The sequence below is a fragment of the Podarcis melisellensis genome, assembly GCF_964234715.1.
Source record: "Podarcis melisellensis genome assembly, chromosome: 7".
NCBI lineage: Eukaryota > Metazoa > Chordata > Lepidosauria > Squamata > Lacertidae > Podarcis > Podarcis melisellensis.
This window is the reverse complement of record NC_138539.1, coordinates 36,066,431-36,210,609: the sequence shown is the minus strand read 5'-3', so window position 1 is coordinate 36,210,609 and position 144,179 is coordinate 36,066,431. Positions and strand designations below refer to the sequence as shown.

Here is a 144,179-nt window from a genome sequence, read left to right as displayed (position 1 = left end):
AAGGTCCGTATAGTAAAAGCTATGGTTTTCCCAGTAGTGATGTATGGAAGTGAGAGCTGGACCATAAAGAAGGCTGATCGCCGAAGAATTGATGCTTTTGAATTATGGTGCTGGAGGAGACTCTTGAGAGTCCCATGGACTGCAAGAAGATCAAACGTATCCATTCTTAAGGAAATCAGCCCTGAGTGCTCACTGGAAGGACAGATCTTGAAGCTGAGGCTCCAATACTTCGGCCACCTCATGAGAAGAGAAGACTCCCTGGAAAAGACCCTGATGTTAGGAAAGATGGAGGGTACAAGGAGAAGGGGACGACAGAGGATGAGATGGTTGGATAGTGTTCTTGAAGCTACCAGCATGAGTTTGACCAAACTGTGGGAGGCAGTGGAGGACAGAAGTGCCTGGCGTGCTCTGGTCCATGGGGTCACGAAGAGTCGGACACGACTAAACGACTAAACAACAACAAAAGTTCCTTGATTGTTTGACCAGAGAGCAAACAGACCTGAACTGAAGCATACTGAAGGAGACTGCACCACAGAATTCATGTTCTTGTGGCTGCTTTCTGGTTGTATGTCGTTCTTCCATTGACAGGATCGGGGGAGAAAAATTGTTTTTCTCTGTGTGGAGCTGAGCAAGAGCTTCTCAAGCATGTGGCTGCCAGCACCTTGCTTGTTTCTGCTACTTAGGTTTATGTCTAACGTTGTGGAAGGGGGAAAGGTTTTACCAGTTGGAGGATGCAAACCAGCTACCTCCAGAATGTGCTTTGGGCTGCTTTAACAAACTGCACCACAGAACTCTCTCGGCTGTGGCTGCTGCGTTATTTTCTGTGTTTCTTCTGTGTTGTCAGGGAGGAAATGTGACAGATTTGTGCCCAGGTCGGTCTATGTGGATTGGCTCCCTCAGTGTGTGGGAGATGCCACAGAAGTCCCTCATTGGTGGCCACCAGTAGTATTTCCAGGTACATGGGGCGGGGAGAAGTACCTGTCATTTCCCCACTATTTTTGTATTTTCGGGCTGAATGTTTCCCCCTCCTCTCCCCTCCTATGCTTTTGCAAATGTTTCACTGCCGTTATCTACAACTCTAGCATAATGCAAGTGTAGGATTTGCCTACCCATTAAGTGTGATTGTTTCTGCTAATTGACTAGCAATTTGTTTCCCCATATAGCATCTTGTGCGCATGATGAGCATGTCTTAAATCTACCCAATGTTTCTGAATGTTGTGAGCAACCTTCTAAGATAATAGTCTTTGAGCCTTTTGCAGTTTCCTCCGTTTGCTGTTGTTTCAGTTGCATTGTCCTCCTCATTTCCCCTTCCTAACCCCCACTCCCACCCTGCTCCCCAGTGTTGAATTTAATATGCTGAGCTTTCTCGAAAGGTCTAGTTAATCTGTCCAAAGACTGTGTGATCTTTGAAAAAGATTGGCTGTGCACTCATAATTTACAAATTGCTCCCATATATCAGACATCATCAGCTTTCTATTTTTCATATTGCAGCAAATACAAAAGGTGAAGGAGACATAAAAGGTAAAGACCCTTTGTAACATAAAACAGAACGCAAGGTTGATGCATCCTTTGCTTATTTGTGTGTGTGCATGTGTGTGTGTGTGTGCAAAAGATACAATAGTCCAAGGATCTTTCTGATTGATTAAAGTATTGAAGCGTATTTTTTGCTTCATAAATAATGCTCTATTACTTTTCCTCAAAGACAAGCAAACCTTGACAGACTGACCTTTTTCAGGGCAGGGAGTTGTTTCAGTGCCATAAATTATACTGTAAAACGAGGGGAAATGCTACTGAGAAGTGTGTGACAAAATAAGATTAAAGATTACTACACACAAAAGATTGTTGTTTTATTAATGGAGTCCTGTCAGAAGGATGAAAAATCCTCAGCTTTTTACTGGATGCTGAGATCACGTCAAACAGGAAATTATGAATGCCTTTTGTAACAGGAAAACAAATGTGTCAAAACAATATACTCATTACATCTTCCCCAGCCCCACCTGGCACATTTCATGTTTTCGTTTAGAGCTGTTTCTCAGTTTTTTAGTTGAAGTTTAAGAACTGGAGTGCAATCCTATAAAAGTGGGACCATTTCGAAGTGCTGGTTTTGGCATATGAAGTCCTTCATAGCTTGGGACCTCAGTGTTCCAAAGAATGTCCCTTCCCCCCCTAGCCTAAGATCATTAGTGGGGACCCTGCTATGAGGGCTCCGTCCAACTGATGTACAAAGGGTGACAAGGAGAGGGAGGGCCTGAAGAGGCCTGTCTGACACCTATATTGAGATCTCTGGGGCAGCAAGTGAAGACCATTTTTTTCATTCATGCAGGCCCTTTCCCCGTTTTTAATATTGGGCATCTAAAATTTGTTTAAAAGCTGACATTATGAATTTAGTCTAGTCTGACAGTGTCTGAGCACTCTGGGTTTTGTTTTGTTTTTACCGCTGTGGGATCACTGTACCCCCATTTGATGTATTCACATTTTTCATGCTGATATTGTATTTTATCTGTTTTGATATTTCATTGTATTCTTTGATTCACATTAATTTGGCTGACTGATTTGCTGTATTTTGACTACTAGAGGGTTAGGTTAAAAGGCAACTCATAAATGTAAATGATTTCTAAACTGTACAGACTGCTCTCCCGCAATATTAAATGAAAGTTTGCCATCTATCTGTTTCTTCAACCACAATCTTATGGAAACACAATCACGGGACTCTCAGACATCATCCAACCCGTCCCCACCAATCCTATAACAATATTTAAAACAGATTTGACATTCTTTCATGTAAAATGAACAACTTGGTGAGCATTGAATAAAGACACAAAGGCAAACATACACACAAACAATTTTTTCTGTAAAATTTCCCTTTACCAACTTTCAGACTAATGTCTCAGAATGGCATGATCTTGATTTGATGGGGGGTGGTGGTAGGCAGAATGCCTGGACCCCCTTCTAATTCCTGGATCCAGTGTGGATTCAACTGCTGGAATAGCCAGTCTAGCCTGGGTGACGAGCCATTAAGAAAACCAAGGAAAGTGGTATCTGTGCCAGATAATAAATGGGTGTCCCCCTTCCCTCTCTTAGATAGTTAGTAGGACAAAGCAGGAGTTTTGAGGGCAAAGTTGGCTGTGATGTGACCTACAGGAAGAAGCTGCAGGCTGGGAAAACAGAGAAAAAGCCATGGCTAATTTCTGCTTTAACCAAAGGCTGTGACTATCAGGGTAGCAAGGCTGTCTTGGGGCGTTGATGCTGTGAATCCTTCTACCAAAAGCTCAGGTTATATATATGTGTAAATATACCATTTATCCTAAAGACGCCACAGTCTCTGCCATGCCTCATTTCCAAAAGGAAACTCAAATCCTGTGTAAGCATCTGGAACTCCCAGAATCTTGCAACACTCAGAGATGGTGGTGGCATGCAACAATAGAAAGGGCTGCACTTTTGAGAAAGAGAAGAGAGTGCAGACATGTGTTTGGTTTTTTTAATATGGGTATTTTAGTTACTACCTTTCAGTCACGTCATCAAGTCACATAATAAAAACATGTTATAATCCCACCCAATCTGGGCTACTACACATTGTTATAAATTACTTTTCAGTCATGCTCATTATTCAGACAACTGGATAAGATGGCCCTCTTATTAGTATTCATTCCAGCAAACAAACAAACAAAAATAGCCAGTTATCAGAAATGTGCTTATTATAAAAAGTACTATAACCAACAGTAGGATGTACTTCCTAAGTCGTAAACACATTTCAAAAGACATGGCAGTTCTGGAATACAAGAGCTAAAGGCTAAGATAATGAAAATATATGATGTGAGCACCTGCAAGTTGCCATCTAATGCTAATGCGACTTTATACCCTGAGCTGGCTCCAAGCCTTTTAACTGCCCAAGGCAAACTACAATCCATGGTTGTGCTCATTCTACTCCATCACATCATTATTTTCTATACCTTTATTTAATTTATCATTTTTGCATCACCTTTTGATTTTTTAAAAATAAAATAAAATTCATGGTACATCATTTTTTAATTTTGTTTTATTTCCCTTTCTTTTTTGCCCCCCTCCCCCCACATCTGAATGGTGTAGGGTTGATATACATAGCTGGGAGTCAAATCAACAGATGCATAAAAGTTTACCATATCATATCCTATCATATCTGTACCCATGTGGGTAGGTAGTAATCGGTAACCTCGCATGAACACAGTAAGCATTATAACGCCCCCACTTTCACAGATTCTTGAGAAGTTACAGATGGGAGGAATACTGAGTTTAACCTTCTGGGTAAGATTCACCTAACATACCCTATCAATGGAAGCAAAGCTTGATCATGGATGAGATAATGGATAATAAATGACCTGCAGGTATTATCAAGACCTGGGACAGAGAAAGCAGGATTCCTGAATGCACTAACTGGCTGAAGTGAAAACATCTCAAAAAGTGGATCAAGAAGAAGAAGAAAAACCCCACTAACTACCCATTATTCACTTTTACTGAGAATTTGGCATGGTTGAGAAAAAGTGCTATGGGATACAGTTCCATATGAAATTAGCTAAAGTGAACAAGTGTGAAATTACATTCCACATTTCAAATACAGTAATCCTGTATTCTAGTTCATCTTAGGCCCCAAAGTTCTTGATCATGAAATGAAAAGTACTGTACTAAAAAGATTAACAAATGGATTATATATCATTTAGTCAACTTTTGTGTCTGTAACACTAGGCATAATTTTGACCTATGCAGTACTGCTCATTTCACAGGAAAGTTCTGGTGAACAGTTTTGTGCAAATAAGGTTTATTGCTTCACCCACAAATCTTGTTACCCTGAAATCTCTTACCTTCCCCCCCGCCCCTTACAAACTATAGGGAATCCCTCCCCAAAAAATGTTTACAAATAAAAATAAAATATATGTGAAAGGGAAATTTTGATAGAGCAGTGTATCATCAACATACTGATGGCACCAAACCCCCTAAATCAGGATGATTTTTCTCAGTGCTTTCAAGTATATGTTAATTAGCATGGGGGAGAAGATGGAGCCCTGGGGGACCCCACTTGTCAATGGCCACAAAAAGGAGTCTACTGGCACCACACTCACCTCTCCAAGACCAACCAAAGCCACTGTAAAATACTGCCCCCGAGCCTCATCCTAGACATGCAGTCCAGAAGCATGCCATGGTTGATGGTATCAAAAGCTGCTGAGAGGTCCAGCAGAACCAACAGAGGTACACTCCCTCTGTCCAATTCCCAGTGTAGATCATCTACCAAGGTGACCAAAGTAGCGTCTATTCCATAACCAGACCTGAGATAAATCTAACTAATCTGTCTCACCCAGGAACCCCAACATACGTTGCATTCCATCCATCTTTCTCTGACGCTGAAAGTGGCACAAATGGCAGGAATGTCAGTAAATACATCGTCTAGGTTGCCAGGACAAAGTGGGACATCTGATACCTAAAATGGGCAAAAGGCTTACACACTTCTGGTCAACCCCAAGGTGATAGTGGAGGAAGACGACATACATGTCTTCTATTCCATGGTCTGTAGCCTTTCTTAATGTATGTGAAGATGTTTTATGACTCTTTGTTTGCTGTGTTTGAACAACTATATAAGCTTTTGTTCTGAAGTGCCTTGAGGCACTTTAACCAGCAAGTTGAGTTGAGTTGAGTGAGCTCTGTCTTATTGCAATCGCTATAATAAATGTCAGGTCCCTAAATCTGGATACTGGACTTGAAATAGTATATTTGGTTCTGTGGTTTATTTAAAAGGTGGGTAACAAAGAAGGCGGCGTAGAATTGAATTCTTACCACACAAGTCAGAGCTAATTCAAGTGATTTTGTCTGTGAAGTGTCATGCAAATTCTTTGCTATCCAGTTGTCTGAATTGTAATATTATGGACAATAGGCCATTGACCACCCATAATATCTCCATTAGATGACTTTGTGCAGTTGCAAGGGTGGCAGAGAAGAATTATTTCTTTGCTGCCTCCATTACCATGGAATAGGCCTTCAACAGGGTTCTAGCTCATGTTCAGTCACGCTTCCCCTGAGCATTAATAACAATAACACACACACATATATATATACACATACACCCACCCCACCCATCTGACTGGGTTTCCCCAGCTACTCTTTGGCTATATTTGACTTTGCTGTTTTGCAATATTCATGACTCAGGAATATAGATTGATAAATGTGCATGTACAACTAATGATAGCAGTGACTCACCATGGAGTCAGAAAAAGAACATGATCTCTCTCTCTCTCTATATATATATATATATATGCCTGCTGTTTGATGGGAAACGGATATTACTTGGATAATGACAAAGAGACATTTTGATTCTGGAAATAATAAATGTCAAATCTAATATTCTATGGAGAAAAGGTTACAATTTACAAAAAAGCAAGGGAGAGAGCAAATACTTAGATCCCAAACAAAACAACATAGGAGTAAGGTCAGGATCTTTATTCAGAGCTTAAGAGGCAGAGGGGGTAGATAGTGCTTAACCCTTTCCCCACTTCCTGTTCTTCTGCTCCATATGACTTCTCCACCAGCTGCTTTCTTCTCTGTGGGGTTCCAGGTCCATGCTGACAAAGGCAAGGACATGTCTGAAACCTCATATGGGTTCAAGCTACTTGAGGGAAGCCATTTGGAGCAGAGAAAAGGTGGGTGGGGGTGGGTTCCCCTCCTCTACTATTTATCTATTTACTGTTTATCTGGTCCTGTCACCTCTGCAACCCCACCTCCAAAGTTTTATATGGGTAATCGGGCTATAGATATGGGTAGTTTTTCCTTTAGATATTCAACCATAAGAACTATTCACTCCAATACTAAGCTTCAGCAACTCCTCATCCAAACCATCATTCCTTCTAGTCTTTGTTGAAATAAACATACAATCTGTGGCTAAAAGATTTGTACTTTTATCAATGCAAACCTTAATGCTCATCCTACATTTTGGCATAGGGAAATAGAGCTACTTTCCTGTCACAGACTGAAACCTGAAATGCACGGGCAGGAGCTCGAAGTATAGGGCATCAGTTTAAAAAACCCCACATACATACAAAAACATATATCAGTGCTCAGTTATTAATAATAATAGCGAACACACACCTGCAGGTGATTCAAAGACCAGGGATCAAGAGTGAGGATAGGAAGACACCACCACAAACAGATCACAAATTAGGTGGATGCCAAGGTGAGGTATTTTTGGTCTGGTGTCTCCAGAGGAAAGAAACACTGACCCTGTCTCTCTGGAAAAGATCAAAGGCACTCTGGTAATTGCTCTGATCCTGAGTCCTGCTGCCTCTGATAAAGGCATGGAAGCATAAACTGGATGTTAGGAGAACCAAGGGAGCATCTGGAGAGAAATCATTGGCATCAGTGACACATTGGAAGAGTGGCTAGGATCCACCAATCTACTTTCACAGTGGTTGGATGCACAGTGTTGAGTGCATCCAACCCACAACACACATTCCTACCCCGGATGTCTCACTTCAAGTGAAGTTTCTCCACAGATAAGAAATAGCAGGTGCCCCTTCATAGCATCAGGAGAGATTCACAGGGTTTCTTACTTTTGCACTCCACCGTTCTCTGTAACTCCATCTGCAAGTCAGAAGATTCAAGCCAGGAGATCCAACAGTGCTTTCTTTAATGTAAGTGTGTTAGGCTTTCCCAGTGATGGTGTCCTGACTTTTGAATATCCTCCCAGGAGAGATGCATCTGGTGCCTACTTTACAAAAAAAACACCCAAAAAACCAAGAACACAGGCACTAGGTTAAGAAATACTTATTTACCCAGGCATGCTAAAGCGAATGCAATATGTCAGTGTACATTGCACGCTTTTGCATTTTACATTAGTTTTGCACTGCCCTGAAATCTGTTCTGATAGAAGGTTTATTGGACCAAGACTATAATGTCTGAGCCTAAGTGGCAAATGTTGACGTGTGCAAGGTAGTTGGGCCACACAAAATACTGCCTTCTTCCTTCCATCCTCTGGGTATGCAAAGAAATGTTTCTTTTCATAAGGTAATAACTTTACACACACACATTATTGCATGGTGTACATGTGTGGAAATAGGCAACATAAAAATTATTATGAAATTTTCAGTAACCAGCATTTAATCCTTGGCTCCTTGCTTATTACAAAATGTTATTTTAAAAATGGTACTATTGCTTATTATTGCATGAGCATGTAAGCTGAAGTCCAATATAAACTCGGGGGGGGGGGAATGAGCACTAGAAGAATGTATATTTGTTTAATGTTCAGCTACAGCTTATCCTGCCTTCCCAAGACATTTGTTCCGGCTTTACATACAACAGCCAACCAGGTATCTATCTCACAGTATTTGGCAACTCCCAATTCTTCCAAAATATTATCTGGATAAGTGGAAGCAGGGAGAAGTTTAGCTAATTAAAGGGTTGCATTGTAATATTAGAGATAGCTGGTCCAATCACTACCTTGTCTTCTATAACTAGAGTTTTATTGGTTCCAGAATATTTGCTCTAAATAAGTTAGTAATGTGAACAGGATAGATGTTCAAACAGCTTTCATAGGTACAATCCATTTAATTTCCTCACATTTGTTCAGCAAAATAATAATAATATTCCATCTCCCTTTATTGTATATATTGTTATAAGTTTGAGGGTGCTAAATGCCTGGGTTTAGTTAAAGTTGGGATATAATTATAACTTGTATGTTAAAATGAAATGTCAGAACTTGCTTCAAAACAGATATAAAACAAATAATGTTACAGCCAAATAGTTGTGTAATACCATGCACAGGCAAAACATCTTAGAAATATTAATTTCTTCAATCCAGAGGTAAAAAGCAAGAGCTCTGTCTCTCCAAACAGCCTCCATTAGCCTGAGGGCTGTTTTCCTGGAGAGAGATTAAGCACACGTCCTTTCTTCTCGGATGCTTCAGAACAAAGACCAACTAACACACCCAAAATGAAGATCTGCAATGTGATCTAAGTAGCCCTGTGAGAGCTAGCAAAGATACCTACATTCTCAACTAAGTATTGAACTTTTGTTTAGCTCGATGGAACTTTCCATACCATGCTTTCAGCAATATGCATACAGACATACACAGAGTTGTTTTCCATTTCAATGTACAATTAAACAACTGCACTTAACAAGAGAGACATTACGGTACTTTTTGCTGTTAAGCTGCAAGGCTGCAGTTCAGAGAGGAGCAGAAACCTCTTGGGGAGTAATGATGTGGACTTATCCATGTAGGCCTTAGATTGTATATATGTGTTAATAAACCACATGTCATAAAGACAACACGGTCTCTGCTGTGCCTCATTGTTCTAAAGGAAACATAGACCCTGGTTAAGTGTGCCTGGTACCCCTGAAATCTCACACCGCTCAGAGATTGGGGTGGCGTGCAACATTATGTTTGAACTCTCAGAGGCTGCTGTGTTACATTCTAACGAGAATATGGCAGGATTCTTTTCATAAGATTTCTTTGGCTCTGTCAAAAAAATTATGTCCGCTGAAAACTGAACAGTTACTATGAGCTGCTGCCAGATAACACACCAGGCTTCATTTCTGTTTTGTTCCAAAAGACTCTATGTGTCTGGATAGCATCATAAAGCCCAGCTTTGTTCTACTGATATATTAACTTAGCATGGCCTATGGAAGAATTGTGAGGAAGCTGCTCAGAGGGGGGTTGGGGGGGAATACTGGTTGATTTGTGGTTTCTCTGACTGGGAAGAAAAGTATAGCATGTAATTCTGGGTAAATGTATATTAGCTATATTTCTTGCTATAAATATTAATGTTGTTAGAATTAAATTACAAACATGAATGGCACTTTATTGCATCAGACTCCTATATTAAAAACCCTTATTTAGAATGCAGATGCATGTGATGTAACTGCAATCAAGTAGACAGGTTTAAGCCTTTGTGTGTTTTGGTATTACAAGCAAATTCTGAGTTTGGCACATGGGATTCCGTACCTAGACCTCTCTCTACAACTCAGTAAGCATGCAAGCATCTGTGAGGGTGGGGGCAAAACCTGACACAGCTGGAAAGAAGTGTTTACTGAAATGGATTACTAGGCTGAACAAGAAAGCTGGTTTCAAATGAAAAGGTATACACCTATTCCACTGAGTAAATGGCAAAACTTCCCCAAAATGTCCAGCTACTCTTGTGCTTTTTCTATACCTGCATGTCTTGCTAGCATGTGATGTGAAATGATGGCAATGCAGCCTGCCTAAGAGGCATTTCTCTGCATACACATTCACCTTCATATTCGGAAAGGTGGGGATCACAAACCCTTGAAAGTTGCAAAAATATTTGTTTTAATTAATTATTTACTCCCATTTATGAATTACTTTCTATGAAACAACTCAAAGTGACTTAACAACTGTAGTTCCAGTTACAGCTAGGTAGCCGTGTTGGTCTGCCATAGTCAAAACAAAAAAAATTCCTTCCTATGTACGTGACACCACAGATGTACGTGACACCACAGCTATGTACGTGACACCACTACAGACAGCCACCCAATCTCAAACAACTCCTAACCCACAATAATACTACAACCAGACTTAACACGGACACTGGCACCAGAGCCTGCAATAAACCCAGATGCCAACTTTGCTGCCACATACACCCGGACAACACCATTACTGGCCCCAACAACATCACACATACCATCTCGGGACTATTTAATTGCTCATCGTCTAACATTGTGTATGCCATCAAATGCCAACAGTGTCCTTCAGCTCTCTATATTGGACAAACAGGCCAAACCTTACGCCAAAGAATAAACGGACATAAATCCGACATCAGAAATCACAAGACAGAGAAACCAGTAGGAGAACACTTCAATCTCCCAGGACATTCTATATAAGATCTCAAAGTAGCTGTTTTACTACAAAGGAATTTCAGAAATAGACTGGAAAGAGAAGCTGCTGAATTACAACTTATTACCAAACTTAAAACCATGGAGAGTCCTGGTCTGAACAAAGACATTGGATTCTTATCTCATTATACATGACAAAGCCATTTTTCACCTTCTCACCCCTTGCTTTTTCCTGTAAGACCTATTGCAGTCTTTAAGAGTCATCAACAGGCTCATCACAGCTATCTGCCAATCACCCATTCCCACCACCCTTCTGAATAATACCCCTCCCCACCTTCTCACTATATAGAAGGGTCTGGAAACTTCTGTTTCAGTGTATCTGAAGAAGTGTGCATGCACACGAAAGCTCATACCAAGAACTAACTTAGTTGGTCTTTAAGGTGGAAAGAATTTTTTTTGTTTTAACAACTGTAGGTTAGCAGAGCAATCGCGTTGGATACAGTACAATAATTTCTTATATAAAAACCATTTCAAATCCAACACAGATATAGGCTATGATAATTAAAAACAAAAAACTGGAGGGAAACTGCTCCCGGAATTGGTACTTGTAGCATGTTGGTGATCTCAGAGGAGGTAGCCAATAGGTACCATCATGCCCAACAAGCATGAAACATGAAAAATCATATAATTTTACCCCAGAACTTGTTTCAGGAAGAATGTCTGTGCTTGTTTTCAGGGCTCAAAGCCACTTCTGCAATGGTTTAAAAAATATTAACGTGTCTTCATACTAAGGCTTCATCCTCTGTCTCATTGTAACTTGTCTCATTGAGCTTGAAACAATCATGGTATTTGGAAAGCCTGGATAGCTGCTAAGTCAGTACGCAGCTGCCCAAGGAAAAAGACATCTAGTGAAGACATTATTCCCATTATTCTTCTATAGCCATAAAGATTAACACAGTTAGCAGTATCAAGAGAAGTACCAGCAGGCAAAGGTCAGGAGGGCAGAGGTACAACATGGAAGTTGAATACATACTAGTAGTCAGGATTCTTTACAACTTTAGTAAATTCCAAGTCTCACACAAGTGTTTATGTGCGGTAATTCTGGATGAGGCACTCTTAAATTGCTCACACTTCTACCTGTCATAGCACCTTGCCACTTTTGAACGGATCACTTGCAGCTTGGTGATGCAGGGCATGAAATTTCTGGATCATGCAATGGAAAGGAAGTTCTCATACTGTAGCGTACTATTTGCTGCTCTTATGGGGTGGGGAATCCTGAGGTTTCATTACTTCTGGACAAGCGTCCAGAGGCCGCATTTACAGGTGTAGGGGGCCCCAGGCAAAAGTGGGCAGAGCAACAGTTGTAAAGCTTACTTTTGTATGGTAGGCTGGTTTCTACACACTCTCTCACATACCCCTCACTTGGACCAGGCAAACACTGTCAGAGTTAGGGACATACCCCAGCTGAATAAAAGCACCCAAGAATGGTGAAAAGCAGAATTGATTAGAGGTGTGGCCTGGGGAGATGTAGTGTGGCTGGGGAAGGGGGTGCTGTGTGGCAAAAGTCCCACAAGTCAGAGAAACTTAGGCATTTGGTACTATTACACTATGCCATGCTATAGTATATCATATAGAAATGATTTGGACCTCAGAGGCAGCACAATTTCTTAAATTGGACCCCTTTTTCCTTCTGCATTGTGTGCCCCCCTTCCCTTTCATTTAAGAGGTTTGTCTTCTTAGTTGCTGAGTAACCCAGGTAGGAGAAAATGAGCTAGATACTATTCATTTTTATGTGCTATCAAAAATGTTATATTCCAATTACCTGGCCTGAGGCCTTCATCTGGCCTGCAGAGAGTTTATTACTGATGATGATGCATAGAAGGGAAAGAACCCAGCTTGACTCTCCGATATCTGGTTGAAGCTCTGGGGAAGGTGGTACATTTATATTTGTATATGAATATATCTGAATTAGAGGTAACAGAGAGACTATCAAGATACATCACAATGACTCTGGGCCTGCCTATTGGGGCTTTATGTCTGTAACATTTATTTTATCACAGACTGTGCCTTCAGGCTTAAAAGAAGCTTTTTATGAGAGAGAGAGAGAGAGAGAGAGAGAGAGAGAGAGAGAGAGAGAGAGCGCGAGCTTATTTCATAGCCATTGCTATTAGCTGCATAAAACTACAAAGATCCATGACAAGCTTGGAGCATCAGTTGTCATTAACCTCTGAAATAATAAATGCTCTGTAAATCAACCCCAGGAGGGGTGGAAATATAAAGCATAGATTGAATATTTTAGTTCTGCATAATAATACTCAGTTTAGTCTTCAATATAAATGTACCCAAAACAATCAAGAAGTATTTGCATACAGGCAGGGATCCTCCAGCTCTCAGCATCAGGCCCTGCCCTTGTTCAATCCCACTGGATTCAATGGAGATTATTTTATTTTACTGTTATTTCTGATTAAATTGACACCTCAGATTTTGTCCAAGGGGCCCAAAGTGGTATGCATGGGTCTTCTTCCCTATTGAGCTCACAACCATGTGAGATAGATTAAACTGAGAGACATTGACTGGTCAAATGTCACCCTGCACTCTTTTTGGCTGAGTGAGGATTTGAATTCTGCTCTCTAAGGTCCTAGTCTGCCACTCTAACCACTATGCCACACTGGTTCTCAGTGTGGTCAGTATACTCCCACCATGCTTGTTACTGTGTTTGTCCAATGAATCCTAGGCATCCTCCACCATGTCTCCATGACATAGCCATGACATGCTCTGTTTTCAGATGAGCCACCAGCCAGACTGGTCAATTGGCTCTGGTGCAGGTCAGGAGAATCCCCAGAACTGTACAGAAGGAGAACAGAGGGGATTGTTCCATTTGGCAAAATGAAAAGCTTGAACATAGGGAACTGGTTTTCATAGCACAATCTTGAACTCTATCCCTTCTGCCTCTGAATGAGGTCTGGGCTGGGCCTATATTTAATAAGCATATATGATATTCATTTAATGAATGCATATCAGTTCACGTTATGTACATGTTGAGGCAAGGTAGCTCTGTGAGTAGGTAGATCAGAACTGCAACTCTCCTGCCACATCCCTTTGTCCAACATGTGAACAAAGCTGAAGAGCACTGAAAAAAATTGTGAATGCCATTTTATTTTCAAATAGCATCAATTCTATCATACACATGTTGCAAACTCAGGTTTCTTAGGAGGATGTATCAATTGGGTTCACTCTTTTTAGGGGGAAAGAAAGAAGGCATTTCTTTTTCCTCCTAGTGTCTGCCAATCGCTTCTGTTGAATAGGTGATTTCATTGCCTTCTCAAACTATTTGTGATTCTAGGACAATTGCCAATGGTGCTCCCCACCTCCCTAACTATTCAAAGGGATCATTCAAACCTTGTTTACACAAAGTCTGCCAGACAAAACATTCACCTGAAATACAGTCATTCTTTTTTGGTGGTCAACATCAAAAGTGTTAAAGGTTTTTTTTTAATCGAAATTAATAGGAAATTGCCACCATCCATCATTTTTAATACAACTGATATTCATATCCACTGGGGAAATATATGAAAAGACAAATATCCATGTTGCTTAAGGTTGATCTCAAGGTCAGTCAAAATGATCCACAGGAAACATTTACAGGCAGCTGAAATTGCTTATAATTTGTCAGTAATCTTTGGAGCAGTCTATTGTAGATAAGTTGTGTCTCAATAATTTGGAGTGGCCAACATGAGTTCTGATTCAAAGAGACAGGCTTTGAGGAGGTTAAATGAAAGAGAACGTGTTTATGTAATCTTAAGCCTCACAAGGCGGGGAGATCAGTTGTAGACATCTCCCAGTAGTCTTTTCTTGCGCACTGGGTTTGATGCTCTAGTTTAATACCAGATTACAGAGCCATAACCTTGTACTTCTCTGTTTTCCCAAAATAAAATACAGTGTTTTGAAAAGGTGTCATTTTCTGGTGTGCGACAGATCCATCAACTGAGCATTTCCAAGAAACATTGCCCAACAAAACCAGAGTGAATTTTTAAAACTGGGATCTTCATCCATTTTTACAGTGTGTTTTGGAAATGTCAAGATTTAAGATTTTTTCCTTCTTATGAAATGAGAGGCTAGTACCATACAAACTGGACTCCAAGTAAAGCCAGCTTACTGTATAATGTCCAGTGCTTTTTTTCTGGCGGTACTCAAGGGTACAAAGTGCCTTATTTTTCTTTTCAAATCTTGTGATAAGGTAAACGGAGGACTGGGAGAGCACGCAAGCAAAGGGGGGTTGCGAAAAGCAGCAGGCTGAGGTGGTGGTGAGGAAAAGGAAGCCCCTTTTCAGGGCTGCAGTAGCCACTCCCAGGCAACAGGTTGCACCGCTCCCCCTCGGCTGCCTGCAGTGCGCGTTCTCCCCCTGGACATGCTGTTATGCCACTACCTCACTGCTGCATGAGTGGCTGGGCAGGCGCAAGCGCCACCTCTCTTTCATCTCTGCTTGCTCTTTTCATGCCTAAAAGGAGGGGGAGAGGGAGAGGAGGGAGAGAGAGAGAGAAGGTGGAGGAGGCAGCTGCCTCTGCTGCTAGCGCCACTGTCCTCCATTTTGTGGCTGGAGCAAGCCATAGAGGCAAGCGCAGGTGGTGTTGCTGGTGGCTGGGAGGAGCCGGAAGGGGGGAGAAGGAGATGAAGGAGGGTAGGATCCTGGGTGGGTGTGAAGAGCAGACAGGGCAGGGTGGGGGCGAGGTTGAAGAAGGGGGAGGGGCGCAAAGAGGAGCTTTAATTAATTGAGGGGGGACAGGAGAGATTGTGTGTATGAGAGAGAGAAAAGGTGGGGAGAAAGGAACATGGTGAATATTAGGCACTTAGGGGGGAAAAGCACTGCTAATGACTGTACCAACAATGACACATCTGAAAAATATGAGGTTATTATAGGTTTACACAGAGTTGTCAAGAGGAACTAACATATAGCATTTAGAACTGAGGTGTTACTTTCTGTTTCTTTCACTCATTTCAGTTGTTAATGAGCTATTGCAAGAAAAAAGCTTCACAGTTCTGACACAATTACAATTTGGAAGATAAACAAAGTTGTGGTATGTACAACATGGCTGTGGAATGTTTGGCCCTCCAAATGCTGTTGCACTCCAACTCCCATCAGCCCCAGTCCGCACCATCAATGGTCAGGGATGATAGGAACTGTAGTCCAGCAACATCTGCAGGGCCTCTGATTCCCCACCCCTCATATACATACACACACACACACACATATATATATATATACACAGCAAATAAATGTGAAGGTTTTACATTTTATTGAGCTGTCTGGATAACAAAAATTATAGCACAATGAAGTGTGACACTTGAAAAACATTTTGCAGATCCTATACAGTGGTACCTGGGGTTAAGAACTTAATTCGTTCTGGAGGTCTGTTCTTAACCTGAAACTGTTCTTAACGTGAGGTACCACTGTAGCTAATGGGGCCCCCCACTGCCGCTGTGCGATTTCTGTTCTCATCCTGAAGCAAAGTTCTTAACCCGAGGTACTATTTCTGGGTTAGCGGAGTCTGTAACCTGAAGCGTCTCTAACCTGAAGCGTCTGTAACTCAAGGTACCACTGTACTTTGAAATAATTTACCCTGGCCATTGACATTATATATCTATCCATCTTGACTATCAATTGTTTGTTTAAGTTAGTTTAATGTTGTATATTTACATTGTTCTATCCCACCCTGGCTATACCCTTATGGCAAAGGGCAGGCAATAAATCAAATTAAGAATAATAACAGGTGTTTTTTCTGAACGTACAAAATATTTTGGGCTCGATGCAGCCAAATTCTGTAACTTTAAAGTCCCTTCTGAAGCAATATGGCTTAAATTAGTCAGGACAAAATCCTTTCTCAGGGATTCTAAAAAAGAAGAGTTTGGATTTGATATCCTGCTTTATCACTACCCCAAGGAGTCTCAAAGCGGCTAACATTCTCCTTTCCCTTCCTCCCCCACAACAAACACTCTGTGAGGTGAGTGGGGCTGAGAGACTTCAGAGAAGTGTGACTGGCCCAAGGTCACCCAGCAGCTGCATGTGGAGGAGCGGAGACACGAACCCGGTTCCCCAGATTACGAGACTACCGCTCTTAACCACTACACCACACTGGATTCTAAAGCAAAGCATTGGGGACTGAAACTGTGACAAGAATGGGGTCAAATGCACTGCCCCTGCCCACAATATATTTGCATGCACCTGCTCTCTCCCAAATTTTCTATGTTGAGACGGAAAGTCTGTAAAGTACTTTTAAGTGTATTCAGCGGACTGTTCATGGACACCTCCCAAGAATCATGAAAGCTGCATTATCCAACCCTTCCACTTAGTGAAGGAAGATGGGTTGGATCTGCTCCCATCACTTGCTCAGTTGAAGTCCTCACATGTTCTTTTTTTATATGTGTATGAAGGGGTCTTAAAACTTTATATGGTTTGAGGCTTCTGTTTTTACTCCACAACTCAAATTTCAAATAATACCCACCAAATAGCAAAATTATTCAAAGGAAATTAAATCAATATAATAATTTCCAACCTTCCCGAGACTGAGAAACATAGAATTATCAAAGTATGTTCTGGAGGCTTTTTTCTTCTTCCTTCAACAGAGAAGTTTGCCAATAAAAAAAATTAATGATCTTTTCTGACTAGCAATCTTGCTATATCAAATTGAATCGCTGCACACAGATAACTGTACCTTTGATCTTTTCAGAGGTAGCATTGTCAATTACCTTTTGCATTTCAGTTCATCTGAAATGGGGTACAGGAAACCATTTTGGTCTCATTTTGATCATGAGTTATATAAATGATATGAAGAATTTCAATCTTTTTCTTATATTAAACAACCCCCCTCCTCATATTCCTGGAGTTAAATCATTAACATTTAGAAATGTGAAACGACAGCACTCTGATTCAGTCTTTTCTAATTGGTACAGAGTTATTTCCAAACAGTGCCTTTTGCATGAAGCTCCATTTCATACAAACTGACAACTTGATCACTCTGATGTTGTAGCATTAACTTGTTTTTTTGGCAGGATGACATTTGGCAAGATGGCCTGTCTTGTAGCATATATATATGTGGATAGAGCAAGAGAGAAAAGGAGTACTTATTTGGGTTGTATTCCTAATCCTAGCAAAGTGGAATACTGTTCACTTACAGAGTGAGCAAATAAGACCTTTTATTGAAAGCATTCATTAAGACTCATGTTGCACAAATGCTACCTTAATGGGAACGTTCTGGTATTGCTTTTTGTTTTCATTGCACAAATGTGGGTTCTGGGAAAAGGCACACTGGCTACTTATAGACTCTTTCTCTCTCTCTCTTTCTCTGTCTTATGATTTATTTAAGTAATTACTGCTTCATCCTAAGAATTGCTGTGCCAGCAGATAAGGTGCTTAAAATGGGGCATGGGCCCACAAACCCTAAAGCAGGATCTCACAGCCAAAATTAATATTGTTGTTATTCCTATACACCATTGTTTATGTAATATTGTTATGTAATATTGTTTATGTAATATTGTTGTTATTCCTATACACCATGCCCTCTCCTTAGTACTTACTCCTGCCTTCCACAGCTCCATATGCCTGTTCCATTCACAGAATCACAGTACACTGTATAACAATTGTATCAGGAATGGCAGAAAATTGAGGAGAAGGGAATAGAGCTGGTGGAGAAAATTCAGGGAGGAAATTAAGGTGGACTTATGAGGTTTGTGACTCTTGCCCATAAATCTTTAGATGAATGACATATGCAGAGGCGATAAAAGGTCTGGGAGTTAAGTGCAGGTGTTTCCACATTTGCACGGGGGTTACATTGCAGCCCCGGTGCACATAAGTGAAATCGTGTAAAATGGGGAGCCCCCTCTAAAAAAACTCTAAACACCCTTTTTTCTGCTCTCCAGCTCTCTCTCCATACAACTGTCTCTTCAACATGCGTGCTGCTTTGCCCCTGGGATTGAGGGGACCCAGGGCCACAATGTGTGTGCATGACATCAACATGCCTCGTGGTGTGCTCACGCTGTGTACATATGTCCCACGGCATGCTGCTGTCACAGGTGTACCCTCTGGGGTGTGTGGATGGCCTGCATGATGCGAGCATGCCCTGCAGTGTGTACGAATGGCTGCTGAGGAATTTTGAGGGTGCCCAGGCTCTTCACTGATTGGAGGGGGCAGAGCCACTGCCCCCTGCCCCACTCTGCACACCTGCTCTTCGACTAGAATTCAACTTCTGGGGCCAGCAGGAAGCTGGAGAATGTGCAAGAAAGTGGTGGTGGTGGCTGCTGCAGTACCCCACACATCAGCTGTTAGGCAGGGAGGCTGAGCAGCCTAAAGAAAGCCACACTGTGCCTCAGGTCTGTTCTGTTCAGGGCTTCTTCTGCCCATGCTGATGCCCTCTTCGGGCTTCAGGGTCTCATCATGAGTCACAAGGATTCTTCAGCTCTCTCCTGCCATTTCCTGGTATGGTTCTATTTATTCAATTATTTCCTGTCACTGTGCCAAGGCCTGACGGAACTGGAGGGCCAGGCCCACCCCACCTTCCCATGGACTACTTAAGACCTGTGCATCTCGAGGGGAGGCAGAAGAAAGAGACCCCATACCTCGGCACTTGTGTCAATAGTTGGCCTGAGAGGACTCCACTGCTCTAGATTTGCTTTATTAATCTGTTTGCTTTAGGATGTTAAAATTGCGAGCTGCCTTGGTTGTCTTGGCAGGAAGGTGGTACATAAATGCAGCCAATCAATCAATCAGTTAGACGTTATCTGGAGAAGTAGCTACTTTCCGGATTGAATTTTGTGCCCTTCCCTCCCTCCCCCTGTCCTGAGCATTTCCAACACCACTTCTTTTCCAGCTGCCTCATGTTGAGAGCAGAATTATTTTTTGCTTCTATAATCTGCTGCGGAACAGACACTGTTTCTGATACAATCCTTGCTGAGTGCTGTGTTTGCTCACTTGAAGAGAGGATCAGTTAGCCAGAGCCAGGTTCATTGTCTTTATTTGTATGGGGTGCAGTGTATGATGAAAGTCAGCAAGCAGCATTCAGAGTCACTGCTGTTATGTTGGTTAAGGCCTTCATAAATCCTATCAAGGAAGTGTGAAAGCGCTCTGCCTTGTTGTCTGCTGTTTCCAGGAACACTGACATGTTGCATTAGCCTCTTCCAAACACTAACCAACATTTACAGTGCATGTATTTGCACTGTAAGTGCTGTGTGCATGTGTTGTGTTGCGCAGTCTTGATTTAGTACAGTGGTTACTCTCTTTTCTTTTCTTTTTGCTTGTCCAAAACAATATGTTTAAAGACAGTTGCAATCACATGTGTTGTGATGATTAGGTAATTAGTGGCTGAACTCAGATGAGTCATGGAAGCAGAGAGGAAAAGATAATGGGTGGTATTCAGAGCTCTCTCCTATGATGATGGGAGGAATGGAAATGGGAAAGAGACAATTTCCAGCAAACCCCCACCTGCCAAAAAAACACACACACAAAAATCATTTCTCATCTAAGGAATCCAGAGGAAAAGAGAATTGCTGAGAATTGACTCTCACCTCCTCCACAAATGGATATCTCCCATAAACAGACCAGCCTACTCAAAACACAAGCAAATTTCATAGCTATGCGTTCCCCTGAGATTCCATCTTGGTTCCACAGACTTGAATGGCAACATAGAAATTTCTTGAATGAATGAATGAAATGTCTTCCCAGCTGGTGGTCACCAGTCAGTTACAGCCCTTCGAGTTGTCAAATGTTTTCTCCTTGTAAGAACTCCTGGTGCAACTCATTTTGAGGTTGCAGTGCAGCATAACAGGAAGTGAGGTTTTTCCTTTATCCACCTTCAACAAGTGAAAAGTGAAAAGTAAGTATTCCTGGAAAGCAGAGATCCACTGCTACCAGACATCATTCCAGTACCACTAGTAGCATACAGTGCTACCGGACAAAGTGTAGTGCTGTGACCAAGCCCACTACTGTGTTTTCTTTATTAGATTTTCCCTCCTCTTCTCTTTTAGCTCCTTCCAAGCTCTTAAGTGAATAAACGCTTTGAATGCAAATGAAGGGATGCTCAGATGGTGATTCCAGCTGCTTTGCTTGTGATTCTGAAGGATTCGTGCTAGAATCAATTGAAAAAAGTCTCCACAGTAAAGCTGTTGACAGTCTGTTTGAAAAGCATATATATTATTGAGCAAGTTACATGGAAAGTCATGTGTATTGATGAAAAACATTCTTGTTAACTCTCAGAATAAATAGCATCTTTAAATATTGGAAACATGCAAGTTTCAGCTCTGTAGAATATAGGTTAACTGTTGAGATGATATACAGGTCACTTTCTGCAATACAGCATTTCCTTGGCCATTCAATAGGGCAGGTGTGGCTTTTACTCTAAGGTCCAGCTGGGATGTCAACTGCGTGAAAGCAGTTGACATGTATGGTATTTTTTTATTAATAATATAAAATATTTTTGTATAAATTCATCCACTGTAGGGGAGCCCAAAGATTGCAATTTGCAATGAGGGAACATTTAACCCTTCCCCACTGCTGAAACCTCAATGAAGCCCTCTCTCCTTTGGCTGCTATTAGCCCTGGCAGGGAATGTCCCACTGACATCAGTGGAAGCTTTCTTCTTCAGGCAAACATGCAGAAGCAGTTTCATTGAATCATTGAATTCTAGAGTTGGAAGGGACCATCTCGTCCAACTCCATGTAATACAGGAATCTTTTTTTGCCCAATGTGGGGTTCGAATCCCCAATCCTGAGATTAAGAGTCTCATGCCCTACTACAAGAGCCATCCACCATACAAGCATGATGTAGCCATTTTGCCATGTCTAGGAAGTGGGTTTCTGTAGCTTCTAGGAAACTGTAATGTGGAATAGCCTAATGGTTATAAGAGTAGGGAAGCAAGAAGGAGGGGTTCAAACCCAGGTTAAGTGTCAGAATGTATTTCAGACAAGAGGAGCAAGAGAAGGATTCTTTGGAGCATCCTTGATGATGTAATGCAGCCTTCCCCCATCCTGTTGCCCTCCAGATTTGGGGAATTACAACACCCATCAGTCCAAGCGAGTATGGTCAATGGTCAGGGGTGATGGAAATTGTAGTCCAAAATATCTAGAGCAGGCATGTCCAAAGTCTGGCCCGGGGGCCACTTGCTGTCCCTGGGCTGGTTTCAAACGCCCCCCTGCCAGGCAATTTTGAAAAAGCAATTTCTTGCTAAAAAAGGCTCAACAACCATGGCCAGCCCTCACGCATGTTCACTTCATCAAATCTGGCCCTCTTTGAAAAAAGTTTGGACACCACTGATCTAGAGGGTATCAGACTGGGGGAGCCAAATGTAGCATGCTTAACTTCACCATCAAAACATGCATTTCAAGAAGCTATCTGCCACAGGGATCAGAGCATTGGGGGGGGGGCAAATTTTCTAGCTTGTTTCTGTTCAACCTCCACTACATTCCACAAGATTTCAAGCTCATACAGATCAATCCTAAATATAGGAAGCCAGTATAATTTATGCCAGGGTAAATTGCGCAGGTGGAATATGCCCTAGTCCAAACTCCATTCAGAAGTGGGGCTAGTGCTGAGCTGGCCTCAGCCTGGCAGAGTTTGACTTAGAGCACTGTTTTTGTCAGTGTACATTCTGCCCAGTTGTCAGGTCATGTGACTGACCCAAAAGAAGTTTCAGATAGCTGAGCCAGGTTCAGGAAATTACAGGAGCGATGCCCCAGCTGATCTGCAATGAGAGAGTTCTGCCCCAGCTCAGCCAGGACAGCCCAAGATTTGCCTATTTCAGATACCAGATCTTGGGTTTGGATTGGGCTAATCGTGTAAAATTATGCTATTGCTACCTAAAGGAAACTACTTGCATCTTTTTGCCTTAAAATATTTATTCATAAATACAAGGATATTTGCCTCCTAGTTCATTCAAGATTGCTGTGAAGTACTTCACACCTTGTATTCAATTAAGTTTCCAATCACACATAATATAGTTTCCCATGTAATTCCTGGATTATTCACATAGTGTTTTAATTCTGAATTATCTCAATTATTTGCATGTTCTTTAATTGGAACTCATCACGATGTGTAAACATTTTCTTTCTACTATATTTGCTGAATGAGTTCACACTGATCTCCTTTGTAAGCTAAATAATCCTGACACTAACAAAATAATAATTGGTATATCCCTCACAAAGTAATATGCAATGAACCATCTAAGGAAATGAGGTATATTCGGTCTGTCTACATCCAGCTATTTCTTCATTTGACAATTCATTAGTGGAGTCCTGTTCATACATCTATAATATACGTATTAGCCACAATCTGTTTGTAAAGTATGCAACACCTATCATTTGGGATACAAATTGTTGTCTTGAGAATAAGAGAAGCAAAACAAATTATTATTGACAAATTAGTAAACTTGGTTTTTAACACATATTTATCATAGCAATGAAAATGGAATACATAATAAATTAAAAAGCAAGAAAACATCTGGAAGTCTTTTGTGAAGTTATTATCAGACGTTTTGCATGCTAAGGGATGCTATTTAAGAAAAACGGCAAGGGGGGCCAAATCACTCTCTTTCCTGCTTTAGATCCCTTGTGACTGTTCCTCGGGGGGGGGGACTTATACCGCCCGCCCCCCACCGCTTCCCCCACCTTTTGCAGAACTTGGCAAGAGGAAGAGCAATCCGCAAGGCCTTGCCACTCAACTTCCATGCTCCAGGAGAGGGGAAGATGAGCAGCAAAACCACTCACCAGAACGTTCCCCTCTTGCTGAAACTTGGTAAGAGGTGAGCATTCTGACAGCAGTGGAAATGGTGGCATGGGCGGGGTGCCCCTCTTGTGGGTCTGCCACCTGTGGCATTGTCCAGACCCTCCAAATGTCCCTATGCTCCAGGGACAATCCCAGATTTACAGAAGCCATCCCGGTTTCTGATTTGATCCCAGAATGTCCTAATTTTTCTCAGGACGTCCCTATTTTCATTGGAGAAATGAGTTATGTGACACCTGGGCCAAAGAGAGAAGCACCTATACAACCTTTAGAAGACATCAGAAGGCAGCCCGGCATAATTTTATTATGTTTTTATATAGGTTGGAAGCCGCCCAGAGTGGTACCTCGGTTTTTGAACGTAATCTGTTCTGGAAGACCGTTCAACTTCCGAAATGTTTGAAAACCAAAGCATTTACTTCTGGAAGCACGGAAAACTCAATATGGAAGCAGCGTGGCATGTTCAACGTCCGAAAAGCATTCAAAAACTGAAGCAGTTACTTCCAGGTTTTCGGCGTTCGAAAACCAAAATGTTTGACTTCCGAGACATTTGAAAACTGAGGTACCACTGTAGTTTACAAAATGTTTTTGTATGGGGGTAGGAATTTTGCAACACACTGTATATATTGCATATATTTTGTATATATTTTTCTTTGTAAATATTGCATGGCCCCTCAGGAGGTTGTGGACTCTCCTACCTTGGAGGTTTTTAATCAGATGTTGGATGCCCATCTGTCACGGATGCTTTAGCTGAGATTCCTTCATTGCAGGGGGTTGGACTAGATGACCCTTGAGGTCCCTTCCAACTCTACAATTCTCTGCTTCCATGCTGTAATCATGTCTGCAGTCCTACACATACATACATACTTCCAAATATGTCTCATTAAACTCAGCAGGGCTTACACCCAGGTACCATTGTGTAGAATTTGGCTGCCAGTCTTTTAAATTGATGTATCTTTCCCTGGTTTTTCCATCCATTGTGAAATCTACACTAAAACCCAGATGTTTGTCAGAGCTACTCAGAATTCAAACATTACGCAGTCCTTCCAGATAAATGTAAAGAGAAAGCAAAGCAAAAAGGGAAATCACTTTCAATTATTCCAGGAGCCCTTTCCCTCTTCCCAATTTTAATATCCACTGATCTGGATAATTAGAGACTAGAATCCCCCCCCCCTACAAAAGCTGTCCTATCTAGTCAGTCACACTTGAGTACAAAAGTATCTTAATATTATTGGAATAATTCTCTCCAGTTGTTGTACATAGACAATATAGAACATAGAATGCTGGCCTTATTCCTTTTGAGAAAAGGGAATCATCCCAGGCATGGGCAGACTTCAGCCTTGTTGGATCTACTTTGCTTTTTTACTAGCATCCAACTATCTACAAACCACAACTTCTGAGGGGTGTCTGTAAGCACATTCTGAACATACCGAATTTGTTTTCAGAACGAGAACTGAATGGAGCTCATAGTAATTTCACACAAAAGCCCACTCTTGGTTAACTTTCTTCATATCAGCTGCACAACTGGCAAGGGACCAAGCAAACATCTCCAGTTGTTGCTTTCAGGAACCGGTTATATAGGGAGGAGCAGGAAAAACTGTAATAGAAATAGTAGGGTCATGCTTCCCCATGTTCCGCAGGGCACCCTTTTGCACCCTATGCTATTTAACATCAACATCCAGCTGCTGGGAGCAGTCACTGGAGGTTTTGGAGCATGGTGCCACCCGTATACCGCTGACATGCACTGCTCTGTTTTTTCTTGACCTCTGAATCAGCAGTGGCTGCACACATCCTAGACAAGTGCCTTAATGCAGTGGTGGGCTGAGTGAGTGCCAGTAAACTGAATTTGAACCTGCTGTTGGAGGCAAACAGCCAACAGCATGTAATGCCTCTTCAAAACCAACAACACCAGCTTCTCATGTGCTACTGGGCCACATTCAAGGTTCTTATATTGATATACAAAGCCCTGAACAACTTGGGTCCAGGGTACCTGAAGGATCACCTGAGAAGACAACCACATTGCTTGCACCCACCTTAGTTGAAAGACCTTGTGAGGGGCACCTTCATACATTTCTCAGAAGCCACCCAAGAAATCACTAGAGCAGGGGAAATGTGTTTTTTTTTGTTTTTTGTTTTTTGTTTTGCTTCAGATCGCATTAACAAATATAGTTAAAATAACTGACACTGATTTAAGCAGGTTTTGAATCTGGAATTTCTGTGAAAGCCTTAAGTCATTACAACTGCAATAATTAACCCAATTACACAATTACATAAATGGAAATTCCTTGTTTTGAAATAGATTTTCTCCTTTAATTTTACATTGAATAGTATCCCAGGCATCATACTGTTTGATTGGAACACTGAAGAACATTTGACCTTGGTAAGAATATAGAGATTGAGCAATTGTTAAAGCAGTGTGTTGTCTGAACAGTTAATATTATATCCATCCCTGTAAAAATCCCTGAACTGTCACACAAGGAAGACTATATAAGCCAAGATATACATATACCAACACTTTTACTTTTATGGTTTTGGAAACCATTAAATGGCTTTTTTTTAATAAAAAAAATTGAAATGCAGCCAAGTAGTCATGAAAAGGGGACTCTGTGTCTTTAAGCTAGGGAGAAAAATAAAACCCAATCATTCCAAATGTATTGCTTTAGTCATCTGGTTTCATTCTATTAATGACCTTTAACATCTGCAAAAATATTGTGAGAAGCTAATTTTGTTTGTACTGAGGTGGTGCAGAACAGTTTCTGGCTGTCAGTCTAGGATGTGCTATAAAATAAAATTGTCTTTCTGGGAGCCTGACAAAAACCTACTGTAAAGGTTCAGTTTATTTACAACAGGCTGAAATGAAAAGGGAATTTTACAGCATTCTAATATTCCCCTCTAAAATGAATAGTACTTACATATTTATATACTTTAAAAAAAATACCGAAGCTTCCAAGATAACCAACAAGATTAAGAGCCCTATTTTGTACTTTGTGGTGCTCCACAAACATTCTAACTTGCAAGAAAATAAGCATTTCTCTGTAATTGCTCTTCACTTATATTGTATGAACGCTTCTTTTAAATAAGCCATTACACTGACTTCAACAGTCCTTTTATTAAATGGAAAAAGCCCTCTCTTCCTACTCTTGTTGCAGTACATTTAGTGCAACATCATTCCTGCACTGATCGTGATGAAGTATGGAAAGAAACAGAGCAAATAAATTCTGCTTCTAGTTTGCTCACTTAATAACACTTAACATTTATATACTACTTCAGAGCGTTCAGATGGCAGTACTTAAAACAGCCCAATCCTTGGCACCTTTATTTGCAAGTAACTGTCACTGTCTTCAATTGGACTTACTTCTCCTAAGCAAATCCCATTGATTGCTGTTCTCATCCCATGCTGCAGATGGAAATTAGATATCAGCACCATATCAGCAGGCAGACTTCAGAGTTGCTGGATCTAGATTGTTGCCTTTACTAGAACCCCAAGATCCACCAAGTTCTACCAGTCACAGCCAGCTGCAAGGGACACCCAGTTAGAATGAATGCCTGAAGGATTTTGTTTTCAGCATCAGATCTGCAGTGAGCTCACAGTCCGGTTCATCAACCTAATTCAAGTGGGGAAAGTTGTTTTGCGTGGACAGGCAGAGTCCCCAGATCCCGCACGGTCCCCCCGTCATGTGTAATAACGACTCAAGACAACGTACTATGGGATTAAATTGGCCACAACTTTATTAAATTTCAAATGTGGGTAGACCTTGGCTCAGGCATTGGGCGTTCTCCCTCCCCAGTCCTCAGCCGGGGACCTAGGGAGCATCAGGGTTATCCAGTGCGGGGGGGGATGGGCCGGCTCTGGAGAACATATGTTCAAGCAGAGATAGCCGCCCCCGTAACGCCGCCGCCGCAGGGGAGAGCAATGACGACCTTTCGGCGTACGGTCAAAGCCTCCCTTCAGAAAACCCCTTTAACGGGGAACCCTGGTATCGCCGCCGCAAAGAGGAAGATGGACAAAAGGATTCCGCCCAAGGCCTGATACCGTCAAAGTTGCTACGGGAAAGGCGAAACCTGCCAATGCAGGGAAATTCCTTTCCGGCCCTTTAACAGCGACCTTAACGTAGCAGCGCCCGCATACCTGTGAAGAAAAGTTAACTTGCAAAACCTGTGAGGAAAATTAACCTGCAAAATAAGACATTAACTGAGGGTGGGTAGGGTGGGAGAAGCTCTGTAGCCAAGTGAGAATTCCCAGGTAAGATCCTCCCTCCTTTGTGTGGGCAGGTAATCCCTCCCCTACCTGGCCTGGTCTCCTTGGCAACGCTTCCCCCAGGTGGGATTGGACAACTGACTGAGGTAGGCGGAGACCTCCAGGTATCCCACCTGAGGGAAGGCAAAGCCAAGCCTATGCTATTGGAGCCGCTCCAGATCTAGGGGCTGCACGCGTCCACGCAAAGGGCGCCCCCCGTTTTAAGCGGGGAGCGGTCATTGCTGTTGCTATTATTAAATGACTGGCAGTCAGAAACCCTTGCTGAGCCCCTGCAAATCACCCAAAGGTCTACATAAATCATGATCTATCTTCTACCTATCCCTGCTGTACAGGCAAGTGGGTGGGGGGAGGTAGACTTTACAAGGGGCCATGGGAAGCATGCCTGAACTTCAAGCTAAGAACATAGGAAGCTATCCTATTCCTACTCAAAGTATTGAGCCTTGTATTGCCTACACAGTCTGGACACGACTGCCCAGTGTTTCAGACAGGGTTCTTTTTCTAGAGACGTGAGGAATTGACTCTGGGGTATTTCTCTTTCCTCTTGGTTTTAATGTATCTATGTTGAATTTTTGTCTGGTTGGTTGGAAGTTGCTTTTGTCACTCTGGGCAAGATAAAGTGACTAACAAATATAAATCATCAACACCATCATCATCATTTATCCTTTGCCCCAGCTATGCTCCTGATACTAATCAGGTGCAGGGAAAATGAATCTGCTCCTTCCCCTGGGTGGAAATTTGACAATGGTACCAACGAAAGCTTTCCTTCCAGGACAAATAGCAGGTGCAGGGGGTGATTTTGGCTTGGAACCATAGGAGCCAGCTCCTAGGGGCCAAGGTCCCATCACCCCCCTCCAATAAAATATTTGAGGGGGCTGGGAGTCCCCAAAGATATGGGCTTTATCATTCAAATGGTGTGTGTACTGCATCTTGTGATAGATTATGCAGGGGGTGGCTTACCTGAGCCTCCCCCCAAAAAAATTTTTAAATCAAATTGGCACCCTTGCTTGGGACTATAACACCATTGAAAGGTTAAAGCCCTCCCTAACCTCATGTAACAGCCGGAACCATTTTGTGTGTCCCCCTCCCCAGGCTGCTATCTTAAAAACAACAGCCATGAAGAGTTAGTGATGTGGTTAATATGGTGTTCTTTTACCATTTGAAACTCTCCAACCTCTGTGGAAGAACCTATTTGATCACTATTCAGTGGAAAGTGGAGAGTAGCTAAGATACCCTGGAGGTGAGGAGTCCTCCTTGGAACCAAACTCTCTTCAACCTTTGAAAAAAAGGGTACAGGTGAGGAAGGAGCTTTAGGTGGAATGAGACCCAGCAAGTGTAGAAAGGGAAAAGGCATTGTTGTGTGAGAAGCTGAACATTCAGTTCTGGTAATGAAAGCAAATTACTGGGCTGAGCAGATAGGGATGGGTGGATATGTCACTTTTGGTTCTCTCTGTATCTCATTTTCCCAGTCAGCTTCCCACCTTTCTGCAGCATTCTGCAATTAAAAAAAAATACTCAAGAATATTCACCAGTATCTTAGTGCAAATTTCTCCTTATAAGTACATTTTGGTAAGCAATTTTGCCTAATATGCATGTTTTTTGCCAACCAGCTTTACTCTAATGCAATGCATTTTTGCAAATATCTTTGTATGCAATTTTGCCGAATATATACCTTTTACCGCAGTGTGTGCATTTTATACACATTACCAAGCTAGAGGACTTGCACTGCAAAATTAGGAGAAGTTCAGTTCACACATTGTTTCAGAAAGTGTGAATTTGGTAGGTTAGCCTTTAAATGTGACATTAATCAAATTCCTTCCCCATTCCTAATGTAGTGGAAAACACGCAAGAAAGATTGAGGTGTAGCTTTGGCCTTGAGCAGCCAACCCTTCCTATGAGTCCTCACAGGAGCACTCCTACCCTTGAGGGTGGCCCAGCAGTGGCTTGATTGGCCAGATTAGGAGCCCTAATTGCCACAGGTGGCAGCTGTGATGACATCTAGCCCCGCCTGATTTGGACAGGTACATATGGTGCAGGGCAATGTAGTTGAGTAGGATAAGGATGATGGACCAAATACTACTGAGGCTCCCTATGGCTGGAACTGTTGCTATGTGGGTCACGGTCTGGTGAGGGAATTGTTTCTTTGGAGTTGACTATGAGGGTCTGGAGAAGGCTGATCGCTGAAGAATTGATGCTTTTGAATTATGGTGCTGGAGGAGACTTTGAGTCCCATGGACTGCAAGAAGAAACCTATCCATTCTTAAGGAAATCAGCCCTGAGTGCTCACTGGAAGGACAGATCATGAAGCTGAGGCTCCAATACTTTGGCCACCTCATGAGAAGAGAAGACTCCCTGGAAAAGACCCTGATGTTGGGAAAGAAGGAGGGCACAAGGAGAAGGGAGCGACAGAGGATGAGATGATTGGACAGTGTTCTCAAAGCTATGAACATGAGTTTGACCAAACTGCGGGAGGCAGTGGAAGACAGGAGTGCCTGGCATGCTCTGGTCCATGGGGTCACGAAGAGTCGGACACGACTAAATGACTAAACAACAACAACAATGAGGGTCTGGAGAAAATGTCTGTGATTTTCTGAGCTATGCTTGGTAGAACTAAACTAATATTTGCACTGAATTAATGTGCCCAGTCTTCTGTATTGGCATGGTGATCTGAATTTGAATGTTTGTCTAAGGAAACAAATAGTTTCTAAAATTGGCAATGGGTAGAGGTTGTTGTTGTTGCTCCTATTTGCCTTTACATAATCTAGGTGTTGCTAATGATTTTCCTAATTACTGCTAAAAACATAAGTTACACTCTAATAGTCTGAAGGATCCAACAGATCATTTGTCCGCTATATCAAAAGGTTAATTGATTTATTTTAATTCTTTCCTCCAGGGACTATATTAATGTTTATATTTCTTTTAGCATTCAAAGGCCACTCATTATCCCACAAATCTGAGGATGGCATATTTATTTCTTAACTCTGTTCCAGGTCACTAACAGCTTCATCAAAAATGTATTTAGACAGAAATTATCCCTTCAGCCCTGTGACATGTAACTTCATTTGGTATCTGCAGAGAATTTTTCTGCACTGAAACCATGGAAACATTGAGGTACAGAAAACCAACACTAATTCTGATCGGGAACTCCAGATTCTATTCACATTTTAACATATTATGTTTATACAGTCTTCTCAACATGCACAGCACAATAAACTATACAAATAAAATTGCCTCCTGTCTTCACCATTCTCCTGTCCACACCTCACTTTCCTCCCATCATAACACTTACCTCATACATTCTGTCAACCCTGTCCCGATCTCCACTGACACTCAAATCCACCTCCTCCAACTTCCTATCCTACAATTCCAGAAGATCAGTCGGGAGCCAGGACAGGCACCCACTACTACACAACAGTGTAGTGCGTTGCTAAAGTCAGCTGTGATTGTATATCTCAAAATGTTAGATGTTTCCATGATTAAATAATTGATTGATATTATATAGTACCTAAATACAGTAGTCTCTAAGTGGTTTAGAAAGATACAACCCAAAAAAACAAAAATCAGTTAACACTACAAAATCAAATTTCAGTTAAAATGACTGCTTGAAGTTCTGTTGGGAGGGAACCAGTCTGACCTCAACTAGAAGGGAGCTTCATAATACTAAATGCATGGATCCTGATTGGTACCAGCCATGAATCCAAGTCATGGGGGACCATTAACATTGACTCCCCTCAAAGATGTCTGTGACTGGGAAGGAATATAAGGGGTTAGGCAGTCCTTGAAGTATTTTGTTGTTGGCATCAGTCTGTTTTGAGAGACAATGAAGTGTGCCTCCAGAGTGGTTTAAGTCAAACTACTGGAGAATCAGGGACGCGAGTGGTGCTGTGGGTTAAACCACAGAGCCTAGGACTTGCCAATCAGAAAGTTGGCGGTTCGAATCTCCATAACAGGGTGAGCTCCCGTTGCTCGATCCCAGCTCCTGCTAACCTAGCTGTTCGAAAGCACGTCAAAGTGCAAGTAGATAAATAGGTACCGCTCTGGTGGGAAGGTAAACAGTGTTTCCGTGCGCTGCTCTGGTTCGCCAGAAGTGGCTTAGTCATGCTAGCCACATGACCCAGAAGCTGTCTGCGGACAAACGCCAGCTCCCTCAGCCTATAGAGTGAGATGAGCACGCAACCCCAGTGTTGGTCACGACTGGACCTAATGGTCAGGGGTCCCTTTTCCTTTACCCTACTGGAGAATCACAGCGACTGCTGTGGCTGCAGAGGTCAGTAACTCATAACTGCTGCCTCACACATTGTTTTTGCTGTGTTAGCACCGTAGTGACTTCTCTGGAGTGTAAGCCTGGGCAGTGTGTTGAAGGTCCTGGGCTGCCCAGACAATATGCCTTTTCTTCTCCCGAAGCAGCAGACATGGAATTTTCCTCAGGGTTTACTCCTGAAGCCTTTCTCATGAATGAGTATAGCCACAAGGCAGTCAAGGTTTACGACCAGAGTTCTTCTCCATCATGGGCTGCCTTCCCAGATTGATGAGTCCCATCTGCCCCTCATTTCCCTCTACAGCATGTGCTGTAACCCTCTTCTTGACCATTGGACCCACTATTGATCTTATCCACTCAATCTGCTGGAGCTTGTCTTCACCTGCAAAGGTTTGAAACCCAAGAACTACCCAGCCAGTCAAAGCCGTTCCCAGGCTGTGGCCGAGGCACATGCTGACAGCTTCTAGGAGCTGCAGGTGAAAGTTGAGTGCAGGGTGGAGAGCAAAGGTGGACAAACTACCCCGGAAGGAGCATGACATTTCCCCCAACAGAGGTACTATCCTTCCCCTAACACCCAGTACACCCAAAGAAGGGCCTTATAAATTAATACAAAATAATACAAATAATTGAACATGACCCAGTAATCTATGGACAGCCAGTGTGCAGTCTTTGGAGCACTGGAGTTATGTTCTAGTGATAGTCTGTGCCCATTAACAGTCTAGCTGCAGTGTTTTGTATCAGCGGGACGAGGCCCAAGGGTCGCGTCAAATAGAGTACATTGCAAAAATTGAGTCTTGAGGTTACCAATGCAAGAATCAGCATGGGCAGACTACTCTTGTCCAAGAACAACCATAATTGATATTCCAGCAGTAGTTGGTAAAAAGTGCTCCTAGAAGAAGCAGACTCGCACTTCCCCCGTCCTGCTATACATGACTTCCATTCAGTTCCAAAACTGCACCTGAATGCAGATTGAAACAGATCCAAGTAATTAATATTCTCCAGGAACTGCTTGGGTACTAGCCCTCCACCACCTTACCCAAGAAAAGGGTATTCATGACCAGATTGTGTATAGTTGTTATAAACTATAGGACCCAGGTGACTTTCTACACCATCAATGTTATTGTCTGTTTATCTCTGTGTGCATCTCACTGTATTTTGTCCATACTGGGTGGGCCCATGCTCAGCACATAGTCATTATAACACTTGTGGGTATCATTTTATATTGTTTTCAAATATTGCTGAAGCACTTTTATGGCTATAGTCTGCTATAGTGCTGTAACTGCTATAACATTTGTTTATTAAGGTGCGATTGCACTGTAACACCATACTCCAAAGATGTTACAGCATTATGGTGTTGCAATATTGTACATCTCTTTTCTCTTTTATTTAAATGGCCAGGGAAACATTTTAACAATCATTGAAAGATTGATTGGGGGGGAAACAAAAACAAGGTCATGAAATGCTGCTCATCACAATTGTCACAGTATAATGAATGTGTGACGAGCTGGGACAGGTCCACTTTCCTGATGTCAAAGTTCCACCCACTATCCAACCATCTCGTCCCTAGCCCAGATCTCATCGAAATGCCAAAACTAGCCTTTAGCTGAAACATATATGTAGAACTACCCCCATCCCCCAATGCATTCCAGTATTAGCTGCTCAATCTTTTCAGATTGAGGAGTAGCACTAAAAGCATCTACAACTGCAGATCTCATGGTAGTCTCCTGTTCCAGTGAAAAAAGTTGGACTTTCTGCAATCTGAAAAAAAGATGGAAAGAACCACAGGGAAAATACAGGATGACAATACATGGATGATGGCATCATATGGATGTCGCATAAAAAGTGATTGAATGAAGCATAGCAATTCCCCACAAAATACCTAGTGTAGAGCCACCCTTACTCCTTAATAGGTGTGCACAGGTTTGAAGCCTGAGGAATGAATGTGCTTCTGTATTGTTCAAGCTGTTTTTCTATAGACTACAAACCAGCAGAGCTGTATCAGCTTAACAACAAAAGAAGTTGTTGTGGTCTATAATATGTATGTTTTATTGATAGTGTTTGATTTGCTTGAAATGGTATGTTTGGACTCAAGTATTTTGGAAGATAGAGAAAAAGATGACAACTTATTTACTTCTTCCTTGTCCTTGTAAAATAAAAGTCCATAAGCATCATTTTTGTGCAGAGCTCCTCAAGGGCTACATTTAGGGATATTACAGCTAGTTTTTCACTGGTGGTTGCATATTAATCATAGTATCATGACAGACATCCCCTGGGCTAACGGGCTGTTCCAGCAATTCAGAGAGACAAACAGCACAAGCAAGTCTAGCTTAAGCTCTTTGTTGCACTGGATCAGCCCAGAGAAGGTTGCAGTTCATCCATCAAATGAACACTCAGTTGCAAATCTAAAATAAAATTCCCTAGCCCAGATCTCATCGAAATGCCAAAACTAGCCTTTAGCTGAAACATATATGTAGAACTACCCCCATCCCCCAATGCATTCCAGTGTTAGCTGCCTTGAGAGCTCTACTTATATCATAGAGGAGTGGTTATAAAGACTTTTTTTAAGGGACTGGAAGAATGGCAGCTCTATGAAATGTCAAATGTGAAACTTCAGCAACAGGAGCTTTCAGCTGAAAATACTTTCACCATCAACCTTATTTATGCACTGCCCCGTTATATGTGCTATGCTGCCAGATTTGTTTCTAGAACAAAGTATGCATTAGAATTACGGTGGAGACATGCTTGAAACAGCAGTCCTGAAACATCATGATGCTTAAATGCAATTAGCTTTTGGCTCTGCCAGAGCGAATACTGTCAAATTACTCAGTGTGGCCTCCCACCAAGAAAGCTTTAATTGTAAGAAAATCAATGAATTAATTATTACTGAATAGATGCTAGTGTGTTCCTTCTGAAGCAAACTCTGCCACTGTATGTAGCGTTTGTTCTTCGCGAAAACAACAACTACAAAACCCTCCAAGCCCAAATTTTCATTCCAGCCCATTTCCCCCCTTTGCTAGCATTAGCTTTTCATAATGTAAAACATTTCTTCATTTCCAACAGTTTCAGCTGAAAAGTAATTTTTGAAGTCTATTACTTGCATTCTTAGTGAAGAGCACAATGTAGCATTTTGTTTTAATATGCCATTGAAATTGTTTGAGTAGATACACCATGGAATCAAACACAATATGTCAAAATGGTTTCCATTAACGATGCACATTTGCACTGCTTCAGTTAATGGGTATGTTTTTGTTCTTCTCCTTCATCTTTGCATTCGTAAGATGAAATGATTCAGTTAATGTAACTGAAAAGTACATTGGGAAAGGTAGAGCAAATTACAAAAGCATCAAACCGCAATTCCACCCACGTACGTTATTTTATAATGAAGTTTAATAATGACAGAAATTGTCTTTAGATTTGAACATCAGTCATTCCTGCAATTGTAGTTAATGTGAAAATCTCACCCACGGTAATGTTTTATGAAAACATGGAAAAAACAGTACATCATATTTTAGACTAAAATGTCACCATAAAATCTTAACTAGATATTATTGAAATATATAGTATGTTAAAAGTAATTTGCAACAATTCCAGGAACTGAAATGGGGGGCTTTGGTTATCATCAACAATACAACAAGGGTGCAGCATTTTTTAAAACCAGTATTTATTTCATGAACCCGATATTGTGCTTTTCTGCTATTATGGCAAAAGAGCCTTTGGTATAAGGTATAATATAAAATACTGTTATAATATCTAAATGACTTGTTTTGTGCAGATAGTGCCATAAAATGGAGAGGCTTTTTATGGGACTGAACATAACTATGATATTATTTTCTAAGAAAGATACAAAATGGGTGTATCTATTATTATATTCAGAAGAGAAATGTCTTGTCCCTGCAGTGTTTTCCAGAAATTGCCTTAGCTCCCCCAGTGATGTCTATTACTAGGCCATGTGGGCTGATTTGAGAGGAGAGATTTGTAGCCATTCATGGTCACAGACCAGGCCTCCATATCTGGTTAGGTTATTAACAGGAACAACTTCAGAATGTTGTAGTTCTATAGGCTTCTCATGCAAAATGCAAACCAGAAGTGGAAGTTCTTGAGCAATTCTGTGTCCAGTTCAGACGACATGAAGATTGCACTTATTTGGCCAAATGAAGTTTTAGATATTGGTTATTTAATTTGGGCCAAGGCCAGATTAATGCCACTAGCTGAGTCATGCTCATTAATTTCAATGTGTCTACTCGTTACCATTCCTTAGTAACATAAATACTAAAGAAGGGCCATTAACTATTTCTGTGCATCCTATATAATTTGTGCCCAGGCTACTGTTTCCATAATATAAAGACAATAATTATTGTCCTTTGCTCCAAATAGACCAAAGATCCATGAGCATCTTACCACCAGACACCAGATGGCATGGTGAGAAAATGCATGTTATTTGTACAAATAATGCAAAAATGGGTTCAAATTACTCTGGAAGGGTACTACTGATCAGTAATATGCTGAAGGGATAAGTCTTCATTGCTAGCTGAAAAAAGATGTTTTTCATATATTCCTTATTCAAATATTTCTTGTGCTTACATTCAGAAATCTGGCTGCTGAGAAATTGCAATTGACAATGAAATGTATTCCTTCAATTGCCACCAAATGGATTTCTGAAAAGTGGAACAGTCATATGTTTTTAAAAGACATGATTTATATTCTTTTGATGGAAATAGTCGTAATGTCATGGACTGGCTGGATGCAGAGGACTAGTAGGAGGCACCAACTGGGGACCCCCAGTGAAGAAAGCTCAGAGCCAGGGAACTGGTGGTGGGATGACGATGAGTGGTCAAAGGGAGAAAAGGGGGCAGACAGGGAGGATGAGGTGTTGGAAACTGAAGAGATTTAGTGAGGCTTTAGTGAGAAGGAAGAGGCCACTCCAGACTCAGAGGCAGGAGAGAAAGGGGGCCAGGAGACAGAGATGAGACAGTCTGCTGAAGAATCTAGGGAATCTTCCCCTCCTGCTGCAACTAGCTCCTCTCCCTCCAGTCTGGAGAGCCAGCGTGGTGTAGTGGTTAAGAGCGGTAGATTCGTAATCTGGTGAACCGGGTTCGCGTCTCCGCTCCTCCACATGCAGCTGCTGGGTGACCTTGGGCTAGTCACGCTTCTCTGAAGTCTCTCAGCCCCACTCACCTCACAGAGTGTTTGTTGTGGGGGAGGAAGGGAAAGGAGAATGTTCGGGTAGTGATAAAGCGGGATATCAAATCCAAACTCTTCTTCTCTTCTTCTTCTCCCAGAACACGCAGAGAAATGAAGAGGGTGGAGCGATAAGAGGCAAGACGACAAAGCCTTGGGCTGCTGGGGAAGGAACCAGGGGGAGGAGCCTTAGAGAGCAGTGGGAAGGTGGGGACCTTCAGTCCTCACAACAGCTTCATTGGGGCAAGATCTACTGGTAAGAGTTGCTGTGACCACTAGGACTGAGCTGTTTTGTTACTCTGGGTGGCGGCTTCCAACAAAATATTAAAATACAATAGTCCGTCAAACATTAAAAGCTTCCCTAAACAGGGCTGCCTTCAGATGTCTTCTAAAAGTCTGGTAGTTGTTTTTCTCTTTGACATCTGGTGGGAGGGCGTTCCACAGGGCGGGTGCCACCACCAAGAAGGCCCTCTGCCTGGTTCCCTGTAACTTGGCTTCTTGCAGCAAGGGAACTGCCAGAAAGCGCTAGACTTCAGTGTCCGAGCAGAACAATGAGGTGCTTTAGTGTTTTGTTGCTGACCCATGCCTGACTCCAGATGCTGGCACCTCTCTTGGCGTTTCTGTGCTATATCACAAAATAATAAGATGATAAAAGCTGATCATATGTAGTCCCATCAATGCCTCCTGAAACATGTGGTTGGTTGAGAAGCTTCTTAGTGACAGGTGAAAAATAAACAAGCTGTGTGGTTACAGTTCGTATAATTTTAAATACGATGATGTTTCTATGAGGTTTTTGCTTTCAGAACTGCATTACTCACCCACACACATCATCTGAGGGATGATTACACAGCCACTGCCTTTCTTTACAATTATAACTCTCATATATATGATTGATGCACAACTCATTTCTTCAGTGAAAGAGTAAGAACTTGATATGATTGAATGTAGGGACACAGTCACTGCTCAAAAGGCTCCCACCAATAGGGTGGCCCTGTGTCCTACAGAGGCAGCCCTCTATTTCATTGACTGTCAAAGGACAGTTCTCTGTGTCTGAAGGTCTGCAGTTTTCTGGTTTGAGTTCAGTTTAAGGATATCCATAAGAATTAACAGCAGAGGCCTTGAAGTTGTCACTCAACAATCAGCACTTGGACAGCAAACTGAGCAGCCACACAGAACACCTGTTGAGTCTTATCTACTCTAATAAGTTTATTTAGATTATGGTAATTATTTATAAATGTGTTTCATGCACATAAATTAGAATATGAACATTTTATAGGAATCTGTATGCCATTTTTGCTGAGGGACTCACATTGACTTTCCCCAATGAGGCCCCTCTTCCCTGTTGAGAAGCAATTAACAAGAAAGTAACAGTTCACTCTTATCCATATGTTACGACCTTGTAAATCTGAAGGATAGACAGTGAGAAGTAAACCTCCCTTTCTTTTCCCAGACTCCAGTATTTATCATCTATGAATGAAATAGTAGTCCTTTGTTCCATGGGTCACTCCTCCCATCTTGCAGTGTAAACATTGCTTCCTACTCTATATGAAAATCACTTCCCTGACTGATATCATTCTGTTTTCTTTGTTTTGCACCTTTAAAATATATGTTAAGGAAGGAAGCTCTGAGCTTTGATGTGTGGGTGAGTGTAGTTCCTCTTTACCTTTCCAAGATGGACAACTAAGAATATTGTGATAATAAAGTATGTGTGTATAACTGTGTGTGTGTGAACCTGTTTTGATTTATATAGGAGGTGATGGGGATTTTATTCTGTATCCCAACAGTATAACACTCTTTTAAAAGGGGGGGGTAATAGCTCAAATGTCTTAAGGCACTCAAAAGAAATTGTGGGGGCTCAAACCATGTAGGGCAGGCATGCTGTCCCTCTAACAAACAACCCTATGTCCACTGATTCTGTTTCATCCTCTCCAAAAGTTTTGCACGTTGAGAACAAAGATCTGCAGTGAGATTCTGACCATATTCAGTCAGGTTAGAACCCTCCCTTTCATCATGAATTCTACATGTTCCTGGTTGCAGATTCCGATATTAGAATCTCCTGCAGACCTCTGTGCTCACTGTATGAAAGCTCAAGAGAGGGCATGGAGAAGTAGGTGATAACAATGAGGTGCAACCAACCTGCACATCCTTGTGCTTCTACACAGTTTGCACCCCCATCTGTTCTTTTGAACAGAACAAGGCTTCTGTGAAAAGTTCAACTGCTTAAGACTGTACAGCCCATGGGGGTCATTTGCACCCAGAAGGCACATTTTCTTCCAGTGGACTGGTAGCTGATGAGCAAGCTCCACATGAGAAGACCCACCCATAGTTATCAGAACTGAGCTGTAGGTAGCTTGGGTTTCAGATGGATGGAGCTCCAATCCTGTAATCATGTAGGTTCTACACCAAATGCCTTTCCACAATAAATCCTGCGTTCAACAGCAAGGATTCCATTGACCTCAACAGAGGCACGCTTTTGCTTCATGTACTTAAAAAACTACTACAGTAAATTACAACTAATTTAATTGGTTTAATTTTATGGACATTACAAACTAAATAAATCCCAGGTGCCGTGTAGTTTTTGAGCCAATGCTTGGAAACATCTGGGGCCAACTTTCAAGGCACAGTAAATGCTCCTGCTTTCGGGCAGCTGTGGCCATGTTTCTGCTCTTTGTTTATGCCACTTCAGAAGGGACGCAGACATCTAAGAGTCGAGTATGTAGAAGAGCCATTACATTGGCTGGAGTCTTTGTTATTTACTCCCCAGTGGATTTAAAGTCACAGATTGTACTGCTAATCTTATTAAGTATGTCCTTTTAATGGAAGTATTAGGTAATGGGAGTTAAATGAACAGAGCTAGAGCTAGCTGGTTGCAATTTCGAGTGTGTGAGGGTTGGATCACTGAATACAGGCAAATAACCATTTGCAGTCTGTTGTGGGATGATAGCAAAGATTGCAGATCCAGAGAAAGACAGACTTTGAAATCTATGGTGTCTCCAAGTACAATAAAATATGACCCTGATACACAATGCATTCTGGTATCTGGCCAGCTTTGATAGTTTTATCATTTATTCAGGAATCAATGGGAGTATGCCAAAGTAAGTAGAAATATGCAGCTTAGGTAGAATAGTGAGTTCCATCATGTTATCTTCTTACTAGCACCTGTACTAACTTTGTATATGAAAGTACTCTAAGGGAGCTAAAAGGGTGGGCTTTGAGCCTGGTTATGCATTCTGCTTTGTAAGCAACAGAGCATGAAAGTCATCTCAAAGTTACCTCTTGTCCCCTTGCTCTGGCAATGGAACCTAGCCTTGTCAGTTGTCCCCAAACAGCACCAACTTCCAGACCTACATGATCAATGTTGCTACCAGCAAAGTCAGGTACTTAAATGAGTATATAGCATTCCCTAACCTGATGTTCTCCAGAAATTTTGGACTACAACTCCCATCATCCTTGGCCATTGGCCAAGCTGACTGGGGCTGATGGAGTTGTAGTCCAAAACATCTGCCAACTTGGGAAAGGCAGCCCCAGAAAGTGTCTGATCCACCAATCTGAGTACAAGTTAAGCACAACCAGGAACCGCACAGTTTTTACAAATCAGCTGTTATTTCCAGTTCATAAGCTGTTTTTTTTTATTTCTGGTTACTCTGATTTTCCACAATACAAACTTGTTGTTTTTTTAGAATCATATAATTGTAGAATTGGAAGGGACCATGAGGGTCATTTAGTCCAACCCCTTCATTGCTGGAATCCTTTGTCCAATGTGGGGCTTGAACTCATGACCATGACATTAAGAAGCTTGTGCTCTACTGGATGAGCTATCCACACCTGTCATTGATATGGATTTCATCTAGCCCATTCAGTGGAGACTGGTATGTTAGACCAAACCTCCATCTTCCATCAGCCATCCCTCACCTGTCTACCTTCTTACTTTCAACCAGTGCAAAGAGTGGCCCTGTCTGTCTGCTTCCTCCTCATGGATCTCACCGTGCTGCCCTTGAAGAACTCAGCAGGCAGCGAGAAATAGAGGAAAGATCCAAATCTACAAGGCAACAAAGTGAATGAGCATAATGTTAGCAAGGAATGCTGAAAAAGTGGGTGGGAACAAACATACTTTTCTTAGTTCCTCATTAGAGCAATCCTGTGCTTGGATGAATGAAAGGAGATCAGGACCCAAAATTAGGATCAAGATTTCAATGCCCATGAGAGTTCAGTTCTCCTAATCCAGGAGGCAGCCCTGCAATAGTGAAATTATCCTTTCATTGGTCTGATCTCCAACAAAGCATTAAATCTGCTTTTTAAGAGCTATGTGAAGGTGTATGGAGATTAACCTATGCAAAACGGGAGTGGGGGTAATGACATGAAAGGGAAACAATGGTTTCTATATTGTCAACTTTTTTACTTGTGATGCCTGGTGTAAATTCTTGCATTTGCAGTAAGCAGGTTTTGCCTTACTAAGCCTAAGATATCAATGGAAATAAATAAAGATCTTCTTTTTAGACATTCTTACCAACACATTCTTAGGCATGTCTACTTGAAAGTACATCCTACTGTTATTTGCCATCCCAATCTCCACAAGCGGGGCGAGATTCCAGGACTTGCAAGCATGCCTTAACGAAGGGTCTGTGTTTCCCTTTGGACAAATGAGGCACAGTGAAGACTGTATTGTCTTTATGATATATGGTTTATTTACACACACATATATATGCAACCTGAACTTAGATGGAGGGGCTCCCAGCATGGGCACCCCAAAAGGTCCCTGCTTCTTCCATAGCTTTAGCCTTGCACCCAGACAGTAAGCATCAGGCCCTGAGCCCTCTCCAGCTTACATCCCCGTTAAGTCAAGCACACTGGTCTCTAAATCCTTGGTTTTTTATCCCCTGAGGGAGGAAGTCTATTCAATATACACTTTTCACACTTAGCCCCTTTGATGCTCTGAACTTCCTAATTGTTAGCCCATACTACCATCTCCAGGAAGCTCTCCTGACTTAATTAGCACCTAACTCATATTCATTTTCTAGGATTAAGGAGGGGTCATAATTTAAGACTTCTGCCTGACTTAATTAGCTGTCATATCTGCTAACAACAGAGGCTTATTGGGGATCCACCACACCTCTGACTACACCATAATACACATCCTAATACATCTCAACCTTAATTAAGAATTCAGGGTGTCTTGGACCACCAGATTGAGTTCCTTTGGACTTACTCTCAGACAAGTGTGCATAGGATTGCAGCCTACAGCATTTTTCAGCTGTGTGTTTGGGGAATAAGCAATTTTATTTTAAACTTGCAGATCAAGAATGAACAATATCTTATTTAAGCAGAGCTAGGCATCCTCCCTAATCTATGTATGCAGTCATCGACCACTCCAAGATACCATCTCCAGTGTTTAATATCATTTGGAAAACAAAAGACTACATACCTTCCAGACATCCCATTAAATTATTTTTGAATGGAAACAAGAAACTCTGCAGTGATGACTGATGCATCCAGGTCTTCTTTTTGACCCTTTCGCTGAATTCAAGGCAAAATAAAGACCCAAACACCTGTCAAAAATATGACACCTGGCTTTTTATTAAACAGCAATCTCGAAGGTACAAAATAGCACATGCATTCATCTGATGCTCAGATTAAATAAAGTACATGAAGCTTACAACAGTCATTATCCTGTGTTTGCTTGACTTTTGTAACTAGGAACTCAACCCACAGATATACATCTGAATACAGGTGCTTGTTAAACAGATTGGTGTTAAACTTTTGTGAAGGAAGCCATGGAACTGGATTTTGCATAAAGCTGACATTTATCTATTTGGTATCATATTTGGTATCATATTTGGCAGCTGATCCAACATGGATTCAGGTCTCTCATGCAGAAGTTCGTAGCACAGTTTTACACCTGTAGGATGCACTTCAGCAAAGAAATCAAAGCCTGCCTGCACTGCAGCTTTTGCTGGATCAGTTGCATGCCAACACATATTTTCATGGTTTCCCATGGTGCATTTTTCTCAGGGCAAACAACTGCATATGGGAAGAAAGAAACTAACACTAGTATTGTGAATAATACTATCATAACCTTTATCACTTACAGTTTACAGTAAGTACAGTAGAGAGCAATAGAGTGGGTTGGGGGATTTCCAAATCTACTTCTTAAATACAGATCAGGTTACAGTCCATAAGTTCAAAAGCAGAGTTCTAAAATACATGACTAGGCACAAACTAAAACATTGTCTCAAAACCTGACACATACCATGGGCTCCTCTTTTGAAGAGTGGGGTGGGCACAGTCATTTGCTTCACTCTCGTCCCAAGCAATGGGATTGGGCAAGCAAGTGGGCACTCCCACAAGTGTGTTGCATAGACACACCCTTAATGTTGTGTTTCATATTGCAGTAACCCACCTTGCAGTAGCATTCTGGTGAAGGGTGGGGAATCATTGTCATCTCTATGGAAAGCTGCTACTATTCCCAGGAAAAAACCCAGTGTGTCATCTGAAAAACATGTGAAAGAAGTTATTTCACAGAGAAGTTCACAAAGGGTTCCTGAAATCCAAAATACAGTATTTATTTGCAGCTTGGATGATGGAGAGTGAGCAAGGCTTACTGAATGCATTCCACCTTTCATAAATGAATATTGAAACAGCCGTTACATTCATTTTTGCCGCCTGTGTTCTTAAGGATCTAATGTATCATCTTTTTCACCCTTTTTCTTTTTTTTGTACCTGAATCATACATTAGGTCTGCAAGTATATACAGACGTCGAAAAGCATGAAGTCCAAATTACAGCAATAGAGCTGTTGCCACCGTAAAAAGTGCATCATTTTTTTAATATAGATTTTTGAAATGATGGAAAATGCTGCTATCATTTCTGGCTTCCTTTCCGAATGGACACTTATTTATAAATGAATGGCTCTGTAATAACCCAGTGGCACCTTCATAAATCTCAGCAATGTATAGCAGTCTGTAACACATCTGATGAGAAATGTGTTTACTCTTTCAGGATTAAAAATAGAAAAACACAATGGAACAAGTTCATTGGCAGGTTCAGGTGGCCACTTAGTATATAATAGAATCAGGAAATGAAACTGCCCTGTGGCACAGGAAAAGTAACACCACAAGAACATATTTTCAGAGGGTGCGTGCAACCATCTTAACCGTGTTTTCTTAGTTGCCAGCATAAAAACAAAAAATTAACTCTGCCTCCCTGCAATCAGCTATATATTTATTCAAATCTTCAACTTGTTATTTCTTCATTAGCAAGCTTTTCCCTGCTGCTTGGTGGAATATGTGAGTAACTTTGCTAATGTCAGAAGCACTCAAGTTGAATCAACTGGGGATGTGCTAACAAGGCTCATAATCAAGTAGATGTACAGTAGTAGCACATTTCAAGCTGAGAAATAATTGATCAATACAGAAAGTTCTTCCCCATAGGACAATATTGCCATTTGTTCGTATTTTGAGAGTAGTTGGGGGACTTTTGCTCCTCATATCAAGGGGGTTAGAGTGGGTTTTCTTTTAAGTCTCAGCCGAAATTACTTTGAATCCCCCCCCACACACACACATACAAAATTTTAAACTTTTTCTTTCTTCATAGAATCATAGAGTTGGAAGAGACCACAAGGGCCATCGAGTCCAACCCCCTGCCAAGCAGGAAACACCATCAGAGCACTCCTGACATATGGTTGTCAAGCCTCTGCTTAAAGACCTCGAAAGAAGGAGACTCCACCACACTCCTTGGCAGCAAATTCCACTGTCGAACAGCTCTTACTGTCAGGAAGTTCTTCCTAATGTTTAGGTGGAATCTTCTTTCTTGTAGTTTGGAACCATTGCTCCGTGTCCGCTTCTCTGGAGCAGCAGAAAACAACCTTTCTCCCTCCTCTATGTGACATCCTTTTATATATTTAAACATGGCTATCATATCACCCCTTAGCCTCCTCTTCTCCAGGCTAAACATGCCCAGCTCCCTTAGCCATTCCTCATAAGGCATCATTTCCAGGCCTTTGACCATTTTGGTTGCCCTCCTCTGGACACGTTCCAGTTTGTCAGTGTCCTTCTTGAACTGTGGTGCCCAGAACTGAACACAGTACTCCAGGTGAGGTCTGACCAGAGCAGAATACAGTGGCACTATTACTTCCCTTGATCTAGATGCTATACTCCTATTGATGCAGCCCAGAATTGCATTGGCTTTTTTAGCTGCCGCGTCACACTGTTGGATCATGTCAAGTTTGTGGTCAACCAAGACTGCTAGATCCTTTTCACATGTACTGCTCTCAAGCCAGGTGTCACCCATCTTGTATTTGTGCCTCTCATTTTTTTTTTGCCCAAGTGCAATACTTTACATTTCTCCCTGTTAAAATTCATCTTGTTTGTTTTGGCCCAGTTCTCTAATCTGTCAAGGTCGTTTTGAAGTGTGATCCTGTCCTCTGGGGTGTTAGCCACCCCTCCCAGTTTGGTGTCATCTGCAAACTTGATCAGGATGCCCTTGAGTCCATCATCCAAGTCGTTGATAAAGATGTTGAATAAGACCGGGCCCAAGACAGAACCCTGTGGCACCCCACTAGTCACTCTTCTCCAGGATGAAGAGGAACCATTGATGAGCACCCTTTGGGTTCGGTCAGTCAGCCAGTTACAAATCCACTGAGTGGTAGCATAGTCAAGACCGCATTTTACCAGCTTCTTTACAAGAATATCATGGGGCACCTTGTCAAATGCCTTGCTGAAATCAAGGTAGGCTACATCCACTGCGTTCCCTTCATCTACCAGGCTTGTAATTCTGTCAAAAAACGAGATCAGGTTAGTCTGACATGACTTATTTTTCAGAAATCCATGCTGACTATTAGTGATCACAGAATTCCTTTCTAGGTGCTCACAGACTTTGCTTAATGATCTGCTCCAGAATCTTCCCTGGTATTGATGTCAGACTGACTGGGTGGTAATTATTTGGGTCCTCTCTTTTCCCCTTTTTGAAAATAGGGACAACATTTGCCCTCCTCCAGTCTGCCGGGACTTCACCTGTTCTCCAGGAATTCTCAAAGATGACTGCCAGTGGTTCTGAGATCACATCTGCCAGTTATTTTAATACTCTTGGATGCAAGATACTCTTTTAATACTCATGCTCCCAAGCCTTTGAACAATTTCTGTCCACTCCAGAGAATATTTGGCAAAATGCATTCCCACCCCTGAATCTCACTCTCTGTAAATAGTATTGAGAATTTTAGGAAGCTATGTTCACATAGCCCATTTTTATTGATCTACAAGGTTTAAAAGTTTTAGGAGTACTATTAAAAAAATACATACCTGCTGAATGAATGCCATTTTCACATTGCATTCTAATGTAAATGAATTGAAACTGGATTCAGAGTAAAAAAAAGGATTTGCACAGCGTAGTAGAGAAACTTAAATCACAGAAACTTAAATCACAATACTCTACTATGGAGATGAATATTCAGTGGAGGGGCAGACTGAATTCAGAAATTCTATGCAAGGTCTTGCCCTTCTCAATGTACCACAGTGCTCTCAAAATGGTGCTGGGGGGTGAATCTGCATCTAGCATCTACACACATGCACACACACAACTACCACAACACAGATTATTATTGACACTATTACTGGTGTCACTGATCATTTGTTTGGACTGTGGGACTGAATCTCATCCCTAGCTACCACCTTATTTTCAGCAACCTCAGGTGGAGAAGGGCAGATTCTCATATACAGTCAAACCTCAGTTGTCGAACGTTATCCATTCCGGAAGACCGTTCAACTTCTGAAACATTCAACAACTGAGGCGTGGCTTCCGATTGGTTACAAGAGCTTCTTGCACTCAAGCAGAAGCCGTGTCGGACTTTCGGGTTCCGAAAAACATTTGGAAACCGGGGCATTTACCTCAAGGTTTTCGGCGTTCAGGAGCTGAAACACTAAAAAACAGAGCCCTTTGAGAACCGAGGTTTGTCTGTAATGCCAAATTAAATGGACAAAGGATACTTTGGCAGTCTATTTGCTTGCTGGTATGGTAGATTGATTTTACAGCCACAACTCTTTTCAAGGCCTCAACCATAGTGTACATGATAGCACTTCTTTCTCACTAGTTCCCTTTAGCTAATAATGATTATATTCTTGCTGTTGGTAGTACCCATTATCACTGAACAAAGTTTAATTAGGTATTGTATTCAGTTGGTACTCTGTGGAAAGGAAACACATATGTCTTAAACACTATGTTTTGATTCTGCAGGTCTCCTTCAGATCTACTAAAATATTAAGATCAATAAGGCAAATCAATTGGATTACCTACTCTAGAAAATACAGAGGGGCCAGTCAATGGATGCTCAGGTATGGATGTCTTTTTCTCGTCTGAACCTTCAGCTGATACCAGTTGAAATAACTTCACAGAAAGGGTTAGAAATACGTTTACATCAACTGTGAGCCAGATTCTCTTTTCCCATGGAATAAAAGAGATACATAAATATTCAAGTAAATAATAAAGTGATGCTCTAGCATACATTTATATTCAAAATGTCTAAAAAGAAAGAAAATGAAATACCGAAGCCAATAGATTAATGCATTTCTATCAATCATTAAGAAAGCTCTGGTGTACAGTCTCTAACATGTTATGCACATCCATATAATTCTTTAAATTCATCCATATAATTCTTTAAAAACACTAGCAGATGGACAGGCTGCAGGGTCTCTCCACTGGTTATTCTGAAAGATCAGCAGCTTTTGGCTCCTCCTTTCCTTGAACATTATTCCATTCCAACTGGTCATTACAAAAATTCTGTAACTAAGAACTACTGTCTGAGTTTGCTTCCCCCTCTTCCAACCTGCTCCCTCTTCCTTTCATGCCATGACTTTTAGATTGTAAGCCCAAGGACAAAGACTGTCTTATTATTGATATTTGCTTTGAGAGTGTTTTTGTTACCTTTTGTTTTACCAAAATGCAAGGTAAATACTTCCAAAATAAATAAAAGGTGGCCAAGGAAGCTGCAATCCACAGCTGCCATCATCAAACAACATCCATATAGGATGGGCCTATGTACGTGTTGGCTACCACAACTAAATAGCTACTGGGGAAGAATAGATTGCTGCTGCAGACATTACTGTACTGTGTACATGTACAGAGATCAACAGGCATCCATGTTCCGTGCATGTCGGTATCATCACTAGGCCACAGCTTTTGCGATCACCTGTTTCAGACATAATTCCTCTTCCTGTTCAAGCTGGTTGGAGATAGCATTTAAGGCTCATTAAATACCTATTGAGAAAACTTCCTAAAATAATGGCAGGCAGGCAGGTTACTTCCTGGTTATGAATCATGTCTGCATACTTTTGTACAGATCTGTATAAAACCCTTGTTTTATTTGCCTCTTGTTAATGTTTCCATTCTCTTTGTGCAGGAGAAAGGAAGGGAGAACAAAGCACCTCTGAGAGAAAAATACAAGTTCATCAACATGATGTGCATGACTGTGACTGGTCAGGCTTGGAAGCGTTGCTGCAGGGACGTGTATAAATGGGGCCGACCACAACATCCAGGGACGTTTAGGTGAGCTGGAGCATATCCTGATAGCACAGCTGGAGTTGGGATCACAGGATGCAGCTTTATACACAGTCAGACCACTGGTCTATCTAGCTGAATATTGTCTACACCGACTGGCAGCAGCTCTCCAGGGTTGCAGACTGAGGACATTCCCAGTCCTATCTGGAGGTGCCAAAGATTGAACCGGGACTTTCTATATGCAAAGTTGGATGGTAGTCCATCCCGGTTGCAGCTGTCACTGGAGATGGGAATGTTATGGTGTACATCTTGTTCAGGTGTTTATCTGTTATGAGCTCACCAGATTGCTCTGGTGCAAGACGGTTTGAGCATATTACACCAATCCTTGTCTGACTGTACTGGCTACCAAATAGCTTCTGGGCCCAATTCACAGTGCTGCTTTTGACCTATAAAGCCTTAAATGGCTCAGGACCGTAATACCTCAAGGACCGCCTCTTTCCATATGAACTCACCCACACCCTGAGATCATCTTCTGAGGCCCTTCTTCGTGTGCCTCCCCCTCAAGAGGTCCAGAAGGTGGAAGCACGAGAAAGGGCCTTTTCTTCCATGGCTCCCTGTCTGTGGAATGCTCTCCCCAGGGAACTTTGCCTGGTGCCTTCATTATATACCTTTAGGCGCCAGGCAAAAATGTTCCTTTTTAACCAGGCCTTTGGTTGACTTGATTGACATCCTATACCCTTTTAAAATGTGGCTGTTGGGGGGGTGGTATTATTGTTCTTATTTTGATTTTATATATTGTGATCTTTTCTGTGGACCGCCCTGAGACCTCTGAGTATAAATTCAATAAATAAATGAACATAAATAAATAAAACTCTCAAGTTGGTGTATTTTTGCTATTGGGACTATTTGTGTGGCACTCTCTGTGGTTAAGTAGGATTCCCCATCCCCTCCAATAATCTTCTGCACCAGTTATGAAGCTGCCAATTATGAAATGAATATAATACATGGATACTGGAAATGGGCACCTACTTAGGGGTACTTTTGCCAATCCATCTCTTTACCTGAGTTTGCTTAACCACTACTACCGGTCCTGGGTGCTTCAGTTTTTGTGACAGTTTAACTGATAATTTTGGTGTTATAGAGTTTTTAATGTTTTTCTTTGGGGGGGGGTTGTATTGTGAACTGCTTTGCTACTGTCACAAATGAAAAGCAGCATTGAAAATGTTATAATAAACACAGGTTGAAACTAGAGAGAAAGGTAGCACCAAGAACATGGTTATGTTTATATTTGTAAGCGCCCTTGTTAAAATGCTTCAGGTTGAAAATGAGGTTGGTGTGGTGTTGTAGGCAGACAGATAGGGGGCAGTATATATTTGCTTATCTGTATCAGAAAAGTGATTCTTAAAGAAACATGATAGTGGTTGTGATGGTGAAGGTGGTAGTGCTGATGAAATAATGCCTGTGTACCTTCTTGAAGTGGTGTGAAAACTGGCAGAGGAGTAAGTGTGGCATAAAGGTCAGGGAGCTGAGGACCACACAATATGGATCCTTGCAGGAACCCTGTGTCAGTGATCATTGTGAAAACACAAGTGCTGAAAGTCAACGATGGCCTCCTGTTCCATGTAGCCTCTCCACTTTTATATCCAGGGCATTTGAAAGCACTAACTGCATCTGCAAATTTGATGCCTGGCATTTGCATGCCTGGAAAAGGCATATTATGGGGAGGGGATGAAAGTAAGTGTGTCTTAATATATAATCTAAAGCCAGTGAAGAGTTATTTTAAAGAAAAATCCATGGGAAAGAAAGAAAAGGTGAATTAGACTGAGGTTGCTTCCATCTGGATCTTGGTGACAGTTTTAGTGCAAAGCAGGCTCTGTATTAAAAAGCAATTACCAATAACATTATCCAAAAGTTGCATACTGAAAGCAGAGTTCAACACATTTCTGTCCGAGGGACTGTAAATGAAGCTGCATAGCCTACAGACATCAACCATAATAAACAAGCACTTCTAACCTCACTAACAACATTGAAATTGAGGGTCCCCACCACCACTAATAACATTGAAATTGTGTTATAGGTAAGGTCACCTAGATATGCAACTTTATATTTAGAAATTTGTATTTAGGCCTTTTTCTGATTCTCTCTCCCACCCAGCTACCTCTCTCTAAGTATGACCGTCATGTATTGAGGAAATGCAGACAGTTTTTCCCCTGAGTGACAAAAGTCTATCCAAGTCACACTTTCTTCACAATGTGATAATATTATTATGCAAAACTATAGTAGCTCTGGGACTGGCCTTCCCATGAAATAAGAATGTTTTCAGAAATGGTTTAGAATAGGTTTATTTTCAATTTATATGAAAATTTTGCAGAAGCCTAATGGTACAGAATGCTTGTCTAGTATTATTCCTGATAACCAATGCTGATGACATGGTTTCTATTTTATGCCTTCTGCAAAATAATAATAAAAAAAGAGTTTTCTAAATTTGTTTCTGCAAGCTGCGGTTACATAAAGAAGAGCTATTAAGAAGGACCACAGGGTGTCAGCAATGTTAAGGGGTGTGTGTGTACGTGATTATATCTGTCAGCTCCAACTTTTAAATTCATGTAAATATAGTTTTAGCCAGCCAACCATGCATAAATATTATTGTGTCTCTTTCTATCGCCAGCCTCCAAAGGATCTCCTAAAATAGTGGTCCTGCTATAAAAGGACTGATAGAGCTGCTACTGTGTTTCCAGAAATAGGAAATTGAGCCTGATCAACATTTTTTTAAAAAAAAAAATCCTTCTTGCAAGCTTTACACTGACTCTCCAAGTATATTGTTTGTAATAATCCTGTTACGTGTATTCAGGTGAGTCGGCCACATTTTTGGCAGGCAGCTCTGGGAAAGGGCCCATCTTTCCAAACCCTTCATCACAGGGAGGTCCTCATCAAAACTAATTTGAGCTTTACACTTAGTTCAGGTTTCATTCTCTGACCTTGCTCTGCAGAGCCCATGAATAGAACATTGTCCTCCTACTGCAGGGTCTCAATAACTGGACATTATCCGGGTCTCTGCATCTGCACAATGAGATAGCAACTCCAATCTGGGTGCATAATACTCCAGTGCCTGCCAGGAATGGCAGCAATATTGATGCTTTTCAGTGTTGATCCCGTTATTAACAGAGTAGAGCTCCATCAAACAATGGCACAGCTTACAAGTCCGATAACACCAAAGTTACTTCCGGTCACGGAACTGCTTCTGAGGGAAAGGTTGTTTATGCATATTCCAGTATGACTCTTATCCTATAGAAATGTGATCCATCTTTTATGAATCAACTATTTATTCCACACTAATGAAGCTTATGATGAGAAGGAGATACAGGCCTTTTTCTTAGTGATATGTTTTTGCCTTTCAATATGATGCCAAAGGAGCCCATTCTTAAGGAAGCAGCCCAACAAGCCAAGAAAGTAGCTTCTTCCATTTTGTTTTGATTGGCATTCTAAACAAGCAGCATTTACTATACTGGCAAATCCATACTGTGATCAACTCCCGCCCAGAAACCAATGTCCCCACTATGGAAGGACATGTGGATCCAGAATTGGCCTCCACAGTCACTTACGGCCTCATTGTTAAAACCGTTCTTATGGAAGACAATCTTACTCAGCTACGAGTGATCGCCAAAGAAGAAGAAGAAGACATATTTGGAGACTTCTCATATAGGAAACCTCTGAAGAAGGGAGTTAAATAAGAGCAGCACTTAGGAGAGCATGGATCTCCAGCCATCAGCTGTGCTTTCAATGTTTCATGTTTTTATTAGAAGCAAAATAAGGGGCATCATTGTGGATTCTGACATACATGTATTATGGGGAAATGTTAAAGCGCCCAAAGAAAGCTTTATTAGAAGGGCCACATAATGGCAAAGCATCACTGACAGCAAATGAAATCCACATGTGAGGTTGCAGTAAGACATCCAAAATTTGTTTTAACAGTTAAGAGACACAGGGCAGAAAGTTAAAATATTCCATAGAATTATACAGATGAGTCATGTTTCAGGGCCAACCTCCCCCAGCAGCAATATCATTAAGTCTCTTCATGGCTACAGATATTCCGCTTCTAGGACAATGCTTTCTTGGCCGAAGTGAAGGTGGCTGAATATCTGCTGTTTGTCAAGGTTCTCTGCCTACCTTGAAGCAGGTAGAACCTGTTGACTTGGGGTCATCTACCATAAGAGGGAAGCCAGATATGGACAATTATTAGCTCTAAACCATAATTCTCTTCCTTTGTTTCTGTTTTGCATCAGATGCACAAGAGTTGAGTTTTACTGGAACAGCTGTTTTACTGGAACAGCTAGGATAGTACATTCTTCATCTAAGGCCCTGTTCTTTATTTTAAAAAGAAGCCACATCCCTATAATTTATTTAGTAACAATATTTATATACCAATGATGGATTAAAATGAATGTAAAAACAAAACCCATCCTGAAAATCAAACCGGAAAGGAATGGTATGGTATGAGCCAATCAAAAGGCTTAGCCCCAAGGCCTGATGAAATGAAAATGACAAGAAAAGAAGGAAGGTAGATTTCCTGAGGAAGGACATTCAGACATTGCAGGACCACCACTGAAAAGGCTGTGCTCTTAGCAGATACTGTTTACTCAATGACCAAAAGGATGCTTTCTATCCTTATACCCATCACTTTCCTAATCATTCTAGCTTTCCAAGACTGGCAATCCCATATTTCTGGGCTGAAGGCTAACAACAATTTTCTAGACATGCTGTGGAGAAAATTCTGGAATATTTGTGTGGAATTCTAGAAGTAGCCAATATGGTGTCCTTCAGATGTTGTTGAACAGCATCAGCCCCAGCCAGCATAGCCAAAGGTCAGGGGTGATGGGCGTGGAGTCCATATTGGCTGCCCCTGCCATACATTCATGCTGATCATTCTCTTCCCCAGAAACATCACAATTGTCATAGATTATTCCCAAGTAATGCAAATAAACACAAAAACACAAATAGACACACAGATACTATCATTCCAAATGAGAAAAATCTAATTGTGATTATGAAATTTCCAAATTTTGAACAAGCATTTCTTTATCTCTCTGTTTCATATTCATACTAGACTAGGTCTAGCAGAATGTGGTACTTAAGGTGTAACAGTATAGTTAACATGAAATATAGAATGGTGGGGAGCCTCAAGATTAGAGTAGCTCTTCCTTTTGGCTATATTAACTTTTTAATAAAAAGAACTCAAGCCTCTAACTCTGTAGTATTATATTAGAAGATTTTTATTTTGTTTCATTTAAGCTATGGCTTATTTCATGCGCACGCACACACACAAAAATCCAATTCCCTTGCTATAAAATAACTCGTATTCTGGTCTTGTAAATGCCTGGAATGGCAAATGCTGAAGAGATGCTTGGCAGTAAGGACCTATCTTCAATATTTTGATTAGTTCTGCTTGGCTTGTAGTTGAATGGATTTAAGATTGTGCACATTAAACAGAGTCATGTCTTTATGGTGACTTGGCAATTATTTAACCACTTCACTGTACCTCAAACCTTAGTAATTCCCAAATAAATGAAATACATTCTTCATCCAAAGTGAGACAGAATTACTATGACAACAATGAACTTCATAGGAAAACGTAAAGGGCATAATAAGCTTTAAGTTGTGCTTGGAAGATACTTAATATACTGCAGAATTCTAAATACACACTATTCGGATCTCTTATTTTAATCTAGAAGGGCTGAATGCCCAGAAGCCCATTTGAAACTATGGATTTGCTGGCAAAATTAACTTAAAATTTCACAATGGAAATATCAGTTCCTAGACCGTAAAGATCTGTCTAAATTTAGTATAAAATGCTTTGGCTCTTCATACTTTCCTATATATTCATTATTGTTATTTTAGCATTTTATATTGCTTCTCAGTATGCAAAGTGCTTTAAAGTTATTATGCATTTATCAGGACTGTTCTTTCAGCAAACCTCCTGTCTTCCCACCGTTCTCCTGGCGCCGTCCACACTGCCTTTGCAGTGTGCACACTTGCAAAAACACCCAATGTTTTTGTGGATGCAGTATTTCTGTGTGTGATATTGCGGTTTGATTGCTGCATCTTGCAGAATAAAATGATGGTCTGAAGTATTTTCAGGGTGCTCTTTGCCAGTGCCTGACACCCTCCCTGCCTCCATTCCTCAGCCAACTAGCAAAAGGCAATCAAGGAAGTAAAAAATTCTAATTCCTCATGTTCGGATAAGTGAATTTTCGCATAGCAGTTGTTCCTAAAGCAGAACCTCTGGGTATGTCTCTGACTCACTTTTATCGTGGAAATAGCTGTTTATTGCTGAAATACATTGGGTAGAAACTGAGAGGAAAGTCAAAAGATCTTTTTCCAGTTATAAATATTAACCTATAATGGTCAATATATTTGAGGGTATCATCATCATCATCATAGCTCTACAGTTACAGTTCTGAGATGTAGTGTGAAGATGGGATTATATGGGGTGCACAAATCCATTATTAAGTTTGATTTTAAATCTAGGTATGAAATTGCACATAATAGTTAGCTTCAGTCTTAAAAGCAAAACAAGTGTCTTTAGGGGGAGGGAACTCATCCCAGCAAAAGAAAAAGAGAAAAACTCTATCCTGGATCAGTTTTGCCTGAAACTGGACCACCACCACCACGCTCTCAATCCCCGCCCCCAAAATGGGGATATTAGCCACTTGATAATAGTTGATCTCCCTAGGTCCAGGGAGATCTTCTTATGGAGGGAATGAACCATCACCTCCTTCAAGGTGGATAGTACCTCTCCATCCTCCAATGAAACTTTGATCACTCCCTAGACCCACACAGACACTCCCCTACAGCAAGCTTTAAGAAGCCAAGTTGGGCAAGGGTCAAGAGGATAGGTGGTTGACTGCACTTCTTGTCTACATCCTCAGACCACAATAATAAAAACTGATTGAGTGTGCAGGTCCTATTGAACACAGTATAGCTTACTTATGAATGAACATGTAAGAGTTTTCTTCTTCCATCATTTTGACAACCTTGATTTCCTATATGTAAAACAAACAATAAATAAATAAAATATACTCTTCTTTTGTTAAGTTTGTCTTGCCCATAATTGGTGTGACTTTATATTTCTCATAGCTGTATAATATACAATGTAGATATCATCCTGACTTTTTATAATAAAATTCCATGATAGATGAAGAATTATCTCCAGTCACAGCCATTCAATGATAATTATGCTAAAAAAAGGTAAAAGTAGACGACCCTGACAGTTAAGTTCAGTCGCAGACGACTCTGGGGTTGCGGTGCTCATCTCACTTTACAGGTCAAGGGAGCCAGCGTTTGTCTGCAGACAGTTTTTCCAGGTCATGTGGCCAGCATGACTGAGCTGCTTCTGGTGCAAGGGAGCACCGAAACCAGAGCAGCACACAGAAACACCATTTACCTTCCCGCTGGAGTGGTACCTATTTATCTACTTGCATTTTGACGTGCTTTTGAACTGCTAGGTTGGCAGGAGCTGGGACCGAGCAACAGAGCTCACCTCATCGCGGGGATTCAAACCGCTGACCTTCTGATCAGCAAGCCCAAGAGGCTCAGTGGTTTAGACCACAGCGCCACCCGCATCGCAATTACTCTAAAGGAAGGCTCTAAATGGGCTGGGTTCATACTTGTATTAAGCACAAATTGCTTAATGGCTAATCCAGCCTGGAAACCCTGATACCACAAATAACTCTGTGCGAGAAGACCCCTCCACCCATGTAGTCAGTAAGGCACCAACATATCTCTGGAGTCCACTCATCAGCAGTAAAATTCATAACTAGGACATAAGACTTTGAAATAAGATGCTTATTATAGGGAGCACATGCAATTCAGTAAAACCCTTCCTTCACATTTTCAGAACCAGGTCCCACTACAGAGATACATTTATTGACATGCTTGAGTTTTCCTTATAATTCTTTCCTGGAGATGTGGCGGACAGCTGAGTGCAGATGGAAATATTTAGTCTCTTGAAAGCAGAAGGTTTTTGGCTTATAAAAACTCCTATGAAGCTACCATAAAAAAAACTTACTGAAATCCTATTTATTTCAATGCGGAAACTCTAATCGACTTTACTGGAAGCAGGATGAGCCCAGTTTTCAAGGTTGGAACATTACTGGGTTTGTGACTTTCAGACCACAAATCTAAGGCAGTAGATTTTGGGTGGCCATAATGACTGAACATCTTATTTTTAAACACGCTTGACATAAATGCTCTTCTTATCTCTTAAATTTTCAAATTGCTAGGTTGAGCAGAAGAGAGCTGCTTTATATTAAAGAGTACCATGAACATTTTTTGGAATAGAACTTTTTTCCTGCCCAGACCAGAAATGGATATTGCTTTATATTCCATTGTTTTATATTTTGAAAGTCTTCAAGCAAGTACTGTATCTTAGATCAACCTGATGCTCCAGAGTTCTGTCATAAAATCTCATTTGGATTTACAACTTAACTGGGGAATGTGCTACAAAGACTCAAGTAACAAGACAGGTTTCTGTCAGCCCTGTGCTGAGGAAAAGCTCAAAAAGTCCTAGTCAAATAAGGAAACTTGTGGATTAAGTTACTCCCCAGAAATTGGCTGGGGAGATGTCCATTACATAAAGCAGAATGCTATAACTATAATTGAAAGCTGCCATGTGTAACAAATTTTTCAGGGACTTCGAGAGTGGGAGAAGGGGGAGGGGAAGGAAGGTATTTCTCTGTTATTACACAAAAACAGAAAAACATCAGATCAAACATTTCATGGCAAGTCTTTTGAAGATCAGCGTGAAAAACTGCTCCTGATGTATGGATTAACTTGCGTGCTGCTAGGGTATATTAGGGTGATCACTTGACTAAAGAAATCTTAGTTGATCAGATGCATGAATTATTATTATTATTGGGTTCACTGATCAAATGCTTTTGACTCCACATGTGAATAGACAAAGGGCTTGAGTTGCTCATTTGTTTTTAGATGGATACTTTGTGGGATAAGCAGCCTCATATAACCAACATGCTTAACTTGGATTAATGCATGAAGGGGTTAAGACCATAGAGTAAGTTGTCCTGCCAGGCTTAGGTAGGCCACTCCTTCTCACCTTGGAAGGAAGAGTTATCAAGCCTTTGTTCTTCCCATTCCACCATGTGAACCCTACCAGTAAGAAGGTCTAAGCTGAATGCTCTAAGCTTAGACTCTGTGATTTAAGCAAGCCATCTTTGTTTTTCTATAGAAATAATATAGAAACATTTACCATTTTGGAACCTAAGTTTTATTGCTTGTGTTTTGTTACTGTTGCATGGAAAAGCATATGCATCTGACCTTTGAAGAATTTCCTGGAGAGAAGCAGCAGGACAAGAGGAAGCGTGGACAAGCCCTTACTCTGTTCTGTGGGACTTCCTCCCAGGTAAGTTTATATAAGATTGTAACATAAGAGGCCTCTATAAAGGCTGTTGCTTTTTTAGTTGGTTTGTTTGTTGCTTGCTTGCTTCTACATAGCTTATCTTTTTATCTAGCAACTCAGAATAGTTAACTAAAATATTGTTAAAACAAAAATATGATATAAGCACCACAAGTGGGCTTAATGATGATGAAGAAGATAAATGATAAAATACATTGCTTACATTGATCAAGTTGATTAGTTAGGAATTGAAAGTGAATAAGTAAAATCTGTGAAAGTTCATTTTAGTATAAAAGCCATTCATTTGCTGCAAGAAAGCAGCTCCCTTTGCCAACGCCTACTTTGTTTCACCTGAAACCTCTAGCTTTCCAACCCACTGAATTGTTCGGTGTTTACCTATTCATGCAGGGACATTCAAAGTTAAACAGCCTAATATAATGGCAACACTTTCACTTCGGGCTAATTGCATTGGGCAGTTCCAATTATTATGATTAAGCAGACTTATGAATGGGGCAAACCGTGTAGATGTTACAAAATAAAATATGATGTTCCTGATGATATCATAAGTATGTCTTTAATTTAGCAATTTGTCAGGAACACTTTTGGGAAGTCGTTTGATTATTTCAATAACATGGTTCAGTTCTGGCCTCCATGATCTTTGCAGTTTTAATCACAATAGACAAAATCCCTGTGTTATTGTTAGAGTAATAACTTGCAGAGTACAGGATGTCCATAAATGTAAGACTGTTTAAATGTAAGACTTATTAACTGTTTAATGAGGAGTCTCTGTTATAGAAAGCCAGAGCTTCTCTGTTGCTGAATCATTTTGCTACCCAGAGGCCCCTTCTCATCTCATGTGATGCACTTAGGCAAAACCCACTTAAAGTGAGGAACCCACTATCATGAAGTAGTGATCCTGTGAGCAAGTATCACTGGGTGGGGCCTCTCAGGAAGGTGGTAAAAATTAGTCCCCAAAGTGGGAGCATGTGTTGGGGCTGACTGGCTGCCAGCATTCCCCAGCCCCTATAAATCTTTGAGTTAACCTGTAGGGGGAGAGAGAGAACACACAATGTATTAGACTTGCTGTTTGATGTTCTATAGCTGGGTGCCAGAGAAGAAGCCAATAAAGCCTGATAACCCATTCAGTGCCTGCATGTGATTGATTAGTAGCCTGGAGGGAGGACTTGGGAAAGTGGTCCCTTCCTTGACACCCACTTCCTCCAAAAAGGAATGTGTCAGTCAACAGTTCTCTATTAGCCTCTAGGTTGGCTTCCTCAGCCTTGTAGATCTATGAGGTATACAGTGGTACCTCGGGTTACATATGCTTCAGGTTACAGACGCTTCAGGTTACAGACTCTGCTAACCCAGAAATAGTGCTTCAGGTTAAGAACTTTGCTTCAGGATGAGAATAGAAATCGTGCTCCGGCAGCGCGGCAGCAGCAGGAGGCCCCATTAGCTAAAGTGATGCTTCAGATTAAGAACAGTTTCAGGTTAAGTACGGACCTCCGGAATGAATTAAGTACTTAACCCGAGGTACCACTGTAGTTAGTATTTCAGCTTCTTGCTTGCAATTGGTCACGTCTGCTGCCTGATGCCTTTGATCTCCACCAAGCTCTTCTGATTTTGCTATATCTGCAGCCAACACTGTTTTTTGCTCCTGTTTACGAATCAGTTGAAAATCTCTTCTGTTTCTCCTATGTGTTTGGCCTCCTTCAGTCATCACCTCATAAGACCAAGAAGCTATTTCTCAAGTGACCACAGCCTTCTATGCCCACATTTTTCCATTGTATATACATATACTGTCACTCTGTTGCAAAGATTTGAGGTCACTGGAGCCTCTATCATAATAGAATTTCTGTCTGGAATTCTCTTCCCCCCCTCCATGAATTTACATAATCTTTGTGCCTCAAGTCTGTGTCCAAGTAACCAGGCAATCTGGTTCTTGGCTTTCTCCCAAACAACAGTTCACACTGGAAGAGTCCATCTTTGCCCCTTTGGTTCGAATATTGTCTGATTCCGTACACAGTTGCATTTTCTTGCTTTCCTTCCAGGACCTGGCCCTGTGTGTGGCAAATTCTGATTTCTTTTTCCAAAGTTAAGTCAGATTCTTCAAGAAATCTTTTTCTTAGGTCTGAAGCCTGAATTCCAATGGCAACTTGCTCCCTAATGAGTGAATCTGCTAGTCCTCCAAAATTACATGTCTTGCTTAACAGTCTAAGATGTGTAATAAAGGATTCAAATGTTTCCCTATCCTTCTGTGCTCTCATATGAAACTGGTATCTCTCAAAGGTTTCATTTAATTTAGGAGTGCAATATTCCTGAAATCTCTGTAAGTAACGCACTCTCATAATTCGTTTGTTGTTCTTCACTCAGTTGCAAACTGTTAAATACATCTAATGCTTCCGACCCAGCAATATTTAGAAAAATAGCTACTTTCTGCTCACCATCTTTCTTTGTGGCTCCATTTGCTTTCATAAAGAGGTCAAATTCTTGTCTGAACCTTTTCCAGCTTTCTGCTGCATTTCTGGAGAGAGAAAGAGGTGTTGGAGTTCTGGGTTGTTCCATCTATTTTTCTTTAGCATCCTCTATTCCTGTTCTTTTATATCTTTTCCACCTTCCTTGTTGCTCAGTGCAGTCTGTCCAACTCGCACCTGACCACTTCTGGTATCATGTATTATTCTTAGATTAATAACATGCAGAATACAGGATAACATAAGATAAACATAAGATATACTTTATTAACTGTTTACCCGATGAGGAGTCTCTGTTGTAGAAAGCCTCACAATCCCTGCATAACTTTCTTTGTGTTTGCATCACAACATACAGAAAGGACCATGAATTGTGTCTGTATTAGCTGAAATATATATTGTTGATTTCTTTCCAAAACATTGCCGGGCAGCAATCACAACCCAGTTCTTTTCTTTTACACACATTCACTCAAACATGTGAATTGCCACATTGATTTCCCTTTTTATGATCTGTCCTTCACCCTCAGTATACCTCAATACACAGACTCACTTCATGTCTCTCAGCCATGTTACTCACAACACTGAGTGGAACAGTTTCTCATATTTATGTAAGTCTCCAACAACAAAACTAAAGCAGTGGCTGCATAGATCTACTCTAAGGACAGGGAAGCAGGGAAGTCAGAGAACTGCATAGAATAGATGATAAGCATAGTGCAGGCGCGGGGACCCTGCAGCCCTCCAGATGCTGTTGGACTCCAATTCCCATCAGCCCCATCCAGCATGGTCAATAGTGGGGATGATGGTAGTTGTAGCCTAGCAACATCTAGAGGGCAACTGTTTCTCCAGCTCTGCCATGGTGGCTGTGATGAAGCAGATTTGAGACTGATATTCTTTCTTCTTTTTCGGCAATCACTCATAGCTGAGTAAGATTGTCTTCCAGACTGATCATAATGTCATTGACACCATATCTTCACCTTTCCAAATTAAATATGAGGAGTGTTTGAAGCTCAGCTGTGCAAAAAAAAAAAGTGTTATTCAAAGAGCAGAGGGAAAAATTGTGGTTTTTAATGGGTTGGATACAGTGTTTTCACTGCACATAGCTTACTTTTGAGGTGGCCGAGTGGTGTTTTTGTGTCTTTGATTCATTCTGCAATAGGGTTTGGAATGGAAACCAAATACACAAACAACAAGTTGTTTTTGGTGATCTGCTTTAGGGGCACTGGTGAAACAACCGATGATGCAAAAACATGACCTATCATAATACTGCAAGAGATGACACCACTTAGATCATGCAGCGCAACAGTAATAGGTCTTCGTTCAGTCATACTGAACAAAACATACGGTAAAATAAGAGAAGAAATTATATGTTTCCATAATATGTATGCACAATCTCCACATAAAACATGCAATTCTCTTAAGAAAACTTGACCATCTTAGTAGCTTTTCAAAGGAAGTCTACCTTGCTGACACAGGAGCAGCCCATTCAGTATTTTTTGATGTTTCTCTTTGTAGAGATAGCGATATCCAACATGGTTCCCTTCATAAGTTGTTGCATTACAACTCCAGTTAGTCATGCTGCCTGATGGAACTTGTACTGTAGTCCAGAAATCTGGAGGACATTAGCTATCCCCATAGTGTGAGATACATGTTTTAACTATTACCATGAAATCTACAATAAACACACTTGCTCTTTTCAAAAAGCCATTTTGCAAAGACTGGAGAGTCATTTTTTTGCAATCTGGTATTATACAGGTCTTTCAACACTGTTTGCATGCACACACATTGGCGGGACCAGAGGGGGGAGAGTGCACACTCAGTTTTAAAAAGAGACTCTCTCCTTGAGTTCTTACGCTCTCTAGGTGTCATCCTGCTTCTGAAGCCCTTCGCTGTACAACTAACATCTACTGTGAAGGGTGGAAGGTGGAGTGTAGGGATTGGGGAGGAATTTGGCCCAGTTTGCATTTAAAGGCAAAGCTACCTAAGAACAAAGCACAGCCATCCTTTGAAATTTTCACTTCTCTGAATTCTGCAACACAGTTCTCTGGTCAAATAGTGTCCAAAAATGCATGTACTAGGTTAAGGTGTGCATAAAACATGTATTTATTATTTTGATAATGTACAGTTATACCTCAGGTTACAGACGCTTCGGGTAGCGCAATTTCAGGTTGCACACCTTGCCGAACCCGGAAGTACCGGAATGGGTTACTTGTGGGTTTTGGTGCTTGTGCATGTGCAGAAGCGTCAAATCTCAACCTGTGCATGTGCAAATGCGGCACTGCGGGTTGCGAACGTACTTCCCGCATGGATCACGTTTGCAACCTGAGCATTCACTGTATTATGTTAGGGCAAATTTCCCGGCAAACTTGGGTGTGAATGGGGAAATTGCATAAAAATATGTGTAGAAGACCCTGGAAAAGACCCTGATTTTGGGAAAGATTGAGAGCACAAGGAGAAGAGGATGGATGGGCAGTGTTCTCGAAGCTACCAACATGAGTCTGACCAAACTGTGGAAGGCAGTGGAAGACAGCAGTGCCTGGCATGCTCTGGTCCATGGGGTCACGAAGAGTTGGATGCAACTAAATGACTAAACAACAACAAATGTGTAAAAATGTTAACAGCTTCAGATCCCAGAGTTCTTTGGGAAGAGGAATTGGTTGTTAAACCAATTTGAGAATTGTATCTCGGAGTGGAATAGGAGTACCTTAACAACTCTCAGAGCCCTTAAGGAAGTTAAGTTCTCAGGGTTCTTGTGGGGAGGGGAGCCATGGCTGCTTAAAATGACATGGCCCTTGTTGAAGTACTGGTTGAAGTGAAGAAGGGACCTGAAATGCTAACACATTTTGTGAGAAGGTTTTCTTTAAAACAATTATAAAAGGATGTGGAAATTTAGAGAACTAAACTTAATAATGGAAAAATGGGGACCTGAGAGAAGCCAAAATTGACAGATTCATCCACCCCTAGCTGAGGAACGCTTTAGAGCAGGTTTTAGGGGCACACAGGCAGCTGTAGGGGCAAGAAGGGGAAAATCCTGCCCCATTTGCTGGCACAATGTTGGGTATCAACCTAAGTTTCCACACTGGTGTTTCCACAACAAAGGAGCCAATGGAAGGAAGAGAGAAGAGTAACAAACAACAAAAGGAGAAGGAAAGGAATGGAAGAGGAAAATAAATACGTTATCCTGTACATATCTTTTTATTCACATGTCTTCTTAATTTGCTACAGCTTTTTCATCTGTATACTGTATTAGAACAATATGACTGCTCTGTTTACCAGGAATATACTTAAAGGTGGACTGCTTCTGATCTCCATTAGCAGTGTATCTCATCAAAACAGCTTAACTAATACTTATTTACTCTTTGGCTAACAGAAACTGTGGCATAAATGCATTAGTAAATTAACTTAGTAAATATCTCTCCCCAGCATGTTCTTTTTTATGGACTATTTTAGACATTTTTCATCCCTTTAGAAATATAGTACCTCTGGGAGATCAGGCTTAATTTTTGTTTAGATGTTGGTCCAGCAATGTGTGTGCTTTGTACATCCTCTGGTGGCAACATATGGAAATGCCTGTCTTTCTGTTTGCTGACCTAATGCTCTAAATGCATTTGTGTTACCTTTTCTTTAACATTGGCTTTGCGGTGTGCATGGGAAACAGAGATTTCACAAGCAAAGCAACCCAAAGCGCCAGAAGGACAGCTGCCCTACCACACATAGGAATGCTTTCAGCAGATATGCAAGTGTTTGTTTGCTATGTAGTTTCAGGACAGCTGATGGCACTATCACTCCACAGGTCTGATATTGCATGCTGCTGTTTCATAGAGAAACAACATTGGCAAGTTCTTGGGTCAACCTCTATTAGCAACTGAGTAACCAAGAATCTGCATTCTAAATTGGAAAAGAGACTCAGATATTTACTTATATGTAATATTGTCATCGCCAGGGGCAGGTCAGCAGTGAGACTGCTCATGTCAGTAAAAGTATATATATTTATATGTTTTAAAGATAGTGGGGGAAGCAAAAGTGGCAAGTATATCCTCTTTAAAACATATAAAACTTTTATGGGCTTGAATTGTATATATACTTTTACTGACATGAGCAGTCTCATGTCATATGTGAACATAATTTTGAAACGAGTTACATCATCTAAGTAGGTAATTTCTTCAGAGGATGAAGGTGGCACTGTCTTAGGGCCAAATCACATGTTTAGTTAGCTATGTCTCTGTGTCTTTAAATGCACAGGTTGTTCTTCTTTCACACACAAGTGCCCAACGCAAAGGGCCTGATCCAGACTGAGAAATCAGTGTAGGGAGCTTGTTTTGTAATTTAACTTTGTATCGCAGCCAGCTTGGCAGAGCATTTACATTAAAGTGCATCTTGAAAAATATTTTTTAAAGCATTTACCACATCCCTGCAGTGGTTATGATCCAGCTCAACACCCCGATCCAGTCAGTGTATGACATAAAATCATCATCATCTTGTTTACTTCAGTGGGAGGTATTTTTTTCCATGCAAATTACAGGTGCAGGGTCCCCAATCTGGGTAGGAACCATGGGGGGCAAAATTTTGTGTCCCAATCTGGATCAATTGCACAAGCAATTTGTATTTCTGAAAAATGCACTGAATAAATAAATGAAATAATTCATTAATTAATTGGCAGCATCCTTGGTAGCTATAGTCCCCAAACCAGGTGGAAGTGGACTAGAGAAAGTAAGAAATCTGGCCTTCAAGGAAGTAAGCAGGTGGCTTCCAGGAATGTTGAGCACCTCCAGGATTGACCACACCATTAGGCAGAAAGAGGCAATGTCCTCAGGTAGCAGGTGCAGGGGGGAAGCAGCAGCCACCACTCCAGCCATTCCCTTGAGCTCCCTGGCCATTCCCTCTACTGAAGGAAGTCATCTGTCAAGTCTGGCTGACTGCTGTACATGAAATTGAAGGGGTGGGAAGTAGGAAACTTGTATTTTGCATCAGGCAGAGAAAGGGTTTGGGGCAGCCTTGCCTGCCTCTATAGCTGGAGTCAGTTGGCAATGGGCCAGACAAAGAGCAGGGTACGAGGCGTGACCTGAAATTCAGAGCTAGAAGAAATAATCCAAAAAGATACCAGCAGTACACACTGCAATGAAATAGAACAGATCTCTCTTTTGTTTCTAGCAGATGGCATTTGGGAGAGTCACGGACATTCTTTTCTAAAATATACGCCTCACACCTGGAGCAGTCAAATGCCAAGATAGCAGGCTTGATTCTCCATGCGCCTCTGAGTATCTGTGTACACATTACACGCATTGCCCACCAGCCCCCTGACCCATGGGACATGTCAACAGTCAGTAGTATTATTGTGTTAAGATGAGTTATGGATATGATCTACTAATCACTTTTGGCTCCAACCTTTCAGTTATGCCTACTCTTTTCTACTGAAGACAACAGACACTATCCAGAGCAAGATAGGCATACTTATATCTCACTGAAATCAACACACGATATAAATGCACAGTTAAGCTTAATGGAGTTGTCCTTGGCAAGAAGAGTCATTGTGTATCCTCTCCAACATATTTCATTTTACAGTGCTGTTACAGTAAATGTGGTGTATTCTCTGTGTTTGTAATAGACCCATACTTGTCAAAAATGAGAATAGGTCTTTGGAGTTTGTTTGGTTGACTGTTCATTTGCTACATTTCTATACATCCAGCCAGACAACTTTTTTTGAGTAATTTGCATTAGAAAAGACAATTTGCAACAAACACCAATTTATTCCACCCAAAAATAAGTTGCAAAGCAGAAAGCCCAGTGAAAATGCAACTAATGATTTGCTAAGGAAAGTGTGGGCTCCCTTCCCTTAGGCCAGTTTTATGTATTTTAAGCCGACCAGGAGGTGGACGTTAGTGAAGAGCTCCTTAAGAACAATTTATACATGACCCATTGAATGAGCAAATGGTTCTATTCTGCTACATGTCTTGAGCATAAAAGAAAGCAGCAGGCAGATATTTTTCAGAGGCTGGTTGAGGCTGCCATGGAGGGTCCTTCCCTGCACTCACCTACTCCCATGCCAAGAGCTAAAGCAAGTTCTGGGACAGGTTTCTTGACCACAAAGAAGGAGGCTGATGGCTTACTTCTAGTGACCAGGACAAGGTGGTTAGGGTGTGCCCATGGCACTTTTACTTCAGCCCATGGGGGAAGGTAAATGTTGGGATGGATCTCCAGCAGGTGCCATGGTCAAGCACTGACTAAATAAGCAAGGACTAGCTAGTTCACATGGCTGCTGCAAGCACATGATGTGGTTGGTCTGCACAGACGACCGGAAGCCTCTTTGCAGGTGCAATATCACATCACTTGCAATGTATGAATTAAACTCTCCCCCTCCCATTTTACATGCATAGCTATGAGATCTAAAATCCCATTTAGGGCTTCAGTTAATCACATTGTGCCTCTAACAATCTTCCACTTTCTCCACACCGCTCTCAGGAACAACTTTAATGCTTCCCTGGACATCAGACCAATAAATGGGTAAAGGCTCTATTGTCTGCTGTCTGCAGGTTTAGAAGGAGAATTTAACTCTCACAAGTACAGAAATCTAACTTTAGGTCCTGGTTGTTTTTATTCATCCAAGTGCAGGATCACTCTAATACAAGCTGAGAAAGGTATAACCTTGCTGCTGTCCCTATTTTTAGAGTTCAGAACTCACATTATGCTCACTCACTCTCTTTTCTTGTAGATTAGAGTATTTCATTTAAATAAATGGTGAGTGTGTTAGGCACTCATGATTTCCATGTATTTCTACATGCTGTTCCACATTGGTTGCCACTCCTTTAATAAATGCTTGCTTTCCTGTAATGAAAAATATCACTTTTTAAATAAGCCTTGTATGATTATATGTTTGGGGGGGACTAAATAAGGGTTAGGTAGGCCCACTTTAGAACAGCACTTGATTGCTTCTCCTGCAAATGTTCCCGCCTCTTATGAGTGTGTGTCTAAGGTCATGTTTGAAATCCGTACACCTGCATGCTCCTGCATGCATAGCAAATGTTGATGACAGAAAGTAGAAGCTTGGTTCCAATTCCTCAAATAATCTCAGGAACAAATCACAAGCACTACTGAACTGAACAGAAGCAGCACATGTTTTTCTGCACATCTATACCCTTTGGTTGCTGTAACCAGGTTTGTGTAGAAAACTTCCCATTGGATCCTGCTCCCACTGACTTCCATTAATGTCAACAGGAATCGAATGCATTAGCTGTCTGGGTTGTTTGTTCTCAAATAATTGGGTATCACCTTTAAACAGAAAAGGAATCAGTATGTCTTTTCAGCTTCCATTTCTGTGAATCTTAAATCCACTGCTGTGAGTCAAGGATTAGGAAACTTTCTATGTTCTTTTAAAGTCACTCATCCACTCACAGTAATTATAGGGTGGGTGGGTGGGTGTAAAGATATCACAGCAAAGGAATGCACTGAAGAAGGCAGGGTTTATGAAACTCTCACAAAATATATTCTCTGCTGGTGATTTGCTTCTATATATACCCCGTTTCCTGGATATTTAGCTGAAGAAGTGGCTTAATCCAACACAAGCATCCTTTCGGATGCCTTCTTCCATGTGTATGAAAGGCTTAAAAGAACCACAGGATCCAGGAGACATGAAACAGGAATCTGATTTCTTTAACTGTGGAAATAAGTAACATATTTTTTATTTTCCAGCAGTCATGTTGTGCTCTAAAATTTAAATCTTCCATCATTATAAAAACTGGATCTGCTGGAGAGTGTGCGTATATTTAGTTGTAAGAAAGTAAACATGCACCTTGATACATTTGAAGCTATAGAGGGTTTTTTCCCTTTGATGCAGTCCCCTCAGAACCCAGGTATAGAGGTTTTTAATACAGAGGTCTTGTGCAAGCTAAATATAACTGTTGTACAATACCTCTGTATCTATTTTTTTAAAAGCACCACACCCAACAAAGCACAAGCTTCCATTGTGCCCAATTTGAAACATGATAACTAAGGGCTGTTAATGTTTGCTCTTGCATATTTCCTGTGAAAAAGAAATAGCTTAAATGTCCATGGCTCAGACTCAGAAATATCAGCATGCAGGCTCTGAACAGGAAAAGGTAGTGGAGGGTGAAAGAGGAATTATTGAGGTGAGGGGCAAGAACGCTTAGTGGCATGGACAGGACAACAGTAGTATGTTGTTGTTGTTTAGTCGTGTCCGACTCTTCATGACCCCATGGACCAGAGCACGCCAGGCACTCCTGTCTTCCACTGCCTCCCACAGTTTGGTCAAACTCATGCTGGTAGCTTCGAGAACACTGTCCAACCAACTCGTCCTCTGTCGTCCCCTTCTCCTTGTGCCCTCAATGTTTTCCAAAACAGTAGTATAGCTATGTGAAAAACAAATAAATTAAAATTGCACATGTGGGATTGTCACATGCCAGGTTCCTGTTAAAAGACCTACTTATTTACCAACACACTTGCTGTTTATGAATAAAAAGCTCTTAGTCTTTTGTTTTAGATCCTGCCAATATTGTGGTTTTCGTGTATTGATCTTATGGAGATTGGATTACATTGCCTGTAAACTACCCTGGAACTCATTTATTTATTTTAATGGAGGGTAGTATAGAATTGTGTTAAATAATTTAAACAGATATTTATTCCCCAAATAAAACATGCTTCTTATCTAAGACTGCGCTAGAGTATCTTGGCTATGAGATGGAGAATATGTTGCAGAATAAATGACGTAATGTCTCCCCTTTAAAGAAACCATTATTTTCCTTTCCTGTGCTCCTTTCCTGTGTTTATTGTAGTTTCAGTTATTACCTTAACACTGTAATTTCCAATGCTAAAAGCTGCACAGTGAGAAAAGGTAGTTGATCAACATGTGTATTTAAAAAACAACAACCCACAATCACTACCCAAGCATTGATTTTGAGCACATTGGCCCGGATCCAGTGCTAGTCATGCGAAATAATGAGAAGCTCCTGGGACAAGGATCCACATCCACATCAAATCAAGTGATTTTAACAGGGCCCTGACAGATTGTTTATTTCCAGCCCTTCAGGTAAAAAATATCCTCATAAAAAACAAAACCTACCAGTTAAAATAATTCTTCAAATGTTCCTCCACATGAAAAAACCAAATTCATTTCTAGAATAACGGCCATGTTTTGCTTACTGAAAATGTGAAGTTAGCATAAAAATGGCTAGTTAAATGTCACCACAGTTCAGCTGGTAAATGGCCTGCCTCTTTAAGAAGCATGCTTGGTCTGTAACTTGGGTTGCCATATTTCAAGTACTGAAAATCCAGAGCTTTTTAAAGAAAATTCCCAAAGCTGAGATTTTTCGGTTATGCTGACGAAAATGTGGACATATGACCACCCTACAGTGGGTGTGGTTCTCTCCATAGTTAAGAGGGAACTGGTTAGAACCTTAGTCTTCCCTATAAGTTCAGGCTCCTATGCTGAATATTACTCTGTACTAATAAATATAGTTTTGGGGGTTATCTTGATTCATGCTGCTTCCTAGTATTTGGGTAGACTCATTGCAAGGCTTCCTCAGACAGTGAGTACCCTTCCCCAACCCACAGGATGCTACACACATGGTCTGCTATCTGAGATAATTGTTCTCAATGTTTCCTTTAAAAATGCTCCCTTTTAAAGAAAAAAGCCTTGCTCTCCGCCATCTATCCTGAATCAAGTTAAAAAATTTTGAGTCAACAAATGCTGGACCCTTATGAATCTTGTGCTAGCCAGATACATATCCAGATAGACATTTGCCGCTGCATCACTTGTAACCCTGGCAGCCTAGGCCTGTCTATGGATCTTCCTTCCTGAATTGAAATGGCCATATTTATATTAATAGAATAATGTCCTAGCCTATTTACAAGAATATCCTGAAGGTTTCAGGGGTACAAATTGTCTCTTTTTTAAAAATGAGAAAATAATAATGGGGCATTTGGATGCTTAAAGAGGCCCCTACAGGAGAGGAGCCTGTGAAGAATTAACATGCAGCTGCTTAGGCAGCCATGTCTGAGCTTGATTTATTTCCTTGTTGACCTGCTGAGGCCAAAAATCCTGCAACAGAATGGCAGCTGGGACATCTAAGGACTGAGATGGGAACTTCTAACATCTTTGCTGCCCCAGAACCCCCTGCATCTGCCCCCAGGTTCAGAGGCTATGGGAGACATCAGCAGTAGCCCAAGGAGAGAAACATTGGCCTATGGAGAGCTATCCCCAGGCTGCCTCAACACTCTGTTCCAGGCCCTGAGATTCAGGTGCAGAGTGGCAGCTGGAACATCTAAAGCCTAAGGTGGAACTTATAGACACCTTTGTCCAACTCCAGATACTATTGTGTCATTGCCTATTATATTGCATTTAAACTACATTATAAGCTACTTCAAGAACTTCGGTTGGTAGGCAGAATAAATACTCCAAAAAACAACAACAACAGGTCCCAGGTTCAATGCCTCGCAAACCCAGTTGAAAGTATGATGGAGCAAATGATGGTGTTGGCCTAAGATGCCAAAGAGCCTGAGCCTACAGTCTTAGGCTTAGCTCAACCCTGGTACAAGGGCAAGCTTTCTGCATTTGTGGAAAATGCAACAGAATTTTCTTACATTTGCATGACTTTGTCACTGTGGCTACCTTATTCCGTCTTGATTTATTACCACAATAAACTTCCTAAACACCTTTTATTGGGATAAACTGAAAAGTCAGAACTCTTTGTCAGGCTTCATGTTAACTGGAAACAAAACAAAGGGATGGGGTCAGGGACAGAGAAAGATGTTGCTGGATAAAAGCCCCAGTCTTCCATTTTTGTAATAGGCTTCAAGATTAAATGGAAGTGGTGTCAAGAAAACTTGATTAGGTAAGATTACTGCAAGTGTAAAAAACCTCTGGTTGCCCAAAGCATAGCTGGGGGGTGGGGTGCTTTGGATCTGTCTTCAGAACTACATTTCAAAGAACACAGCAGAAATAAAGAAAAATGTTGCCATCCTTATACTGTTACTTGTTTCTACATGTTATATACATTTACATAAATATAAATGTAAAAGTGTATACAGCAGATGGAAGAGTCCTTATTTTCATGTACATTTTCCTTCCATTCATAGAATGGGTGCTATCCAGTATAGACTACCATGAGTGGAAGGGGAGGGGCTGTTTTAGTTTATTCCCTTCTCATCCTGTAAAAACCCTCCCACACATACACATCACCTCCCATGCTTTTCTCCAATAGGGTATGTGCAAATTTTCAGACAGTGCAAGGGAATCAGCAGAAATTATTTTCCTCCTTCCATTTGCGGGAGCTGAAAGCACCCATTCCGGAAGAGGAACTGTTCACAGATCTCTGGACCTGACCGAACCGTGTGTGTGTGTGTGTGTGTGTGTGTGTGTGTGTTTACTTGTCAGTGCTAGAATCCAAATAACTGCTAGATATATAGTTGCATTTGCTCCAACTCTGTTTCATCTGGACTCTGATGTTTACATTTACAATATTATACCAAGCTGCTCTGCTGCATTAAAAAAATAGGACTGTTTGCACAGGAAAAGAGCTTGATGCGTGTTACTGAATGCACATGTCATACTTGCAGGTCATATGATGTTTAGCATCAATGACTATTGCAAAGGTGGGAGATATATAACCATTACAGATGTCTTCATGAATGGTGAGCCTCAGGATATTTTTATTATTTTTGCATTTCATAATAACCTGGTCTTACCAGCTATCCCTTTGTTTCGCAATCACAAAAATATGATTTATATGGTTTCCAATCTCAATAATATAATCTTAATATTCCCTGTGATGAAGGGGGTATCTCTGGCCAACTCCTATAATGTTTTTGGCTACAGTCTTATATGCTCTTGCCTGGGAGTTAAGTCCCAATGAACTCAGTACAGCTTCTTGAATGGAATCCGACATCCAAGAATGTTTGAAAACCAAGACACAGTTTCCGATTATCTATAGGTGCTTCCTGCACTCAATTGGAAGCTGCAGAAGCCACATCAGATGTTTGACTTCCAAAAATAGTTCACAAACCAGAACAGTCACTTCCGGGTTTGTGATGTTCAAAAGTCAAAACATTTGAGAACTAAGCTGTTCATAAACCAAGGTACGACTGTAGTCTTGTGTCTGTGTAAATATGTAGAGGATTGCATTGTTGTTGCTGAAACAGCTTTGGCCACTGTATCCAGGCCTTTGACTTCATCCCCTACCCAACAGCCTAGCTGCTTCAAAAGAGGAGGTGTAAGTTCTGCACTAATATTTTGCAGTTGTGCAGTCAAATCTGTGCAGTGTGGCAAAGAATAGCAGTGAACTGAACTATGTACCCAGATATATAAGTCAAGATCTAAACTGTAAATAAATTTTGTTCTCATTTGAGAAAGGACCCTAGTTCACTGATTCAGCTGCAAAAGTTTCCAGGTTCAATTCCTGGCATCTCTGGTTAAAAGGAATAGGCTACAGGTGCTGGGAAAGATTTTAGTCTGAGACTCAGGAAAGCCACTGTCAGGCAGAGTAGACTAAGGATAGCCACTATGGTACTCACCAGATACTGTTGAACTACAACTCCCATCAGTCCCAGCTATGGTCTGGGATGTTGAAAGTTGAAGACCAGCTTCTAAAAGGCACCCCATTGGCTCTCTCTGTGGGGGACAAATCTGGGCAGATATGGCCTGCTATAAGGTTTTAAATCTCTTTGTGGTGGTTAGAGCTTCCTTTTTTGCAGCATCACTTTTCACTGGATATAAAAGCAGTCAGTGGTTTGGATCTGTCACTGTTGCTCTGTTTGCAGAAGGGGCTTCCATTTAGATCACGTCAATGAGTCCAAGCTGCCTTCCATCAATGGAGGTCCTGTCAGGAGAAAAGGTGGGCTGCTGATAATGAAAATGATGATGATGATGATGATGATGATGATGATGATGATGATGATGGAGCATCTGCGCCTTTTATACGAGAATGATGCAAGAGAGGAGAATAAATACTAAAAAAAAGATGTTGAGAGCTGCCATTATTTATACAATCCCTTTGAGGTGTGTTGTTTACACTCATCATTTTCCCACCAAACATGCTGGGAGTTGCAGACTACTATAGAGTAGTGCAGTGCAAAACCTGGTTGTCACGAGCAATAAAAAGTTAAGACTAGCTAGTTGGGAGTTTTAATGTGTTTTCTCCTTGTAATATAAAGCTCATTCCCAGAATTTCACTGGACCGTGTGGACAGGGCAACTGTCATAGCTGTCTATCAAGGCTGAATTAGATGAAGGCAGACAAAGCAGGCTTTGTGGCGAGACTGAAGCTGCAGCCTCAAACGTTTCCATTTCTCATCCAAAGGCACTGTGGGGGCATTGTCTTCCCCCTCTCTGAAAAGAGAATGGAACAATTATGTTACTGAAATTCCACAGTGAGCCTGAAAGACTGTTTATGTCCAGCCAGGGAGACAGTGAAAACTGAAAGGAGTTTCATGACAGCAGGGGTGGAGGTTTCTCGATATATTCTTCAATAGTATGGTGGGCCTGACTCTTCTCTCTCTCAGCAGTGTAAATCAGGAGAAAATCCACTAATGCTAATGGAGTGGAACTAGTTAGAACAAGTCTCACTTATCCCTGACATTTTCATCGAGTTGCCCCACTCTGTGCACAGTGGATTTTATTACTTTCAATCAGTTACGTACCTTCTTTCCAAATGTAACCTAAAAGCCTTGTGTTTTGTACAGAAACAGAAAACAGCAATGTCTTGAATGGTGCACAGAACTTTCGAAATTCCCACAGTTTTTGCTTTGAACAAATCCTCTGTATACAACTATAATACCAAGTTTCCCTTCCTGAACTAAAAAGGAAAAAGCTAATAGGAGTCCAGTTGTTTATAGTTCCCATTGAATATGATACATTTAGTTCCTTTTGGTGTGCACATAGAGGGCAAAGAGATCCCCACAGCTCCTAAAGCAAATGATCTATCACTCCTGGGGTGAGTCAGGAATAGCCACCCATAATTCCTTGTCAACTGCCCAGCTGCAACTATAGATTATATCAGTCTGTTTAATAGTGTTCTTTACTGATATTAATTTTGCGCCAAGAATACTATAAGCATGTAAGAGCAAATGCACAGAGATTACGGTATCTTAAGCAGCATGCTCTCCTTCCACAAGAAGTTACTCTTGGGAGTAAGTCCCAGAATGAAGTGGGACTTCGCTGCCTCCAACACTGCTGTTCCACACCTGAAGCAGACTTCCATTTACACAGTAGAACTTCCCCTTTCCCTCCTCTCCTTTTCAGGGCTCCATACTTCTTGAATCTCTCTCCTCCAGCAGCACATTCAAAACAGCAGTGGGGTAGAGGTGGGGTGGACTGAATAGCTGAAAAAAAGTCAGCCTTTCATGGCACACATAGTCTACATAGTCGAACTGGTATAAGGCTTTGATTTGACGTGTTAACTTTACTTCTGAATTATTTGGAAGCTGAAGCTATTGTTGCAGATTTTCTTAGTTGCTGCACACACACCAAAAACCATCCTAGCTTATAATTGGAAAGCTGCACCAAACTCTAATGATTATGGAATGGTTAATTAGCATTATGGAGAAAGCAGCCTTGCATTTTGCACATGTAGTCAGATTTCCACAGATGTCTTGTCAACTGATGTCTTTTATTTTCAGTCTTGCACAGAGTTTTTGCTAATTGCTATTTTTTATCATCAGAACTGTGAAGATGTTTGTTGTTCACTGACTTTTACTGCAGCTCTCGCTTTTACTGAATAGATGTTTCACACTTGCTTGCACTGCCTTCAAGGTCACCTGTGAGCTCGCTGATTGCCTAAACTCTTTTTCCTGAGCATCTCACAAGTATTAATTTGAGTATGTCTGATGGTTGTTGCCCCACCAGTTCCTCTCTATACCTTACAGGATCTCTTCAGTAGCTCACATTCTAGAAGTTCTTGATTGCTTCCATGATCAGAAGTCTAGTTTTGCTTTTTTCTGCTAGCCTCTAATTATAACCTCCAGTGTCCTGTGTTATATCCAAACCTACAGAATGATCCATCACTAACCAATTACTTCCCACTTGTGCTCGCAGCTTTTCCATGTGTGATATTCCCCTACTGTTGATTTATTCCTCCCTACACCTGTAGGACATGGACTGGATCAAGCTCTTAGATTTATAAATTATTCTTCTATATCAAACTTACATTGTACTTTCCACATTACTATCGCAGTCTTCTCCATGCTCTGAATAATCAGCTGTGGGTACTTTCGCCAGGCCCTGAGCTAGAATATTGATAATATATCAGTTTTGGCATAGTTTACATACTGGCTTCAGACTTTACTAACAGCACTTCAGCTATAATCATAATAATAATTTTATTACGGTATTTATACCCCACCCATCTGGCTGGGTTTCCCCAGCTAAATGACTCATGTATCAGTTTTCCATAACAATGTCCAAAACAAGTCTATACTATAATATTTTGACAAGGTACAACTGGGTGCAACTGCACCTATGTAGCCACCCAACAGATGATTGGCAAAATTTGCTTTGAAAGTGCAAACCACCTTTCAGCGTGGGTGATTTCCCCCCTCTACCCATGTAGCCAAATAGGTGATTACATCACAGACCATTGCTAGGCACTTGACTAAGTCAAACAGAATCACACCTGCGGTCCTCAAAGAATTACCAATCAAACAATGAGATAAAGAACCATTTAACCACTTCCCAGGCCTTTTAGGGACTAAGCTGGTTTTGTTCTACTGTTAGCTTCCAAAGCTTCGTGTGACTGTTATAGGGGGTAGATATGTGATGTTTGTGAATGAATTGTCGGTGCTGCATGAAAATGTTGATTATTCCCCCTCGCCATGTTGCTTTGAAACCTTTTAGATAACAGGCAGCTAATAAGTCTAATAAATAATAAGAATGAACTGTATTACGGGTCATATTAATAGAAGTTAAAATTCTGAGCTGTGTTGGATCTCAGTTGCATAAATCACAAGTCACCTTCAGTGACTCAGGCTCATCTCTTGTAAATAATAGAATGATACAATTACAGGAATCTTTGGCTCATTCTTTGGCTATTGACTAAATGAGAAAATTGGTACAGTACTGATTTAAGAGAGCACAGTTTACACACCACACACACACACACACACACATACCAAGCAAGCACTCCTCAGAGAAGATGAAAAGACATAGTTTAATTTGGGCTGTGGCTTACTGTGAAAGTTCCATGTTACAATATGCAGAAATAAACTGAAGCACTGTTGTTATGACAGCTTTTGCTAAAATCTATCTCATGGCAGTCACATACTTTCTCAGCTTCAATTAGCACTAAACTAATTAACACACTGCTCTCCCATATACTTGTGAACAGTGGCTTTTTTCTTTCTTAGCCAGTCCCAAGTGTGATGTAAGAGTGATTGAGTAGCTAATTACTCTTTAATTGAATTTACACATTATACCCTTTTCACTTGTTCAAGCAGAATATTCGTTCAGAAATGAAATTAAGCTGTACCAGCATGTGAAATATACCCACTGTATTAAAGAAATGAAACATAACTATAAGGAACCACGTGAAAGCGTGTTTTATTGTATTTATTATAGCTGTGTTGAACAGGAGGCGACACAAACAGCTTTTCGTGTTAATTATAAATTAGGTTAATTGAAAAGAAATGTGTGACCTATAGTTTTCCTTAAAGGTAAAAGTCTCGATATAAAAACAAACTTAATATGAAAATTAGAAATGCTTTAGGAAAAGGTTTTATTGGAAATTATCAAATAAACACATCCCGACATTAGGTGTTGATTTTGGATATGGATTTATATCCCTTTTTCATATATTCATGTTATTTATTTTTGTTGGTTTGTTTATTTATGTTCCACCTATATTATAGCACATGTTATATTTGATGAGGACCAGTGTGGTGCAATGATTAGAGTGTTGGACTAGGACAGAGAAGACCCGGGTTCAAATTCCCACTCCTGGGTGATATTAGGCCTGCTCTGTTCTTTCTTTGTAACTACCTCAAAAGGTTGTTGTGAGAATATAACAGAAGGGGAAGAAAACTGTGTATGTATGCACCTTTAGAGAAAAGGTAACATATAAATACAATAAATAAATAAATATTAAAGGCCTGTGTGATGTCCTGACTTGAATGACATTAATTTGAATTAGATATTAGCATAACCCTGTCAAAAAAAGCTTACAGAATATTGGAAGCTCAGGGTTCCATCAATACATTACATATACAGTGGTACCTCAGGTTACATACGCTTCAGGTTGCATATGCTTCAGGTTACAGACTCCGCTAACCCAGAAATAGTGCTTCAGGTTAAGAACTTTGCTTCAGGATGAGAACAGAAATCGTGCAGTGGCAGAGCGGCAGCAGCAGGAGGCCCCATTAGCTAAAGTGGTGCTTCAGGTTAAGAACAGTTTCAGGTTAAGAACCGGACCTCCGGAACGAATTAAGTACTTAACCTGAGGTACCACTGTATTGTCTGTTTTACTTTTAACTGGAGATTATTCTACAGCTTCCAAAAATGTAATTGTGAAACTATTGGCTGAAAACCCATGAATTTTCTGGAAAACCAATGAATTTGTTATTAATAAGTTTAATCGAGGGAAAGACAGTACTCATCATTTGCAATGCTGTTTAAATGTAATTATGATTTGGTTGACATAGAGATGCATACTCTTCTTGCTATAGTGAGTGCTGATCAGTAAACAATATTTCAAATAATTAGTACTAATACATATTGTGGACAGATTACATTGAAGCAAGTTCAAAGGGGCTCATGTTTTTTCAATATTCTGAGAGTGAGCTTTGTTACTTCCTAAGTCCCATTTTTCTCTTCTTCGTGTTAGAGAATTCTTTATTCTCTGTCTCTTATCTTTCCCGTCAGGCCTCTTCATATTGGCAGGAGCACATCTGATCCCCTTGGTAGAGACCGTCTGATCTCTAGATTCCGAAAATAAAGAAATACTGACTTTCCCGCATTGTTATTTCTTCATTACTTTCAATAAATTAATATTCATACTTTCAAATAGGCTTATGTTTACATTATTAAATAAAAAACAGGAAAGAGAGAAGAATGACTTATGGAAGACCATTCCAGCTACTGAGTTAACATATTGGAAAAGGACAGAATTCTAAAACGTTATGTTTCTCTCCCTCAGGCCACTCCTTAGTATGGCTCAGAAATCCACAAAGGCTTTCTAGTAATCAGGATAGAATAAATACATATCGACTCGAAACATCAAGGACTCTTAGAAAACATCAAGCCAGCAGAAATCAACTTATTTAATTCAATCTTATTTCACAGGGATATACTGTATCATGTGTAATTGTTTATCAAAGCATATGAATCGTAAATCAAAATGTGTAGGATACAGAGGGAGTCATATATTTACCAGCATTACACAGGTTTTACTATGCACTTTTCAACTCTTATTTTCAAGAGGATGTTAGGGTCCCATCTGCAAAATACTTTAAAAGATGTATTATACCACCTAAACAGTCATGGCTGTAGTTTATTACGGATGGTGAGAGTTGTTGGAGATTCCCGTTCCCCTCACAGAGCTGAAATTTCAAAGTGGTTTACTGTATTTTTCCATGTATAAGACAACCTTTTTTCTTAAAATTTTTAGTAATAGATTGGGGTTCATCTGAAATTCAACAACTTCCTTAATTTTTAATTTTTTAAATTTTGGGCTCCCCAAAATAGTCTTATACATGAGGTTGTGTTATACATGGAAAAATACGGTAACAATCAACCCCCTCTTCCCCAGGGACTTCTGGGGATTGTTGCTCTCTGAGGGGAATAGGGGTTTCCTAGCAACTCTTAGAACCCTTAGCAACCTTACAGTTTTGAGGATTCTTTGGGGGAAACCATAAAGTGGTACAGTACTGCTTTAAATGTATAGTGCAGACGGGCCCTAGAATGCGTTAGCTATGTGTGACAAAAAATGGCAAATGTTTTTCTGGGGTGTAGTGACGCCTCACTTTCTGCATACCTGTAGATGCCTCAAATTACCTTCAGGTCTATTCTTCCATTCTTTGATTGCAGAAGTAAAATAGACAGTAACATAAATGAAATAACACCTGAGAAGGATACAATAACTACTTGGACTTTTCCTATATGGAACAGATTCCAAGATACATTTTCCTTCAGCTCTCCTCCAGTAATAATCATGCATTCAACCAGGTACAAGATGTCCTATTCCAGATGCAGTGCTCAACTTCTAGATCCTGGGCTAGGCCATGGACGACTGACTCAGGTGCTTGAGGTTACCAGCAGCTGGTGGAAATTTGTAATTGGAACTGAGCAAGTAGTGTAGAAGGGTACCAAAGGTCTGCCAAACTTAGAACAGCTTCACAGGTAACAGAAGTTGCTCCAATAAAGGCTAAAATTCATCTGAGTTCAGTGCAATCTGAAGCTGAGGTTGAAAGGAACAGTGTGTTCCAGATTGCATCCTAGCTCTGTGACATTGATGAATGGCCTAATGTTCCACATCCAGTCATCTTTACTGGAGAGCCTACAGGGGAACAAACAGTAATAGGTGAGTTGGTGTGTTGATTCAGAATCCCTGCTGGAAAGATCTGGTTGACTGCTCTTGAGAACAGAGTGCAGCAGCATGTCCTCCTGGAAAGTGCTGCCTTTGGGGTGTACTGCCCACTGATCTGTTTAGGTAAATCTAGGCGGTGCAGAATCCCCAGGGCAGAATCCCCTAACTCAAGATTCCTAAACATTAGAAAGAACTTCCTGACAGTAAGAGCTGATCAACAGTGGAATTTGCTGCCAATGAGTGTGGTGGAGTCTCCTTCTTTGGAGGTCTTTAAGCAACCATATGTCAGGAGTGCTCTGATGGTGTTTCCTGCTTGGCAGGGGGTTGGATTCGATGGCCCTTGTGGTCTCTTCCAACTCTATGACTCTATGATTCTATAAGATCACTATGAAGAGCTCAGTCATGACACAACATGAATTCTTTAATATTTTAGTAATACTTTAGTAATATTGATTACTATTGGTGCACACTTTTTACCAGTTTCTCAGCATTAATGTTGGCCCAGCATTGTGACACAGCTATGGCCAGGGGAAGGACCAATACTCCCTGGGATCTTGTGGGGCTTCCTCCTCTTGCATGGCCCAGCGAGATCTTGGGGCCATTCTAGTCCTCTCTCACCTTGTGGCTGGAGGTGGGTTTTCCTAGCCCACACACACACACGCAAACACACACCAACACACACACACACACACACACACACACCGGCCTTCGGTTTTAAAGTCTTCCATTGAGGTATTGAGTGGCTGGTACTTTGCAGAGCTGGAAAGTAATCTTACTCTTCAACCATAATTAGCCTTCAGTTAAGAGGTTTTCCCCCTTTCTTTCAATGGATAGCAGGTGACTGTTAGGCATCGTCTACATAGCTGTTAGTCATAACTTGGGCTTAAATGGCATTGAGTAGGATCTCAAGGCCCTCTTAAGTGGTCTTGAGTTGGGCACACCAGCTCTCCACCTGAGCTCTGTCCAGGCCAAAGCCAGCGCCATTCATCTCAGGTTACCAGCAGGATTCCAGTCACATGATGTGCACCACATTGGGCCCCTGTATGCTGGTCAACTCGCACAGCATTCCCCAGCTTCAGATCTTAGGGGGTTAATGAATCTTGACCCAATGCCAGGCCAACCCCCGTTTACCTCACTTTGGTCAATAAATATTGTGGCCTGTTTCTACCCACACCTGTGTCGTGTATTATTTAATCTCTCCCTGGTTTGGGAAGCTGACCACAATGCTCCTGTCAATGTGGTGCTTATTTTGGTCAGTCAGGGATGAAGGGAACCAAAGATTAACAGGATCCAAAGGATACTAAATTGCTGTGTGGGATAAAATAATGTGTGGCAAAACACATTATTTTGATTCTAAATTCCTAAATTATTTAATTGGCTCAGCCTTCCAGTGAATACCCACTTATATTGTTTTGGATCTAAGTATTACCTTATAAGTTATGGGCAGGTTGACAAAGCTGTTCCCAAGAATTATTTTTAGATGTTGTTAAGTGTATTGAAAGAGCTTTGCCATTTCAGATCAATATTTTTTAGAAGTAACTCTTGCATGCTTAAAATTCAAAGTCATCTTGTCAAATAACTTTGGTGCTACTGATATTTGAATTACCAGCAGTGGCCTTAGGACATTATTCATTCTCTCACAGATAAAATTTACATGAGTATGTCTGTGACTTCCCCCTCAAGTAATCTCTATGCAGGAATCCAGATGCATTTGAAATCACTCCTTCCAAAAACAAAGTAATTATATTGTGTAACTGCAGAAGAGTACTATATAATTGAATTTCCAATATGGTGAAGGGTAGGCACACAACGGGAGAACAAGCAAAAATTCAGGAAGAGAGGGCAGTGGTTCCTTGGCTTATGCAGGCATCTGCAAAGTTTTCAGATGTGGGACTCGCATTTAACTGAGTGCCAATGCAAGAAACACTATTTCTATGACATGCATGACTCTCTCTTTTCTTCTCTGCTCATGATAAGGGAGACAGCACTCCTCTATCTGTAGGCCATCAACAGTTGTGTGGAAGAGTGAATTTTGACAGGTGCAGCTTGTCCTGTAAGGATGGAGGCAAATTACACCTGTCCAAAATCAAAGCTGGACAAAAACCTTAAAGAGTTCTGCCCCCTTTGCATTTGGTCTCCACTCCCACATGTCCCTTTCTATTTTGTTTTTACTTACCTACATTATGATTATTTCCATTATTTGTCTTTGCTACTGGAAGGCAGCCCTTATGACTCTGTCACTTAGTGGCTGTGTGGGTCTAAAGTTATCTCCTAGTGTTCCATCACTGCCTTCTAGCAGTTCTGCCCCTTTAACATGTGTCCTCAGTCTTCGAAACTCTTCTATCTAATAAAAACAAGAAAACAGTTGTTGTTTTATACATCAGCTCCATTGTAAGAAAATGTTAATACAGTCATACCTCGGGTTGAATGTGCTTCGGGTTGAGTGCTCCACGGCAACCTGGAAGTAATGGTGTGCGTTACTTCCGGGTTTCGCCGCTCGCGCATGCACAGACGCTCAAAATTATGTCAGGCACATGCGCAGAAGCGGCGAAATGTGACATGCGCAGACGCGTGGACACGGGTTACGTTTGCTTCTAGATGCGAACGGGGCTCTGGAACGGATCCCGTTTGCATCTAGAGGTACCACTGTACTGTTTATTTCTCTCTCTCTATAAACTATATCCCACCATTCTACTATTTATGGTATGGCTGCTGCTTCTTTCTTTCTTTCTTTCTTTCTTTCTTTCTTTCTTTCTTTCTTTCTTTTATTTTAGAAAACCTTATGAAATCAGGAATTTTATTATAATCCCTGCGCATTCCTACTCCAAATCCTGTAGAAAACAGGGTTTTGTTTACAAGTGAGTTTTCATATGGAAGGACTGTGACATCAGTTCAGTGCTGGTACTAATTCCTAGGCCCAGAATTCTTTAAGTGTCTTGTGTCTTTTGCACCAGACTGTGGTTGGCAGATCTCAGGGTTCTAAAAAAAAATAGTAGATCCCACAAGTTGCCTTGCCGCATTTTGACAGGGCATTATTTGTGATAATGCCCAGCTTGTGGAACTCCCTCCCTGGGAAGATACGTCTGTCCCCATTCAGGCTTTTAAGCACAAATGAAAAACATATCTGTTCTCCTGGGCCTTTGAGACATGAGTGTTGACTGCCATTTCAGCTGGTGGTATTCTTTTAGCATGTGGGTTTTTTTCTGTTTTTGTGGTATTGTAACACGTTTTCATGGATTGTTTTTATGATGTTCACTGCCCTGGGTTCCTATGGGAAGCCAGGTTGTATAGAAGCAACAGGAACAACAACAATAACAACTTCTTTACACTGATGAGCATCAGCTTGCCAGGGCTTCAGAAGTGTTTCCCTTCCACACTTTGCTTGGAAAGGCCAGGAAATGAACCTGGCACTTTCGCCATACAAAGCATGTGATTTGTTACTGAGCTCTTCCTTAAGCTTCTTTCTCCCAAAGCTCCCACTCCATAATGAGCCATTTGCTTTGGGATCCACACAATAGCTGAGATGTTAAATATATATTGCTTAGACAAACCTCTGCAATATGAATTTTCTTTTTTTAACCACTTGGTTCTTATTAATGTTTCAATTATATTTTAATGCAGTTTTTTCTGATTTTATTCATATTACGTTTACACCTTCTTGATATATTTTTATGAAAATGTGGGTTATAAGCTAAGCAAGTACAGGTGTACCTTGGATCTCGAACGCCTTGCAACTCGAACGTTTTGGCTCCTGAACGCTGCAAACCCGGAAGCGAGAGTTCCGGTCTGCAAACGTTCTTTGGAACCCGAACATCTGATGCAGCTTCCGTAGCTTCCGATTGAATACAGGAAGCTCCTGCAGCCAATCGGAAGCTGCACCTTGGAAGTCGAATGGACTTCTGGAATGGATTCTATTCGACAACCAAGGTACGACTGTACCGTATTTTTCCATGTAAGACAACCCCTATTTTTTTGAACCCAAAATTAAGGGGGAAAACCACCCCTAAAATAGATAGCATTTCCATTAGGTGTATCATATATTCCACAGGAGGTACGTTCACACCCCCATGCTTTAAAAACAACAACAACAACAATCTATCCTTGCCCTTACCCAGATGACAAATTTTACTCCTCATAGAAAATATTGCCAAGGTTTAAGAATGGGGACAGGAGGCTTCTCTGTGTGCAAGTCAGTGTAGGATCAGATTCAACTCAAGATTTATCTTCACATCGGTACAGTGCAAGGACAATGACATTTCAGAAGATAACTATAATTATGGTTGCCATCTACTTCAAAACTGACTTCTTTCAATACGCTTGTTTATTTGATGAACAGCTTGGGTTGCTAAGATTATTGTTCCTCAGACTAGTGCTTTTGAAATCCATATTGTTTCTTTTTAGCTTTGAAAGGCAGAATGGAGCAGCTTTCATAGAAGAGATGAAAGGAAGGAAGATGAGGGAGGTTCTTGGGAGATACTTAAAAGGAAAAGTTCAGATTGTGAAGATGTTCATTGATTTTATGTCTATTTAAGAGGATTAAGGAAAAAAATAAGTGTCTCTGAAAACGTAAGTATCTTACAGAAGAATTGGAAGATTTTGAGTATCTTACAGAGAGGTAACATGCTTCAAATGAAACCTGAACTGAAATTTCACTAAGATAGGTTGATGTCATTGCAGTTTAGGAAAAAGTGATTTCTCCAACACACTTCAAAAGTTTGAGTCTTTGGAGTCTTGGAGAGATAAAGCAAACAAAAATGAGATGAGAAAAAAGCTCCATCACACTTGCAGTACTTCTGAGTAGTACTAGGAGACCTTCAAATAAATGCATGTTGAATAAAGTGCCTCACACTTGTAACAAAAGCTTTATTTTAATGATGTTTTTGATAAGGGAGAGAGTCAACATCATTCAGTGGGAAGCACTTCTCAGTCCTTACTTCAGTAGGAGAAGTGAATACCAGATATATTTAACTGTTTACTCTGGACAAACATAACAGAACATAAATGGGCAGAGAAATCCTAAGGTGGTTAGCAGGGGGAGGATCTGGCAGAGGTGCCTCTTCACTGGGTTCTTCTGATGAGGTGACTCCACCACCAGTGGCATGCGGTGAAATTTTTCATAGGGGAACAGTTAGGGCCAGAGGTGCCAGCTTGCAAGGGGCATGCGTGGGATGTTGTGACGTACTGACGTCGGGAACGTGAGCATCGTGCCTCCCTCCCTAAGCCAGGCAGAAGCTTCCCAGGCTTCGTGAAGGAGCTGCCAGGGCTCTGACAGGATGACTGAACCCCCCTGCCTCCTTCCAAAAGCCAGATGGACTTTGGGAAGATGGCAGGACAGCTCTTGGACCTATCAGAGACTTGCGCCTGCCTCCCTAAGCCGGGCAGAAGCTTCCCAGGCTTTGGAAAGGAGACACCAGGGGAACATTTAGGGGACTAGCCTAGTCCCCTTAGTCCAGTGACCACACTGGCCACCCCCATGGGGGCCTCTGCTGCACCCACCCAAAGTGCAGCAGGTTGCAAGATACCATTGGAAGTTAAATGCTTAATGTAGAAGCACTCTCTCTCTCACACACATGCCAGCAAAGATTTTGGGGTGGTTACATTGCTTCGTTTCACATTAGCTCATCTCTTGTAGCACCCTGCTGAAATCCCATAGCTTTTTATACCACAAATAACCTGGTTTAATTTTGGTTTTGTTGCACTACAGCCCCTCTGGATACCGTTAACGTGGTAGCATTGCGGAAGTGTTGAAGAACAAAGTAAAGCTGAAGGAATCTACCACTAATGCACTGTTATTTTGTCAATACTATGTTGCATAATGCGTCCCCAATAGAACAGGAGCCCTGTGTCTGCGGGGGGGGGGTCAGACATAAGCAGGCGGGCATGTTCAGTACCCACAGGAACCCTCACTGCACAAACAGAGTTATTGTGTGCCTTTGTTCAAACAACTAGCAGTAATTATTTAAAGGCAGACAATGACAAGGGGCTACATTTCTTTTTTACTCTGTGATCTTTCTTTCTTTTTTGTCTTTCACACACACACACACACACACATATGTATATATGGCGCATAGGATAAAAGTCAACAGAGTTCTTTTTTTCCATTTCTGACCTTTCTATTGCTTTCAGTGACACAAAAGATTTAACCTTTATTTTAAAAGCCATGCTCCAACTGATCTAATGAGATCTTCAAGATGAAGCAGGTATCCTGCCCTGCAATATATTTTGCACGCTATAACCTTTCGCTCGGAATTACATTCTAAGGTCATTATAAGCACAGCCATTACCTGAAGTTGGGATACAGTTAAAGGATATCTAAATAAGATCCATGTAACACCTTCGCTGCAGGGGGGAACCGTGAGAGAGCCTTCGTACACCCAGTAATCTCGTAGCAGGGGGTCTGAAATTAAATGGAAGAAATTGGTTTGAAAACCTGCCATTATGCTCCATCTTTCTTTTTAAGATCGAGGGCACGATCCTATCTTCAGTCTAGAGCTGTGCCAGGTGCAGCCGGGGGGGGGGGAGCATGTTGGAAAACAAGTCTTTGCTGCAGGCACTTCATCCCCAAACTACATCCCTGCAAAGAGATGTGGAATGGAACATCAGACTGCAGCAAACTGCATCTGAATGCTTTTCCCAAGAAGGGTCTAAGATGGGCTGCAATCCCCACTGGCATGGGATACTCTCCTCTCGTCACGGACTACCAGCAAGGGCTTTCACTAGCATGCCCCTTCTCAGTTTATGTGTCTCTCTGTGCAACACCATAACAAGGGCTTTCTCAGTAAAGCCCAGGTTTCCCCAAATATAGGCAGTCTAAGCATTTCAAATATGAGGGTCAGCCTGTGCTCCTCACTTGCTGCCATCATTGTGCAAGGGGCATTCCATGGCCAGGTAACTACCTTCTAAAGAGGAATCATGCCTAGAGCAGCCATGGTACAGCCATGGGTTTGCCTCTATCAAAGCTTTCAGGGTCTGGCTGCAGGCACTGGCAGCACCACTCTTGGCCTCTATAGTCTTTTGTGCATGCATGGTTTTGTGGCATACAAATAAGCACTTACCTGGTAATAATGTGTTGGGATTAAAACACGGTATTGTCTTGGACTTTCCCTGAAAATTTAACAGAAATCAGTCTTGTCTCTCTAGTTTTTAAGAGAGAGCAGATTTAGAAATAATTCACTTTCTAATAAAAATACCAAATTATAAGATAAATTATTTATCAAACTCTCTCTTTTTTTAAAAAAAAAAGTTTCTATTTTTACAAAATGATGCCGCCTATGTTGGATATAGCTAAGCTACTTAATAAATCAGAGAACTCAAATGCAGCCTGCAGCTATCATACTTTGTTCATTTCAAAACATTTTTAGAAAGGAGAATTAACAGCTTTACCTTATATTGGATGTCTTGCAGAATTTCAGTAACAGCCTTCAGGCCTGAATGCTCTTTTCCTATCTGAAACATAATGCACAATAAATAAAGATAAACACACAGTATTCCCTCCTCTGATGAAACACAGGTTTCAAAGTTCTCAACAAGTGAAGTCAGTTCCGTACTCATTTCCACCAAATTGGATGACCTTTTGCATGAAGTTCAAGCAAAGATGCAGAATGAAGTAACTTACAGAAAGGTAAATAGAGTAGACAAGATAAAAACAAGAGTACCAAGGTATCAAACTTCAGGATAAGCCAACTTGCCTATTTTTGCCTTAATGTTTCAGTAATTATCATATGTCATGTCATAATCAAGCATCATTGTGTGACATAGAGAGCAAGGTTATCGTTTGCTCAGCTCTGAAAAGTACACAGATAAAGTTCATATCTTTGGCTCCTCTTGTTCTGAGTGGATCTGCACATTACAAAGAGGGCAAGAGTAAATTATTTTACTCCTGGCACTGTATCCTGCCCTTCCTCTGAGCAGTTCAAGGTGGCCTCTCTCTCTCTCTCTCTCTCTCTCTCTCTCTATATATATATATATATATATATATCTTCTCCCCGCCCCCATCTTATCCTCACAACCACCTTAGGTGACTAGCCCAAGGTCAACCCTAGGGAGCCTTATTGCAGAGTTTGAGCCCCAGTTCAAATCTGATATAACCTACTACACAACTAGCACAACTAACTACTACACAGGTAGCTGAAGACCATACGCTATGAACCGTGAGGATAATGTCCATGCCAACACCATACACCTCAATCGGGTTTTTGAGAGCTAGAAGTCTATACAGAGAGCTGGTTCATTGTGGCTGAAGAAGTCAGCCTGGTTTCACTGAAAGCTGCCTTATACCATGTATCCAGAGAAGGCCAGGAAGCCAGCATTTCAGTCACCTCAATCATGTTGGGGGGGGGGGGGTCCTGTGTACATATGGGGCTTCCATAACTCATGAGTAGGGCTGGAGGAGAAATTCAATCAGTTCACATTTAAAATTGAATTTGTCCAATTTGCACTTTCCAAAATAATAATAATAATATGAGAACCATATCAAAGACATTTGTCAGCAGTTGCACTTATCAGAATTTTGCAGTGTAATTCTCCAACCCAACAACACTTATGAACATGTGTAAATCAGGGTAAATGTAAATAAAAATGAAAGCATTGGTGAAAATAACTTACAGAAATGTGTTGTGTTAGGGGAAATTGCTTGCCAAAATGTGTATGTTGGTCAAAACTGCATCCAGAACTGTGTTTTTTAGGAGAAATCCTTCAGGATTTTTAAAAAAGAAAAATTCACAACTTGCTGGACAAATGTGGAGAACTGAATTTAAGATTGATAAAAATTAGAAACTAAGAAAACTCAAATGTACCAAGCCTTCCCTCACCCCTCTTGAGGATGAAGGGTTGCATTCACATGGTAAAGTAAATAGAGGACACTCCCATCTCAACATTGCAGGGTACATGGGACTCTTGTCAGGCCAAGAGAAGATTTCTCTTACTTTAGATAAATTTGTTTCAGATGCCAAATGAAAACAACATGTTTAGAAGCATTTCAAGTGTCAAAACATTCACCCCAACCCAGCAAGAGGAATCCGTGTGGTTAAACAACCTTATACATGTGTTGCCAGTGCAGACGTACCAATGCAGATTGCCATCTGTTCAGCTTAGCATCAGATTTGCTTTAAGCCGTAGGCCATAACAAGGAAAATGTCAGACAAAAGTAACCACTTAAGCAATAAATAAATCTCAGCTATCAGGGAACAGAGACACAAACAGCAACTTTGAAACGTACACAGAAAGTTCTTTAAGAGCTTGCTTCTTGATTACAATCCATTTACGAGAATTGTAATGGATCTGTCATTGTTTTGTGGCTGTCAAGGCAAAAGTAGCCATGGTGCCAGGAATGCCTTTGTTTTCATTGGCCAGAAGAAATTCTAATTTTTGTGCAGTGTTGACCAATATTCCTCATTTTTCAACTGCTTGATAAGAAAGCTATTCCTTGAATATTTCAATGTAATGGAGGAAACTGTCTCATACTGAGTCACACCACTGCTTCATCTTGCTCAAGTTCTGTCTGGCGCTGACTGACAGCAGCAGCTCCCCAGGATTTCAGGCAAAGATGTCTCCTAGCCCTGCCTGGAGATGCTGGGGACTGAAACAGGACAACTACAGCTGGATGAAATCCACTGAGTGAAGTTTGCTTTCTTCTAGTAGGCCATTAAGCAAAGGGCACCCAACTCTCCATCCAGTTTAAGGATGCAGTGCAGAAACATTTTCAATTAAAATAAAAATACTGAGCAACGCAAAAAAGAAAAAAGGGGTGGGTGGGAGCCCCTTGATTAAATTGAATTGAAAAAGTGGAGAGAGGTTATTAAGCTAAAGAGTTTTATTTAACAATTTTACATAACTTTCTGAGTAACTCCAAGGTTAGTTCTGCTGAAATTGGAAGGCTGCTTCAGAAGCAATTATGGAAGAGTCCTCTAGGATACAAAACCGAGTGAACTGAGAGCTGCTTCCATTATTTTTAACGGTCCTATTTCTGCATCAAGACCATAATCAATACACTTTTACATTCAAACAGTCTTGGAGGCATTTATAATCATATTATAAAACATGACAAATTAATAGAAGCAAAAAAAAAATATAACCTAACCCAGAATCAATTTGAAACATAAAGGACAACTTTCCCCACCCCATCCATACAATATTGAAACGGCACAACTAGTTATGAAAAGGCAGCCTTCACCAACCTGGTGCCCCCTGGATATTTGAGACTACAACTCCCATCAACCAGCATCAACGTGTTCTTGCTCGCTTGGGCTGATGGGAATTGAAGCTCAAAATATGTGAAGGGCAGAGGGGTAGCCTTCTTTGGCAACTCTGCTTCCGTAGCGTACAAGGTAATTTGTTCTGGCTAAAACTGCAATCCTCAGCATACTTACTTGGAAGTAAATTGAAATCAGTAGGGCTTACTTCCACATAAACATAGTTAGGGTCATGGTGCACAAATATGGTTCATAAAGGAGCATTTGCCTAGTACTTAAAGCAATAAACACTCGTGAATTCTTCTGGAATGAAGTTGTTTTTCACAAAAACCTCAGACAACCACTACACTCGTACCCAGTGCTTTTTTCTAGGGGGACACAGGGGAAGCATACCCCTAAACATTTTCTGAATCTAAGTTTGGCCTCATTGAGGGGCATTATTTCAATATGAGTAGGAAAATGAGAGTACCCCTAAACATTTTTTTTGGGGGGGGGAGCACTGCCCACATCCCTTTCACTTTGACATAATCAAACCATTCTTTCTCTGTATATATTCCAAACATTTAAATAGATAAGCAGCATGTTTTGTGTAAAGTTGGATTTAGATTGGCAATTTATATCTTAATATAAAACGCCATTCTCACTTAGGAATGTTGGAGAATTCTGGGGGGGAAATGGAAAGAGGAAGGGAAATTGGCATCAGTTTGCATGTTTGTCTGTGGTCAGGAACAGAAGTCTCTTCAGCGATTGGTAGTAGTTCACATCATCCTTGTTAGTACACATACAATACGTAATTAATGACTTTAAAAAACATTTTGGTTTACGTGGAAATGAAAGGAAGTTACATAAATAGTTACACAAATCATCCAACTTACATTAAATAGCAGACAGCAAGATGATTAACACAGTATTTGGCAGAAACCAAAGTGCAGTGGAATGGAAACAGTGCTGATGGAGATGAAAACAGATCAGAATGGGAATTGCTGCCTTCATTCATTCATTCATTCATTCATTGCATTATTCCTGTTCTGATTGCTGTATGTCATCTACAAACTCAAATAAGCCACAAAGCTGAACTTTGAAAACCATATTCATGCTCTTCTGCAAAGAGATAAGCTCTGCCATATCATAAAAAATAAGTCCATTTGCAGCTGTCCTTATTTGAAATATTATCACTGCAAATCCTAAGTTTCTTTAACCAAGTTATTAAATCTGATCCATTTTGATCTTTCTAAAGTGTAAAATTGTTCTAATGCCCACTACAAAATAAAAAATAATGTTATTTTCTCACCAGCCCACTAATAACCCCCACACAATCATTTTCATTTCCAGGGACAATTTATAACCCAAGTTTGACTATGTTCAGAATGCCCTTCTCTTTCTTCTCTTAAACCTAGTATTTCATAATATTCTACTGCACACATTATGACATTTTTTTGAACACACCGTTTAAAAGAAATAGTCATGATAAATGGTCATGAGCTGCCTGTGGCCAAAAAGCAACTAATGGATTTAATGATGATTATGACAAAGACAGCAGAAAGTTACCTGCACAAATAAAGCAATAATGGCTATGCCGTTCTTCTTCCCCACTGCTTCATCAATGTTGTGGTACATTGTGGAGTTCCAGTGAACTAGATGGAGCTAGAGAGAGAAACAGAGAGGGAGTTACAATATTTTTGTCCTATCTTAGCAGAGGAATTTCCAAAATGGTTCACAAAACAAATTTTTAAACTATTACACAGGAACAGTAATACATCATCAAATATACTTTAAAAAAAACCCAAGCAAACACTGTAAAGGCCATAAAAAATCAGCATGCTCCTTACGGGAAAATATTTTTTTCCCCGCTCCACCTGAAAAAAACGAGATTGCGCCTGATTACTCTTTTGGAATTTAGGATGCTGCATCAGAAAAGTCCTTTTCTAGTAGCCACCCACCTAAGCACAAAAGGGAACGGGAAGCTATAGCAGGCCTTCTAATAATATCAGTAAATTTGGCCAAGTTTACATAGAAAAAGGACATCCTTCAGATACCCTAGCCCTGGGACTCCTCTACACTCGTGGTTTTTAACGCTAAAACTGAGTTTTAAAGGGTTATGATATAGCCCGTGGGTAGGCAAACTAAGGCCTCGGGGCTGGATCCGGGCCAAGCACTTTCTAAATCCAGCCCACGGATGGTCTGGGAATCAGCGTGTTTTTACATGAGTAGAATGTGTCCTTTTATTTAAAATGCATCTCTGGGTTATTTGTGGGGCCTGCCTGGTATTTTTACATGAGTAGAATGTGTGCTTTTATTTAAAATGCATCTCTGGGTTATTTGTGGGGCATAGGAATTCATTCATATATTTTTTTCAAAATATATTCCGGCCCCCCACAAGGTCTGAGGGACAGTGGACCGGCCCTCTGCAGAAAAAGTTTGCTGGCCCCTGATATAGCCATATACAGTGGTACCTCGGGTTAAGTACTTAACTCATTCTGGAAGTCCGTTCTTAACCTGAAACTGTTCTTAACCTGAAGCACCACTTTAGCTAATGTGGCCTCCCGCTGCCGCCGCCGCGACGCCACCGTGCGATTTCTGTTCTTATCCTGAAGCAAAGTTCTTAACCCGAGGTACTATTTCTGGGTTAGTGGAGTCTGTAACCTGAAGTGTATGTAACCTGAAGTGTATGTAACCTGAGGTACCACTGTAATGTTCTTTAAAATGTTAATGATGTGTTATCAGAATGTGACACCAGAGGGTGCTGCAGAGCTTGCCCCGTCAAATAAGTGGGTAGACCTTATGTTTTAAAGTGATAAAAAAAATTGTTCTAAGAACATTTAAAGGGTGAGCATAGATCCAGCCCTGGAGTGTTTAGGGCTTTCTCAGTTGTAGTCCCACCAACAGTAGCTGGCAGCTAACGTGCAGATCTTATCTGCCCCATTCCTCCTTGAGCTTTGCCCAGGGTTAAAGGCAAGCGTCCATATGCAGGAATGGCTCCCTTGTGCCATTAAGCCATGCTGCTGCCGCCTACCAGAGGCCGGAATTGCCCACTAGGTGTGAAAGAAGAGTACAGTATATCACTGCATCCACTCTCAGAATTTGCAATAATCTTTTGCAAGTCTTGTTAACATGGGATAAAGGTGTGTAAGTGTCTTAATCAAGTATATGTTACAAGATGAAAAATGAATAGTGAAACCCAAGCTTCCAAAATTTAAGTGCCTAATTCTAAAGTACTCGCTACCAGGGCCGATCCGCCCATAAAGGCAAGGTGAGGCAACTGCCTCGGGCAACCACCTTAGGCAACAGGGGCCACGGATCCCAATACAGTGGTACCTCGGGTTAAGAACTTAATTCGTTCTGGAGGTCTGTTCTTAACCTGAAACTGTTCTTAACCTGAAGCACCACTTTAGCTAATGGGGCCTCCCGCTGCCACCGCGCCACCGGAGGTACTATTTCTGGGTCAGCGGAGTCTGAATCGTATGTAACCTGAGGTACCAATGTATAGATAATTATCCCCACCGTTCCTGATGTATTTCCTCACTTGCCCCTACTTTCCTGGCAGAGAGAGGGACGCCATTTTGTGGTTCACCTCAGGCACCAAAATGTCTTGGGCTGGCCCTACTCGCCACCAGCTAGTTAAGTGCTGGACATTGAAAAACTCTTTCATTGACGGCATTCTTGTGTTCTGCGATACGTGCATTTATTCGTCTGTTTGTTTGTCCAATGTACGTGGCTGGGCAGACTTTCAAACCCCAAGGATAAAATCCAGTTGGAAAACCAAGGGGTCTATGAAATACCCTGCAAAGTCTGCCCAGCCACGTACATTGGACAAACAAACAGACGAATAAATGCACGTATCGCAGAACACAAGAATGCCGTCAAAAAAGAAGAAAAAACTTCCTCTCTTTTCCAACACATGAAAGAAACAGGACACGAAATTAATTTTGCAGATTCCAAATTGCTCTTTAACATGGAACATCACCACAAGAGAATAATCATGGAAGCCATCGAGATAGAGAAACACCCTCACAACATGAACAAGCGTGACGACACATCCCGCTTGCCAGACATCTGGAAATTAGCCCTCCCCACAAAAACTGACACCAGATCCAGAGGCACACAGAACGCCATCACCAATCAACCACACCAGACCCAAACCCAGACCCTCTCCACAGATAAATTACAGACACCATCCAGTAGCCAAACCATGGTGGCACCTCCGGATGCTGCACCCCCCTGCAATCCCTACACAGATCTGGCTGACACAGGCCACAAAACCACAGCTCGCCCCTATACACGAAGCCAAGCCAGAGCACAACTAAGTGCAGTACAGCCATCTTCTCAGAAAAACTCTTCACAAAGTTCAAGAGGTCAAGACACAAAGACTTTAGCAACTAATCCACACCTAATGACCCACCTAAGTGGTACTCAGGATATCACTCAAGAAATCACTCAAGATATCCCTCAAGTAATTAAGGAACAAAAGAAGAAAAGGCACACTAGCCTGGGAACTTCCTCTCTGCCCAGAACATTGGAGGCTATACACCACACCCCCTCAACAGTATTTATAGGAACTCAAACACTGAGATCCTGCTCTGTTCCAGTAACAAGAAGCCGAAAGCACCAGCCTGAAGATGACGAGTGAGACCTCGTCGAAACGTCGCCTAGACACCCCAACTTTTACACGGGAAGACACCCGAGGACACCAAAACCTGCATATATATATATATATATATATATATATATATATATATATATATATATATATATTCAGATTAAACAATATACAATTAAACATCAGGTACTTATTACCCAGCTTGGTATTCAGAAAGTGTGGCATGTTGAATGAATATGAAGAAGCAAATTATGCTGTTATACTTTGCTCTTTTCAATTGTTTGTCAATTTTACAAGCATGCTTAATTCTACCTTTGACTAATGTTAAATTATCCATTTAAATACCAGATCCTATGTTGACATTTCAGCCCCAGTCTCTTCTACAGGAAAAGCAATAGAAATGAAACCACATTATTCAGACGGAATATTGAAGTCTAGGTGTAATGGGTGCCCCAAGACAAAATGGCAAATTTAGGTTGCACCATTACGGTTGATTTGGTCTCTTGCAGAACAAACCCAGTTTCTCCTCTGCTCCCAAATCAGACAAGGAAAGTAATGGGGAAATGAAAGTGTAGGATATGCAGTGTCAGTCACATCTGCACTACACATTTAAAGAACGATTATCCTGCTTTCAGTGTCATAGGGAATCCTACAAACTGCAGTTTAAAGGTGCTGATCACACAAAGCTACAATTCCCATCCCAGAGCAATGTGCAGAGCGATTTAACTCTCTTCACAGAGAATTCTGGGATTTGTAATTCCCAGTATAATTTGGTGGAAGCCATGACTCTTTAAAGTGGTATCATAGTGCTTTAATTGTATGGTGTGCATGTGGCCTAAGAGGTGGGAGTGACCGTCATCTGACCTCTCTGCAAATGATTCGGAAGGAATGCTTATTAAATAGTCAAAAAGAAATCAGGATGCATGCTTAATAAGCAGGTCCATCTGGAAGCAACCTGCATCTAATCTCCTGGAAAACTTTGTGCAAAGAAATCAAGATTAATGCTGAATGAATGGATTGTCTAGGATTGTGCCTTTTATCGATTGCTTTTGTTCTTGATCACCACAAGAGGGCACTCATGCCGCCTGATGAGCATAATATATACAGCGCGAAAAAGAAACTCCATGTATGGAAAGAAACTCATTGAATTAAAGAGTTAACGTTTTAGCTACTGACCCTATTGCGAAAACAATGCTCAGTTCCACTCCTATTGTTATCTTGTTAAGGTCAACATATACCTTGCCACCAGCGGCTGTAACAATGCTCCAATGGACAATAACCAAGTTTAGAGTGACCACTTTCCTGAGTCTCATTGCCACCTCTTGGATGGAGCTACCACGACTTTCTTGACGGGTCACATTTGAGAGGTAAGGATCTGAAACAGACTCCCTCCCCACTCCCGCACCGAAGTCCCCAAAACTAAGTTATTTTAGGATTCTTAAAAGAAAAGTATGTTTGTTTGTGTGCTCCATAAATGAGAGAAAATATTGTACTCCCCATTAAAAAGAGCCTAACTATTTTGTGCAGGGCAATCACATTTTATCTTTTAACCTGAAACACAAAACGTACTTATAATACTCCCCAAAAACTTGAGAGTAAAGCTCTGTATACACTGTCCTGTTTAATCTGCATCCGGGGCACCCCTGCTGCTGGTTTGGGAAGCGCTAGTCACCATATCAATCCTGTTGTTTCTTAGCTTTGCTTTAAGCAGGTAACGTTGTACTGAGATGGGCACTGGTTGTCGCTTTGATTTTAATTTACAGTTTTAACTGTTTTGCTTTGCTTTGGGACACACCCAGAGAATTCCTGTTTAGGGAAGTGATATAAATGTAGTTAATACATGAACAGACCCAATGTAACTGGCTTGTCCATGTTGCTACCCTCCCATGGCCAGAAATTCCGCATTGAACCAACTAAAAACAAGCAAGCCTGGTTTCCTTTCATGCACATAAAGTTCTGTTGAGAGGGTGTGTGCATACCCAATCATACTTGGAACATTTGGTCCTCTTCCTACTGATATTAATTCTGCTACATCTTTCTTCTGCTAACTCCAGCAGAGCACTTGGCCCCTTCCTAATTCCTCATTTTGCCAGTAAGGCAATATTTTTTGAGGACATATGTTCTCCAATTAAACCATTTCATTTCTGTCCTACAAGGAACTTACGTTGCATTCATGACTCTCCTCTTCCACATTTTACCCTCGCAACCCTGAGACCTAGGCTGACAGGGAATAGCCCAAGGTCACCCAGGGAGATTTCATAAATGAGTGGTGATTTTAACCCTGTCCTCCTGCACTCTAATCCATTTACTATCACCCCACATTCTGGAAAGAAGGCATAGAAGTGAGTAAGTTGTGGCAGGAGGAATAAAAGTTTAGAGGGGACTTTGTTAATAGTTCTGTGTGGCAGCTTTAAGACTAACCAGTTCAGGCTCCAGTCCTATCTGGGAGCTATCCCCATGGAATTTAATGGTGCTTACTTCTGAGTAATATATGGTTATTGCAACATTATCCCATTATCCCATACTAGACATTGTGACAGCAGGGACCACTTCTAAACCAAGGTTGGACACACACACACACACACACAGAGAGAGAGAGAGAGAGAGAGAGAAAGAGAGAGATCATTTTATATATCTTCCATTCCTGCATATTTTACTATAACTATTCAAGTCAGTTTTGCATTTTTACACCATTCAAACAGTAATTACACTGTTTAATTTATCTTAATGCAACCAGCGTTTTCAATTGTGTACAATTATTTTCCATATATTCAATAAGTGTTTTCCACTCTTCTTTAAATATAAGTTCTTATTGTTCTCTTATTCTATGTGTTAAACCTGCAAGTTGTGCATATTCTAACATCTTAAGTTGCCAATCCTCTTTGTCTGGGACCTCGCTTATTTTACATTTGGGGGCTAATAAAACACAGACCACTGTTATTACATACATAAATAAGCTTTTCTGACACCTGGGAATTTCTGTCTGGGTTATTCCTAATAAAAAGGACTCTGGTCTTTTGGGGAAGGTAATTGTAAACATTTTTTCCAACTCATTATAAATCATTTCCCAATATTCTTTTACTTTTTTACATGTCCAACACATATCTGGTTGTACTTTATATATCATACCCAACCTACTTGGAGTTAGGTACCATCTAAGAATCATTTTCAAATAATTAAGGTTGGACATTTTTCAGGTGAGTTAGGCACTAAGGGATGTTTTGTCTACACCTTTGATTAGAATGAGAATGGGAAGAAAACCAGAACTTTGGCCTGCCCATGTGACCACATTGGCCCTGCCTACATGGCCACTTTGAGCACAGGCCACCCTACCAGCTCTAGGGGTTGTCAGACACTACAACTTAGCCTAACACCTCTTTTTAGATAGTGTTAGATAATTAAGCTGTACAACCCTTCTGAAATTCACAGCAATATTTAACCTGTTGCAGCTGTTCATGAAATCATCCAATTCATCTTTGAATAGATGCGGGGAGCAACATGGATGCATGGAGATATAATACACATATATTATACACATATAATACACACATATACATATGGCACTGATTTGACTATATGGCTAGTAAACATCAATAACTGATGTGAATATGAACATGCATCTTTTCAAACAGCAGACTCAGATTCCAGGAATTTGCCATTATGTTGCACTGGGTCATCCATCATTCACAGTACAAACAAGCCAGAGATACCAGGAAAACAAGTGAAGGTTATGTACAAGTTGCTCAATCTAAGACTTTGATTTACAGTAGCTCCAAAGTTACTAGGGAACAAAAACATACACAAAAAGCCACACAGCTATTGTGCTACTGAATTATTTCAAGTAGAAGTGGATTGGGTTCTGGAAAAAATATTTGGCTGAATCAGCAAACATTTACAGAAAATGGTTACAATATTTGAGAGAGGGTCTTCTGTGCCATACAGTGGTTTGTGTTTAAAATACAGGGAAATAAGAAATTTTAAGCAACTAAATATCCAAGTTGTGGCTGGTACAAAATTGGAAATGTGGGGGGGGGGAATGTTTCTTCTTTAGAAAAATTACATGCAAATAGCATAGTTCCCTGGGGAGATTACGGACTCTCCCTCCTTGAAGGTTTTTAATCCTTCCTTTTAAGGTTGGACGGCCATTTGTCATGGATGCTTTAGTTGCAGGGGGTTGGACTAGATGACCCTTGGGGGCTCTTCCAGCTCTACAGTTCTATGACTTCAGACTTTTATGGGTGCTTCCACATGAGGATTTATTGTAGGATCAGTGCTGCTCATGCATGAAAGGGGTTTTTGTGTGTGTGTATTTTGGCAGAATTTCTGTGGGTGGATTGGCATCAAAATGCCAGCCTGCATTCCCCCCCCCTCCATTTAATCTGGATTTACCCTCTGAAAAGATGGCAAGTTTTAAAATGCTGCTCCCACTTACCTGCTTGCAATATCCAATGAGCCATTTAGAAGTGCTCTTTATTTTGGAATACCAGAACAATTACCATATTTTCAATATCAAAAGAAAATGGCCTGGGGAAAAGCAATTCTTTAAATGGACTCTCAGTACTACTGATGAAGTCTCAGTGGAAGTTTTTCTCATTTAAAACAAAGCCTACGGTATTTAGACAGTATTTGCTTTTGAAAAATAAGTTTCATTTTTTTAATGCGGGGCCTGCAAAGGTTGTGAGTTCAGAGAACAGAAATATTATATTAAGATCTAAGAGCATGCACTTTAACCCTGTTACCAGAATACACACCAAGAAGCCCAACCAGGAAATACCATCTCAGGTGCCTGAACTCAGACATCCAGGAATACAAACTGAAGATTGAAATGTAGCTCTCTTGTTCCTCCAAACTGTTCCTAGCTGACCATATCCTCCAAAGAGCAATGAGGTCAATATGAACCCCGCCTCTCTCATTTCCTTCCGTCATTCTTGAAAAGTACATCATTTGTGACAAGCTTCTATGTAGCAATGCCCCTATGAAAAAGCCACAGCTTGTTTCCTCTTACTACAGCACCCCAAACAAATGTAAGCATATTGCAATTTGCACACTAAGGCAAGAAGGTTGATACTTAGCTCTGCAATTAGGGATTGAACCCAGGGAAAGATGAGCCACTCCTCTCTCACACTGCATTGGACTAGAAGCAAGTGGAAGCATTTCTTCCCTGAATGCAGGAAAAAGCTTGCTTCCTTTCCTGGCCAATCTGAATTTGATCTACCACCTCAAAGGACACCTTCACCAAGCAGGAGATTAAAGTCTCCTAGCAGTGCAAAGCAGGCCTGTGCAGAGTGGGACACAACCAGGTACACTTGTCCTGGGCCTCAGAGGACTAAGCCCACGGGGGTCCTGACAGGAACCGGCTGCTTTTCTGTTTGAGTTTATAACTGCATTCAAACAAGACTCCTTCCTTGGGCCTCAGACAAGCTTTGCACGGGCCTGGTGCAGAGTAATATGCAGGCAGCCAGAGATCATGGGAGCTTTGGACAAGTTAGTACAGCTGAATAAGGTCTCTCTTTCAAAAGCTTTGACACTGGATTGCTCAGAGTAGTGCACAGAAAGGGACTACCACAAAGAAAACCACACGGTGTGGGACAAAGGCTCAGGATCCCTTTCACTAGGTGTGGGCATTTGTCCCTGACAATGGTTTTAAGGGGTGCAGATTTTTTTCCATTGATGCAATTCAAATGGAGACAGTTGAATCAAATTTGCTGCTGGCAAAAACACAAAAGGAAAGAAAAACCACAGGTAGAAGACACAAAGCCCACCACCACCACCAAGGAGCCCCTGGCCAAAAAAAGAGAGACCTGGGTAGACATTTGCTTCTCATTAGTTTGCTTCTTCCTTTTCCTTTCCTGGAATTTGAAGGGAATGGAGGAAAGAGACACTGCGTGGAAGCAATGAGTATTGGAGGAAAGACAAGAAGCTGGGGGTGCTTCTCCAGGGGGTCCTGGTGCCTACCTCTTCTTTAAGAATCCCAGAGGTATAAATATTCAGGCCCAAGCTCAAGGAGTTTTTGTCACATTTATGGTATATGAGCAGGACATGAAACAGAAACTATGGTAGGATGCTGACTCAATAAGTTCAGCTGTTTCTCTCCCACCCCCTTTGAAAGGTCGGTTCACATCATTTGCTAGAAGTATAAGAAACTGGTAAGGACACACTGACCCTGGATCTGGGCACCAGACGCCAGCACATCACAGGAAGTCTGTGGCAATTCCACGCCATTAGTCCAGATGGACTGAAGAGGCTTAGTGCAGCGGTTTCAGCACCCATTGCACTAAACCAAGACTAGTAGAGGGATTCATCGTAGGTCCTTCCTCTTCCTAGAAGCACATTTCCTTCAGCATTCATTTTAAAGCACATGACTCCCCCCCCCCCAAGTCCTGGAAGCAGTAGCTTGTTAAGGGTGTTTGGAACTATGGTTCCCAGGGTTCTTTGTGGGAAGTGATGTGCTTTAAACGTATGGTGTATACACTTAAACCAGGCATAGGCAAACTCGACCCTCCAGATGTTTTGAGACTACAATTCCCATCATCCCTGACCACTGCTCCTGTTAGCTAGGGATGATGGGAGTTGTAGTCCCAAGACATCTGGAGGGCCGAGTTTGTGTATGCCTACTTACACCTATAGCCTTGGTGCTATAGGTGTAGGAAGAAGCAGCTATTGAGAAATACACCATTGTGAAGTAGGGTGACAAAATTCTGGATGCTCCAAAACATTTTTCTGCCTTTTGCATCATACGGTTAAATGATGGGTAGATCCACAACAAAAATTCAAAGATCATGCAATGCACTTTTAAAACACATGACATTCCTCAAAGAATCCTGGGAACTGTAGTTTTGTCCTTACAGAAATACATTTGCCAGCACCCTTAACAAACTTAAAGAACTACAGTCCCCAGGATTCTTGGATGTGCTTTAATGTATAGGGAGGATCTGAAACACACCTGGACAAATACGTTTGTAAATTTATTCTGTGGTAGATATCATTACACCAGGGATAGACATATTGTGGCTCTTCAGATGTTGTTCTGACAACTCCCATCAGCCCCAGCCAGCTTTGTTTATTAGAGTCGGAGTCCAACAACAGCTGGAGGGCCACAGGTTCACCATTCCTGCCTTACACTCTGTTTTCTAACTTCTTTATTTAAAATTCTGTGCTGCCAACATTAAGGGGGGGAGATTGTGGCAGTGAACAGCATAAAATCAATTGCATTCATAAAACAAATACAAGACATGTAAACACTAGATCAGATTAATACAGCAACATAACTAGATCACCCCTCAGGGAAAGCTTATGTGAACAGATAAATTTTAAGTAGATGCATAAATGCTAATACTATAGGCATTATTATTTGAGCTAATAAGGCTGGGTTTCTTGCAAGTTAAGGTGTTGAATTGGGAATACATTGCAAACAAGTGACTTTAATGGTGTGCAAATATGAACCTACCTAAACCCTTAGATTGTCATCGGAGGTCCCACCTCAGCTGTAGCTCCCTGTCTGTGGAATGCTCTCCCCAGTGAGATTTGCAGGGCACTAACAGCATGTATGGGTGGCTCCATAGCTCAGTGGTTAGAGCACTGGTCTTGTAAACAAGGGGTTGTGAGTTCGATCCTCACAGGGGATGCGGGTGGCGCCATGGTCTAAACCACAGAGCCTAGGGCTTGCCGATCAGAAGGTCGGCGGTTTGAATCCCTGCAATGGGGTGAGCTCCCGTTGCTCAGTCTCTGCTCCTGCCAACCTAGCAGTTCGAAAGCACGTCAAAGTGCAAGTAGATAAATAGGTACCACTCCGGCGGGAAGGTAAACGGCATTTCTGTGTGGTGCTCTGGTTCACCAGAAGTGGCTTAGTCATGCTAGCCACATGACCCGGAAAAACTGTCTGCGGAAAAGTGCCGGCTGCCTCAGCCTATAAAGCGAGATGAGCGCCGCAACCCCAGAGTCGTCTGCAACTGGACTTAGCTGTCAGGGGTCCTTTACCTTAAACAGCTTTTTGGTGCCAAATAAAATCTTACCTTTTCCCCAGGACTTTGAAATGCTGTCGTTTTTGTTTTATTGTTAGTGTGCTGTCAGAGCTTCTCATTGCTTGGGGGGGGGGGGTTGTATTGTTTGTTGTATGAACTGTTAGTGTTTTCTATTACAGTATTTTTTGTATGGTATGTTTTTAATTGTAAGTAAATCTCTTGGAGACCTTTGGGGCTTATTGAGCTAAATATAGGAGTTGACTTCAGCATAGTAGTAATACCTAGATGACCTCTTGAACCTACAAGTGCTACAGTGATTTTAAAAGCCTTTGCTATTTAGCCTAATAGAAGCAATGGTGGGAAGCTATATCTGTTGATCAATAGCTATTATAAACTACTTAACATTTTAGCAAAATGTAAAGTTGGAAAACCAGCTTCTATAAATAAAAATAACATCTAGTAATTTACAATAATCTACATCAGTACCAAGTTGAAAACTTATCTAGATCAATTGAGAAAGCCACTAAGGATCCTGATATGATAACTGAGCTCCATATCTTCACGGGAGTTCATTCTGACTTGGTGATATTAGAGCATTCAATTTCAATAAAGGTGATTTAAAACAATATATGTTAGCCATTAACCGCCTGGAGGAGGAAAGGAACAGAATTAAAATTCATAGAATCAGTATGTGGGCTGCTTAAGAAAACAGCGTAGTGGTATATTGGCATTGCCCAAAACAAAAAAAAAGCATTTTGCATCAAAGAGCAAATGGAGAATGGCAAGGGGCAAGAGTTCAGCAGAACTATAGATGCATGTTTTAAAAGTGAAATTTAGCAAAAGAGAAATAAAACCGAACAAATGCAAATCTGGGGGAAATGTAGGCTGTTTTTCCTGTTCTCCTTTCTCCATGGCAGCAGATATTTTACAGGCTGTGGGAGCAACACTGATTCTGTTGCATTAGAGGGGGCTGTGACTGAAGCCCACATGGTCTATGAAGTGGGGAAAGAATAACCATTGGGTAATCTGACCCTTTCGTTTTGGTGAAGTACAGAATCCAATATTATCAGCACAGCTCCTAAACTGTGATGGACTCAAAGCTTAATTGTAGACCATGTGCTTTGTACAGTGGTACCTCTGGTTACATACTTAAGTTGTTCCGGTGGTCCGTTCTTAACCTGAAACTGTTGTTAACCTGAAGCACCACTTTAGCTAATGGGGCCTCCTGCTGCTGCCGTGCTGCTGGAGCACGATTTCTGTTCTTATCCTGAAGCATAGTTCTTAACCCGAGGTACTATTTCTGGGTTAGCGGAGTATGTAACCTGAAGCTTATGTAACCTGAAGCGTATGTAACCCGAGGTACCACTGTATTCATACGTTCAGTCCATTATCTCTCCAGCTGAAATGCAGCAAAATTGGAAAAATTCTCTGTGGGACACTAGGTAAATAATAGTAGGCCTTATAGCTAGCATCTATCTGTCTCAGGAGAAAATGGAGGAGTGCACTTTGGGGATGAAGTCAAATTGTTGGAGAGTTCCAGTGCCCACTTTCTCTGTAGAGACCAATACAGAAGAGACATGTTTTGTTGAAGCTGGGGCAGATGCTTGTTCTCTCTGCACTCCTCCCAGTGGTCATTTCTTCTCTGGTCACTGCTGTGGATACACAATCTGATTGTCTGTCTCCAAGCACTGTACAGTGGTGCCCCGGGTTAAGAACTTAATTTGTTATGGAGGTCCGTTCTTAACTTGAAACTGTTCTTAACCTGAGGTACCACTTTAGCTAATGGGGCCTCCCGCTGCATGATTTCTGTTCTCATCCTGAAGTGCAGAGTGTTTGAGGACCGGGACATTTGCAGGGAAACCAAAATGCTTGTTTACAAAGCTATTGTACTACCAACCTAATTGCATGCTTGTGAAACATGGACCACCTAGAAATGTCATCTCCAATTCCTCAAAAGATTCCATCAATGGTGTCTCTGAAAAATTTTGCACATCACCTGGGAAGACAGGCGAACTAATGCCAGTGTACTGGAAGAAGTAAAGATCACCAATGATTCTTCAACATCAACTTCATTGGACTGGCCATGTTGTGCAGATGCCTGATTATCATCTTCCAAAGCAACTACTCTACTCCCAACTTAAAATTGGTAAGTGGTATGCTGCTGGTCAACATAAGAGGTTCAAAGACTCTCTCAAGGCAAATCTTAAAAAATGTAGTATAAACACCAACAACTGGGAAACACTGGCCTGCGAGCGCTCCAGTTGGAGAACAGCCTTTATTAAAGGTGTAATGGGCTTTGAAGATGCTCAAACTCAAGACGAAAGGGAGAAGGCATGCTTGGCAAACCCTCACCATGATCAACTCCCACCTGTAACCTATGCCTCCACTGTGGAAGGACGTGTGGATCCAGAACTGGCCTCCACAGTCACTTACGGACTCACTGTTAAAACAGTGTTTATGGAAGACAATCTTACTCGGCTACGAGTGATCCCTAAAGAAGAAGACTGGTGTAGCTGTAGCCACAAGCATTACTATAGCAGCAGTCCATCTAAGTAACTACATGGCACAGATGAGCATGGAAATGGGACAAGGAAGGAAGCTGCAGCGCCAACAACAGTTCCTTACAGCTTTCCAAAAGCCACTGGAGCACCCCTGCCTCCATGCATGATGCATCTGATTGTAGACTCTACAAAAGTTCAAGCTGCAATAAATTAGTTAGTTTTCCCAGCTGGCCACGGGAATCTTTGTTCTGTTAGCTGCAATAGATAATTACATGGCAACTTTCCCAGAACTTGCCTGCGCCAGTGAAAAGGCATCGCAGCAAAGCATTTTCAACAAGCAAGTGGAGAAAAACTGTAGGGTTCTGCCCGCTGTATGTAACTTGCAACTGGGCAAAGTTCCTCCCTGAAGTGTTGCAGCTGAACTGGCAGCATAACATCACACTGCCAGTCTGTAAAACCATTGGAAATTTCTTACATATTATATGGATCTTAGTGTTAGTGGTTGTAACTGAAAAAGAAATTAAAAGAATCATGGTTCAACACCTGATTAAATCTAAGTATTCTTATATAGTCATCTCAAAGTAGCAGGATTTGAATTGTTTTTGCTTGATTGCACAATGGAGATTCCAGCCCATGTCACCCTAAGGAATTACCGTATGTGGTACTAAATCATCTTATTTAAACTCTGGACAATTTGTTCCATTCTGAACCTCAATGCACTTCATGAAAACAAAATCCTATGCAATCTAAATCTTCGATCTGAACATTTCAGTGTTCTGGGTAGTAGGTTGACTGACTCCATCCCACCTTACAGCTGGATTCCTGGCAAAGTGTCTCTTTGATTCCAAATAATTGCCATTTATTGAGTCTATGGGCAATTTTTCAAAAGATATTACAGCGCCATGGCTTCCATTTATTTCAAGCTTCTGCTCAAATTCTGAATGAGTACAGGTCTCATTGTCATGGCCATTGACCAGGACTCCTTGGAGGCACTGTCCTTCAACTGCTGCAGCTCTGAGGAGGAAATGGATCCACCCCCTGGTTTGTACAATGTGTGCGCAGGCACCAGAGCCTGCCTCCCTTACTCTGAGCCATGAGGAGACATTGGTGCCACCAGACTCTGATGGGCTGGTCCACAGATGCCTTAGGGGCTCCAGAGAGCCCTGAGATGGGAAGCGCACAGCTCCCCACCTCAGTGGAATGACAAAAGAAGGTTCCAGCCCTTTAAATGTCAAGCAGTGAGGCCTCCAGTCAATGACTATGTATCCCTGCCAATAAATTCAACCAGTTGCTCCAAGACCTCACTAAAACAACTTGAATGTTTGATCCCAGCTTCAGGGGCACAGTTGGTTGTCCTGAACCAACACCTTGACTTCATCTCCAAAGCTTTGCCTTGCCAGTCAGGAACTACTGACCTCCTCTGTTGCACCATCACTTCTCTCTGAAGTGGTGAGCATCCCTGTGGATTCTAGGCAATCCTATTTTCAATACTTTTTTGGCTCACAAAGTTTCAGGATAGACATGCTGCTTTATTCCCAATTGTTGCATGTCCCATAGCTTCCAGCTGAAACTCTGTGACTTTTCATACCACAAATATTTTCGGGGTGTTCTTTTGTCCCACTTTCATTGTGCTGTAGCACAATAGTGCTCCTCCTCCAGAGGACAATAATGCTGGCTCATTGGGGAAGCATTGCAGAACAATTTAACGGAATGATGTGTGGACGGTCCAGTCTAATCCCACCATTAATGCACTATTAGCACATCAATGGCATGTTGCCAAATTCACACACTCTCTCTCACACACACACACCCAAAACAACCACCAGCATGGAGGAGCCCTTTGAAGAGTTGTTAAAGGTAAAGGGGACCCCTGACCATTAGGTCCAGTCATGACCGACTCTGGCGCTCATCTCGCTTTATTGGCCAGTGTGACTAAGCCGCTTCTGGAGAACCAGAGCAGCGCACGGAAACGCCGTTTACCTTCCCGCCGGAGCGGTGCCTATTTATCTACTTGCACTTTGACGTGCTTTCAAACTGCCAGGTTGGCAGGAGCAGGGACCGAGCAATGGGAGCTCACCCCATCTCGGGGATTCGAACCGCCGACCTTCTGATCGGTAAGTCCTAGGCTCTGTGGTTTAACCCACAGCATACCCACGTCCCTTGAAGAGTTGTTAGGTATGAACAAAAAATTTTTTTTAAAAAGGATAGACAAACCTTCCCCCAAACTGTCATGAGGAATGCACATGAACAAAGCCTTCCCAAAAGAACAGAATATTAGAAACAGTTAAAAATATTGATGCAGAAGAAAAGCGGTGTGCTTCACTTTCTCCCCCCATGATTAGAGATGGATCAAGTAACTCTGATAAAACTCTACTGCTCATGTTGATGGCTAGCTTACTGTGCAATCAGTCCTGCCAGCCTGCAGCACTTTGGGGCTCATCCTCAGAACTATGCATTGTATTCAGTTTATTTATACTTTGTCTCCCAGGACAGCTCACAAAAAGTTAAACATTACAATAAAGCAGATGCATACAGTGTCTTGCCAATTTGGAGCTGACTGAGCAGCGTGCTTCACAGCCAGTTCCTCTCTGGCATGGCAGCATCGAGCTTCAGTGCCAACTATGCAGTAAGGAGAGGGGGTGGCCCCTAGGTTGCCGCCATCCCCTCCCACAAAAACCCTTTCCAATAATTGCCTTAAAGAACCACAAGTTCTCAGCCTCCTGACTCACTGAAAGCTTTGCAGGAAAAGGATTCCATTGAATATAAAAGCTATCCGTTTTCAAAGGACTTATAACGAAATCCTGCTAAAGATCACTCTATTTCGGCTGCAGTTCTATATACCCACTTAAAGGTAAAGGTAAAGCTACCCCTGACCATTAGGTCCAGTCGCGGATGACTCTGGCGTTGCACGCTCATCTTACTCTATAGGCCAAGGGAGCCGGCGTTTGTCCGAAGACAGCTTCTGGGTCATGTGGCCAGCATGACTAAGCCACTTCTGGCGAACCAGAGCAGCGCACGGAAACACCATTTACCTTCCCGCAGGAGCAGTATCTATTTATCTACTTGCACTTTGACGTGCTTTCGAGCAGGAACCAAAGAACGGGAGCTCACTCCATCGCGGGGATTCAAACCGCTGACCTTCTGATCAGCAAGCCCTAGGCTCTATGGTTTAGACCACAGCGCCACCTGCATCCCACCAACCTGGGAGTAAATCCCCTTGAAAAGTAAGCCCAGCCGTGTATAATGATCTAAACCCATGACATGCCAAATTATGAAAGATAGCAGCGCACACTCAGAAATGCCAGGCATGAGTGAGCTTACAACTTGAAATGAGAGATAGCAAGCAAATACAATAGACAAGCCTCAAACTAACAGTGAAATGTTATTGCAGTAAACATAGCAGCAACTCGGTGAGATGAAGCTGATTATATGTCTGGAATGATAAAGTGGGCAAAAGCAGGAAAGCTCTGAATGGGAGAAACGGCCAGTTTGAGAGAATGGATTTGTTGATGGGATAGTGCCAAATCAGTGTTTGTTCAGAACATTGGTTTTAGGGAAACGATGAATAGTTAATGATATGGAAATCTCAGAGACCACTGGAATTATTTTGTGCTTAATTGAATGGGGCATTAAGCACCACACATAGCACAGATTTTACACCATTCCTATCCACAGAGCAGCTGCAACAGTTTTACAGGCAATGAAGTTAAGATTTGTTGTGAATTTGGAGCAAATGGTCAGACAGAATGCTTGCCTAAAATTCAAAAGATTTCAAGAAATAAACTGACCTCATCCATTCGCTCTTCTTAACATTTCAGGAAAAGTTCTATGTACAATGTTAACAACTGCAACAGCAACAACAAAAGTTCTGGTGCAGGGAAACAATTGTGGAAGATAAAGTAGAAGTGGGATATCTTTACTTTAATCAAAGAGTGTACATGTTAGTAACCTCATCTCAAACCAAACAGAATATTTTTTTTTTTAAGTAGTATGGCATTATCAGAAGAACTTCTCACAAGGGCAGAGATTTAATATGGTAAACTGTTTTATGCTAGTCCAGGCTAGTCCAGACTAGACACCTTGTCAGGGAACAGGTTTCCAGAGTCTCAGTTCTTTGGCACTACCTAAGATCTGTTTCCTTTCCTCAGCTCCCATTTCCTGAGGGTGGATCGGCTTAATTTGTACAGCACACACCTAATGGGACTGCCATGTAATGCTGGAAAGGAATTTTCAGCCTAGCATACTATGTGGCAGGAGGAAATTTTATTTTCCATGAATATGAGATTAGAGACCATGCTTTTGACTTAGGCAACATGGTCTAATGAATAAAGCACCCTGGGGTAGATCTGTTCCGGCTACTTTTGTAGCACACTGTTAATTTTCAGCAAAGCATGAAACGTCTCATGTCACCTTATCCACTTCTGGAAAGCAATCAGAAGCCGTGTGGCTTCTTATGAGAAGCTACACACCACTGCTTTCTTTATCTTCAGACCCATTGCTGCCTCGGCTAATGTAAGAGGAATAACACTGAGCATGGCGATAGGATACGAAGCCTACTCCTAACAATCAGTCCCTCTGGAAGGGCAGCCAACATCCGAAGGCTTCCTCTTTGAATGTGCAGCACAGAGAGGTTGTGCTTTCATGCCAGTCTGAACACTTCACTAGCTGCATTCACGTATCCCCGTTGCCCTGCTGCCCTGACTCGGAGGAAGGAAGGAAAGATGACTCATTCATCCACAAACCCCTTTTAATCCCTCCACACAAACCCTTTTATTCTGGTTTTGCTTAGAAACCCAAGGTGCCACAAAAAGTTGAGAAGAGGGGAAAGAGGGGCAGTGAGGGTACCACCATAAATCTCTGCTCTGCAGTTCCCTGTACTATTTCAGCAGCCTAGCTGTGACAATATTGCCGTGTTAGATTTAAATTGCATCATTCTCACTCTCTCGTCTTAAATTTTATGTGCAGAACAGATCGAAAGAAAAACAAAATTCTAATGTTATTGTTTCAAAAGTAGCCGTAGAGCAGTTAGAAGGATCTGTTGTTTGTTCTGTGTGCCTCTGTAGGTTTGCAGCATCTGTCTTTATCTATGCAAAGAAATAGCTCTGGAAAATATGGAGAACATGGAGCCTTAAAATGATATGTATTTTCACTTTCAGCTCTTCTGTGATCTGCTTACTTCCATAGGGTTCGATACTGCTTTGAGTGGTATAATACTGCTTTAAATGTATAGTGCAGATGGGTTCCTAATTCATGGCCTTTTTCACTATGCTATTATATTGCTATTTAAAATATTATTTGAAGTATTTTAAATTAGCATCAATGCATATAAATTAGCATATATATATATATATATATATATATATATATATATATGTTATACATATCTGTATACTTCTTGTCCTCTTCTTTGGATGATGACTTAGCTTTTGAGGCCACCCTAGCTTTTCCAGCAACATTTCCCAGGAAAGGAGACCAGTTTTTGAAAATGCCCCAGGTCAGCCCCAACAGCAGTGCAGTGCCAAGTTGTTAAGGGTTCTATCTGCAAGTAATATGTGTCGTTAATATGTCTTAGTTAATTAGCAGCTGCAGTATTCAGTACCCTCATTACTCAATTACCTGAAACCAAAGTCCATCTCAGGCCCTGCGAATGTACCACTTGCATCAAATAAAACCTGATCAAACAAACCCAATATTCTGAAGACCTTATCAACAGATAATAAAATAACTGCTACGCTCTCATGCCTCTTCTTTGTATTTAAAGGTGGTATCAACTGCTTCCCCCCCACACACACACACACTTTTCATTCTGTGACAGAAGGTTAAGGATAAGACTTCAATTTTATAAAGCATACAAATTTACCATTCTCTACAATCTGCTACTAGGAAAACATTGAATGCATTTAACAACTGTGAACGGAAGACTGTGAAACATCTGCTGTTGCGCTGTTCTCTATGCCTGCTCTAAGGGTCAAACAAGATGGGGTATTAAGTGTGTCATGAGCCCTTAAATTAGTGACTTTAAAAATGCCTTTCAACAGGGGTGGAGGGTGGGATGGGAAAGGGACAATGGCCTGAGGAGGAGAGGAGCTTTAACCCTTTGCCCCCACCCAGTTCTAATCTGAATTTGGACACCAAGCTTTCGCTATTTTTCCAGGTGGGAAGCTCTCATTGAATGGAAGCTTTCCTCCTGGAGCAACTAGCAGGCACTGGGGGGTCCTAGTTTTGATTGGGACCATGGTGGGGCAAAGGAGTAAAGCATTCTTTCTCAGCATGCTAATTTTTGTGAGAGAGGGCTGAGCTTTTTTAGTTGTGGCTATGAGTAAGCAGCTGGGAAGCAGATACCCTTGACTATCTACTGCAAGTCATCCAGAGGTCTACCAGGAGATTCCAATCTACCTTCAGCCTACCCCTGGTCTACCATGCCTGGCTGCAGCTGTCCAGAGCGTTTTTGTGAAGATTTTACTGAAGGTAAACAAATACAACCAAGAACAACTTCTGAATTTCATAAGGAGAGTTGGTCAATAGACAACGCAATAATTAATTTTGAGCATGTCAGTTTCCAGAGGTCATACTGGAAACCTCTAGTTAGCTAATCTGTTAAGCCATGAACCAAAAAGTCCTAACCTTGAGTACCAGTTTCCCAGATATGCAGGAAGAATGAAATTACATTGTTTCACTTAAAGATACAGGATGTTGTTTTATTCTCATTAAAAAAATGAAAAATAACATGGAACTTGGCAGTATTGAGCTTCTCCAAGTTTTGGAAAAAATAATAATAACATTCTTCTCAATGTTTCTATATGGATATATTTTTGGTATTCTGCAGCTTTCTGGCAGAAACTAAAATGAAAAAGCAAGTGAATATGCAAAGCTAGAATCTTTTGTCATTTGCTCCATTGGCTTCAGTAGATTTAGATATCTAACATCATTCAGTAGCTAAAGCCTGTGGTTCCCGTCTTAAAGCTGTTCACAGATTTAGCTAAATCTCTTTTTGTACCACATGATTAGCTTTCTCCTTAAAACTTTATCCAGATTATTCATTGTCAATCTTTAAAATATATTCCAGGTTTCAAAGGCCCCCCCAAAAAAGTATTTTAGAAATGTATTTTAACATTATGCTATATTAGCTAGGAATTTTAGGGCCTATAATTCCGTAAATTAAGCTAATGTTCTTTTTAATTTTTGTACAACTAGAGGAGACAGATACATGAAGACCTGAGGTTCACAAGTTATGAAATTAGTGAGTACACACCTACATGTATATTATGAGTACAGTCATACCTCAGGATAAATGTGCTTCAAGTTAAGTATTTTCGGGTTGTGCTCCACGGTGACCCAGAAGTAATGAAGCGCGTTACTTCCGGGTTTCACCGTGCGCGCATGCGCAGACGGTCAAAATGACGTCACACGCATGCACTGAAGCGGCGAAACGCGACCCGCGCACGCACAGACACAGGTTGCGTTTGCTTCAGGATGCGAACGGGGCTCCGGAACGGATCCCATTCTCATCCCTAGGTACCTAGGTATACACCCAGAGGTGGGGGATGATAACATGCAATTTCATCTGTGTATATAGGTTGCAGAGATCCAAAGCCAATTGTGCTACTCCACCTTCATACATCATACATCAAGGATATGATCTTAACACCACATACTTGGAAGTAAGCACCACTGAATTCAATAAGACTTACTTCTGGGTAGGCACACTTACCTAGAATCCTAGATCTCAATGGGATTTACACCTGAGTAGACCTCTGCACTGTGATTTATGCTCATTTTCAGAACAAATGATGATGAAATTCCTGACATTCTAAAGGAACAGAACTGGCCCTTCCCACTTTTAATTTTCTCAATTAACTGCTCCAGGTTTTGTGCAGATTTTCAACTGTTTTAATGTTTTCCTTTTAGTGACAGAGCAGAGCTAATGTCTGAAGTGGGCCCAAAATCCTTTTGGCATAGTACTTAAAAACAAGCCTTTATCGCAGCAGCTCAGTGCTTCGTAACAAATCCCACAAAGAATTAAAATGGCAAGGAAATTTGTTTTCAAGCTTCTAAGGGGATTAAGATAAATAGCATGAAAATATTTAAAGCCAAACAAATATGCACTGAAAGAGCTTTTATAATATAAAAAGATTAACTGCATAGCATGAGGAAACACTTGAATATCACCAACTAGCACCGTAAATGCACGCATGGAGTTGGACTACCGCGCACAGCTCACATTGCGGACTGCAGTAACCCTATACCTGTTTTTAAAAGTTGCATTTCACTAAAAACTGGAAACCCACTGTGGATCAGTACCATTCAAGACCTTCCTTTTAAGTAGTGAAAACTGTTTACGAACAAATCTATTGATGATTTTGGCTTGATTTACATTTATTTGTCCATAAAAAAAAAAACAGGAAGCCAGGTGTGCCTCTGCCCATGTTCCAGCTAGTAGTCAAGGAAATGCTAAGTTTAGCAGAGGTTGTTAGAATATTATTAATGCAGAAGTTAATAGTGCTGAAGGTTAACTTTATGACCAATTAATCATGCAATAGAATTTGCACCAGAGGCACAATGCTATACATGTTAATTATAAGTTCCCAATGCATACTTAAGATGACAGCCTTTAAAAGTGACTATAAATCAATAAGCTGCAGGGTTAAAATCAAACCAACAGGTTTTTAAGACATTGGTTTCAAATTCAAAGGAAAAGTGTATGGCTAGATAAGGGCAAGACCACTCTTACCTCCATGGGGAAAGCTTTGAAATTAACAGTGTGTTCAGAGCCACGCTGATTTTCTCTCCCCCAATGAAACCGGACATCGTGCAGTTCAAATTCATGCCCTCGAGGCAAGGGTCCTCCTGCTAACGCTGCAAAAGAACACAAATAATAGCAGGTGACATTCATAGCCTGCCATTTTCTGAAGATTTTCTCAGCCAACAAAATGAGAGAGAGGTCACATGTGACAAACAGTGCTCCATGGCTGCACACTTCTTGTTGCGCTCTTAATTTGATGAGGCAGAGCAGTTTTCATGAAGAAAAATTTTCTGGTCTGTATTTATCTCTTCTAGGCGTGAATGTGTACATATCCATACATCAGGCCTGCATCTTTACTAGCTGATGGAGTTCTGTGCACACTCTGTAACTTACGTTTGTTGTGAGGAAGCTGAACATGAAGAAACAAAACAGATTCTCAACCATTTTAGTCATATATGGGCCAAGTCTAGTCAAGTGCAGGCACAGCACCTGTATGCATTAAAGAGATTAATGGAGCCCTGTTTTCCCCATCCAGCATGTCGGGAGAAAACATGTGTCTATTGAGCCTGGCAGGGTCCCTCTGAACATGGGTGCTGCATCCATGCTCATCTGAATTGGGCCCATAACGGCCAACAAACTAACAGCTTGTCCTAACTGACAGACAGAGATAGATAAGATAAGCTTGAATCCTCAGCAATATCATCTTATGCATGAAATAAACTGTCTGTTATTCTATGGCCTCGCTTTTAAAAAAGTATAAACTTGCTAATCTTTCACAAACCCAGCATATCCAAATGTCAGAGCCCAGAAGAAGAAAATCAAAATATATATCTGCATATAATTTCTACAAGAACTAGAACACTGAGTGAATGATCTACAGTGATATGGCCTGGATCTACAAGTCACAGCATTATATATTTGGAATATTGCCAAGAACACTGGGGTTTTTTTACATGTCTACATAAAAGCACCAAAGTGACCCAGGTTTGACTGACACAGATTGTAATGAGATATGCAGAAGGAAGGGATACGAATGGATGATAATAGAAAAGTAACCATGACGTTCTTCAGAGAGTTGATTCAGTCCTTTCAGAGCAGAGAAAGTAAGGAAGATCTCCCAAGGCTGACTTTTCAAAAGACATTATTTTGCCACATGCCTGTAGAGTCAGTAGGCACAGGGCTTTGAAGAACTACTCTCAATTCTAATGGGTATTTTATGAGTCCCATGCTAGAGGCACTTCTTCCAGGATGGCTTCCGGTAGATTCAGGGCTGAGACTCAGAGGATGGTCTATAGAAAAGCCATTACATGAGCAATTAGTGATCCTGTGTTCCCCTGGTTACGGAAACTGGCAGAGTCTGTGGCAAAACACGAGACTGTCTTGGATCCTGTATATAAAACTGCTACCTTTAAGGCTGAGAGTCAGCTTCCTCTTCATAGTTTTTCTCCCTTTGAAAACTGAATGCAAATTTCCAAACTGGTAAAGGAAGTTCTATAGCACCTCAAAGACTAACTCGTTTATTGCAGCAGGAACTGCTGAATACTGGTTTTCATTGTCAAATACTTACGTTGCAGCAAATCAGATAGTATTTTAGGTGCTATAAGACTCTTCACCTGCTTCACTGTAATAAGGCTGCTCCTCCAGAACATGAATAGAATATCTAGACAGAATATGCACATTTCCACCTTTAACCATATAACACATCTCTTTTGCTATTAAAAGTTAACTCTACCCATATTGTCTATTCATGGTTTGCTCTCTGCTGAAAAAGTAGATATATACTGTACACGAACGATCAGTTCTAGAGGTGCAGTAAGGACATTTTCAGTGGGGAAGGTCTGAAATGTTAGGTTTTTTTCCCATGAGATACTAGCAGCAGTGAAAAAGTTAGGGATTTTTATAGCCCTCTTCCTGATATTGAAATACCGTGGACCATTTCAGACATTTTCCACATAAGGTAAGAGAAGGAGGATCTGCTATGCTTCCAGATAATATTGCTGGGGGGAAAATCTATGCGCATCCCTGAGGATGTGCATTCTGCCCTGAATTTGAAGATATTTTCCCATACAAGTTAAATGCTTTTCTCCAATTTGGACATGGCCTGCAAGTGCGGGCAGATGAAGCACAAGTCAATTGTACTTCCTTTCCTGTCACTTCTGCAGAATATTTTAAGTGGCTCTAAGAAGAGCAGCAGAAAGGGAGCCTCCCTCAAATACCCCCACCAGCAACTGTGGGATAAAGGGCTCTTGTAACATCAGCACCCTCTGCCTCTCAGGAAGAAAATTGGCAAGGGGAAGAGAGGCTGAACTGGCTTTATCCATTGGCCACTGAAGGAGCAGCTGTGCCAAAGGTTTTCCTCTTCCCTCCGATTCCTTTTCCCCTTGGAATCATGTCTATTCAATTGTGAGCCTGCAGGTAGGGACTGCAGGTGGGCAAGGGCCGTAGCTCAGCAGTAGGTAGAGGTATGCAGAAGGTATTGGGTTCAGTCCTTGAATGTCCCCTGCCTGAAAATCTGGATAACTGCTTCTGGTAAGTGCAGACAATACTGAGCTGGATAGACCAAAGGACTGAGCTGCCTTCCTGTGTTCTTCCCAACCTAAGAGTTGCAAGCATCCGGTACGAGTCCATTGACAAATATTTCCTGCTGACCAGCCAGCTTGAGACACAGTGAGAACTTTCCTTGTGGTCTCCCAGCTGCTTCGTAGCATTTAGAGACTGCCAAGAATATGATAAATAAAAGGCTTTCTTCCTATTGCTAACTCTTGATGCTGGTGTCGTATGTCAGCATATAGTGGCAAGTTGGAGAATTGTCTTTTTAATAGAAGTAAAAAAACAAACCATAGAGACAGTTTTAAATTTGGGGATGGGACAGGCACGCAAAGACCCATGATTATGGAGAGGGCATCTTAAGTGTTGCCCATTTTTGCCAAGCCAGTTTCCATCACTGTTACAGATTATTACAATTCTGTTGGTTAGAAGCCAATTCTAGCATTATTTCTCCCTATTTTATGTGTCTAAACCAGAGGAAGGCAGCCAGAAAGTGGCTGAAAGCACATATGCTTGAAGCATTGCACTCCTTGCCTGAACACTTCTGGGACCTTCTTTGCGGTCTTATGACTTGTATCTGACTATTTTTATGTTACAAACAAGCATCCACAGAGTTTTCTCTGAGAGTTTTTCAATAAAGAAAAAAGAAGGGTATGTCGGGGGTTTATGACTTGCACAATGAAGGGGGAAAATGAAATGGGAGCCTGTGTCTGAAGTAGCTAAGAGTGTGAAGCATGTCAGTCAGTCCCTTGTTCAATGCTCACCTCAGCCGTAGACTTGCTAGGTGGCCTTAGGCAAGCCATTCTCAGCCTGAGTCTTCACACCTGTAATATGGGGATAATAACACCGACCTTACAGGGTGCTTGTGAGAATATTGAGCTAATGTGTATGAAACTGTCTGCTTTTTGTTGATGATAAGGATAGGATAATTTTAAAATGTGACAGCAATGATGGTTTGGACATATCCCCAAGCAAACAATAAAGAATAGGAAAGCATACCTGATTTTGACTTTAAGAGGATCTGAACTGAGTGTCCATCATTGATGACCTCACAGTCACGGCACACAACATAGTTTGGTGATAAACATACTTCCAACAGCAAGGGGTCAAATTTTGCTTCTCTTGAATTCAGGTTAATAGGAGACTGGTATTCTCCATTAGCATCAGGAAAGACTAACCCCCACTCAACTCCTAGGACAAAAGAAAACATACTTGTTTGAAAACAAATATTAAAGTATTTCTATATTCTCTTCGAATCATGAGCCCTAAAATATATTCCATCTACATCCTTATGCTGATGCAAGTTTCTCAAAACTCTTAAAAGGATTTGCCCAAATCATCCTGTTCATTCTGGATGTCCAAAGTACAAAACAGGCCAAACTATATGTGATATCAGGAGACGCGGGTGGCACTGTGGTCTAAACCACTGAGCCTAGGGCTTGCTGATCGGAAGGTTGGCGGTTCGAATCCCTGCGATGGGGTGAGCTCCCATTGCTCGGTCCCTGCTCCTGCCAACCTAGCAGTTCGAAAGCACATAAAAGTGCAAGTAGATAAATAGGTGCTGCTCCGGCGGGAAGGTAAATGGTGTGCTGCTCTGGTTTCGCCAGAAGCGACTTAGTCATGCTGGCCACATGACCCGGAAAAACTGTCTGTGGACAAACGTCAGCTCCCTCGGCCAGTAAAGCGAGATGAGCGCCGCAACCCCAGAGTCATTCACGACTGGACTTAACTGTCAGGAGTCCTTTACACACACACACACACACACACACACACACAAACATATATATATTAAATGCAGAATCGGTCTTCATAGTGGGGAGTGTTGTTGGCCTCCTGACCCTAGTGTCACTGGTGGGGCAAGGCAGTGGTGATGTTCGGAGCTGTGTGGGCACATTTGCAGGAGTGCAGGATTGGCTCCATCAGTTCCAACACAGCCCTGACATGACCAGTGACACCTTGTCCCCTGCCTCCCTGCACCATCCAAATAAATGGCAGTAATGACAGTGTTAGGAGGGTGGTTCTGCAACACCACCCTAGCCACTACTAGTTAAGTGAATCTTTACACTTACTGTGCCTATATTTTAAAACTTTTAGGGTGCTAAAAGTAATAAGATCCACAGCAGATAGGGAAGTGGATTTTAACCCTCTCCTCCCCTGCTGCAGTCCTGATGGGAAAACACTCATTGAAAGCTGCTGTTTGCATTAGGAGGAAATTTACATTTGCCATGAAAACAGAAACTTCAAAGAGCAAATTTCATCAGGTTATTCTCTCCTACCTATCAACTGCAGTCCTGATATTTATCATCCCCCAGCCCAGCCCAGCCCAGCTCCTGCCGTTCATATTTTTTAAAACATGCACGTTAAATGAAAGGGCACATTTAATTTGGTCCAGGTGGCTGTGAAACATGCCAAAGAAGTTTCATTAGGGGACAAAATATATTTGATAAAAGAAATTAACATTTCTATATTCCCAGAAGCAAGTGTAAAATGCTTGCCATGATCAATGACCCATCTGAACCGGACAGCAATGCCTTTTTAACCAGCATCTGATTCAGTTAAGCCCAAATCATGGAAACCCAGTTCTGGTTTTGAAGAGAAACTTTGCTGGGACAAAATCAGTTTCAAATAAAACATCATGAAGCAAATAAGCAAGTATCTGTGTTCACCAGAATGCTTCTTCGGATTGAAGAAAATGTCAGACTATGCTTGCACCCAAGATCTTGATTTTACTAATCTCATTAAGTTTTCATAACATCTTCACTTCATCATAGAAACTGTAGACTTGGATCTTTTCACCATATCCAAGCAACATTGCAGGTAATACCCATACCCACCCACCCCCACACACTCCGTAAGCTTGAAAGTTCACCCACTACTTTGGGAAGGTTTAGTTGGCTTCAATAAAGAGGTATTACCCAGCTGCTAACTTTTAGGATCCCCCACTAGTGGGCTAACACATCTAACCAGCAATTTTTGTTTTTCTTAGCCTTCTGTCACAAGACCATCATTTCCACAACTCATATACAACTGTGACTGTGTGCTTCATTTACACATTGCTGCCATTTGTGAGTCCTAGCCACAAACATTTCTGTACCCATGTTATTAAATTCAGCTTGGATTATCAAATGTGTGTGGAGATTAGAAATCCCTTTTGATTTCCCTCAGTCTGTGCTCACTGGACAGTAAAAAGCAACAAAAGCAATCCAGCTTTTTGTGTGTACAGCCAGTGGCGCTGTCAGAGCTACAGTGTTTGACTTTCAAACACAGCGAGGGAATGTGCAACTTATTTGTGGAAATGCTGCATCTTTGCCTTTGGAAAGAGAAGGGCTTACTGCTGAAGCAGTTCTAGAGCTTCTGTGTTTTGTGTTGGTTGTTTTTTTAAAAACCTAAAATTAAATAACATGCTTTTCTTAACCCGATAGTTTACACACACAGCCTTTTTCAATGTGCTAAAATGACACCTGATCTTCAAACAGTATTTCCAAGGCGTATTTGGTGACAAGAGTAAATGTGAACTTTATATTTAAGTTTTCTCTCTCACACATGCACACTCAGGCACACAATGAAAATGCTTCACTCACTCAGCCCACGTAGCAGCTCACAGTTTCAAGCCCCAACCTCCTTACCTTCTTCATAACCCCACTCCAAAGTCTCCTCTTTCTCAGAAAAGAGATCCGATTCCTCAATGTAGCTGTCAGCCATTCCCAGGCGCTCTCCAGCAGCTCCGTCCCTTTGAGCACTCTGGCTGTCTCTGGAAGGCTGCCTTGCGGAAGTCTGTTCTCCGCAGGCAGCCAGGCTGTGTGTGTGTGCGCGCGCGCGCGCGAAGCAGGAGCTGGAGACTTGCACTGGAGAACAGCTCGTCTATGACTGCGTGTGACAAACACATACTAGAGTCAGGAAGCTTGGTTGATGTTTGTTTGGCCCCTGTCACTTTTATATGCATTTCTAGAGAATCCTGAAATGTGATGGTATTATTAGTCAGTGTATTATATGGGTTAATGAAATATAATACAGTACAGGGATGGGTGGGTAGGTGGAGCAATCAAATCCAGGCATTTAAGGCAAACAATTAGGCTGTGAAGAAAGATAGATGCTCTACAAGGTGAAGGGATTTGTTTGCCTCCAGGAGCCTCTAAAACAGGGGTGAGGACCCAAATGTTGTTGGAGTTCAACTCAAATCAGCCCCTGCCTGCATGTCCAATGGAAAGGGAGAATGGGAGTTGTAGCCAACAACATCTGAAGGGCCACAACTTCCCTGTTTGAAACCAACTCACTAAAGAACTGTGACATGTGTGTCCAGCTGTGTCTAGACTTGTAGCTAAGCTGACAACATTTGAGCAGAAACTGTCCCATGTTAGAATGCCTCTGTTCAAAGAACAAATGACAGTGGTACCTCGGGTTAAATACTTAATTCGTTCCAGACGTACATTCTTAACCTGAAACTGTTTTTAACCTGAAGCACCACTTTAGCTAATGGGGCCTCCTGCTGCCGCCACGCCGCCGGAGCCCGATTTCTGTTCTTATCCTGAAGCAAAGTTCTTAACCTGAAGCACTATTTCTGGGTTAGCGGAGTGTGTAACCTGAAGTGTATGTAACCCGAAGTACCACTGTATTGCTATGTGGAAAGGCTGGTGAAAGATATGTTGCAAAGTCCTGGGGCACAATGACCAAAGCACTGACCACATGACTCCAGAGTAGCAAGTTTACTCTGTATGCTGGAGAGCCTCTAGTGATTTAAACTCACTTGCATTTTAAGAAAGGAAGACTACTTCTTTTTCATGCCCTAGAATGCTATTACTAAGCATTCCAGACTCTCATTGTTTTGAGGGAGGGGTTCAAGTACATATCTGAAGTTTATGTTTGTGAAATAAAAACGGATTAAAACCCTGCTGCAACAAATTCATTTTTTAAAAAAACATGACTTTTTGCCATTTGGAAAGTGATGGTGAAAATGCACTAAAAAGTGTGGGGAGAATGAACGACTAGTGGGAAGACATGTGTAAAGGCCCTACAAGCATATCAGGATGAATGAACAAGACAAATGCTCATTGTCTTATAACTCAGTTGCCACACTCATATGCATGTCCAATTTGACAGGTAGGTACCAATTATCCTAAACCTCCAGGCTGTAATGATCACTGTGGAGAGCAGGATGACTTCCCGGGTTAATTTTATAAGAAAACACCTTAACAACCATATCTTAGGCTGTGCATGCCTTGGAACCAAACTGGAAATTTAAGAGAAGTTCCTAGTAGCAACAGTAAAGAAAATATAGGGCCTCTTCACATCAGGCTATGCAGGTAGTGGGCCTATCCTGAAGCCACTGATTAGTCAACCTATTGTGGAACAGATCAACATTGCTTGCCATACACAATCTGATGTACTGAACAAGCCCAGCTGAACCCTTCAAAAAGCCCTGTCTGTAGTTTTTTACACATGCCACAAACATCATTTAAAAATGGATTTCAACATGGCTGTTTCGTAGCAGTGATACACTCAGTGTCCTGAGTAACTTCCAAAGTTTCCCTTAGCGTGCATCTTGGCAGTGAAAATTGTAGACACATTATACACAGCTGCAGAAGGTGCTCAGAAACATCAGAACAAATTATGAACTACATTTTGTGCTTGTACATTTTTATTAGAGGAAGGTGCAAAGAGGAAGAAGACAAAGAACACCAAACCCTGAAACAGAAATGTCAACACAAGCTTCTTTTTGCAGGACCTTTGTTGTTTGTTCTTTGATCAACGAGCAAGACTCTGAAGTGAGTCAATGTGCTGAATCTAATTTGACCCTTTGGGGACCAGAAGGTTATTCCTCTTTCTGCATTTGCTTTAAACAAGGATGTGCCCAACTATAAGTCTACATGGCCACAAGGGCAGTGAGGCTGTGTAAACAAAGCTTGGGGGAAAGATTAACTTTTCAGAAAAACAAAAACAGAAATGCATACCTTATATAATAGGGGTTTTCCATAATAAAGAAGGTAACATTGCTTATTCAAGGTTGTCTCTGGGCCAGAACTCAGGGGAAATTTTATTGTACTGCCCACCAGCATTGGTTACACAATGTGTACACTTATGTATAGTAGATACCCATCACTTTTACTTGTTTTTAAGAAAAGCAGCTATGAGAGGAGATGGTTGGGAGTAGAGGAATTACGTATGTGAGGGAAAGAGTGTTTAATTATCTCAACACCCTTCTCCAAATTGCCCTTTTTTGCTCTCCCAAGAGGTTTCAGAAGTGTTACTGCCTGCATAATGCACTCATTTTGAACATTAAGGGTAGAGAGTCACTAGGGGAAGTTTTGGAATAGACATACGGTTGTGAATCTTCCCTGCTTGACCCACATGATACCAGTCGATCAAAGCTACTTTTCTAAAGGGGAAAAGGGGGCATCTGTTACACACCCCTAGGCTATCTTTACATTGTTTGACTGCTGGTTAGTAGAGTCAGGCTAGTAATCCTGGTGGCTATCAAATATGAAGAATACATCCATTGCTTTATAGTGTGTGTGATGACCTACCAATATGCATATATACAAGCAGTGATTCAGTTCCATGTTTAACAAGGCAATGCTAAATCTGAAAAACATTATGGGGGGGGGGAATTACAGCTACAACAAAATTCAGTTTGGCAAGATAGTTAAAAGACTTTCTAAAATATTTAGCCAAAGAGGAAAACAAAAGAGGAAACAAGAACTTTGTAACGCAGAGCAAGGAAAGGGGGTGACACACAACAAGGGGTATGAAATAGCAATATGGAGCAGGATTAACCAAACAAACTCCATCAGTGGAAGCCCTGTGCAGAGACTTCCACTTAATTGGCTCAGGAGGTCAGTAGAAACCACAGAACGACACACAGGGGGAGGAGAGCGAGGCTCATTCTGTTTGGAAAACTGAAATGCTGATGCAGATGGAATGTCTGCATAGCATGATGCTGAATTTCATCCATGATGTCTTTGTAGGAAAGATGCAGGATACAAAATGCACAGCAACATAGGATGCAGAAAGTTGCCTTGTACCAGATCAGACCATTGGTCCACGTAGCTTGTCTATGCTGTCTGGAGGTAGCACCTGCCCTGGGTTTCAGACAGGAGTCACCGGTCCTACCTGGAGATCTTTTTGCAATAAAAGTATGTGCTTTATCACTAAGCTATGGCCTTTACCATAACTCAAACTCAATAAAAGGAATAGAATGAGATTTGAGATTTTCTAAACCATAACTGCTGTCATGAGGTCCTGAAAGATCATTCGCCTAATCTTAATCAGGTTGAAAGCCAGAAGGGATTCCTGAAAGAATTAGGGAGACTAATCAGGTCATTTGGGACACTCTTGGCTTCAGTTGGTCTTTTTATTTATTGTGGTGGGGTCAGAAATTAAATATTACCTAAAGTAACTGAGTGAGCTGGGAGAAGCTAAAAATTCATGTGAACAAACAAGGGCTTAGGTAAAAGGTCACATAATATAAGTGCATTTTTTTAAAACCAAAGAAATAATGAATTTCAAATATTAGAATTAATTATTGCCTAGCCTGCCTCCTGTTTTGTCTGTTTACATAATACTTATTTAACAGCCTTGGTCTCTGAGCATTTGTAATGAAGGAAACCCACTTGTTGAACATATTAAGAGAGCAAAATACTTTGGGTATAACACAGGTAGTGAGAACAAGCGTAAGATACCCCATCAAGTAAATATTGCTTATTAGGACATAACACAGAAGCATCAAAAAGCAACGCAACTTTTCATGCTTCCGAGTAAGAACCGGTTGTGGCTTGCACTTCTCCACTGGGAGACATTTAGCTCACAGTGGTGCCTGCTTCCTCAGACGTTACTTGGGAGCATAGAGATATGATGTGCTTCACAGTAATGTATAAAGCTGATCAGGCCCACCTAGCTGAAATGAATCATTTTCTGCCTCATCAGGCTGTTTGCTAATGTTCAAAAGTTGTCCTTGGACATATAGCGATATGCAGTGATAAACCAGTTTAATGTTATGTATATGACCCTCAGTCTCTTCTGTTTTCCCCGCTACTCTTTTCCTCCTCTGCATGTAGGAGATCAGAACCATCTGCTCCCATTTTAAGCTAGCAAACGTTGTTTCATCTGAACTATGGTTTGCTAGAACAAGCCAAGACCAAACCAAGATCCTGCCTTGTTCAGATAAACCTCAATTAAAACTAACCACAGATTTTAGTTTGAACACAACAACAAAATGGTTAGTTTAAAACAGAAGTGGATGCTTCCCATCTCCTCTTTGCATCTACACTGAAGGAGATGGGACTGGGGAGCAGGCTCACACATATAGCATTAAACTATGGTTTAGCTCAGTGCTGGGGAACCTGTGGTTCTTCAGGTGCATCGCCAGATTTAGGGCAGTGCAGGCGGTTCCCCCACACAGGGTGCTGAACAAAACTGAGAAGATCCATTTGGGGGCACCAAATTTTGGCCTCACATAGGGCCCCATATTAGGGACGCAGGTGGCGCTGTGGTCTAAACCACTGAGCCTTGGGCTTGCTGATCAGAAGGTCAGCAGTTCGAATCCTCGCAACAGGGTGAGCTTCTGTTGCTCTGTCCCAGCTCCTGCCAACCTAGCAGTTTGAAAGCACATCAAAGTGCAAGGAGATAAATAGGTACCACTCCGGCGGGAAGGTAAACAGCATTTCCGTGCATTGCTCTGGTTTCGCCAGAAGTGGCTTAGTCATGCTGGCCACATGACCTGGAAAAACTGCGGACAAACGTCAGCTCCCTCGGCCAGTAAAGCAAGATAAGTGCCACAACCCCAGAGTCGTTTGTGACTGGACTTAACTGTCAGAGGTCCTTTACCTTTTTATGGCCCCATATTACTAAAGATTACCCAAGTCCACCTGTCCTAACTAAGTGTTATCAGACTCTCATTCTTGTTATTCCCAATAGTCAAGGATGATGGCATCTGTAATAAACCAACTTCTGAAAAGCCACAGGTTTCCTATTCATGTTTTAGTGTTACTTCTGAACCTGATCATCATTATAGAGGGCCATCTGCTTCATCAGTGAAACACAAATTGCTTCTGCACAACTCAAAATGCTAAACAGAAAATTGTAGAACAGGGAGGCAGAATATCCTGCAGCTGGTCTGGCACACCATTTCTTCATACTTCATTCCTCAATTCTTGGATTTTTAACAATGTAAATTGGTATAGCAGTTAAAATTCCATTTTAGTTGGGTACCTCTGAGCACTCTAAAATACTAAAGTGCTGGATATTATTGCTAACATTTATAATTAATTGTTCATGTTCTAGCTAGTTAACTGGCTTTAAATTTAGAGCAACTGCAAGTACTGAGAGTCTTATTTGGGTTCTTTTCATTTGCCTGTGTGATGATGACATGTTATATTCCAAAACATTAATGTACTCAGCATTTATAAGTAATATAAGAAACCCTAATGAACAGAGTTCCAAAGTGACATTAAACCTTCTTGTTGACAAATTTGAAATGAAATCTTATCTTTCTGAAGGGCAATGCAGTAAAACACCCCTATAAAGGCAGAAAGAGCCATGTGCCACCAATATAACAAATGGCAATGTTCACTGAAGCTGTGTTCTTTCTGCTGCATTCTCCCTCTCTCTCTCTCTCTCTCTCTCTCTCTCTCTCTCTCTCTCTCTCTCTCTCTCTCTCATTTTCTTAAAAAAAAACAACACCAAACAAACTTTAATGGAGGGTGGGGTAATCATAGTGCTGATAGACTTTGCCAAGCTAGTCAAGATTACGAATGGGTGAAATGTTAGTCTGTAAAATTTCTTTATCTGTAAAACAAAGCAAAGAAACCTACTATGGAAACACAGTTTAATTGTTGTTAGCATCTGTGTGACCAGTGCAGAACACAAAACCACAAATCTGTTACTGTATTTCTAGGAATGAATAGGCATGTGAATGACCTGCTTTATTTTTGTCGATACTTGCCCTCCTCCACCCTGAGTTGTTGTTAGGGGACACGTGACAGTGGCAGACCCATGTCTCTAAATGCAGCTTTGCCCCAGTCATAGGCAGGTGGGCGGGGCAGGAGGGCTGGAATGTGAGACAGGTGGCTTAAAATACAAATGGGGACAAGGACGGGGGCTGCTGAACTTCTTATCACCCGTCACTCCCCTGCCATACACTGTCTGTCCACCTGGGGTACTTTGTTCTCAGCCAGGCTCAAGACTTTGATTACTATGGCCATCTGAAGTGAGGCTATTACCTTTTCTCTGGGCTTTCTGCAGATCTGACTGGCTAAAAGGGTCAGTTCAAAGGGAAATGACGACTACAAAAGGCTTGGTTAAACAAGCAATAGTGGGTTTCTTTTAGCTTATAGCTATCAAGCACACCTTAACTGCTTGCGTGGAAGCTGGAGAAATACAATTTGTAATTTCTGATGGAGGAAACAGGGGGTGTTTTACAACTATCTATCAAGGAGAAGCCTGAGGAGATCCAAGGGTATGTTGTTTAATAGGGATGTATAGAGGATTCAAATAAATCCTGCACTGAGGCAGAGGGATTTTGGGCTGGCCCAAGACAAAGCAGGATCTTTTTGCTTTTTCACTTGTTGAAGCAGGAAAAGTCCTGAAGCACTTTGTGGTGATTTAGGCAATCCGTTTTGTTCTGTTTTTTTTTCAAAAAGCTACAGACAACTGTCTACTAAAAGGGAAACATTGTCTCTAAGTTTATAAGCTTATTGTGTGAGGAAAAGACCAGAGTGTGGATGGGGTGGAGGAGGAAGCAACTTTGCAAAATTAATACCTACATCTGGAGTTTAAGGAAAACACAAGAAAACAGAAGGCAGGAGGGGGAACTCCTTTGCAACTAATAGCCCTGGCTTGTAGTCAAGGGGGGGATGACTTCACCCAGACTGTGAATTTCTTTGAGTTCCTCTTAACCCCAAATAAACTGAGTTCAAATGCTTGTGGACCTGTCTGCCTGCAATTTGGCAGATTTCTTTTCCAGGGGCACCTTACGAACCAATTGCTCACAAGACACATGGGGAGGTTAAGTTATTTCTTTTCTTTCTCTTTTTTTTACACTGCATTGACTACCCTTAAAGGAAAATCAAGTATTTAGAAGGGGAGACACTGCCTGCAAATTTTATCAGCTTCTGCCAAAAGCAAAAACATTATAGCTATTTTTGATTTCTCAACAGCCAAAGGTGGCATTGAGAAATGAAGTAGGCTCAGATAGGCCCTGGGCAGACTTCAGAACACCTCAGACCAAAGTGGAGTGCTCCATGAAGTGACAAAGTTGAGTCTAAACCCTACACTGTGGTTGGTGCACACTCTTATTGTTTGCTTTGGCAGAAACTGACACTGGTTTGAAGATTTAACACTACACCGCTAATCCTTGTCTCCTTCCCTGAGCTCAGCTTGTATATTTCCAGATAAACAGATGTTACAAACAGCACTTTTGTATTCCAGTACAGTGGTACCTCAGGTTACAGACGCTTCAGGTTACAGACTCCACTAACCCAGAAATAGTGCCTCGGGTTAAGAACTTTACTTCAGGATGAGAACAGAAATCACACGGCAGCTGTGTGGTGGCAGTGGGAGGCCCCATTAGCTAAAGTGGCACCTCAGGTTAAGAACAGTTTCGGGTTAAGAACAGACCTCTGGAACGAATTGAGTTCTTAACCTGAGGTACCACTGTATTCTTTCAATGGAAGTTGAAAAAATCTGCTTCTTGAACCATCCTGCTCCTTGTAAAATGGGGAGCATAAAACATTAGCTGCGAAGGACCAATAGGTGTTTCACTGTTTGGGGCTACTTTGTCTGTGCTTTTCCAATAGCCATCTGGGTGGGGTCAGGCTGGTAGAAAGAGTGTGATATATGTCATTTAGGGTGCAGCCTGAGCAGAGGCCCTGCCTGTTTGCATGCTTTCTACACACCTATAGCATACCCACAGTCATGTTGCCTATGAGAACTACACTACAATTCTGTACTAAATAGTGATGAAAGCTTTGAGAAATTGACATTTGCAAGCCTGCCTGTTCCGTTTCTTGTTGTTTTGAAGCACTAATTTCACACACTGCTTTTCTTGTAGTGTGCTGAGGCAAAGGAAAACAGTGTGTCTAATGTTCAGCGTGCCTTGTCAAAACACGCTGCTTGCATCTTAAGATGTAGAAATTGTAAAACTCACAGATCTGGGCTCCTAATTTACATATTTCACAGGGCTGAATGAAATCACCACACTATAAGATTTAATGGCACATGCAAATAAACAAAAATACCGGTATATAAGCAGGGTTGGTGTGAGTCCACAGTGGGTGGGATAAAATGGTGAAGAAGGCACTCAAGCGAGGGAGGGGCTCCTTCAGAAAGCTGTCTATCCCTAAGGTCGCTACACCAGGAATTGACAAGCAGCCGCCCTCCAGATGTTGCTGGAGTGGAACTCCCATCATCCCTGAACGTAGACCAAGCTAGCTGGTGCTAATGTGAGTTGTCATCTAGAAGCATATGGATGGCCACAGTTTTCCTATCCTTGCCCTACAGCCTCCAATGTATTCTGTGCCCCATACCAACAAAGTTTTCAGTGGAGACTAGGAGGGCAGAAGCAAGTTTAAATAAACTTGTAGCCAGATTGCCAACCACTTCTTAATCCCTATATGCACAATTGTGCACTTGACTAGGAATTAGGTTTTTTTTAGTGTGCAGTGGTGCCAGAGGTTTCAATTTTTATTTTTGGAGGATTATTCCTCCCCCATAAGCACACTCCAGAGAACAACTCACATTCAAGCTTTTTTTTCAGAAAAAAATACAAGTTTGCCAGTTCACATTGCAATGCTTGTTTAGCTGTTTGTGCTTCTGTTTAGTTAGGAATTGCTTCTGCACTATTAGAGTGTGGGTGTGTGCTCAGTATTCATATATAAATTGTTTGTGTACCAACACCTAGCACACAATTGACATTCAGTACAAGATAAAAGCAGTTTTATAAAAGAATCACTCACCTTTCACCCAGCAAGACTACAGCAGGGCTGTGAAACGAACTTGGCCGAGACATGGCAAATGCTGTAGACAAACAGCCACAGATTGAGAACACAAACCACATGGCCTTGATCTGATGTTGCCATAGCCTGGATCACATTGAGGAATGTGCAGAGGCAGGATGGGGAAATCAGACCTACCCGGGGTGCCACCAGCCCTTGGAAAGGAAGAAGAACAATAAATAGCTGGCATTGTTGGCACAAAAGTGGAAAGACTGGTGCCCAGTGAAGATCACATCCTATACCTGCATTTCAGGCAGATGGGGCAGTTAAGGAGCTCAAGGGTGAACTGCACCGGGACCTCCACCTGAGGCTTCCTGTCCAGCTCAGCTCAGAGGTGCCAGGAATGCTTAGATGGGTTATCTGAAAGTTTGGGGGAAATGGATGAGGAAGGTTTGGGGCCTCCGTTCTGCTCTCCTCATTATTCTGCACATTCTTGAAGCCCAGGGGGAGGAGAGCTTGTCACAGCAGGAAAGGGACACACCCTGGATTCTTCAGCAGCCTCTTGACCACCTTCCTCTGCTTCAGCCTCTGAGTCTGAACCTGAGCCCTCTGCTTCAGCCTCTGAGTCTGTTCCCTGTCACCAGCTCTTCCTGCTCAGTAAACCTTGCTTCCCTTCAGCATCCAGCCCCTCCTCCCAAACTCCCCCCTCTGAACTCTCCTCAGTGTCCCACCACCAATCCCCTGGCTCTGAGCCTTCCTCCTCTGGGGGTTCCCTGGCTGCTGCCTCCCACCACTCCTCTTCGCCCAGCCAGTCCCTGACTACAGCCACCCACAACCCTGGATTAGGTATAACTGAGGGGCTTACGTGACCATACTTTTATATTGCCACCTTTGATTTCTGCAACCAATTGGACAGGGCTGGGCAGATAGGAGGAATCCATCCAATTGAAGCAAACATCTCTCTGCAAGCATTTCATCTGCTGTTGCCTCTTCATCATGACAAGAAGCAAAAGGTTCCTAATTTCCCTTTCCTGAAACCGAAGAGGCAATTTCTTACAGCAAGGATGGGGAAGTTGCAGCCTTCCAAACGCTGGTGGAGTCCAGAGCCAGCAGGGCCAGAGATTATAGTTCTGTAGCTCAACAACATCTGGATAACCACATGTTCCCCATTCCTGCCTTGCATGGATACTCTACACTCCATGTTGTAGATGTCAGCCATGCAAACTAGACAGGGATCACGCAGCTGGTGCCTTTCTTCTTATGCTGCAGGATTCAAGCTACAGCGCCATCTGCCTCTCTTGGAGCAGTTGTGAAGTTGTTTAAATGTCTTCCAGGATAAATTGCTATCTAGAAGTGTTCCAGGGTCAGATTCAAACTCATCTAACCATCTAATCTATTGATTCATTTAATACATTTCTATACCCCCTTGATTCAAAATTTCCAGAGTTGTTCACCATGATCACAATTGCCTCTTCACAAGTTATATATTTTCATTTGATTGCCTCCCCTCTGCACAAATACACACAACCTTCTTTGAAAAAAAGAGAAAAGTACACAATGATTGCCAGAACAGCTTCTGTGCATCTCTGCTTTCCCCTGATGTGTGAAGCAATTTAACCACGGCATGCACAATACGCTTTTTAACAGTTGTTATATTTAGCTTCTATTAACTATTTCTCAATAAGAGCAAGATCAGAAGACATTCAATTGAGGGTGACTTTCCGCTACTGCAACCGTACTCAGCAATGAAAAGCAGTTCTATCAGGTTTACAGGCTTTGCTGCTGTAGGAAGACAAAGGAAGCATTCATGTCTGGCATGCACATGATCTATGCAGCCTAATGGCATTAGACCAGCTCACTGAAGCATTCAGCAAGTGAGAAAGATAAGAGCACACCCCACCTTTCCTGCTAGGACCCCAAGGGAAGGGGTTTTGTTTTTGTTTTTGCAAGTAATCTTCCTTGAAACCATAGGCATAATGAATGGGATTTTAAAACAGATGACGTTTGTGTTCTGCCAAAATATTACCAACTGGAATGCTACTTTGAGGTCACTATATATCTCAAAATACAGTATTTATTAGCTGAGTATAGTTCCGGCTCTTACTCCTTCACTTCATTATATACATGCTTATTTCAATGTCGAAATAATTTATTTTATTTCAGTTACAGAAGCAGATGAGATTTTAAACCCCTCCCTTCCCTTGTGGATTTTAAATCGGCCTTAAAGATTGGGAGAGTGATGGGCAGAACCTGAGGTACCACTGTACTTGAGGGAACAGCTCCTTTTTTGTTTAAGATGCACATGACCAACAAAGATTTTAGTTATTCTTAACAGAGGCTATTTCACTTCTGGGCAGCCCCTGCTTTTACTCTTAGCATTATATACATATTGCCATAGATATGCTCTGCATAGCCAAAGGTGTTGCTAGCCATAGCATTTCTTTCATACAGCAAGTGACCACAGGTTTGACAATACACACAGTCTCTGGGGATGTCTTGTCATCTCCACTTTTCATTGTTTATACCTGCCAGTAGGAGTTAGGCATGCAAAAGGAGGCTGCTCAGTATGAGAAAGTGCTTTTGTCATAAGAAGAGCTCCAAGCCAACACAGCCTGAGAAGCAGAAATATTAAGCGAAAATCCAGCAGGATTGATTGCTTATATTAACCTCATTTCCTCATTTAAATCATTTTAATATTAGTTAATAAATCAAAGGAATAGGCTTTGGTTGGAAGCTGCATATTTATCAACATCATAGGAACACTCTTAAAAAGACATTGCTCTTCATCACTAGATCAATCGTCATATTGCCACATTCATCATACTATGTGGACTCCACATTAGGTTAGCAATATGTAATAAAGCCTTCATTTACTTTCCCTGCTCCAGACCTTCTCAGGGCCTATTTTTCACATATATTCTCCTCATGCAATGTGGCTTGATACAGACCTGTATCAACACTGGGATACATTGTAGAATGCAAAATTGAAAACTGAATGCACACTTCCTTATTATTTTCCTTCGAATTAAACTTTTCAAAATGCACGGAGAAGGGGGGAAGTAATTCGGATTTGCTTTTCCTCACGAGTTCCTTCAAACAATTTGTATTAAAATACCAGAGCCTATTGCTGTGCTATATATATATGTCAGTTGGAATTCTATACACAGGCATCCTGATTCAATAAAGTAGCTCTGTGGATGAAGACTGGTGGTCATGTTGTATGAAGGATGATTACCCTTTGGGATTCAACCCTGAGCATGTTGAGGAAGAGGTGGTTAGCATCCTGAGCTTCTCCTGGAGACTTTGCATCACATGTTCAGCTAAACTGATGTCTCTGGCAATGCTCCTCACTACAAAATAATCTCCACTTTCAGCAAGAGTAGAAGAGATCCTTGACTTGCAGTATTACACATACAGCAGTATAGTGGAAGGGGAACTTGGGCGAGAACAGCTCCCTCTGGGACCTTTTCCTCCAAAACAGAAATGATGATGTCATCTGCTGGAGTGCCAGGGTAATTAATGGACCTTCCTTGCTCTCAAAAGCCAATGATAATGGGGCTTTCATGTTTGCTTTTGACAAATAAACATAGAAGAAGTCAGAGCCCATGTGGCTCCTAGCACTACCCAATAATCGCTGTTATAAGCTATAAGGTCAACTGCACTATCAATATTCCACACTATCAGGAATATTGCATTTTTCTATGAATACACCTCACTGTGTTCTGTCCACAAAAGTGGGTGTGACATGGCTGCTGTGGGGAGCCATTTGCAGTTTATCTAAATTTGTATACCACCCTTCATCCGAAGATCATTGGGCTGTATTCACTATAAGCCTTGTGCCATTTCATGACCTTGCTTGTATTTCATTTTTAATCAAAGTTTTAATTATTGCTAATTATTGCTAGGGATTAATTTTTTAAAGATCACCTGATACTGCTGCAGCAAGCCACATAATTAATGCATTGTGTAGTTAAGTGTTAAGTACCGTATTTTTCACTCTATAGGACACACTTTCCCCCCTCCAAAAATTAAGGGGAAATGTGTGTGCGTCCCAAGAAGCGAATGCAGGCTCCTTGGCTTTAGTTATAGCAATGCGAAGCCTCCGAAGTGCAGAGGGAGCGCTCCCTCCACGCTCCGGAGGCTTCGCGTTGCTTTCGCTGAAGCCTGGAGAGCGAGAGGGGTCCGTGTGCACCGACCCCTCTCGCTCTCCAGGCTTCAGGGATAGCCGCCTGAAGCCTTCGGAGTGCAGTGCGAGTTCCCGCTGCGCTCCACAGGCTTCAGGTTCCTTTCGCTGAAGCCAGGATAATCTTGCTCTCCTGGCTTCAGCAAAAGGAACCTGAAGCCTGCGGAGTGCAGCGGGAACTTGCACTGCGTTCCGAAGGCTTCAGGGATCTTTGAGGCTGGCGGTGGGGGAAAGCAGCGCCTTCCCCCCACCGCCAGTCCCACAAGCTCGGGGGGCAGTGGGAAGGCTGCACGCAGCCTCTGCGCTGCTCCCCGACCTAGTCTTTGAGGCTGGCAATGGGGGAAAGCAGTGCTTCCCCCCGCCAGCCCCAAAGAGCAGGTTGAAAGGAACCCAAAACCTCTGGAACACAGCGGGAATTCCCACTGTGCTCCGGAGGCTTCGGGTGAACGCACCTTGAATGCACCTTGTTTTAGAGGGGGAGAACAAGGGGGAAAAATTATCCCCCTCTCTGCTCAGCGCCCCTTCAGCGAAGCGGCAGGAGAAATGGAAGGGGCTCTGTTTCTCCTGCCGCTTTGCTGAAGGGGTGCTGAGCAGAGAGGGGGAGAATTTTTCCCCTTGTTCTCCCCCTCTAAAACAAGGTGCGTCCTATGGTCGGGTGCGTCCTATAGAGAGAAAAATACGGAAATTTTAAGAATGTGTGCCCCTGCTTCCTTCCTTCTTAATATGGTTTCCTTTCCCTAATGCCTCTAGATTAGGAGTAGCCAATGTGCTGCCCTTACAATGCCCATCTGCCCCAGCCAGCATGACAAATATTCAGGGATGATAGGCTGTAGATGATACTCCCTAGTTATAGATGATCTTTAGCAATAATGTACTTGTTAAAAATGTGTAAATACTACATAACATCCCTTGATCTACAGCTATCCTCTCAAACTTTCCCAAGAGAATGCAACCTGAGCTTTATCTTAACACTAAGAATTGCCAGAAGCCTTCCTCCCCCCCCAAACCCCCCCCCCCACACACTATAACTGACTTTTTCATTCAAAATTCCTAAGGGAAACACTTTCTTGTCTTCCATTATCTCATTTCCAGCTGGTTTTCACTGCAGTTTAGCTGTTCGTATCCACATGAATTCAGTGAAAATGCTATTAAGAGTTTACTCTTGCAATGGCTTTATTTATCCTTGCACAAAATGATGGTGCCAGCCAAAATCTTTGCAAAGTAAAGAAGTTCATTACACATATATTCTAATTTGCGACTATTTCTTTCCTTGGCAAATGTTCCACTGTGATTTTCAGCGCTCTAATACTAGCTACATATGAAAGTTCACATAGCAGTAAACACAATCATATGGATTCAGAGTCCTGTTTATGCTCAGAGAACAGGAATGGGGAACTAGATATTGTTGGATTCCAACATGCTTTATGTTGGCTGGATGGTGTCTGACATCTTCAATAAATAAACCAAATAGTATGCTTGATAAATGAAAAATAACAACTCAGTAATCTTTCATAGGCACCAGCAGTTAAGCCTTCTATTATATGCATATAATTCAGCAATTAATCAATTAATATTTCCCAGGAACTTGCAAGAACTCTTTGCTAGAAAATACAGTAGATAAAAGACTGACATACTAAGATTCACTTACTAAAAATATAATTTCATTGAATTAATATGGCTATACTTCAGTGTTAGATACATACTTGAGGCAAGTTCTCCACCTAGTGGATTGATTTCTAATCCTAGAAATGAAACATAATGGTTCCTTAACTTGTATTGTATAGCAATATAAGGAAAAATAGACCAATAATATAATAAATGTCACGTTATTATCTTTTCAGATAAGCCCTTGACAGGCATTTGTTCCGGAAGATGCTGGGTATTGTTGCCCGCAGCAAACTTCGGACTCAGGTTATCCAGTGAAATCTAGAATGTTGTTAAGATCATGGCTGCATATTTGGAAGCAACTAATTAGAACATCAAATGTGATTTTTGGAGACCTGAAATGACATATGGAGTAAATGTGCTCACAGACAATTAGGGTAGGCTTCTCACATAAATAGCCATCATTCATGCACAGAAAAATATGCAGAATTGACTCCAGATTTCCAAGGAATGCAAACAGGATCACTCACAGACCTGAATATCACCAAATAAGAGGTGAGAAGGGGATCAAAAAATTTCAAAGACACCTCCTGCCTGATGACTGACAGTCTAGATACTGACATGAAAGAGCCAGTGTCATCCATGAAATAGAATGGTAGAAGATTCAGGACAGACAAAAGGGATGCCTTCAAACACTGTGCATAGTTAAACTATGAGATTCGCTACAACAAGATGTGGCAATGGCCACCAATTCAGATGGTTTCAAGAGGGGAGACAAACTCACGGCATACGGTATATCAAAAACTTCTAGCCATGATGACTATATGCTACCTCCAGAATCAGAGGCAGCATGTTTCTAAATAGTAGTTGTTGGGGATCACAAGTGGGACAGTGCCATTGTGTTTAGGTTCTCCTTCTAAGCATCTCTAAAACATCTGGTTGGCTACTGTGAGAACAGGATGCTGGATTAGAGGGGCCTTGGATCAGATCCAGCAAGTTCTTCAGACAAAGGACAGGAGGAGGAGGTAAGAATATGTAAAAAGATAAAATACAGTGGTACCTCAGGTTACAGACGCTTCAGGTTACAGACGCTTCAGGTTACAGACTCTGCTAACCCAGAAATAGTACCTCAGGTTAAGAACTTTGCTTCAGGATGAGAACAGGAATCATGCTCCAGCGGCGCAGCAGCAGGAGGAGGCCCCATTAGCTAAAGTGGTGCTTCAGGTTAAGAACAGTTTCAGGTTAAGAACGGACCTCCAGAACAAATTAAGTACTTAACCCGAGGTACCACTGTAAACAGAGCTCAAATTACTGTTTTTGTTTATACTATATGGCAGGAATGCTCAACAGGTCGATCGTAATCTACCGGTCGATTGCAGGGCATCCCTGGTTGATCCTGGTTGATCGCGTATTCCTGATCGTGATCAGTGCTCCCCAAAAAAAGCTCAACAACTTTGGTCAATACAATGGGTAGATCACTGCTAGTTTTTTTTTAGTAGGAGTAGATCGCAGTCTCTTGGAAGTTGGACATTCCTGCTATATGGCATGGTTTTATTACTTATACAAATTGTAAGGTACACAGTCACTCAGTGTCACCAGTATATGCAAATGTTTGTCTCAACGAAGATGTTTAAGAACCTTTATGTGTAATAATGCACATAAAGAACTAACAGATGGAGAATACTTTTGTCTTTACATATCTTTGTTATTTGTAAAGGGAACCTTTGTATGAGCTATCCCTTTGGAGCTGTGCTATATCTTTATACTTTTCTCCTTCCAGGATGTGACTCTTTATGGTTTACATTTTGTGTGTGTTTGCTCTCTTTCTTTTTGTTACGTTTGCACTTTTTAAACAAAATCATTAAAATATTAAATGTTTAAAAGTTAAAAGGGATGATTTGTAGAAAATGGCACTTCAATCAATGGCAACTCTTTTTCCAATTTACAAAAATAAAACCAACATATTTAGGAAGGAGAACAAAAAAAAATGTTAGGTTTTTAACGTGCACTTTAAAGGAAAAGGCCTGTGAGAGGGTGTCGCACGAGGAAGAATTCCAGTTATAGGGGAAAGGAAACAAGGGCAGCCAAAAACAAACAAACCAGTCCAAAGAAAGAATTAAAGGAAAGGCAGGCACAGAAAACAGAAGAGTCGTAGATAACAGAAAAGGAAGGCAGTATCATCCTGTTTTTAAGTAAGGTGCTGACATGATGACATGCTGGATCAAATATCTAGACCAGGCATGGCCAAACTTGGCCCTCCAGCTGTTTTGGGACTACAACTCCCATCATCCCTAGCTAACAGGACCAGTGGTCAGGGATGATGGGCACTGTAGTCCCAAAACAGCTGGGGGGGGCAAGTTTGGCCATGCCTGATCTAGGCAGTCTCAAGTCAAATGGCTGGCTGTTTGACCTGAAAGCAGAAGCTCAGCAATCCTGGCTTCTGGGAAGTGGGGTGGGTGGCTAGAACAGGGAACCAATTGCACTGCTAGATTGTCAGGCAGAAGCACTGGTTAAAATGGTAATGCGGTGTGTGTGTGTGTTATGTACTGAGTTGAATAGGATCCAAAATGCAGCAGTCTGATTGGTCCTAGAACAACAGGATTCAGAATGCAGCAGTCTGATTGGCCCTAGAACAATAGGATCCAGAATGATTCAGTCTGATTGGTCCACAGGAGCCACCCAATCCAGCTCCAGGTGGAAGTGAATCTGCAACCTGATTGGCCTACAGGTGAATCCCAGAATTAGCTAATCATGTGGGGCCCATTGTGTAAATAATGTATATAAAGCAGACATTCTGGGAGAACTTCCATTCCTCCTCACCACTATGAGCTGAATAAAGAGCATGAAATCCACTCTCAACTCCGAGTATATTTCTCTCTCTCTGTGTGTGTGTGTGTGTGTGTGTGTGTGTGTGTGTGAGAGAGAGAGAGAGAGAGAGAGAGAGAGAGAGAGAGAGAGAGTTTGAATAGGGCAAAGTATGCCAACGGAAAGCTAAAAAGAACTTTTAAGTATAACATAATTTATGAATTATCTGAAATACCCAGTCAGCAAGCAGCCAGTCATGTGGCAAGTATACCCATTATATTATTGAGGCAGATGTAAAAAAATGAATATTTTGAAGTATCATGAATCATTGTTCCGTTCATTTTTATTGCTTAAATGCTACTGTCACATACAGCTTGTCGCTACATTGTTGAGTGCCCTGCGTTGTTCACAGGACGTGGATAACTTTTTATCCCAGTTGATGTCAGCTGTGGACTTGAAATTGTTTCGACAGTATATGTAATTGTTTTCATATGTTTGTTTTAACTGGCTTGTATCCAGTGCAGCGCTAAGTAAGCTCCCGTCAGCGCAAGGCTTCCTGCTTTCCCCACCCTGCTCCTCCCACACCCTCTTCAAATCTGCTCCAGAGTATCAAGGGAACCCCTAGAACAGATTTAGGGGAGGCACAAAGTGAACAACCTTGCGCCGACAGGACACTTCTCTAGGGCTGCATTAGATGCAAGCCACTGCTTTTATAAATGCATTTTTAAAAATTATGTTGTGAGATCACTTTGAGATGCTTCATAAGAAGCAATTCATAAATAGATAGATAGATAGATAGATAGATAGATAGATAGATAGATAGATAGATAGATGATAGATAGAAATAAGAAATAACTAGCTTTACTGATTTTACAGTCATTATCTGCATGTATCCTAGGCTCATAACGTATCAAATCACACTTGCAATTGGTGAAGTTTCTGAACTTTGGTGAATTAACAGCATTCTAGTCCAAGAGTGTAAATACAATGTTGACTAGAATTAATAAGTTATGGAACTTTTTCCTATCCAACATTTACACAAAAACAATAAGCAACTTTTCATACAGGAACCGTGTGGAAACAACAACAAAGGCGGTCAGAGTATACCCAGAGTATATCAATTTTTTATTTTTTGCTTGAAATCATCTGAACCTGAACTAACATTTGTTTCATGTGTCAGGTTGTTTTTGTCGTTATTATTTTCTTATTATGAAAGAGCTCTTTGAACAGCTATAGTAAGAGCAAATACTGCTACTAGGTTTGTTCCCATATTATACAGCTGAAAGCAATTTTCGGCAGATTGCTCTTTGCAGCTACAGGAAGAGAGGAAGCAGTGCTTAATTATATAATTAAAGTTGTGGAAAGAAATAAACTTCCCTTGGGATGGAGTTGTACTTCAAAATTCAGTTTTTCTAAAGATGATAAATAATGGATGTGTATCATTTTGAATATCTTTTGCATGTTTTCCTACATGATAACATGGGGTGGTCCATCCTTTTCATTACTCAGACATCCTGATAGCATAATACTATGCACACTTTCTCCATAGTTTGTTTAGGATTGCTGCCTAAAACGCTGAAGGCATGGTGACAGTCCAAGAAATTTGATAGTAGGGATATTGTTATTAGTTTGTTAAATTCCTGGATCTAGTAGGAGTTAAGGCTAGGTGTTAAGTCTGGGTTCCAGACGTATAGCTGTCAACTTTTCCCTTTTCTTGCGAGGAATCCTATTTGGAATAAGGGAATTTCCCTTTAAAAAAGGGAAACGTTGACAGCTATGTCCAGACGAATGTGTACTAAGCCAGACCTGGGTGTATTAAGCTGTGTGTTAGACACTTCTAAATCCCGTAATCAGCAAGCATTAAAAGCAAATTAAGCTAGAAATATGAAATTAGCATGTGTTAAAGGCTAATTAAGCCAGGCTAACATCCTCATGACCATATTAGGGACGCAGGTGGCGCTGTGGTTTAAAGCCTCAGCGCCTAGGACTTGCCGATCGAAAGGTCGGAGGTTTGAATCCCTGCGGCGGGGTGCGCTCCCGCTGCTCGGTCCCAGCGCCTGCCAACCTAGCAGTTCGAAAGCACCTCCGGGTGCAAGTAGATAAATAGGGACCGCTTACCAGCGGGAAGGTAAACGGCGTTTCCGTGTGCGGCTCTGGCTCGCCAGAGCAGCGATGTCACGCTGGCCATGTGACCCGGAAGTGTCTCCGGACAGCGCTGGCCCCTGGCCTCTTAAGTGAGATGGGCGCACAACCCCAGAGTCTGTCAAGACTGGCCCGTACGGGCAGGGGTACCTTTACCTAACATCCTCATGAGATGGGATATGAGTCATTAAAGGAACACAATGGATCAAAGGAACCTGGTATGAGATGACAAAGGAGTAGTGCCTTTCACTCCACAGAAGCAACCCCTTCTGCTGCTTTTTGCTGATTGCAGGAAACAGTGCCTTTTGGGGCAAATAGCAGCCCGGGGGTGGTTTTCAGCAGAAAATGAACACAGGGCCCTGATCAGGTTGCCTTTTCTCCAACACAGAAGTGGCCAGGTTAAGCATCTTTTTAAAAGGTGTGAATAATATGTGTGGCTTATATATGAGGTGGTCAGGAGAGTACCTAGGGTTTGACCAAGTTGGCCCCGGCCAAGGGCATAGGGCAGTGGGGGAGGGTGGCACAAAAACTGTGCCTCTCAACTCTGGCTTGGATTGGGTAGGAGCTGTTATAAGAATTTTAAGGTCATATACACACACACACACACACACACACACACACACACCACATGTCTGAAAACAGTACCAGAAAAAGTCATGAAACCATTTCGTCTCTCCCAAACTGACCTCAAATGTTTCTCTGCAAGCAGGGAGGAAATGAGAAAAACCTCCCCATTGTCTTTGTTCACAAATCCTGTCTTAAGGGTGTGTCTGTGACCTGGATTCAGGAATTAAGTAGTTATCATCACAAAAGAGTGGCCAAATGACCCAGGTAATGCAATCAATGATCCATTATCAGGTATCCTGGCAGACAGGAGAAAAACAACACACTCAGATTTCTGTTATAGACACCCCTTCTGTGATGTACATGTAACAGGAGTAGGCAACCTAAGGCCCGGGGGCCAGATGCGGCCCAATCTTGGCCTTCTCAATCCGGCCGTGGACATTCTGAGAATCAGCATGTTTTTACATGAGTAGAATGTGTGCTTTTATTTAAAATGCATTTCTGGGTTATTTGCGGGGCATAGGAATTTGTTTATTCCCCCCCCCCCCAATATAGTCTGGCCCACCACATGCTCTGAGGGACAGTGGGCCAGCCCATGGCTGAAAAAGGTTGCTGACCCCTGATGTATAATGTATGGAGGGGGGTGGTCTTGAGCTCCAGGGTGGGCAATTTCAAATGTGTCTATTTAAGGGCTTGCGCACCATTGTTCGGGGTCCCTCCAGCCTCCAGCGTGTGGTTTGTGAGCACCCTGTTGCAACAGTTAATAAAGATCAGGTTTACCAGCTGCTTTGCTTCTCAATATTCTCTGGTTGGCCTCTGCTATTTTCTCCTACTGATAGAGAACCTACAAAAGGACTCTATATGGGCTCTCGGGTACCCCATAAGGGAAAAGGAGTTGTTGTTTTTTTCTTATAACAGAAAACACCCAACAATCTGTGCACTCCCCAGACCACTCTTCCACTGCGCTGGGTGGCCAGGTGAGGCACACAGGCTCCTCTGGGAGTCTTGATGGAGCTGCTTGCCAAGGGCACAATGGACAGAGGGTGCCGATACAGCTCCTTGCCAAGGGCAGAAGGGAGACTAGGTATACCTGTGGAGGCAGTTGACAGGAAAACAGCTCATGCTGCACCAAGTTGTGGGTTTCTTCTGAGTTACCTGATGTCAGTCCAAAGCAGAGGTAGGTGAAGGGCAAATGACGGGGGGGAGGGGGGAGGCAGAATATGTGTCCATCAAAATTGACAGCCACCAGCTTCTAAAGCAGTACAGTGGTACCTCGTGTTACAGACGCTTCAGGTTACAGACTCCACTAATGCAGGCTCCATTAGCTAAAGTGGTGTTTCAGGTTAAGAACAGTTTCAGGTTAAGAACGGACCTCCGGAACGAATTAAGTTCTTAACCTGAGGGTACCACTGTAATAAAGAGGGCTCCTTGACTCACACACAGAGTTGTTTTCCACCATAGACTAATCACACCCTGTTTGAAAACACCTGTATTTTAAGACAGCGATTTCCAAGTCAGAGGTAGTCACTTTCAAGCAAGGTGGAGCCCTGGTACCTCTCCCTTTTAGAATTAAGCAGTGAAAAGAAGTGTAGGGAACTGTGTGACATACAGGCAACTGTGCATATTTCTAGCAGAGTTTTATCGAAGCACTAGAAATTTGCTCCCCCCCCCACTGCAGTTCCAAAATGTCATTACAGTTGTTACGTTGTAAATGAAAGCATTGTTCTCTCGTTCTCTCTTTTTTTATAGCCCAAGGAATGACCAGATTATTTCAGTATTTCGTTCAACTTATACAGTGACTTTCACAGTACTGAAGAGTAGTCCATGTGTTTATTTCTGCTATGATTTGATTATGAGTTAATAGCTACTGTGCAGAGCTACTGCAGAGGTTCACTCAGCAGATGACCAAACACTCTGGTTACCCAGTTGAATAATAAAGGGCCGTCTCTTTGACAAACAGATCTCCAATTGTAGCACAGCATTTGTCAAAAGGCCCTTTCTGTCCTTAGTTGCATTAGTCTCATAAACGATACACAAACACATTATGCTCTTTTCAACGACAGTGCAAGCACTTGCAGATGTCACTTGTAACTGTCACTTTTTCTATAATTTAGGCAATCTTAAGAATTTTAACAAAATGTGTACAAAGCCCAATTCAGTTCCTACTATTTAAGGCAGTACACTTACCCTATACATGAAGTTATAACAAAGAGAAAGTTGCAGATGGCATTTAGGAAAGCACTATATTATCTCTTTTATGAAAATGCTTTGTACGTATATCTCAGCTATGGTTGCCCAAGTGACTGCATCAGTGTGTCAAATTCATATGTGTCCTTCTGAAGTGACACAAGTCCTCACATAAGGGGGACTTTGTAATCTCACGTTTCATAGTAGAAGCCATTTGGCTTGAATTGTGTCTACATGAAAACCATGGACCATAGCACCTTATCTCTGCCAAGGTTGTACAAATAATATATGCATACCAACATTTACACCCAAAACAAAAAATCTAACAGCAGCAAAAGTAAAAAATGTTACACAGCAACAGAACTGGGTCTTGCTTATTAAACATGAGTCAAAATAAAAACATCTCCAGCTTAGAATCATAGAATCATAGAGTTGGAAGAGACCACAAGGGCCATCGAGTCCAACCCCCTGCCAAGCAGGAAGCACCATCAGAGCACTCCTGACATATGGTTGTCAAGCCTCTGCTTAAAGACCTCCAAAGAAGGAGACTCCACCACACTCCTTGGCAGCAAATTCCACTGTCAAACAGCTCTTACTGTCAGGAAATTCTTCCTAATGTTTAGGTGGAATCTTGCTTCTAGCAAGAGACACAAAAGGAAGCTGGACAAAGAGTACTTCAATTGGAAGGGTGTTGCTGAATTGCTACATTACAACAGAAAGGTCTTTTCTTTCACGTTCGCTTTCCAAATCTCCTGAGATGGCTCTAAGAGGAAGGCCTGGGTAGCTGCTGAACAAGGCAGCCATGTCTTGGCAGCTAGACCTTTGCCTGGAACTGGAGCTGCCTTTCGTTGTTTTTGTAGGAATGGATTTAGACACCAGCAAAGAATATATTTAGCTAGTACAGTACTTTTCCTTGTCTACGTTAGTGAGATCAGCAGAGTACCATCTTTCGCAGCTTAAACTGGGAAGCAAAGATAAGGTTGATTTAACCTTCTAGAAGCAATAATGCAAGATGCTTTCAGGCACATTGGATATTACTCCTTTTCTCTACCTTAAAACAACAATCACACACAGAGTTCTGTGAAGAAAGAAAAG

At 41.6% G+C, this 144,179-nt stretch overlaps 1 protein-coding gene and 2 long non-coding RNA genes across 5 annotated transcripts; 2 read left to right on the top strand and 1 right to left on the bottom strand.

Annotated features, from left to right (window-relative positions):
- Positions 1-78,163: 78,163 nt before the first annotated feature.
- On the bottom strand, positions 78,164-120,539 carry CA8 (carbonic anhydrase 8). Of its 3 annotated transcripts, none has more exons than XM_081917641.1 (9): positions 120,299-120,534; positions 117,672-117,863; positions 114,114-114,238; positions 91,872-91,967; positions 87,517-87,579; positions 87,189-87,237; positions 86,418-86,530; positions 82,310-82,477; positions 78,164-78,526 (listed from the first exon to the last, which is right to left on the bottom strand). In XM_081917641.1, the coding sequence occupies exons 1-8, from the start codon at positions 120,372-120,374 to the stop codon at positions 82,343-82,345; spliced, it is 849 nt and encodes a 282-aa protein (XP_081773767.1). In that variant the 5' UTR covers positions 120,375-120,534; the 3' UTR covers positions 78,164-78,526; positions 82,310-82,342. The 3 variants fall into 3 exon arrangements, with proteins under 3 accessions (XP_081773767.1, XP_081773766.1, XP_081773768.1); XM_081917640.1 differs by lacking the exon at positions 78,164-78,526 and adding an exon at positions 78,849-80,103 and having other exon boundaries at positions 120,299-120,532; XM_081917642.1 differs by lacking the exons at positions 78,164-78,526; positions 86,418-86,530; positions 87,189-87,237 and adding an exon at positions 78,849-80,103 and having other exon boundaries at positions 120,299-120,539.
- LOC309373468 lies at positions 93,377-119,778 on the top strand. Its single transcript, XR_014170061.1, has 3 exons — positions 93,377-93,445; positions 96,147-96,287; positions 119,659-119,778. It is a non-coding gene; the product is annotated as an uncharacterized lncRNA (long non-coding RNA).
- A 1,825-nt stretch (positions 120,540-122,364) lies between the features above and the next one.
- Positions 122,365-125,877, top strand: LOC309373473. Its single transcript, XR_014170066.1, has 3 exons — positions 122,365-122,434; positions 123,635-123,802; positions 125,650-125,877. It is a non-coding gene; the product is annotated as an uncharacterized lncRNA (long non-coding RNA).
- The last annotated feature ends 18,302 nt before the right edge of the window (positions 125,878-144,179 follow it).

Coding starts and splice junctions, on each gene's coding strand:
- CA8 (XM_081917641.1), bottom strand. CDS start 120,374: ATGGCTGACAGCTACATTGAGGAATCGGATCTCTTTTCTGAGAAAGAG. Junction 117,864..120,298: donor GGAGTGGGGTTATGAAGAAG/GTAAGGAGGTTG, acceptor CTTTTGTCCTAG/GAGTTGAGTGGGGGTTAGTC. Junction 86,531..87,188: donor TCCCAACACATTATTACCAG/GTAAGTGCTTAT, acceptor ATTTAATTTCAG/ACCCCCTGCTACGAGATTAC.